The sequence below is a fragment of the Rhinoderma darwinii genome, chromosome 1, assembly GCF_050947455.1.
Source record: "Rhinoderma darwinii isolate aRhiDar2 chromosome 1, aRhiDar2.hap1, whole genome shotgun sequence".
NCBI lineage: Eukaryota > Metazoa > Chordata > Amphibia > Anura > Rhinodermatidae > Rhinoderma > Rhinoderma darwinii.
The window spans coordinates 664,321,374-664,465,552 of record NC_134687.1 but is presented as its reverse complement, the minus strand read 5'-3'; the positions used below and the strand labels follow the sequence as shown (position 1 = coordinate 664,465,552).

Genomic DNA, 144,179 nt, shown 5'->3' with positions numbered 1-144,179 from the left:
ACCAAAAGTGACCCCATTTTGGAAACTACACCCCTCAAGGAATTAATTTATGGTTGTTTTTTCACAGCACCTATTTCAATTGGGCTGTGACATTAAAAAAATGACATTTTTTCCAATAAGATGTAATTTTTTATCAAAATTTCTTATTTTCACAGGGAACAAAATACTCAATTTTGTTGCCCAATTTCTCCTGAGTGCAGCAATACCCCATTTGTGGAAATAAACTGCCGTTTGGGCCCATGGGAGGCCTCAGAAGGGAAGGAGCGCTGTGTGTTCTTTAGAGTGCAGATTTTGCTGGATTGGTTTTCGGGTGCCATGTCGCATTTGCAGAGCCCCAGAGGTATCAAAGCAATGGAAACCCACCAGAAGTGACCCCATTTTGGAAACTACACCCCTCAAGGAATTCATTTATGGGTAATGTGACAATTTAGACCCCATAGTTTCTTCACAGAACTTATTTGAATTGGGCTGGGAATTAAAAAAATATATATTTTTTCCAATAATATGTCATTTTAGCTCAAAAATTCTTATTTTCACAAGAAATAAAATACTCCATTTTGTTGCCCAATTTGTCCTGAGTGCGGCAATACCCCATTTGTGGTGATAAACTGCCGTTTGGGCCCATGGGAGGGCTCAGAAGGAAAGGAGCGCTGTGTGTTCTTTGGAGTCCAGATTTTGCTGGATTGGTTTTCGGGTGCCATGTTGCATTTGCAGAGCCCCAGAGGTATCAAAGCAATAGAAACCAACCACAAATGACCCCATTTTGGAAACTACACCCCTCAAGGAATTCATTTATGGGTAATGTGACCATTTAGACCCCATAGTTTTTTCACAGAACTTATTTGAATTGGGCTGGGAATGAAAACAAAATTATTTTTTCAAATAATATGTAGTTTTGGCTGAAAATTTCTTATTTTCACAAGAAATAAAATACCCCATTCTGTTGCGCAATTTGTTCTGAGTGCCGCAATACCCCATTTGTTGTGATAAACTGCCGTTTGGGCCCATGGGAGGGCTCAGAAGGAAAGGACCACCATTTGGCCTACTGGGGATTTTCTAGTGCAAAGTCATGTATGCAGAAGCACCTGAGGTACCAGTACAGTTGAAACCCGCAAGAAGTGACCCCGTTTTAATAACTACACCCTTAAGGCATTCATCTAGAGGTGTAGTGATCATTTTGACCAGAGACATACACCCCATAAACTGTAATGTGGATTCTCCCGGGTATGGCAATACCATACATGTGTGTAAAGGATCTGCCAGGCACAGCTTCGGGGTTAACTCCCAGAACTAATCAGTCAGCACCTGAGAATACATCCCTGAGACTGACTCCTGCTTCCACCATTCAGGCTGGCAGGCTTAGGAGTGGGAGAGCCTATCGTAACCTGGCCAGACTCAGCTAGCTCCCGCCCTCGGTCTATTTAAGCCTGCACTTCCTGTCCCTCGGTGCTTATTATTGCTTGTGTTTCCCTCCTTGTGGTTTCCTGGCCCAGCTACAGCTCCTGCTATTTTTGATCCTGCTCCATACAGACCCTGGCTTACCGACTACTCTTCTGCTTTTCGTTTTGTACCTCGCACACTCCTGGCTTGACTCGGCTCGTTCACCACTCTGGTTGCTCACGGTGTTGCCGTGGGCAACGGCCCCTTTTCCTTGCTTGTGTTCCTTTGTATGTTTGTCGTGTTTGTCGTGCACTTACTGAGCGCAGGGACCGCCGCCCAGTTGTACCCCGTCGCCTAGGGCGGGTCGTTGCAAGTAGGCAGGGTCAGAGTGGCGGGTAGATTAGGGCTCACTTGTCCGTCTCCCTACCCCCTGCCATTACAATGTGGCTGTTATCAGCTGCCTGGACACACAGCAGGGCTCAGAGGGGAAAGACGAGGGGGGATAAGCTGTGCGGAGTGCATCAGGGTAAGTAAAATTGGGGTAAATTATAAACCGAGGGATGTATGATAAATTTTACAACTGACTTTCATACAGAGATCTGGTTATTCGGGACACGTGTCACATTGATATATTGTGTCATCCCTTATCGCCCTCTTATAGCAGACTTTGCACCTCTTTTGACTTTTTCCCTTCTTGCCAGTTTGGGGAACTTCTCCTGGAAAGTGTTGCCGCCTTGGTACGATGCGTGTGGCCCCGCTTCCAGAAGTACTGGGTGCCCCCCCCTTCTTGGTCCCTAAAGATTAGGTTCTTGATAATCACCTCTTGAAATTCCAGGAAAGTTCCCGTCTGGCCTGCACATCGACGTAGCACATACGCATTGTACAATGCCATCTGTATGATGTGCACGGCCAGCTTCTTATACCACACCGCATGGCGCTGTAGGGCTTCAGGATTTGATCTTACAAGTCCATCCCTCCCATGTACCTATTGTAGTCCAGGATGCAGTCTGGTTTGGGGGTGGCCTTCCCTTCATATAGCCTAAACCTGTAGGTATACCCGGATGCACTCTCGCAGCTTATACATCTTCACGCCATACCTTGCCCTCTTACCCGGCAGGTACTCGCGGAATTGAACCCTCCCTTTAAAATGTACCAGGGACTCATCAATAGAAATACACTTCTCGGGGGTGAATGCTAGGGAAAACCGGGCACTGGAACGGTCTAATAGGGGTCTCCGTTTATACAAACGGTCAAAACTGGGGTCATCTCGGGGTGGGCACGGCTCATTATCAGTATAATGTAAGAAGCGAAGTAGTGCCTCATTTATTTATTTTTTTAGGTTCCAGTTCTGAAGTTGCTTTGAGGGGCCCATATATTAGAAACCCCTATCAAATACCCCATTTTAGAAACTAGACCCCTCAAAGTATTTACAACAGCATTTAGAAAGTTTATGAACCCTTTAGGTGTTTCACAGAAATTTAGAGCAAAGTAGAGGTGAAATTTACATTTTTTTTGTCAGAAAATCCTCTTTATACCATTTTTTTTATAACACAAAAGGATTTATCAGAGAAACGCAACTTAATACGTATTGCCCAGATTCTGCAGTTTTGAGAAATATCCCACATGTGGCCCTAGTGCGGTAATGGACTGAAGCAGCGGCCTCAGAAGCAAAGGAGCACCTAGAGGATTTTGAGGCCTCTTTTTTATTAGGCACCATGTCCGGTTTGAAGAGGTCTTGTGGTGCCATAACATTGGGAAGCCCCCAAAAGTGACCCCAATTTGGAAACTAGACCCCTTAATCCATTGTAGTTTTCTTGGGGTGCATGCGGCTTTTTGATCAGTTTTTATTCTATTTTTAGGTGGCGTGGTGACTAATAAACAGCAATTCTACTATTGTTTTTTTATTCTTTTTTTTTTTACTGCGTGCACCGTGCGCTATAAATGACATATTCACTTTATTCTGCGGGGCGATACGATTACGGCGATACCAGATGTTTATAGTTTTTTTTTATGTCTTATGGCGTTTGCACAATAAAATACGTTTTGTAAACAATCATTCACTTTTTGTGTTACCTTATTCTAAGAGCCAGAACTTTTTTATTTTTCAATCAATAAAGCCGTGCGAGGACTTATTTCTTGCGTAACGAACTGTAGTTTCAATCAGTACCATTTTTCGGTACATGCGACTTTTTGATCTCTTTTTATTCCATTTTTTGGGAGGTGAAGTGACCAAACAATTGTGATTGTGGTTCGGTTTATTATTATTTTCTTTTACGGCGTTCACCGTGCGGGATAAATAACGAAATAATTTTGTAGTTCAGGCCGTATACCAATTATGTATAGTTTATTTGTTTGTTTATATATTTTTATTAATAATAAAGGACTGATAAGGGGAAAGGGGGGATTTTTACTTTTAATACTTTTAAAACTTTTATTTTCTTATTTTTACACATCTTTTTTTAACTTTTTTTTTTACTGTATTACTTTGTCCCACTAGGGGACTTGAGGGCAGGAGGCCCTGATCGCTATTCTAATACACTGCACTACATGCGTAGTGCAGTGTATTAGAACTGTCAGCTACTCACTGACAGCAAGCATAGTGGGTCCTGACGTTGTCAGGACCCACTAAGCTTCCGTCTATGGCATAGCCGGACGCCATTGTTTGGTGTCCGGTTGCCATAGTCACCATCGCCGGCCGCTATCGCGTAGCAGGCCGGCGATGGCAGCTTAACCCCTAAAAAGCCACGATCTCTATAGAACGCGGCTTTTAAGGGGTTAATCAGCGGGGACACAGCGATCGGTCCCCGCTGTAGGAGCTGTGACAGCTGCTGTACAAGACAGCAGCTGTCACAGCTCCTGTATGTGTCGGGAAGACGGCCGAAACGACCGTTACTCCCGAGATGTACTATTAGGTCATGGAGCGCGAACGATACAGCTGCCATGACCTAATAGTACGTCCAGGAGCGGGAAGGGGTTAAAGACGTTCTGTCACATTATAAGTGGCCTATAATTTACATGATGTGATCGGCGCTGTAATGTAGATTACAGCTATGGTTTTTATTTAGAAAAACAATCATTTTTGACAGCATTATGACCTATATTAGCTTTATACTAATGAGTTTCTCAATGGACAACTGGGCGTGTTTTACTATATGGCCAAGTGGGCGTTGTGGAGAGAAGTGTATGACGCTGACCGATCAGTGACCAATCAGAATCATACACTTCTCTCCATTCATTTATACAGCACATAGTGATATAGCTATATCGCTATGTGTAGCCAAATAAACACACTATAACGTTACTGCAGTGTCATGAAAATGAATATACATTACCTCTAGCCAGGACGGGATGTGTATTCAGAATCCTGACCACTTCTCTGCACTTCTCTGTGATTTACAGCACAGCAGGCGTAGTCTCTCGAGATTACACTGTAAACTGTAATTTACAGCAAGATCTCGCTGTGCTGTGCGGTAAATCACAGAGAAATGCTAAATTATAAAGTAGAATATGAAGATATCATGCAGCAGTCTTCAGGAGAAAACCTCATTACCGTTAATGTACATCCAGGACTTCACAGTAAAGACCTATCATACAATTTCACTAATCATGTGGAACGTTCTACTAGCCAATCACAGATTGTTAACACAAGTACAGCTCAGAAAGGGAGTAAAAGGTTTCAATTTGGTAAACAGTTCACAAAAATCTCAGGTCTTTTAACAAACAGAAGAATTCACACAGGAGAGAAGCTGTACTCATGTTCAGATTGTGGGAAATATTTTACAGATAAATCACATCTTGTTATACATGAGAGAATTCACAGAGGAGAGAAGCCGTATTCATGTTCAGAATGTGGGAAATGTTTTATAGATAAATCACATCTTGTTAGACATGAGAGAATTCACAGAGGTGAGAAGCCGTATTCATGTTCATAATGTGGGAAATGTTTTACACACAAATCACATCTTGTTACACATAAGATAAATCACACCGGGGAGCAGCCGTATTCATGTTCAGAATGTGGGAAATGTTTTACAGATAAATCAAATCTTGTTACACATAAGAGAATTCACACAGGAGAGAAGCCATATTCTTGTTCAGAATGTTGGAAATGTTTTACAGATAAAACAACTCTTGTTAACCCCTTCCCGCACCTTGGCGTAAATGCACGTCTAGGTGAGCAGTAACTTTGCGCACCTGGGTGTGCAGTTACGTCCGCGCTTCAACAGTTAACCGCGCGGCGCTACACCGCAGCGGCGGTTAACTGTGCAGGGTGTCTGCCCTGCTCTCCCCGTTGCCGATCAGCGGCCTGTCGCCGCTGAAATCGTCAATTAACCCCTTCGATGCGGTGGTAGATTGCGATCACCACATCGAAGAGGTTTACAGCGGATCGGCAGCCCCCCACATGTATTTGCGGGGGCTGGCGATCCTTATCATGGCAACCAGAGGCCAGACAATGATCTCCGGGTTGCCATGTACGGAAGCCTCGGAGGAACAGCCTCCGGCCGGTCCTCCGATGCTTCCTGTCAGTTTGACTGTCACGTCACAATGACAGTTCGAACACATTACACTACGTAGGTAGTGTAATGTGTTCCAGCAGCGATCAGAGCTGCAAGTCTAAGTGTCCCCTAGTGGGACAAGTAAAAAAAGTAAAAAAAAGATTATAAAAATGTTTTGAAAAAGTGTAAAAATAAAAGTTAGAAGTGACATAAACAAAGAATGCTTTTTTTCCTATAATAAGACTTTTATTATAGGAAAAAAATGAACACGTTTAAAAAGTACACATATTTGGTATCACTGCGTTCGTAACAACCCCGACTATAAAACTGTAATATTATTTTTCCCGCACGGTGAACACCGCAAAAAAAATAAACGAAAAACAGTGCCAGAATCATAATTTTTTGGTTACCACCCCTCACAAAACATACAATAAAAAGTGATCAAAAAGTCGCATGTACGCCAAAATGGTAAATGGTAAAACAAGCCCTTACACCGCTTTTTTGACTGAAAAATAAAAAAGTTATGGCTCTCCGAATACGGTGACACAAAAAAGAATTTATTTTATAAATAAGTGATTTTATTGCACAAACGCTGCAAAACATAAAAAAATTATATACATATGGTATCGCCGTAATCGTACCGACCCGCAGAATAAAGTAAAATGGTCATTTATAGCCCAGGGTGAAGGCCAAAAAAACCCGAATAAAATACATTGTCAGAATTGATGGTTTTTGGTCACGCGGCTTGCAAAAAATGGAATAAAACGTGATCAAAAAAATTTCTGCTACCCCAAAATGGTACCAATGAAAACCTACAGATTGTCCCGCAAAGAATAAACCCTCACACGGCTCAGGCGGAGAAAAAATAAAAAAGTTCTGGCTCTCACAATATGGCGATGCAAAATGTGTACAAAAGCGGATAAGATTGGGCGCCATTTATCAGTGCGACACCGGCCACATATCTATGAATTATTATTTATTTACCACATTATTATATCCTCTTATTATACCCTGATGTACTACGCACAGATAACATTTGCCCCCACATTATAAACTGAAACACCAGTAAAACCCCAAACAGAACTACTACCAAGCTGCATCTGCGCCCCAAAAGGCAAATGGCGTCCCTCCGTTCTGAGCCCTGCAGCGTGCCTAAACACCAATTTATGTCCGAAGATATGGCATTGCCATACCCGTGAGAACCCGGTTAATATTTTATGAGGTATTTTTCTTCAGTGGCACAAACTGGGCATAACATGTAGTGCACTAAAATAGCATATGAGTGGAAAATTGTAATTTTCACTCCGCACCATGCGCTGCACATTAACCCCTTCGCACACCACGACATAGCATAACGTGAATTTTGTAAAAAAAAAATGAAATTTGTAAATTTCACCTCTGCTTTGCTTTAATTCCTGTGAAACGCCTAATGGGTTAATACACTTTCTGAATGCTGTTTTGAATACTTTGAGGGGTGAAGTTTTCAAAATGAGGACTTTCTAATATGGGGACTTTCTAATATATAAGGCCCTAAAAAGCCACTTCAGAACTGAACTGGTCCTTGTAAAAATCGCCTTTTGAAATTTTCTTGAAAATATGAGAAATCGCTGCTAAAGTTCTAAGTCTTGTAACGTCCTAGAAAAATAAAAGAATGTTCAAAAAACAATGCCAAACTAAAGTAGACATATGGGAAATGTTAACTAGTGACTATTTTGTGTGGTATTACTATCTGTTTTACAAGCAGATACATTTAAATTTAGAAAAATGCTAATTTTTGCAAATTTTTTCCAAATCTTGGTGTTTTTTACAAATAAATATTGAATTTATCGAGAAAACAATCTCAGAATCGCTTGGATAGGTAAGAGCATTCCGGAGTTATTACCACATAAAGTGACACATGTCAGATTTGAAAAATCGGCTTCGTCCTGAAGGCCAAAACAGGCTCAGTCCTGAAGGGGTTAAACATGAGAGAAGACACAGGGCAGAAGCCGTATTCATGTTCAGAATGTGGGAAATGTGTTACAGATAAATCAAGTCTTGTTAAACATGAGAGAAGTCACATAGGAGAGAAGCCATATTCATGTTCAGAATGTGGGAAATGTTTTACAGATAAATCAAGTCTTGTTAAACATGAGAGAATTCACACAGGAGAGAAGCCATATTCATGTTCAGAATGTGGGAAATGTTTTACAGATAAATCAAGTCTTGTTAAACATGAGAGAAGTCACACAGGAGAGAAATTATATTCGTGTTCAGAATGTGGTAAATGTTTTACTACTAAAGGCAAACTTAGGGCTCATCTGAGAAACCATACAGGGGAGAAGCCATTTTGATGTTCTATATGTGAAAGATGTTTTACAAAGAAATTTACATTTTGGAACTCCGCAGAGAATTCGCATGGAGTAGAAACCATAATCTTGTTTAGAATGTGGGAAATGCTAGAACAAAAAAAAACAAAATGATTTTAAACACATCAGATTATTCACAGACTTTAACCCCTTAGTGACCAGCCTATTTTAGACCTTAATGACCAAGCTATTTATTAAGTTTTTCCATCGTCTCATTCAAAGAGCTATAACTTTTATTTTGTTGACATAGTTGTATAAGGTCTTGTTTTTTGCAGGACAAGTTGTATTTTGTGACAGCACCATTTTGGGGTACATAGAATTTATTGATTGATTAAATTTTATAAAAAATCTCTGCAGGGGGGGGAATAGAAGAAAACAGCAATTTCACCATCTTTTTTGCATTCTAAATTTACAACGTTTACCGTGTGGTATAAATAACACAATAACTTTATTCAACGGGTTGTTACGATTGCAACAATACCAAATTGATATAGATTTTGTATGTTTTACTACTTTTACCCAGTAAAAACACTTTTTAAAAAAACAATTATTTGTTTTTGTGTCTCCATATTTGAAGAGCCATATCTTTTTTATTTTTCCGCCGATGCAGTTGTATCAGGGCTTTTTTTGCGCGACAACTTGTAGTTTTTATTGGTTCCATTTTGAAGTACATGTGACTTTTTTATCACTTTTTATCACATTTTTTTTAAGGCAGGATTCACAGAAAACATTGATTTTTGCATGCTTTTTTATTTTATTTTTGACGACGTTCACTGTGCTGGTTAAATAATGTAATAACTTTATAGTTGGGGTCGTAACGGACGCGGCGATATCAAATATGTGTAACTTTTTTACTTTTTTTAATAATAAAGCATTTTGTAAGGGGGAAAAAGTGGGTTTTTAAAATATTTTCATGTATTTTTTTTTTATTAACTTTATGAAACTTTTTTTTTTTACTAGTCCCACCAGGGGACTTAACTAAGTGATCCTCCGATCGCTTTTATAATACATTGCAATACTTCTATATTGTTGGTATTAGTGCCTGTCCGTGTAAAACGGACAGGCATCTGCCAGACCATGCCTCTGGCATGACCTAGCAGGTATACTCTACATGCAGACCCGGGGGCCTTTATTAGAATCCCCCGGCTGCCATAGAACACCGGCACTCTGCCGTCATACGCAGGGTGCTGGTGAGGTGAGAGAGGGAGCTCCCTCTTTGCAAAACCACTCAAATGCGGCGCTCGCTATTGAGTGATGCATCTGAGGGGTTAAACTGATGGGTTAAACAGCCAATAAGAATGTTTGTTCATTTTCTGGGTGGAATTAGTCTGGATCTGCCAAACACCCAAATTATATTTACCTGAGATCAACTGTGACCGGGATCTATGAAGGAAAAGTATTGTGGATATAAGGAAGAAAAGAAGAGCCTGGCTTACTTACAAAGCAGAGAAGCTGAATTGTCACCATGAACCTCACGTCTTATTACTGTATTCATAAATTCCCCCGCAGGAGAATTCAGAGGGACAATGTAAATGTTTTGTTTTTAACATATATGGATATTTTATATTTGACTTTAATTAAAACAGTATAAAAAGATGAAGGTGATGAAATCGAAGAAAAAAAAACACTAACAAAGTAACTTTCTAATTAAATAAAATAAATTTTCACAGATTTATTTCCATGAAAGGAAATGTCATAAGTGTATTTATCACTGAATTAGAAGTTGGTGCCCAAAATCATGCCCACATATGGTTGGGAATGGCCACACAATTTTAGGTATGGTTGTGGTTGACATTCCGTCTGTTCTTACCCTCGGGGTAGATTCACTTGTGGCAAATTTGTAGCATAAATTTCTGAAATTGTAAATAGTTCCATACATCTGAGTGGGTTATTTCTGCAGCGCGCACATGGATTCTGAAATCACCATTCAGATGAGTGGAACAGCCGCAGACATTTCTGACACAAAACTGCTATTTGTGAACTCGAATCACACATGCAGAAAGAAAAGTATAAGTCCTTCATTTATATTTCCCAATACTTTTTAATACACTCTTAGATTTGCCTAAAAAAAACTGCATGTGTGATTCCAGAATTAGACAGGATCCAGGAGGAACGTGTCTCATTTAAACCCCTGATGTTTGGTTTCCCTCTGTTAGGGGGGATTCACACGAGCGTGTATTCGGTCCGTGCGGGCCGCGTGGTTTTCACGCGGCACGCATGGACCAATACAAGTCTATGGGGCAGTACAGACAGTCCGTGCTTTTTGCGCAGCGTTTGTCTGCTGCGCAAAAAGCACGACAGGTTCAATAACTCTGCGTATTTCGCGCATCACGCACCCATTGAAGTCAATGGGTGCGTGAAAACCACGCAGGTTGCACGGAAGCACTTCCCTGCGAACCGACTGAAACAGCACACCAGCTGTCAAAAGGATGAATGTAAACAGAAAAGCACCTCGTGCTTTTCTGTTTCGGAACATCCAAACAGAGTGTCTTTGCGATGAGCGAAGCCGGACAAGCGAACCGAACTTCACCGGATTCGGTCGAACTCGTTTTGGCCGAACCCGGCAAAAAAATTATCGGTACGCGACGTCAGGAGATAGTCACTGTCCATGGTGCTGAAAGAGTTAAACTGTTTCAGCACCATGGACAGTGACTACCGATCCCAAAAAACATGAACCTGTAAAAAAAAACGAAGTTCTGACTTACCCATAACTCCCAGGTTCTTCCTCCAGTCTGACCTCCCGGGATGACAATTCAGTCCAAGTGACAGCTCCAGCCAATCACAGGCCAAGCACAGGCTGCAGCGGTCACATGGACTGGCGCGTCATCCAGGGAGGTGGGGCCCGATGTCAAGAGAGGCGCGTCACCAAGGACGCGTCACCAAGGACGCGTCACCAAGGCAACGGCCGGGAAGTTCTCGATAAGTACGAACTTTTTCTTTTTTTTCAACAGGTTTTTCGATATTGTGTTCGGCATTCACTGTCGAGGGTGCTGAAAGAGTTAGCTCTTTCAGCACCTTGGACAGTGACGGCCGTCGACTAGCCTCATCTCTATGATGGCGGCTGCGCGAAAATCACGCAGCCGCGCATCAGACACGGATGACACACGCAGCTGTCAAATGGTTTTTGCGCGCGCAAAACGCAGCGTTGTTTGCGCGCGCAAAAAAACGCAACGTTCGTGTGTATCTGCCCTTAGTGAAATGTGCGGTATCACCATGCCGAAAACCTGAGCGCACTCAGGCCTTCAGAAAGGTTACAGATGTCTATGATTCAGGAAAGGGCAGTTGTCTAAAATCTCCACATGTAGATGGTTTTCTGGACAGTGGAATGATTAACATCTAATAGTTTGACCATTTTCCCTTTGGAACATGGAAATACCAGTAGACCCACCATGGAATGGCCAAAAAAAATAAAACGAAATGGAGGATTCTTGAATGGCCAACTGAAAGCCTAGTTCTAATTACCATCAAGATGCTGTGGGGAGATGTAAAACTGGTTGTGCATGCTCCACACGAAAGAGTAGGAAACGTCATCTCCCCTATAAGAGACTAGTAGACCGTAAAGCCCCATTCACATTTTCACATTTTATACAGTATTTTGCATCAGTATTTATAAGACAAAACCAGGAGTAGGTCCAAGACATGGAAGACATGCAGATCTTTCCATTATACTTTTCTGTGTTTATGTTCCGCTCCCAGTTTTGGCATACAAATACTGATGCAAAATACTGACCAAAATATGCAAGTGTAAATGAAGCCTTATAAAAGAAACGCCTGCTGGATGCTGTTTTTGCCAAAGGGGCAGAACCAGGTATTTGAGCCGTACAAGGAAGTGGCATATCTGTGAGGTTGTTTTTTGTTTTTTTTTGCTAAATTATTGCAAATTCAATTTATGAACTTTTCTTTTATCTTTTTATACTGTATGAATGAAGATTAAGTATTAATACACATGTCAACAGATGTAAAGAAAAAAGATTACATGGGGTGTCTTTATGTCACTCTAGTCGGAGACTTCGACACTACAGGCTCCATACATGTGTAGTTTTGGAGGGTAGAAGAATGATTGTGAGTAAGACTAAAACGACATTAGGGTTTCACCTTAAACATGAAAAACTTTATAGTTGTGTTACCATCCACAGGGCAGGGTTTACATGAACTACCGTTCCTGTCCTGACACAGCCGCGCAATGATCTCCCATCATCTTACACTAAACCTTATGTGTAACGTTGTGTTGTTAGAATTTTATTTTGTAATAAAGTGCTTGTTTCCCACAATGTTTTTTTTCTGTGTTCGTTGAATTGGGTTATATCAATGTACCTAAAAGGGGTTATCTGTCTGTTTACAAGGCAATGAGGTCACATCACATGGTAAGGATTGGCTGCCTTGGAGACAAGACAAAGTGTCATGGCACCTTATAATCATAGAGAAGCGGGAAGCTGCAATGTGGGAATGCTGCAGAATAAAGGAGTATTCCCAATACAGGGTATGCCATAAATGAATGGTAGATGCAGGTCCCGTCTCGGGGACCCAGCACCTATGTGGAAAATAGGGTCCCCTGAACTGCCTGGCGAGTAGCCTGCTGCATCATGGCGAAGAATGAATCGAGAGTTGGCCGTGAATGGGCATACACTAGATCCATTTTCCTAAAAAAAAGTCTTGGTTTAAGGCCTCAGATCTAGATTTTTCTGGCTTAGGATGTCCACAACCATGTTTTCTGATCCTTTTAGAGGGACTGATGAGAGGGACAGATTTTCCTTGGCCCAGATGACATAAATAGTATTGTCAGACAGAATCTTGACATGGTGATGTCTTGATTGTAGAAAGGTAAATTTTGCGGTTTTTCAGACAGCTCTCAATTCCTGGTAATTTGAAGATCTTAACCAGATGTCCTGAGGCCAAGTTCCCTGTAGACAGTTGTCCCGAAAATAAGACCCAAAGGTTGTTTCATATTTGCTCAGGAATGTAGCGATTATGTTAAGAATCTTCTGACTAAAGCCATGAACAAAAAATAGAAAGAAATTCCACACTGTAAATGGGAAGAGAATTGAAAAAGATATCTTGAAGTCATAAAGGATTGGAGGAACTGCTGAAATCTTCCCATCCAGTTCCAGGGGAAAAATAAAAAAAAGTAATAAGGTAAAAAGAAATTAACAGAACGGCGCTACATAGGAGGAGTGCATTCAACACATTCACCTTGTTTAGCCTATTACATAGTTACATAGTACGGTTGAAAAAAAACACCTGTCCATCAAGTTCAACCAAAGGATGGGAAAAGGGAAGGGATGAAACAAAATTTCTACACATTGAACATAGGAGCTGATATTTTTTCATTCTAGGAAATTATCTAAGCCTTTTTTAAAGCCATCTACTGTCCCTGCTGTGACAGCTCCTGCGGTGACTATTCCATAGATTCACAGTTCTCACAGTAAAGACGTTTTGTCTCCTCTGCAGATTGAACCTTTTTTTCTCCCTTGTTTTTTGAGGGGGTTTTATATGGAACAGGATTTCACCATATTTTTTGTATGTGCCATTCATATATTTATATAAGTTAATCATGTCCCCCCTTAGTCGTCTCTTTTCAAGGCTAAACAGGTTTAATTATTTTAATCTTATTCATAACTTAGATTCTCCATGCCCCTTATTATCTACGTTGTTCTTCTTTGTATTTTTCCTTCTTTCTATGAACTGGAGCCCAGAACTGAACTGCATATTCTAGATGAAGCCACACTAATGCTTTGTAAAGTGCAAATATTACATCCCTGTCCTGCGAGTCCATGCCTCTTTTAATACAAGACAATATCTTGCTGTCCTTAGTAGAGATGAGCGAACCGGGACAACCGAACCCGGTTTCGGTCCGAACTTCCGGAAAAGTTCGGTTCGCAGCGAATCCGAACTTCACCGGGTTCGGCCGAACCCGTTTTGACCGAACCCGGTCAAAAACATTATACAAATCGGCAGCCACTTGTCTCTATCAATCACTGATAGAGAAAAGAGGCTGCTGATTAAAAATAAAATAAAAAGCATTTCATACGTACCCGGTCGTTGTCTTGGTGACGAGTCCCTCTTCTTCCTCCAGTCCGACCTTTTCTGACGCGGCAGCCTGTGATTGGCTGCAGCGCTCACATGGGCTGCATCGTCATCAAGGGATGTCGAGAGGGACACGTCACCAAGGCAACGGCCAGGAGACCGGACTGGAGGAAGCAGGGAGTTCCCGGTAAGTATGAACGTCTTTTTTTTTACAGGTACTGTGATCGGTAGTCACTGTCCAGGGTACTGAAACAGTAACTGCCGATCAGTTAACTCTTTCAGCACCCTGAACAATGACTATTTAGGGTATGTGCACACACACTAATTACGTCCGTAATTGACGGACGTATTTCGGCCGCAAGTACCGGACCGAACACAGTGCAGGGAGCCGGGCTCCTAGCATCATAGTTATGTACGATGCTAGGAGTCCCTGCCTCTCTGCAGGACAACTGTCCCGTACTGTAATCATGTTTTCAGCACGGGACAGTAGTTCCACGGAGAGGCAGGGACTCCTAGCATCGTACATAAGTATGATGCTAGGAGCCCGGCTCCCTGCAGTGTGTTCGGTCCGGTACTTGCGGCCGAAATACGTCCGTCAGTTACGGACGTAATTAGTGTGTGTGCACATACCCTTACTGACGTCGCCTAGCAACGCTGCCGTAATGACGGGTGCACACATGTAGCCACCCGTCATTACGGGCCCTCATGCACACGACCATAAAAACACCCGTTATCACGGGTCGTAATTACGACCCGAAATAGCGGGCCCATAGACTTCTGTTAGCCACGGGTACCTTCCCGTTTTCTCACGGGAAGGTGCCCGTGCCGTTAAAAAGATAGAACATGTTCTATTTTTTTATTTTACGGGCCGTGCTCGTAATTACGACTCGTAACTACGAGCACGGCCGGCCGGCCACGGGCAGCCGGCCGCTTTTGCGAACCGTGCTGTCATTATAATTATAGCAGCACGGCCCGTAAAATAGAAAAATAGAACATGTTCTATTTTTTTAACGGCACGGGCACCTTCCCGTGAGAAAACGGAAAGGTACCCGTGGGTAACAGAAGTCTATGAGCCCGTTATTGCGGGTCGTAATTCCGACCCGCAATAACGGGTGTTTTTACGGTCGTGTGCATAATGGGAGCACGGCTCGGAAAAACGAACGGCTGCCCGTGCTCATCTCCTGAAATACTCTGTGCTGCCTTAAACTCTGTGGACAGGTCAGGATCCTGTTTATTTTAAATGCTGCTAGGGAACCCGCTCGATCCACTATATAAGGCTACGCTACAGTGCAGCATTTAAAAGAAACAGGATCCTGACCTGTCCACAGAGTTTAAGGCAGCACAGAGTATTTCAGGAGATGAGCGTGCAGATTCAGTGCTGCTGTGAACTCTGCTCTTACCATTACGTTGCTCTCAGTCTGTTACCTCTCCTCCACTCCTGTCCTCAAGAACACCTTCACATGATTGGCAAGTCACCACGTAATGGTAAGAGCAGAGTTCACAGCAGCACAGAGTATTTCAGGAGAGGAGCTTGCAGATTCAGTGCTGCTGTGAACTCTGCTCTTACCATTACGTAGCTCAGTCTGTTACCTCTCCTCCACTCCTGTCCTCAATAACACCTTCACATGATTGGCAAGTCACCACCCTGCACAAGATCTGCACGCTCATCTCCTGAAATACTCTGTGCTGCTGTGAACTCTGCTCTTACCATTACGTGGTGACTTGCCAATCATGTGAAGGTGTTCTGGAGGACAGGAGTGGAGGAGAGGTAACAGACTGAGAGCTACGTAATGGTAAGAGCAGAGTTCACAGCAGCACTGAATCTGCATGCTCATCTCCTGAAATACTCTGTGCTGCCTTAAACTCTATGGACAGGTCAGGATCCTGTTTCTTTTAAATGCTGCACTGTAGCGCAGCCTTATATAGTGGATCGAGCGGGTTCCCCAGCAGCATTTAAAAGAAACCGTGTTTGTGTATGTGTGTGTTTGTGTATATATGTGTGTTTGGGTATGTGACTTTGTCTGTTTTTGTTTTTATGTGTGTTTGTGTATATGTGTGTGTGTGTATATATGGGTGTGTTTGTGTATATGCGTTTGTGTATATGTTTGTGTATATATGGGTGTATTTGTGTATATGTTTGTGTGTAGATGTTTGTGTGTGTTTTTGTATATGTGTGTGTTTGTGTATATGTGTGTATCTGGGTGTGTTTGTGTGTATATATGGGTGTGTTTGTGTATATGTGTTTGTGTATATGTGTGTTTGGGTATGTGTGTTTTTGTTTGTATATGTGTTTGTGTATATGTGTTTGTGTATGTGTGTGTATAACTGTGTGTGTGTGTGTGTGTGTATATGTGTGTTTTTGTTTGTATATGTGTGAGTTCGTGTATATGTGTGTGTGTTTGTCTGTTTATGTATGTGTGTGTGTGTTTGTATATCTTGTTGTGTTTGTGTATATATGTGTGTTTGTGTATGGTTGTTTGTTTGTGTGTGCGTGTATATATGTGTGTAGGTGAGTAGAAGTATTGTTATTGTTCACATTGATAACTGTTTTTTTATGTTGTTGCAGATTTTGATGTACCGATTGGACTACGTCTTCGATTCGTTGGACTACTGCGTAGATCTACGTTTTTTCAAATTTTAATAAAATGGTTAACGAGGGTTTTGTTGGGGATTTCTTATTTCAATAAAAAAGAATTGTCTTTGTGGTTTTTTTTTAAACTTTATTAGTGCCTAGATAATGGCAGTTGGCTGATTGACAGCGTCCATTATTAAGGCGGTACTTAGTGTTAGCCGGTGCAGAGGCTAGCACTAACCACCCATTATTACCCCGGTACCCACCACCACCAGGGGTGCCGGGAAGAGCTTGGTACGATCCAGTACCCGACCATCTGTTGTGATGGTCGGGTACTGGGGCGGCCGTAGGCTGGTATTATGAGGCTGGGAAGGGCCAAAATCAGTGGACCTTCCCACCCTTGTAATGCTAGGCTGCTGCTGCTGTGTTGTATCGGGCTGGTTATAAAAATGGGGGGGACCCCCACGTCGTTTTTTTTTTTGAATTTAACAAATTTAGCAATAGACGGGTCCCCCACATTTTTAATAACCAGCCATATACAAGGCCGCAGCAGTCTGGCATTACATTGGTGGGAAGGGCCACTGGTTTTGTCCATTCCCAGGCTAATAACACTGTGTTGTATGTGGCTGGTTATGATAAATTGGGTGGAACCCCGTCTTTTTTAAAAAAAAAATGTAAATAAATAAATAATTTAAAAAAATGACGTGGGGTCCCCCCCACTTTTATAACCAGCCAGATACAACACAGCAGCAGCAGCCTAGCATTACAAGGGTGGGAAGGTCCACTGTTTTTGGCCCTTCCCAGCCTCATAATACCAGCCTGCGGCCGCCCCAGGGCCCGACCATCACAACAGATGGTCGGGTACTGGATCGTACCTGGCTCTTCCCGGCACCCCTGGTGGTGGTGGGTACCGGGGTAATAATGGTGGTTAGTGTTAGCCTCTGCACCGGCTAACACTAAGCCTCGCCTTAGTAATGGATGTTGTCACTCAGACAGCGGCCATTACTAAAGTGGTAGTAATAAAATTTGAAAAGAAAAAGACAAAGATATAGATAAAATATTTTATTGAAATAAAGCACCCCCAACACAACCCTCATTAACCATTTTATTGTAGAAAAAAAACACGTCATCTAAGTAGTCCTCGAAACCGACGTAGTCCAAACACCAAACCTGTGAAAAAAAATAATTAAATAAAACATGTCGTAGGCTTAGATTCAGTTTAATGTGTGATACTGACTGTTATACCATGTATAGAAGCCTGCCGTGAAGTTGACTTAGATACAGGGCGCCAGCAGACAGTATCATACATGGCCATACATACATATATACAAACATACATACAAGCATGCACATATATACATGCAAATATACATACATGCAAACATACACACATATATACATGCAAACTATCATACATACATGAATACACACACACACGAAAACATTCATACAAACAAACATGCAAAGATACATACATACATATATACAAGCATGCACAAATATACATGCAAACATAATTACATACATGCACATATATATATAAACATACATGCAAACATACATGCAAAAAAAAAAACATGCAAACATACATACATGCACATATATACATACATACATGACAACATACATACAAACATACATGACAACATACATACATGCAAACATACATACATACATGCAAACATACATACACACATGCAAACATATATACATGCAAATATACATACAAACATGCACATGTATACATACATGCCAACATACATGCAAACATACATGCACATATATACATACATACATAACATACATACATGCAAATATATACATGCAAATATACATACATACACACATGCACATATATACATACATGCCAACATACATGCACATATATACATACATGACAACATACATACATACATACATACATACATGACAACATACATATATATATACACACATGCAAATATACATACAAACATGCATACATACATACATGCAAACATACATTCATGCAAACACACATACATGCAAACATACATACATTCATGCAAACATACATACATACATACAAATATACATACACACATGCACATATATACATACATACATGACAACATACATACATACATGACAACATACATGCAAAAATACATACATACATGCAAATATATACATGCAAATATACATACAAACATGCACATATATACATACATGCCAACATACATGCACAGATATACATACATGACAACATACATACATGCCAACATACATACATACATACATGCCAAAAAAAATAATAATACGTTCATACTTACTTTCCTCCTGTCCGGCCTCCAGCGATGACGTTTCATCCATGTCGCCGCTGCAGCCTGTGATTGGCTGCAGAGGCGGTCACGTGGGATGAAGCGTCATCCTGGCGTGCGTGACCGCCACTACAGCCTGTGATTGGCTGCAGCGGCGAAAGGGATGAAACGTCATCGCTGGAGGCCGGACAGGAGGAAAGTAAGTACGAACGTATAATTTTTATTTTTTTATTACATTTATTAAAATTGTATTTTCCGCGCGCCGAGCATGTACTGTGAAGGTTGCTGAAAGAGTTAGTGCAGCCCATTAACTCTATCAGCACCCCGGACAGTAGCATGCTCGGCGCACGTAAGTGACAGGTTCGGTCAGAACTAGTTCGGTCCGAACCGAACTTTTCTGTGAAATTCGGCGAACTAGCCGAACCGAACTTTTGATAAGTTCGCTCATCTCTAGTCCTTAGAAGCAGCTGACTGACATTGCATGCTGTTATTTCGTTTATGTTCTACAAGTACACCCAGATCCTTCTCAACAAGTGACTCCCCCAGTGTATCTCCCCCTAGGACATATGATGCATGTAGATTATTATTCCCAGTGTGGCTCCCCCTAGGACATATGATGCATGCAGATTGTTGGTACCCAAATCATAACTTTACATTTATCTACAATAACCGCTTCCCGCTTTGGCCACTTTTAACTTTCCAGACAGAGCCCCATATTTCAAATCTGACATGTTTCACTTTATGTGGTATTAATTTCGGAATGCTTTTACCTATCCAAGCGATTCTTAGATTGTTTTCTCGTGACACATTGAACTTTATGTTACTGATGATAACGCAGTTCCCAAAAGGTTGATCGACACCAATACGGCCAGAGACAAAAACAGAACAGACGTGTATCTGATTACTGTAGAGGTCTGAGCTAGTCCCGGCCCCTATCGTTTATTTATACTCATTCTATATTCATGCAATACCATAAGTCAATAAATAATACAAGACAGTCTTTTGGCTAACATGCAGTAACATTACATAACTTGGAGACAATCAATCCTTCATCTTTAGTGCAATTCTGAGAATTATAAGAACAAACATGTTTTCTTCCTCTTCCCATTCACTCCCCCAGTCTGTTTATTCAATCCATCAAATTCTTGCGAAATTATAACTAACTCCTTCCTCCCTCCTTTCCTTAAACAACATCTGGAAAACAGATGTCCAGATTAACTCTTAGAATGACAATTACTTTAACATTACTCCCCTCTTTTGATTATTTGGCTAGACTTGTGACTACTCTCCCTGCCTTATCGAGAAATCTTAAGGCTGGGTTCACACGACCATGTTACGTCCGTAATGTACGGAACGTATTTCGGCCGGAAGACCCGGACCGAACACAGTGCAGGGAGCCGGGCTCCTAGCATCATAGTGATGTACGATGCTAGGAGTCCCTGCCTCGCTGCAGGACAACTGTCCCGTACTGTAATCATGATTACAGTACGGGACAGTAGTTCCACGCAGAGGCAGGGACTCCTTTCGTCGTACATCACTATGATGCTAGGAGCCCGGCTCCTTGCACTGTGTTCGGTCCGGGTCTTCCGGCTGAAATACGTTCCGTACATTACGGACGTAACATGGTCGTGTGAACCCAGCCTCAAGGTCCGCCCTACCGGCACAAGGTATAGAGATACTAATCTCCATAAATTGTTGGATGTTCAACATTCATCCAGACGATCCTTAAAGGGAATGTGTTGCCAGCAAAACATGATTTTTTTTTTTTTTAGTTAAACAATTAGTGTATAGGTGATTAAACATTGTTCTAATTTTTTTTTTTTTTTCACGAGTCAGGAAATATTATAAATTGGATTCAATTGGATTCTAATTTATAATATTTCCCATTGCTGGTCACTAGATGGAGCCATTCCCAAAATTGCAGCATTGCATGTGGTAAAGCAACCACATTGCTTTATGCTGCAAAATTGGGTAAAAAGCCCTCGCTCTAGTGAGCTCTCAGCATCCCCCCCCTCCTTTATCCTGGCTAGTGCCGGGAGAAACGAGGGGTTTGAACGGTCTAACCTCCTACACTGTGTGTCGCCATTTTTTGAGCTAACACACAGTGTAGAAGGTTTACATACAGTAGTAAACACACACAGAACACAAACATACATAGAAATCCCTTACCTGCTCCAGTCGCCGCCGCTCCCTCCGGTCCATCCGCTCCGTCTGCTGCCGCTGCTCCATGTGCACAAGTCCGGAAGCCGTGACCGGAAGTAGTAATCTTACTGTCCGGCCACGACTTCCGGTCCACAGGAAAATGGCGCCGGACGGCGCGCATTTCAAATTGAACTGTGTGGGAGCGGCGCATGCGCCGTTCCCACACAGCGGCGTACATGTTAGTGGATGGAACGTGCCCCGTTCGCTGTCCCTATGGGACTGGAGCTGCCGTATTCCATGTCTGTATGTGTCGTTAATCGACACATACAGAAATGGAAAAAAAAATGGCAGCCCCCATAGGGAAGAAGAAGTGTAAAAATAAGAAAAAGTAACACACAAACACACAAATTAATCCAAACGTTTTTAATAAAGCACTAACATCTTTAACATATTAAAAAAAAATTTGTGGTAACACTGTTCCTTTAAGTTTCGATTTCTCCTGTTACAATTCCCCTCTTGCTAGTGCTAAGATAGATTTTAAAGGAAAATATGAGGGTTAGCAGAGTTAGTTAGAAGTATATATATATAAATTGTTACACACACATGATATATATATTATGACAGTAATTTGTTAATTCTTGTCTTTGTCAAATCAATTTGTTTCCACAATAAATGCAGTCTTTGATGTCATTAAGTGATTCCTTTTCACATATGAAGCATTTGCGTTTGATAGGAGTAATCATTTTCATTACTGGGTTATAGTCTCGTTCAGGGGGAGCTGTTTTCTGCATACTGCTACAGTTTGACTCTAATATTTTCCTAAGAACAACAAGTAGAACTGTCGCTGCAGAATTAACATTGTCCATTAACGTTGGACATTATCTGCATTTGTCTATGAGTTCCAAATTAATGAATGCTCTCTCAATGGTGGATCTGAGAGAGGCCGGCCGGAGAGACCATGACACGCAGCTTCAGTGTTCAAACAGTCTCTGCCCACAGGGGGCAATCCATCTTTATTTATAGGAAAATGAGAGTAGGTGGTAACTTCATACTTGCAAAGCATGAGCATTCTAAATATGGTAATGTGCAGTCTTCCCATCCCCTCTTTAATACATATCTTTAGCCATAAGAAATACAATGTCAGTACGTTTTCTCACGTTGCCTTTGTAACAGCTGAAATGCAAAGCCATAAACTAAACGACTTGAAATAGAATAGCCATCCCCCATGTAGGCTCTTGTGTCAGCAGAGCTGTGAGCTCCAGTGACATAATACATAGCACTTTTAGGTTCACATATAAAGATATCAAAAATATTTTTGACAATTCCCTTCTTTTGAACATAAATTTGCTTAGCCATGTATTAGAATATTCACCCGAGATTACGTTCTGGTCAGCTCCCCTGATCCAGGGCATTTTTAATGCCATTCACTGCGACATGAATACTCAGGATACGTGTCTAGCAATAGGTGAGTGTACAGCGTTACATACTGTACACACCTGAAGATTTAGGGAATTACAGGTTTCACAGTTCGGGCAATACCATCTATCTTGGTGGTTTTCTACGGCTTGACAGATAACTTTATCAGGTATGGAAGTATTTAGTGTCACATAAACAGGTGGCTTTGAATGTTTCCTCCCTCCTCGGTTCTTAGGGTGGTCTGGGCCTCCGGCACTTTAATATCGTGTGATGTTTTCCTAACTGCTGATACTTTTGCAATCAAACATGTTACAAGTTTAAACATAATATATCTCTATCTAAGTAGCTGGTTGTATCCTGGCTCGGGTACATGGTCCTGGTCTCCTGGGTGGCAACTACTTATATGCCTCATACCCACATATATGACGTACATGTTGGGTTGAAGCACATCCCTGGAGTGATTTAACACTCCTGCAATCCAGGAGAACATGATTATGTTCCGTCCGGTGGCATTCATTGATGCCACCCCCTTTATTAGTTAGATTATCTTGTATTGCACCTTCTAGGCCCTGCGTTAACCATTTTCTAGCTGTCTCTGAGCAGTGGGAGCTGCCAGTTGCTCTTATCCCCAGACTATACATATTCTGTGTCTTTTCCCTCACAGCCGGTGAGGTTTATAGCATCAAACAACATGTCATTTTTATTAACCTGTCCTATGTTTACACATCACACACTGTCATTGTGGTAATATCTAATCATGGACGGCCGTATTCCTGGCCTGAGATCTATTTTCCACAGCGCTTCCCTCTTTGAATATCTTACACGGTTAAACAGACAAGGAACCAATGCCCAAGCTGCTATTACAAGAGGAACTACTCCAGCAGAGTAAGGGTTAAGCGCTAGGGAAAAGAGATGGGGCTGCACGGCCAAGCAATAACTTCATCTATCTTCACATATCGTCTTTGAATGGAGACATATACAATAGTCCAGCAATTTAGTCACTACAGATATCACTTGATGTTTGATAAACTTGTCATTAAACTCTTCTTCTAGCTCATCATTTACACAATAGGTAAAGTAGAGATGACAGAGAAGATGAAGGTCAGCCAGAGCTTGACGAGACCCATAGTTGAGCATCGTGATTGAGGACCTTTCAGCAGTGACTGGCGTGTATCCAAGTTCTCTTCTTCCAATTTAACGGATGTAGAAGCTGTGAGTCGGACTTGGTACGGAGCGTCACAGTGTGGCTCTAGTGCTTTACGGTGTCTCTTTAAACAGGCCCAGTCCACTGGCTGTAAACAATGACCTCCTTTTGCTTAGGTTCTGGAATGGAATCATAAACATATTTATACATCTGCGTGAGCTGTTTCTTCAGAGCTCCCACATAACTGGTGAGGTCAGAGTGCAATGGGCAGGCACTCAGTCCATAGTTTATGGGTTTCAGCCATGACCTTCTGGATTTTTAACTTCAAAGTCCCATTCAACCTTTCTACCTTCCCACTGTTCTTGGGATACTGGGTGTGAAACGCTGCTCTCTGCCCAGGACCTGCAGCATTTCTTGGGGCACCTCTCCAGTACAGTGAGTTCCTCTATCCCTTTCTATTGTCTCAGGGAGCCCATATCTACATACCACTTATGAGAGCCATCTTTTACTTTTGCTGTGGCCCACGTTACTGGCCAAGCCTCAGGCCACCTAGAGAACAGATCTACACAGACCGGTACATGTTTATACTGTCCCACCTTTGGTAACTGAGTCAATCTGCAAACGCTGATATGGGTAGTCTGCCTTTACCATATGCCTTTTTGCAACCTGCGTAGTTTTGCCTATGTTATGGCAGGCACATATCATGCACCTCTGGACAAATCTGGCAGCAGCACTTGCTGAAACCCCGGGGATACCCAGCATTTGGTCACCATTGCACTCATTCCTTCTCTTGACACATGCGTTGGTCCGTGCATTCGTTGGGTTATCATGGGGAAGAGGACTCTGGGTAGGCACATCCTGTTACCCACCTTCCATATTCCATCCTCCTCTTCATTGGCACCTTTTGTCTGCCAGTGTCCTTTTTCTTCTTTTGTGGCTTGACTGTAATGATAGGGGTAGGGAGACGGACAAGTGAGCCCTAATCTACCCGAAAAAGGGGGAGGCCCCTGACAAGTTACTGACCCGGTTATTAAGGGAAAATTCGGCGAGGGGAATGATGAGACCCATTCATATTGACAGTCAGAGATAAAACACCTTAAATATTGTTCTAGAGATTGATTAGTCCTCTCGGTTTGGCCATTAGTTTCAGGATGGAAGGCAGAGGAGAAGGACAGATCAATCTCCAACTTTTTACAGAAGGCTCTCCAAAACAATGAAACAAATTGTACCCCTCTGTCCGAAACAATATTGACAGGGACCCCATGCAGACGCAGGATGTGTTTGACAAACAAGGTAGCTAACGTCTTGGCATTGGGTAGTTTCTTGAGGGGCACAAAGTGGCACATCTTACTGAAGCGGTCTACTACAACCCACACCACCGACTTGCCTTGAGATGGAGGCAAATCGGTGATAAAATCCATGGAGATATGGGTCCAAGGTCTCTGGGGAATGGGCAAAGAATGTAGTAAGCCCGTTGGTCGGGACCTGGGAGTCTTGGACCTAGCACAAACCTCACAAGCGGCGACGTAGGCCTTAACGTCTTTAGGCAACCCAGGCCACCAATAGTTTCTGGCAATGAGGTGTTTGGTACCCAGGACGCCTGGATGACCAGATAGTGCGGAGTCATGATTTTCCCTAAGTACCCTTAGCCGGAATTGCAGGGGAACAAACAGCTTGTCCTCAGGAAGGTTCCCGGGAGCTGAACATTGATCAGCTGCAATTTCTGAGACTAAATCAGAATCAATAGCAGAAATGATTATACCAGGAGGCAGAATACAAGCAGGATCTTCCTCCGAAGGGGGGCTGGCCATGAAGCTACGCGACAGTGCATCGGCCTTAATATTTTTAGACCCAGCCCTATAGGTAACCAAAAAGTTGAATCTGGTAAAAAATAGCACCCATCGAGCTTGTCTCGGGTTTAGCCTCTGGGCAGATTCTAGGAAAACCAGATTCTTGTGGTCGGTAAGGACCGTTACCTGGTGCCTAGCCCCCTCCAGGAAGTGGTGTCACTCTTCAAATGCCCATTCAATGGCTAAGAGTTCGCGGTTGCCAATATCATAGTTACTCTCAGTGGGCGAAAACTTCCTGGAGAAGTAGGCACAGGGACAGAGATTGGTGAGGGACCTGGTACCCTGGGACAAGACAGCCCCCACTTTCACCTCGGATGCGTCAACTTCCACGATAAATGGCTCCATTTGGTTGGGCTGAACCAGCACCGGGGCCGAGATAAAGCACTTCTTAAGGACCTCAAAAGCCTGGACAGCCTCAGGAGGCCAGTGGAGGAGATCAGCACCTTTGCGAGTGAGGTCCGTAAGAGGCTTAGCGATGACTGAGAAGTTAGCAATAAATCTCCTGTAATAATTAGCGAACCCCAAGAAACACTGTAACGCCTTCAGGGAGGCAGGTTGGACCCATTCCGCCACAGCCTGGACCTTGGCGGGGTCCATGCGAAATTCATGAGGAGTGAGGATTTGACCCAAAAATGGTATCTCCTGTACCCCAAACACACATTTTTCGGTTTTCGCAAACAGTTTGTTTTCCCGAAGGACCTGGAGCACCTTCCTGAGAAGCTCAATGTGGGAGGACAAGTCCTTGGAAAACACCAGTATGTCATCAAGGTACACTACAAGAAATACCCCCAGGTAATCCCTTAAAATCTCATTTATGAAATTCTGGAAGACCGCGGGGGCATTACACAACCCAAAGGGCATGACGAGGTATTCGAAATGACCTTCGGGCGTGTTAAACGCAGTCTTCCACTCATCCCCCTCTTTGATGCGGATAAGGTTATACGCCCCCCGTAGATCAAACTTAGAGAACTATTGGGCCCCCTGAACCTGATTAAAGAGATCAGGAATCAAAGGAAAAGGATACTGGTTCCTTACAGTGACCTTATTCAAGTTACGGTAGTCAATGCATGGCCTAAGACCACCATCCTTCTTCCCTACGAAGAAGAAGCCAGCACCTACCGGAGAAGTAGAGGGGCGATTGTAACCCTTGGCCAGGCATTCCTGGATATACTCTCTCATGGCTTCATGTTCGGGACAAGAAAGATTAAATATCCTACCCTTAGGGAGCTTAGCTCCTGGTAACAATTCGATAGCGCAATCGTATTCTCTATGAGGAGGTAACACTTCGGAGGCCTCCTTAGAGAAAACATCAGCGAAGTCCTGAACAAACTCAGGTAGCGTGTTCACCTCCACAGGGGGAGAAATAGAATTAACAGCAAAACATGACGTCAAGCATTCATTACCCCATTTGGTAAGCTCCCCAGTATTCCAGTCAAACGTGGGGTTATGCAACTGCAACCATGGAAGGCCTAAAACCAAATCGGACGATAATCCCTGCATCAACAGTACAGAGCACTGCTCCAAATGCATGGAGCCAACAAGGAGTTCAAAAACAGGGGTATGCTGTGTAAAATAACCATTAGCAAGAGGAGTGGAGTCGATACCCACTACCGGGACAGGTTTAGGCAAATCAATCAAAGGCATAGCTAGAGACATAGCAAATTCCACAGACATGATATTAGCAGAAGACCCTGAATCCACAAAGGCACTGCCGATAGCAAACCTACCACCAAAAAAGACCTGAAAGGGAAGCAAGATTTTACTACGTTTCATATTTACGGGAAATACCTGTGCGCCTAAGTGACCTCCCCCATGATCACTTAGGCGCGGAAGTTTTCCGGCTGCTTATTCTTACGCCTAGGACAGGTGTTCACTTGATGCTTGTCATCCCCACAATAGAAGCAGAGACCATTCTTCCTGCGGAACTCTCTATTTTGTCGGGGGGACACGGAGGCCCTGAGTTGCATAGGTACCTCCGAGTCTTCCGTGGAAGAGCGAAGCAACGGGACCTCGGGAGGCATCATGGGGGAGTCAGAGGGGAAAACACAAAAACGTTCAAGTTGTCGTTCCCTGAGACGTCGGTCAAGTCGTACCGCTAAAGCCATAACCTGGTCTAGGGAGTCAGAAGAGGGATAGCTAACTAGCAGGTCTTTCAGGGCGTTCGACAGACCCAACCTAAACTGGCACCTTAAGGCAGGGTCATTCCACCGAGAAGCTACGCACCACTTCCTAAAGTCAGAACAATACTCCTCAACAGGTCTCTTACCCTGACGTAAGGTCACCAGCTGATTCTCGGCAAAGGCAGTCCTGTCAGTCTCGTCATAAATGAGTCCGAGTGCAGAAAAGAAACGATCAACGGAGGAAAGTTCAGGGGCGTCAGGAGCCTGTTAGGGATCTGCCAGGTACTTCATCTAGCTATACTCCTGGGATTAATCAATCCACACCTGAGGCCAGACCTGCTCGACTGACACCATCTCCCACCAACCAGGGTGGCAGGCTCAGGAGTGGGAGAGCCTATCGCGGCCTGGTCTCTCGGAGTTAGCTCCGCCCCCTGCCCTTTATTACCTGCCCTGTGCTCTCCCTCAGTGCTTGTAATTCTTTTGGATTCCTGGCCCCACTGCTGCTTGCTCCAGCCTGCTTCTGCCGTGCTTCTGCCTTGCTGCAGTTCTGCTTGACCTGCTTGCTTGCCCTGGCTTGCTTCTGTCTCCGTGCCTGCTCGGGTGTACTCACTTCGTCCTGGTCCTGACTGTTCGTTCGCCGCCCCGTTTCCTCGTGGCGTTCCGTGGCTACTGCCCCTTCCCTTGCGTGTTCCCTGTTTGTCTTCCTGTGCACTTAGCCAGCGTAGGGACCGCCGCCCAGTTGTACCTCGTCGCCTAGGGCGGGTCGTTGCAAGTAGGCAGGGACAGGGCGGTGGGTAGATTAGGGCTCACTTTCCCTTCACCTCCTTCCTGCCATTACAGAGCCAAGGAGAAGGCCCACTCTTGGGGCCCTTCCTGGAGCCGGGACATAATTAAACCCACAGCTACTAATACACTTTTACGATATGATAGTTACCATCCAAAACATGTAACTCAATCTTTACCATATGCTCAATATTTACGTTTAAGAAGAATTAATAGCAGTGATGTGATATTCCTTGAGCAGGCAGATGAAATGAGAAAAGGGTTAGAAATTTGTGGCTACCCTTCTAGATTGGTAGAGGAAGCTTTAAATAAAGCTAATAACAATAAACAGTTATCTCTATTACAACACAATAAAAAGAGAAAGAAAAAATTTAATGCAAAAGAGGATAAAAGCTTTGTTTTATCCTTTAGTCATAGTCCAATAAGCGATGTTATCCGTACGAGCATTAGAAAAAATTGGCATCTTGTTGAAAATGATCCTCTATTAATGGAGGTCGCAGTCAGGAAACCAATAATATCTTTCCGTAGATGCAAAAACTTAAAGGACATATTAGTTAGAGGTCGTTTTTCCCAAAAAGAGAGGGGAAATGAGAATTGGTTATCAGCCATAGGACCGAAAGGTAATCATAAATGTGGACAGTGCAACTATTGCAACTTCATCATTCACACTAGAAACCTTAATTTAGGGGGCTGTGCGTTTGAAATCAATGTGCTGATAACTTGTAGAACCCAATATGTTGTATATGCTATTGTCTGTAACTGTGGCAGATTTTATGAAGGTAAAACTATCCGACCCATGTATATTAGATTTCGTGAACATATTAGATCACTAGTCACAAGTGAGGGTTGTCCTAGATTGATATAGCATATGCAGGAAGAACATAAAGGCAATGCTAGATGTATGCGTTTTGTGGGTATAGTTCACATTAAACCGTTAGTGTCTGGAGGAGACAGGCATCGTGTTCTATTGCAAAAAGAGGCAGAAATCATCTCACAAACAGGGGCACTAGGACCTCTCGGCCTTAATGACCGAAACGACCTCAGTGCCTTTATAACATAAAAGAACCTTGTTGTTTTTAAACGTAATGAATAAATAGTAACACATTGTTACTCTATCTTGATACAAATGTGATACACTATTTCACCATATTATATATTGTGTATTTCCCTGTCTTTTAGTATTTTGTTGCATAACATTTTGTACTGACATGGGGATAAAAAGGCAGGTAGAGGAAGTGATGCCAAGGCCTTGAGGAAGCGTGTACGCACGTGAAACGGCCATAGGCTAATTCCACATCCTGACCGAGATCCAGAAATAAAGAAGTTTGTTGAATATCCGGTGAGTGCCTCGATATTTTCTACTTGTGTACTCAAGCTACATTGTGCTGTACTGATCGATGAGCACCTCCGGGCAACTTGGCTGCTACAATCAGCAAAGATAAGAAAACCATTTGATATACTCAGTTTACACAAGTGATTCTGGTTCAGCAGTGCCAGCCATTTTTTCCTTCTTCCTATTTATGATCTATAGAATTAGAAGCTGGTTAATTCTTACTTACAAATGACAACTGTGTTTCCTTGCGTTTTCTTATTTTTTATTTATTTCTGGTACATTCAATCACTTCTATCTGTTCTCTGTCACTCTCTCTATTAATCCAGGGCCCATCATCTCTCAAAAAAACATCCCATCTAGTATAATTGAGGATGCCCCTGCTTGGGCAGTCCCGCTTTCTACGTTATTATCTTTAGGTTTTAAACTAAACCTTTCTCCACATAGTTTTCTAACAATATCTGCTGCTGTTTTACCCCCACCCTAAACCTTGGGCGGCATGTCCCTTCATCTTGGCTGGCCAGCACTTTGGGCACACGTAAAGTAGCTCCAGATTTCCCCAATGCGCTCTGCTAAATATTTTAGTCTGTCAAATGGGAGTTCTCTATGCACTCTGCTAAATCCTGACCTACTAAACCCTTCAACCTACATTTAGACTGTCATTAGGTGTTCCCTTTGCACTCTGCTAAATCTTTTAGTCTGTCATGGGGGTGTTACCCTATGCATTCTACTAAACCTTTTAGTCTGTCATGGGGGTTACCATATGCACCCTGCTAAAATCTTTTAGTCGGTCATGGGGAATTACGCTATGCACTCTGCTAAATCTTTTAGTCTGTCATGGTGCTTACCCTATGCAGTCTGCTAAACCTTTTAGTCTTTTATGGGGGTTACCCTATGCACTCTACTAAATATTCTAGACTGTCATGGGGGGGGGGGGTTACCCTATGCACTCTGCTAAATATTGTAGTCTTTCATAGGTGGGTTACCCTATGCACTATGCTAAATCTTTTAGTCTGTCAAATAAGATAACCACCTCTCGGATCTGTTTAATTCTAAACAGCAGCCAAATAATTATCAACAAGCTACGTTAACCTACTTTGTGAAAAGGATGGGTATGATTCAAACCCGTCTAACTGTCTCAGGGGCCCTTGGATATTCTATAAACTTTCTAGTTACAGAAGTGTTACTTATTAATCAGCAACTCCTTCAGATTGGGTGTCTGAGGATTAGCCCACATACATAATCTTACTTCCGGCCAGGTGTGCGTCCTATGGGTCACAGTCTGGATGCGCGAAAGTCCTATCAATCACTTGGACAGGGATGGGTACCCGTCACTTCTGCAAGTATCAATTTGCAATCTGATCCTAATACAGACTAAACCCAGGGGCCGGAGGGAACACTTCGGAAAGGCCGTTAAGTATGATCTCGGTATTTGGTTAAGTTTCTGTTTGTCTTGGGATCACAAAACAAATGCTCCCTTATCTCAGCCTCTCACAGATACACTCACAGATTTGTTTCTACTCACACAACTATTCATATAACACATACAACAACTCATAGACAAGTGGTGTTCATGGTTCTCAATTAGTCAAAAGAGACAATACCTGAACAGCAGCTAAAACAAGCCAGACGTGCACAGTAAGAATAACATTTCTTACTCACCGGTATTGTGTGCAATGCCCCGTTGTTTCCTCAGCTGTCATCCCCCTTCGATTGTCGCCTTTGATCTGTCTTGACATCCCGGACGAGCCCCCAAGAAATGTCGCTGCTGAATTTACTTTGCCCATTAACTTTGGACATTATCTGCATTTGTCTATGAGTTCCAAATTAATGAATGCTCTCTCACTGGTGGATCTGAGAGAGGCCGGCCGGAGAGAGACCATGACACGCAGCGTCGATGCTCAAAACAGTCTTTGCCCTAGGAGGCAGATCCTTCTTTATTTATTTATAAGAAAATAAGTGCAGGTGTTACCCTCAAAACTTGCAAACATATACATTCTACATATGGTAACATACAGAATCCCAATCTCATCTTAGTATGTATCTTTAGCCAAAAGAAAGTCATAAACCAGAAGTATTAGAATAGAATGGCCCACCCGCTCTGTTTTTACAGAAGTTTTGTAAGCTCCAGTTACACATATCCATAGTAGTAAATATTAAGCACTTTTAAGTTCACACATATAAAGATATAAAAATATCTTTGACACTCCATATTTCGCTCTCACATAAACTCGGGGGAGACTTTGTCCTCGTATTGGGGTTCTCTCTGGATTAACGCTTACACTATCCCGAATAATTTCGGAAGACAAAATATCTTCACTTTACAAATTGCTTTATTATGTTTTTTTTTTTTACTATAAATAATTGTTATCGCTCCAAAAATAATGTCCGGACTTATAAATGAAGATATTTTACAACTTCTTTCAGCGTGAAGTTTTTGAAGCTCAGAAACATTATTGTAAAGTGTCTTCCCATTTGTGGTCATGACTGGATGACATTATTCGGGATGGTGTAAGAGTTAATCCAGAGAGACCCCAACACGAGGACAACATCTCCCCCCGAGTTTATATGAGAGTGAAATACGGAGTGTCAAAGATATTTTAATATCTTTATATGGTTTTCTTTCTGTACATAATTGAAATTGACAACTTATCAGCACTTCACAATCTCGAGATGAAGATAATTTCTCACAGAGGAGCCCCCTCACAGACACTTAGATGCCTCAGTCACTATTGTACACAGCATCGAATGGGTTAAACGGCCATAGTCGTAGTTCTCTCAGGTTTCCAGACATTGCAGCAGGGTCTCGGGTCTTCCCTATGTTATGGGAGCAACTCCTGAGCAGTAAATGTCCTGTACTTGAGGGGGTTAAATGAGTAAAATACACACTCTCCTCCATCTGCGCTATAACATAAGAGATCACACTGCATGTTTCCTTTATATATAATGTCACCTTAGCTGCTGCAGAACCTCACAGTTCATATGAAACACTGACTCCATAGTTTGATCCATGTTTTGTGAGATGTCAGCAATGTCTCCCCAGTATCCACCATGTGTCAGGTTGTCAGGAGTTAGGTCTTTATTGTCTGGGGGTAAATGTTTTCATTTTACTCTTTTCATAGATATGCCATAGATGTCTGATATATGAAGGCCCCACCTCTATGTGGAGAACCGGGATCCCCTGATCTGCCTTGTGAGGTGATGACTGCATCCAAGTGGAGAATGAATGGAGAGGTGACCACACATGTGCACAACTCTCTCCATTCACTTGTATAGTGGTTCCAAAAACATCCGAGCACGTCTAGAAGTGGAGCCGCATCTATCAGACATTTCTGGCATGTTATGGGGAGAACTGTCTGTTTTGGGAATACCCCTTTACTCTATGTGGAGACGGCTCTGACAAGATATTTCTCTCAATTATGAATAAGTGAGGCTCTGTATGTCACACATGATGTTGTGCCCTGTATGATTTCCATCTTCTCCTTTCTTTATAAAGACGTATGAAGTACTAGATCCTCCAGTTCCTCACATTTAACTATACATTAAATATAATTTAAGATGGATCAATAGCCCCTTAATGACCAGCCTATTTTAGACCTTAATGACCAAGCTATTTTTTACGTTTTTCAATCGTCGCATTCCAAGAGCTATAACTCTTTTATTTTTTGCGTCGACATAGCTGTATAAGGTCTTGTTTTTTGCGGGACAAGTTGTATTTTATAATAGCACCATTTTGAGGTACATATTATTTATTGATTAAGGTTTATTAAATAATAGCACAATAACTTTATTCAGCGTGTTGTTACGATTGCAACGATACCAAATTTGTATAGTTTTTGTGTGTTTTGCTACTTTTACACAGTAAAAACGCTTTTTTTTCAAAATTATTTGTTTTTGTGTCTCCATATTTGAAGAGCTGTAGCGTTTTTATTTTTTCGCCGATGCAGTTGTATGAGGACTTTTTTTTTCCGGGAAGACTTGTAGTTTTTATTGGTACCATTTTGGAGTAGATGCGACTTTTTGATCACTTTTTGATCACATTTTTTTTAAAGTCAGGATTCACAGAAAAGAGCAATTTTTCCATCTTTTTTTATTAAATTTTTTAAGGCATTCACCGTGCGGGTTAAATAATGTTATAGATTTATAGTCAGGGTCGTTACGGACGCAGCGATACCAAATATGTGTAACTTTTTTACTTTACTTTGGTTTTTTAATACTAAAGCAGTTTGTAAGGGGAAAAAGTGGGTTTTTCATTTTTTTTCACATTTTTTTTTTATTAACTTTATTAAACTTTTTTATTAACTTTTTACTAGTACCACTAGGGGACTTTAATATACGATTCTGCGATCGCTATTATAATACACTGCAATACTTTTGTATTGCAGTGTATTATGAATGTCCATTTAAAACGGACAGGCATCTGCTAGGTCATGCCAGATGCATGACCTAGCAGGCATACAGTACAGGCAGACCTGGGGGCCTTTGGGCCTTTGGGTGTCGATGGGAGAGAGAGGGAGCTCCCTCCCTCTCTCCAAAACCACTCAGATGCGGTGCTCGCTATTGAGCACCGCATCTGAGGGGTTAAACGGGTGAGATCGATACTAATACTGCCTCTAGCAGCTGAGAGCAGGGAGATTTGACAGCTCCCTGCTCTGTTTTCTTATTCCGATGCCGCAACGTAAAAAGTCTATGGCATCGGAATAAGGCCCGTTAGTGACCGACGTAGAAACGCGATGGGCCGGTCACTAACGGGATAGGGAACATACACATACTTGTGTTCCTGTACTCAAAATGAACTATACAATAAATATCACATAACACAATATTTGTATTCCTGTACTTATATCTAACTATACAATAAATATCACATGAGACGGATCAGTAAAGAACATACACATAATTTTACTCCTGTACTCAATACTAACTATTCAATAAATATCACATAAAAAAGTGATCAGTAGAGAACATACACATACTTGTATTCCCCTACTCACATTTAACTAGACAGTGATCAGTAGAGAACATGCACATACTTGTATTCCTGTACTCACATCTCAATATATAATAAATATCACAGTAGACAGTGATCAGTAGAGAACATACACAAACTTGTATTCCTGTACTTAATACAAAATCTACAATAAATATCACATAAGACAGTGACCAGTAGAGAACACACACATATTGTATTCCCCTACTAACATTTAACTAGAGAGTGATCAGTAGAGAACATGCACATACCTGTATTCCTGTTCTCACATCTAACTATACAATAAATATCACATTAGACAGTGAGCAGTAGAGAACATCCATATACTTCTATTTCCCACTAACATTTAACTATAGAGTGATCAGTAGAGAACATACACATACTTGTATTTCTTTACTCACATCTTACCATAAAATAAATATCTCATATGGCAGTGATCAGTATAGAACATACACACACTTGTATGCCCGTACACACATCTTACTATACCATAAATATCACATAAGAGGTGATCAGTAGAGAACATGCACATACTTGTATTCCTGTACTCACAACGAACTATACAATAAATATCACATAAGACAGTGATCAGTAGAGAACATACACATAATTGTATTCCTGTACTCAATACGAACTATACAATAAAAATAACATAATACATTGATCAGTTGAGAACATGCTCATACTTGTATTCCTGTACTCACATCTTACCATACAATAAATATCACATATGACAGTGATCAGTAGAGAACATACACATACTTGTGTGCCTGTACTCAATACCAACTATACAAAAAACATCACATAAGACATTGGTCAGTAGAGAACATGCACATACTTGTATTCCTGTACTCACATCTTACAATGCAATAAATATCTCATATGACAGTGATCAGTAGAGAACATACACACACTAGTATGCCCGTACACACATCTTACTATACCATAAATATCACATAAGAGGTGATCAGTAGAGAACATAGACATACTTGCATTCCTGTACTCACATCTCAATATACAATAAATATCACATAAGATAGTGCTCAGTAGGGAACAAACACATACTTGTATTCCTGTACTCAGATCTAACTACAATAAATATCACATAAGACAGTGATCAGTAGAGAACAAACACATACTTGTATTCCTGTACTCAGATATAACTACAATAAATATCACATAAGACAGTGATCAGTAGAGAACAAACACATACTTGTATTCCTGTACTTATATTTATCTAGACTGTGATCAGTAGATAACATGCACATATTTGTATTCCTGTAATCACATCTTAATAAACAATAAATATCACATAAGACAGTAAGCAGTAGAGAACATGCACATAAACTTGTATTCATGTACACACATCTAACTACAATAAATATCACATAAGACAGTGATCAGTAGAGAACCTGCACATACTTGTATTCCTGTACTTACATCTAACTATACAATAAATATCACATAAGACAGTGATCATTAGAGAATATACACATACTTGCATTCCTGTATTCACATCTCAATATACAATAAATATCACATTAGACCAGGGGTGTCAAGCACGCGGCCCGCGGGCTGCATGCGGCCCCTGGTGCTGTCATCTTTGGCCTGCGAGACACAGAACCGCTAGTACAGACTCTGCTCCTGGACTCTGGAATTCCCTGACATTGCTGTCCACATATGGACAGCGATGTCTGGGGCTACCCCAGAGCCGGAGTCCCGTGCAGAGCGCTAGTATAGGCTCTGCTCTGGGACTCTGTGGAATTCCCTGACATCGCTGTCCACATATGGACAGTGTGTCAGGGTCTTCACAAGAGCAGAGTCCCGGGCAGAGCGATAGTATCGGCTCTGCTCCAGGACTCTGTGGTATTCCCTGACATCGCTGTCCATATATAGACAGTGTGTCAGTGTCTTTACTCAGAGCGGAGTCCCGGGCAGAGTGCTAGTATAGGCTCTGCTCCTCGGACTCTGTGGAATTCCCTGACATCACTGTCCATATATGGACAGTGTGTCATGGTCTTCCCCAGAGCGGAGTTTCGGGCAGAGCGCTAGTAACGGCTCTGCTCCGGGAATCTGTGGAATTCCTTGACATCGGTGTCTATGTATGGACAATCGATGTCTGGGGCTTCCCCCAAAGCTGGAAGTCCCAGGCAGAGCGCTAGTATAGGCTCTGCTCCGGGACTCTGTGGAATTCCCTGACATCACCCAGAGCAGGAGTCCCAGTGATGTCAGGAGCACAGCTGGAGTCCCAGGAAGAGCCTACTAGCGCTCTGCCCGGGACTCCAGCTCTGGGGTTGCCCCTGACATCCATGTCCATATATGGCCAGTGATGTCAGAAGCAGAGGGTTTGGAATCCCAGTCAGAGTGCTAGAAGCGGCTCTGATCCGGGACTCCAGCTCTGGGCAAATCCCTGACATCCCTGTCTATATATGGACACTGATATTAATGGCTTCCCCAGGGTTCCTGCGCAGAGCCTATACTAGTGCTCTGCTCTGGGACTCCAGCTCTGTGGTTGCCCCTGATATCACATTCAGGTCCAGGAGGATCCCCTGATGTCACTGTGCATGGATAGTGACGTCAGAAGCTCCAACAGTAGAGGAATCCCCAGCTAAAGCGTCGGCAATGCTCTGGCTGGTGATTCCACTCCTAGAGGGAGCCCCAATGGAGCTATCTACTTGGGATGTGTGTGGCATTATCTGCAGAGGGCACTGTGGCAGCATCTGCGGAGGGCACTTTGGCAGCATCTGCGGAGGGCACTGTGTCAGCATCTGTGGGGGGCACTGTGTCAGCATCTACGGAGAGCACTGTGGCACCATCTACGGAGGGCACTGTGGTAGCGTCTATGGAGTTCACTGTGGCAGCGTCTACGGAGGGCACTGTGGCAGCATCTACAGAGGGCACTGTGGCAGCATCTGCAGAGGGCACTGTGGCAGCATCTGCAGAGGGCACTGTGGCAGCATCTACAGAGGACTCTGTGGCAGCATCTACAGAGGGCACTGTGGCAGTATCTACAGAGGGCATTGTGGCATTATCTACAGAGGGCACTGTGGCATTATCTACAGAGGGCTCTGTGGCACTCTCTAAAAAGGGGCTGCCTAATCTTGACATGTGTGTCTGCCAAACACTGCCAACTGAGCGGCCAGACTGAATTTAGCGACACTTAAACTGGAAAACTGGATTGTTGAAATAAGCACTTGGAGAAATATCTCAAATTTTAAACCTAGCGGTATTATTATAGTAATGTAGTATTATTATAGTAATGTAGTGTTATAGTAGATCAAATAACTAATTGATTAACAATAATTTAGTATTGTATCAATTGTGAAAGTATTGTGGCCCGTCAACTTCACATTTTTTCTATATGTGGCCCACTTACCTGGCCGAGTTTGAAACCCCTGCATTAGACAGTGATCAGTGGAGAACATACACATACTTGTATTCCTACACTCAATACTAACTATACAATAAATATTACATAAGACAGTGACCAGTAGAAAACATACACATACTTGTATTCCTCTACTCACATTTAACTAGACAGTGATCAGTAGAGAACATACACATACTTGTATTCCAGTACTCAATAGTAATTATACAATAAATATCACATTAGACAGTGAACATTAGAGAACCTGAACTTATTTGTATTCCTGTATTCACATCTAACAATACAATAAATATCACATTAGACAATGATCAGTAGAGAACAAGCACATCTTTTTATACCTGTACTCACCTCTAACTATAAAATAAATATCACATAAGACAGTGATCAGTAGACAACATGCACATAATGTAATCCCGTACTCAATACTAAGTATACAATATTTGTCACATAAGACAGTGATCATTAGAGAACATGAACATCCTTATATTCCTGTACTCACATCTCAATATACAATACATTTCAAATTAGACAGTGATCAGTAGAGAACATACACATACTTGCATTCCTGTACTCATATCTCAGTATACAATAAATATCACATTAGACAGTGATCAGTAGAGAACATTCACATATGTGTATTCCTGTACTCAATACTATCTATAGAATAAATATCATATAAGACCGTGATCATTAGGGAACATACACATACTTGTATTCCTGTATCAATACTAATTATGCAATAAATATCACATCATACAGTGATCAGTAGAGAACATACACATACTTGTATTCCCCTACTCACATTTAACTAGACAGTGATCAGTAGATAACATGCACATAATTGAATTCCTGTAATCACATTTAATTAATAATAAATATCACATAAGAAAGTGATCAGTAGAGAACATGCTCATATTTGTATTCCTATGCTCACATCTGACTATACAATAAATATCACATAAGACAGTGATCAGTAGAAAAGATGCTCATGCTTGTATTACTGTACTCATATCTAACTATACAATAAATATCACATAAGATGGATCAGTAGAGAACATAAACATACTTGTATTCCTGTACTCAAAACTATCTATACAATAATTATCACATAAGGCAATGATCAGTAGAGAACATGCTCATGCCTTTGCTCCTGTGCTCACATCTAACTATACAATAAATATCACATAAGACAGTGATCACTAAAGACCATGCACATACTTGTATTCCTGTACTCACATCTAACTATACAATAAATATCACATAACACAGTGAACAGTAGAGAACATACACATACTTGTTTTCCTGCACTCAATGCTAACTAAGGAAATAAGTATCACATAATACAGTGATCAGTAGAGAACATACACATACTTGTAGTCCCCTACTCACATTCAACTAGAAAGTGATCAGTAGATAAAATGCACATACGTGTATTCCTTTACTCACATCTTAATATACAATAAATATGGCTTTACAGTGAGGGGCTAGAGAAAGTACATTGATGTTTGATGGTTACAGGATGAACGTTCTGAAGCACTGAAGCCAGCAGTTCTGTTCTTAACTGCCAGTTTCACTCATGGATCTCAGGCGATTAACATAGAGCTCACAGTAAAATAGCACATAAAAGGTACTTACTGGTGAGGTACTCACAGCAGTGTTCTGAGCCCTCGCAGGAAACTTGCACTCTGGGTGTTATATGTGCCCAGGGGCTTTAAATATCTTTCTCATGTGATTATACCATATCAAATTTGTTTTTATATGGATCTGTGAAAAAACAGAGTGAAATCGATACTGTACTTATTTTATATTCATCGGTGGATTTTCACGAAAGACCGGTCATTTAAAAAATCCACATCCAAACAGCTTTTGCATGCATGCCTAACACCTCTTCCTAAGCCCTGTTATGGGATATACTCAAAGAAGTGTTACAAACCCTCACAGGAGACTAGGGGGGACTGACTCACATTTTGGGGTCACTACCGCAACATGTAAAAAATGCACTCTGGGTGCTACAGTGGAGGAAATAAGTATTTGATCCCTTGCTGATTTTGTAAGTTTGCCCACTGTCAAAGTCATGAACAGTCTAGAATTTTTAGGCTAGGTTACTTTTACCAGTAAGAGATAGATTATATATATTAAAAAAAAAAGAAAATCACATTGTCAAAATTATATATATTTATTTGCATTGTGCACAGAGAAATAAGTATTTGATCCCCCACCAACCATTAAGAGTTCAGCCTCCTCCAGACCAGTTACACGCTCCAAATCAACTTGGTGCCTGCATTAAAGACAGCTGTCTTACATGGTCACCTGTATAAAAGACTCCTGTCCACACACTCAATTAATCAGTCTGACTCTAACCTCTACAACATGGGCAAGACCAAAGAGCTTTCTAAGGATGTCAGGGACAAGATCATAGACCTGCACAAGGCTGGAATGGGCTACAAAACCATAAGTAAGATGCTGGGTGAGAAGGAGACAACTGTTGGTGCAATAGTAAGAAAATGGAAGACATACAAAATGACTGTCAATCGTCATCGATCTGGGGCTCCATGCAAAATCTCACCTCGTGGGGTATCCTTGATCCTGAGGAAGGTGAGAGCTCAGCCGAAAACTACACGGGGGGAACTTGTTAATGATCTCAAGGCAGCTGGGACCACAGTCACCAAGAAAACCATTGGTAACACATTACGCCGTAATGGATTCAAATCCTGCAGTGCCCGCAAGGTCCCCCTGCTCAAGAAGGCACATGTACAGGCCCGTCTGAAGTTTGCAAATGAACATCTGGATGATTCTGAGAGTGATTGGGAGAAGGTGCTGTGGTCAGATGAGACTAAAATTGAGCTCTTTGGCATTAACTCAACTCGCCGTTTTTGGAGGAAGAGAAATGCTGCCTATGACCCAAAGAACACCATCCCCACTGTCAAGCATGGAGGTATAAACATTATGTTTTGGGGGTGTTTCTCTGCTAAGGGCACAGGACTACTTCACCGCATCAATGGGAGAATGGATGGAGCCATGTACCGTCAAATCCTGAGTGACCACCAGGACATTAAAAATGGCTCGTGGCTGGGTCTTCCAGCACGACAATTACCCGAAACATACAGCCAAGGCAACAAAGGAGTGGCTCAAAAACAAGCACATTAAGGTCATGGAGTGGCCTAGCCAGTCTCCAGACCTTAATCCCATCGAAAACGTATGGAGGGAGCTGAAGATCAGAGTTGCCAAGCGACAGCCTCGAAATCTTAATGATTTACAGATGATCTGCAAAGAGGAGTGGGCCAAAATTCCATCTAACATGTGTGAAAAACCTCATCATCAACTACTAAAAATGTCTGACTGCTGTGCTTGCCAACAAGGGTTTTGCCACCAAGTATTAAGTCTTGTTTGCCAAAGGGATCAAATACTTATTTCTCTGTGCACAATGCAAATAAATATATATAATTTTGACAATGTGTTTTTTTTTAGTTTTTTTTATATAATCTATCTCTCACTGGTAAAATTAACCTAGCCTAAAAATTCTAGACTGTTCATGTCTTTGACAGTGGGCAAACTTACAAAATCAGCAAGGGATCAAATACTTATTTCCTTCACTGTATATGTGCCATGGGGCTTCAAATAGCTTTCTTGTGTAATAACAGTGTCAAATCTGTTTTCAGATGGATCTGTGAAAAAAGACTGTGCAATCGATACTGCACTTATTTTACATTCATGTGAGGTGTTTTACCAAAAACGGTCTAAAAAAAAGCGTTGCTGATGAGGCTTCTGTGGGCCAAGCGTGCGTCACAGAACCTTTACGTTTTTTTTTAGGATAGGCCAGAGTGTCAAGGGCTACATGTGTAATTAATATAAGGGATATTCAACGGTTAGTTTTGGAGATGTTAATTTTGGAATAAAATAAATAAATAAGGGAATTCTACCATGTTTATTGGGCAAAAGAGGGGTACCCTTTTAAAAAAGACAACCGAGTTAGGTGTTATTTTGTTCAGCTCTGCAAGGTGAACGAATGGACGCCTAGCTCGCGTCCATCGGACCCACGGTTCTGTTTCAAATCGGTGTCAAATGTTTTTAGATGGAACTGTGAAAAAACTCAGTGAAATATAGAGTTATGGAGGAGCTCTGGAGGCTTATTGCTGTTTGTAAAATGTTCAATAGGCTTGTAAAGGAGTCCAGGAGTCAGGTAGAGGCTGTGGCATGCTTCATAGTGGTGTGCAAGAACCCTAAAGGAACCCAGACGTTAGGGATGATTATTTCTAACTATTTTCATGAAAAGGGCAGGATTTGCGGCCTGCTGCACGGGCTACGTTTGTTTGGGTGCCCTGACTTTGTAGGGTGTAGGGAAGAATGTCAAAGGCTATGAGTAAATTGTTATGGCTTTTGGACGATTAGTTTCTCAGATATTGTTTCTTTATTAGATATTGTTTCTTTATTGTAAACGAGCTTAAAATACAGCCGTCGTGACGAGGTTTTTCTGGGCGAACCGCACAACACAGGGTCATGAGTTGTGGTAGACATACTCAGGACATGGTGATGCATGAACGTTCTAGGGCTCGGAACTTCACAATAAACAGTTACGGAAATATTTTGCTAAAACTGCTCAAATTTAGCTATAAATGAAGGAACTTCGCCATGTTTCGGGGGCAAGAGAGGGTTCCCCATTTACAGCAAATGACCGAGTCAGGTATCTTGTTATTCGTCTGTGTAAGTCGAACGAATGGATGCCTAGGTCGATTCCATCAGACCCGCGGTTCGTTGCTTGTTGTGAAATGCTCTGGGACAGCATTGTGGAAAATGATTATTAATACCCATTATAGTGAAAAAGGTATAACTTTTTTGGCCCGCTCCGCGGGCTACATCTGTCCTTAAGGCATCATATTATATACGTGCGTGCTTTTCACGTGTGTCGTACACACCTATATTACAATATGGGGCAGTGCAGACAGTCCGTGGATTTTGTGCAGCGTGAGTGCGCTGAGTAAAACTCATGACATGTTCTATATTTCAGCGATTTTCGCACATCACGCACCCATTGAAGTCAATGGGTGCGTGAAAACGGAAATATTTCCGTGCGAACTGCGTGATTCGCGCAACAGCTGTCAAACTCTGAATATAAACAGAAACGCACCAGGTGCTTTTCTGTTTACAAACATCCAAACGGAGTGTCATAATAATGGCGGCTGCGCAAAAATCACGCAGCCGCGCATCATACACTGATGACACACGCAGCTGTTAAGTGCATTTTGCGCACGCAAAACGCCGTGTTTTTTGCGTGCGCAAAACGCACACGCTCGTGTAAATCAGGCCTAAGGCTTAGAACACTGCTCTGAGTACCTCACCAGTAAGTACCTTTATGTGCTATTTTACTGTGAGCTCTATGTCAATCGCCTGGGATCCATGAGTGAACCTGGCAGTTAATAATAGAACTGCTGGTTTCAGTGCTTCAGAACTTTCATCCTGTAACCATCAAACATCAATGTACTTTCTCAACCCCCCAGAGTACAATTTTGACACTTTGGAGCGGCCACCCCAAAATGTGAATATGCCCCCCAAATTCCATGTGAAGGCTCGGAATACTGTTGTGAGTGTGCCACGTCAGTAATGCATCAGTGTTTTTATTTTTAACCATACAGTGTGTGTAATGTGCCATCCGGGTCATCAACGCATCTGTGGTGATCCACAAAACAGGATCTAGCATCTCTGGTGATGCAAAAAGATGAAGCCAGCATCACTGTAGTTGCCAAAAGATCAACCTGTCATCTACAAAGATGACTTAAAACCAATCTAAAGTGGACTCAAAAAAACGAAAAAAAAAAAACAAAAACGGTTGGCCCGGTCTGAATAAGGGTATGTCCACACGATATTGACAATTACGGCTGAAATTATGGAGCTGTTTTCAGGAGGAAACAGCTCCTGCATTTCATATGTAATTGCTCGTACTCGCATTTTGCGAGGCGTCACTTACGGGCGTAATTTGGAGCTGTTCTTTGTTGGATTCAATGAAAAACGGCTCAAATTACGTCCCAAGAGGTGTCCTGCACTTCTTTGCCGAGGCTGTAATTTTACACGGCGTCTTTTGACAGCGAGGCGTAAAATTAAAGGTGGTCGGCACAGTACGTCGGCAAACCCATTGAAAGCAATGGGCAGATGTTTGCCGAAGTATTGAAGCCTTCTTTTCAGGCGTAATTTGAGGCGTAAAACGCCTCGTTTATGCCTTAAAATAGGTCGTGTGAACCCAGCCTTAACCTCTCCTACGCTGGTTGGGCCTATGGGGCATTCAGAGACCTGGGTGGTAGCGATCATCGCACCTGTATGGCCTGGCATAAAAACTACTGGGGTTGACAGCAATAAATTATTGAGCACAGAGATTTGTATGCTCAACAATTTTGTCCACAATGCTGTCCGAAAAAAAGAGCTTGAAAAACTCAATTTCAGACAGCCCTGCCGTCTGGACTTTGACCCCTGCGGCAGGAACTCATCAACTGGAGTAATATAAATAGAACATAGTGTCCTGATGGGCAGTGTTAAAAGCATCACAGCCTCTAACGAGCGGTCTAGGGTTCAAGCGGCGAAAAATTTCCGAGCGCGCTAGAGTTTCAGAGTCTATTTTACCTTTTGGGACCAAAAGTTTTGCATGGATGGACGCAGTCCGTTATTGACTTTCGCCATCGGTTGTGCAAATTCAAAAATGAAATCTTCAGGGAAGTGACCAGCGTCGTTTCTGACTCTGGAAGTTTACCACTAAAGGTCTCACCAAAAAATATGTAGTTTCGTGGTGGACGCAAGCTGGCATCCATTCATTCACCTTGCAGAGCCGAACAATACGACACCTGACTCGGTCGTCTTTTCTAAAAGGGTACCACTCTCTTTTCCAATAAACATGGTGGAATTCCCTTATTTTAAATTTTTATAAAAAAATTAATATCTAAAAAACTAACCATTGAATATCCGTTATATTTATTACATATGCAACCTTTGACACTCTGACCTATCTTAAAAAAATTCAAGATTCTGCGACGCGCGCTTGACCCACAAAAGCCTCGTCAGCAATGCCTGTTTTTACGCATGTTTAGACAGGTTTTTGGTGAAACACCACCAATGTATGTAAAATAAGTGCAGTATCAATTTCACTGTGTTTTTTCACAGATACATCTGAAAACAGATTTGATAGTGTATTATCACACGAGAAAGCTATTTAAAGGCCCTGAGCACACATAGCACCCAGAGTGCAGGTTTCCTGTGAGGGCTCAGAATACTGCTGTGAGTGCTCAGAATACTGCTGTGAGTGCTCAGAATACTGCTGTGAGTGTACCTCATCAGTAATGTATCAGTGTGTACAGTTTTCAATCACCTTTATGTGCTATTTTACTGTGAGCTCTATGTGGGAAATGGGAATTGTGTGGATAAGGTAAATATCCTGAAGGGGGTGCAGAACCTCCTGGAGAGAATGCTCCACATTGTACTGAATAATGGGGGGGCCATCACTTTTACTGGTTGCAAACCTTAGTTCTATTTTTCCAGCTATTCAGAACTGTGTGAGTGTTTTCTTCTCACAGTGAAGTCTTATGACAGATATGTGGCCATCTGTAAACCCCTGCGTTACGCCTAGATAATAACAAATGCATTGTGTGTGAAAACTGGTCGTCATCTGCTGGATGTTGGGATTTTAAAATTGCCTCTGTCATCTTAAAGATTCCATCCAGTACTGGTAGACAGAAAGCCTTCTCCACCTGTAGCTCCCACCTCACTGTGGTCTCCATATTTTACTGCTCTCTATTTACTGTGTATGTTGTCCCAACAAAAGGATAGATGTCGACCATCAGTAAGATCCTATCACTTCTTTATACTGTGCTTACCCCTTTGATAAAGCCCAATATATATAGTCTGAGAAATTCAGACATTAAGAAAGCTGTGTAGGAATCATTTAATAAAAATATCTAATGTGTTTTGGTTCCTCTTACAAAAAACATCCCCAGTTGCTCTTAATACAGAGTACTCATAATGAACAGTTATTTTTGATTTCATACAAGTACAGTAAAAAATAGTGTAGTACCGTGTTAGCCAGAAACAATATGCAACATGTTAAATACCTTGGTGTCAATAAAGACAAACGTATAGAAGGTATGATACCTTTATTGGCTAACCATAAAAGTTCTATATGCAAGCTTTCAGATCACAGAGGCTCCTTCTAATTGTCTTTGTGTAACATCTAAATGTTGTGCTTTTTTTGAAGTCATTCATTTGTAAACTGCCTGAAGAAGGGGCCTCTGTGCTCTGAAAGCCGCATATAGAACTTTTATGGTTAGCCAATAAAGGTATCATACCTTCTATACTTTTGTCTTTTTTGACACCAAGGTATTTAACATTGCATATTGTTTCTGGCTAACACGGTACTACACTATTTTTTACTGTACTAATATTATTCAAATGGCGTGTAGGCGTGAGGTTAACCAATCAGAGGAAATGTGACAACAACTCTAATTCAGTCAATAGCAAACAATGAGAATATTTAATATTCAGCCAATAGCATATGTCGCTGCAGAATTTACTTTGTCCCTTAACTTTGGACATTATCTGCATTTGTCTATGAGTTCCAAATTAATGAATGCTCCCTCACTGGTAGATCTGAGAGAGGCCGGCCGGCCGGAATGAGACCTTGACGCACAGTGTCTGTGTTCAAAACAGTTTCTGCCCCTGGGAGGGGCAAATGCATCTTTATTCATATGGAATTGAGTGTGGGCGTTCCCCTCATAATTGCACTTATACATTGTACATATGGTAACATACAGAATCCCAAGCTCATCTTAGTATGTATCTTTAGCCAAAAGACATACAATGTCATCAGGTCTTGTCACGTCCACCTTTTGTAATCCAAAGTCATAAACCAGAAGACTTAGAATAGCAACCCCCCCCCTGTAGGCTGTTGTGTCGGCAGTTCTGTGAGCTTCAGTTACACCTGTCCATAGCAGTAGATAGTACTAAGCACTTTTAAGTTCACAGATATAAAGATATTAAAATATCTTTGACGATTCCCTTCTTTTGTACATAAATTTGCTTAGCCATGTATTAGAATACTCATCCGAGACTACGTTCTGGTCAGATCCCCTGAATAAAGGGGATCCTGTTGTGCCATTCACCTTTGGGTGTGTACTCATTATACGTGTCTAGCAATAATTGCGTTACATACTGTACACACCTGAAGATTTAGGGAATTCCAGGTTTTACAATTCAGGCAATACCATCTATTTTGGTGTCGTGCTATGGCTTGACAAATAACTTTATCAGGTATGGAAGCATTCAGTGTCACGTAAACAGGTGGCCCTGAATGTCTCCTCCTTTCTCGGATCCTTGGGTGGTGGATGGAACCACATGCACTTTAATATCCTGTGCTGTTTTCTTAACTGCTGATATTTTTGCAATCAAACATATTACAAGTTTAAACATAATATATCTCTATCTAAGTAGCTTATTGTAGTTTGGCTAAGGTACATACTCCTGGCCTCCTGGGTGGCAACCACTTATATGCTTGAATCCGGCATATATGAAATATATGTTGGGTGGAAGCACGTCCCCTGGAGTGATTACACACTCCTGCAATCCAGTAGAACAAGATCATGTCCCGTCCGGTGGCATTTATCGATGCCACCTCTTTATTAGTTAGATTACCTTTGATTGCACTTTCTAGGCCCTGCGTCCTCCATTTTCTAGCTGTTTCGGAGCACTGGGAGCTGCCAGTTGCTTTTACCCCCACACAATATACATATTCCGTGTTTTCTTTCCCTCACAGTAGGTGAGGTTTAAAGCATCAAACAACATGTCATTATTATTAACCTGACCTTTGTTTACACATCACACAGTGTCATTGGGGTACCATCTAATCATGGACTGCAGTATTCCTGGCCTGAGATCTATTTTCCACAGCGCTTCCCTTTTTAAATGTCATATACGGTAAAACAGCCAGGGAACCAAGGGAAAAAACTCAGGGAGTTAGGGTTATGCGCTAGGGAAAAGAGATGGGACAGCAAGGCCAAGGCAATAACCTCCTCTGTCTTCAGGGGTATTGCTAGATCTGGCATCGTTTTTGAATGGATACATATACAACAGTCCAGCAATTTAGTCAATACAGATATCACTTGATGTTTGATAAACTTGTCATTAAACTCTTCTTCTAGCTCATCATTTACACAATAGGTAAAGTAGAGATGACAGAAAAGATGAAGGTCAGCCGGAGCTTGACGAGACCCACAGTTCAGCATCGTGATTGAGGACCTTTCAGCAGTGACTGGCGTGTTGTCTTTCCTTCCAAATTAACGGATGTGGGAGGTGGGAGTTGTGAGTTGGACTTGGTACGGACGTCACAGTGCGGTTCTAGTGTTTTACAGTGTCTCTTTAAACACGCCCAGTCCCCTGGCTGTAAACAATGTCCTACTTTCACTTAGGATCTGGAATGGAATCAAACATATTTATACATCTGCGTGAGCTGGTTTTTTTCAGAGCTCCGACATAACTTGTGAGGTCAGAGTGCAATGGACAGACACTCAGTGCAGGGTTTATAGGTTTTAGCTATGAACTTCTGTATTTTTTACTTTAAAGTGCTATTCAACCTTTCTATCTTCCCACTGCTCTTGGGATACAGGGTGTGAAAAGCTGCTCTATACCCAGGGCCTTCACGATTTCTTGGAGAACCTCTAAAGTAAAGTGAGTTTCTCTATCACTTTCTATTGTCTCAGGGACCCCATATCTACATACCACTTCTGAGAGCAGTTACTTTTGCTGCGGCCCTCGTTACTGGCCACGCCGCAGGCCACCTAGTAATGAGAAAAAGAGCAAAAAACACGGCGCCACATGGTGCAGGTCAGTGGGTTAAGCAGGTAAAAGATGAGAATGTACCATGCTCACCTGATGACAAAGGTTTAAGTCACGATATAAATCCACAGGTGCTGCTGCCAGATCCAGGCCGGTTGCAGTATAGGTAACCGCTTGACGAGATGAACAAGGAAAATAGTAAGAAGGGTGGATCTTTTTGGGGCGCTGCTGCGTGGTACGATCAAAGAAATGGCAAACAGATTGTTTGAAATAAAATCTGTTTTTATTCAAGAGATGAGTGGCTGAGTCGCCACTCATCTCTTGAATAAAAACAGATTTTATTTCAAACAATCTGTTTGCCATTCCTTTGATCGTACCACGCAGCAGCGCCCCAAAAAGATCCACCCTTCTTTCTATTTTCATTGTTCATCAGGCCACCTAGAGAACAGATCTACACAGACCAGTACATGTTCATATTATCCCACCTTTGGTAACTGAGTCAATCTGCAATCGCTGATATGGGTAGTGTAATGACGGGGGTAGGGAAACAGACAAGTGAGCCCTAATCTACCCGCCACTCAGTCCCTGCCTACTTGCAACGACCCGCCCTAGGCGACGGGGTACAACTGGGCGACAGTCCCTATGCTCAATAAGTGCACGACAGACAACAGACAAGGGTACACAGCAGCTAAGGGAAAAAGGGGCAATTGCCCACGGCAACACCGTGAGCAATAAGAGTAGTAAACGAGCCGAGTCAAACCAGGAGTGTACGAGGTGCCAAACGCAGAGCAGGAGAGTAGTGAACAAGCCGAGTCAAACCAGGAGTGTACGAGGTACCAAACGCAGAGCAGGAGAGTAGTCAGTAAGCCAGGGTCAATATGAAGCAAGGACTAAAAATTCAAGAAGCTGCAGCAGGGCCAGGAAACCAACAGAGAAGAATCACAAGCAAGGAGGAACAGGAAAGGCAGGTATAAATAGACAGAGGGCGGGAGCTAGCTCCATCTGGCCAGGCTGTGATAGGCTCTCCCACTCCTAAGCCTGCCCCCCTGAGTGGTGGAAGATGGAGTCAGTCTCACAGACATAGAAGCAGGTGCAGACTGATTAGCTATGGGCGTTGACACAGAAGCTGTGCCTGGCAGATCCTTTAAAGTACCCCCCCCCTTTTATGAGGGGCCACCGGACTCTTTCTAAGTGGACCTGGTATATTGGGGAAACGAAGGTGAAACCTCCTGACCAATATCCCAGCGTGAACATCCCGGGGCGGGTACCCAAGTCCTCTCCTCAGGCCCGTATCCTCTCCAATGGACCAGGTACTGGAGGAAGCCTTGGACAATCTTGCTGTCCACAATCTTGGCCACCTCGAATTCTGCCCCCTCAGGGGAGAGAACAGGGACCGGAGGTTTCCTCGAGGGAGCCAAGGACGGGGAGCAGCGTTTAAGGAGGGAGGCATGAAACACGTAGTCTATTCGAAAAGATGGGGGCAACTCCAGTCGGAAGGAGACAGGATTGAGGACTTCAATGACCTTGTATGGCCCTATAAACCAGGGAGCAAAATTCTTGGACGGGACTTTAAGGTGCAAATATTTTGACGATAGCCACACCAGATCCCCGACCATAAACAAGGGGTTAGCAGAACGTCTTCTATCAGCCTGAGTTTTTTGTATGCTCTGGGACGCCTCTAGGTTCTTCTGAACCTGAGCCCAGACTGTGCACAGTTCCCGATGAACGACCTCTACCTCGGGATTGTTGGAACTACCATGTGAAACGGAGAACCGTGGATTAAACCCAATTACAGAAAAAGGGGGAGACCCCTGACGAGTTACTGACCCGGTTATTAAGGGAAAATTCGGCGAGGGGAATGATGAGACCCATTCATATTGACAGTCAGAGATAAAACACCTTAAATATTGTTCTAGAGACTGATTAGTCCTCTCAGTTTGGCCATTAGTTTCAGGATAGAAGGCAGAGGAGAAGGACAGATCAATCTCCAACTTTTTACAGAAGGCTCTCCAAAACAAAGAAACAAATTGTACCCCTCTGTCAGAAACAATATTGACAGGGACCCCATGGAGACGCAGGATGTGTTTGACAAACAAGGTAGCTAACGTCTTAGCATTGGGTAGTATCTTGAGGGGCACAAAGTGACACATCTTACTGAAGCGGTCTACTACAACCCACACCACCGACTTGCCTTGAGATGGAGGCAAATCGGTGATAAAATCCATGGAGATATGGGTCCAAGGTCTCTGGGGAATGGGCAAAGAACGTAGTAAGCCCGCTGGTCGGGACCTGGGAGTCTTGGACCTAGCACATACTTCACAAGCGGCGACGTAGGCCTTAACGTCTTTAGGCAATCCAGGCCACTAATAGTTTCTGGCAATGAGGTGCTTGGTACCCAGGATGCCTGGATGACCAGATAGTGCGGAGTCATGATTTTCCCTAAGTACCCTTAGCCGGAACTGCAGGGGAACAAACAGCTTGTTCTCAGGAAGGTTCCCGGGAGCTGAACCTTGATCAGCCGCAATTTCAGAGACTAAATCAGAATCAATAGAGGAAATGATTATACCTGGAGGCAAAATACAAGCAGGATCTTCCTCCGAAGGAGGACTGGCCATGAAGCTACGCGACAGTGCATCAGCCTTAATATTTTTAGACCCAGCACTATAGGTAACCAAAAAGTTGAATCTGGTAAAAATTAACGCCCATTGAGCTTGTCTCGGGTTTAGCCTCCGGGCAGATTCTAGGAAAACCAGATTCTTGTGGTCGGTAAGGACCGTTACCTGGTGCCTAGCCCCCTCCAGGAAGTGGCGCCACTCTTCAAATGCCCATTTAATGGCTAAGAGTTCGCGGTTGCCAATATCATAGTTACTCTCAGTGGGCGAAAACTTCCTGGAGAAGTAGGCACAGGGACGGAGATGGGTGAGGGACCTGGTACCCTGAGACAAGACAGCCCCCACTCCCACCTCGGACGCGTCAACCTCCACGATAAATGGCGCCATCTGGTTGGGCTGAACCAGCACCGGGGCCGAGATAAAGCACTCCTTAAGGACCTCAAAAGCCTGGACAGCCTCAGGAGGCCAGTGGAGATCAGCACGTTTGCGAGTGAGATCCGTAAGAGGCTTAGCGATGACCGAGAAGTTAGCAATAAATCTCCTGTAATAATTAGCGAACCCCAGGAAGCACTGTAACGCCTTCAGGGAGGCAGGTTGGACCCATTCCGCCACAGCCTGGACCTTGGCCGGGTCCATGCGGAATTCATGAGGAGTGAGGATTTGACCCAAAAATTGTATCTCCTGCACCCCAAACACACATTTTTCGGTCTTAGCAAACAGTTTGTTTTCCTGAAGGATATGGAGCACCTTCCTGACATGCTCAATGTGGGAGGACCAGTCCTTGGAAAACACAAGTATGTCATCAAGGTAACCCTACAAGAAATACCCCCAGGTAGTCTCTTAAAATCTAATTTATGAAATTCTGGAAGACCGCGGGAGCATTACACAACCCAAAGGGCATGACGAGGTATTCAAAATGACCTTCGGGCGTGTTAAACGCAGTCTTCCACTCATCCCCCTCTTTGATGAGGATAAGGTTATAAGCCCCCCGTAGATCAAACTTAGAGAACCATTGGGCCCCCTGAACCTGATTAAAGAGATCAGGAATCAAAGGAAGGGGATACTGGTTCCTTAGACCACCATCCTTCTTCCCCACGAAGAAGAAGCCAGCACCTACCGGAGAAGTAGAGGGGCGAATGTAACCCTTGGCCAGGCATTCCTGGATATACTCTCTCATTGCTTCACGTTCGGGACAAGAGAGATTAAATATCCTACTCTTAGGGAGCTTAGCTCCTGGTACCAAATCGATTGCGCAATCGTATTCTCAATGAGGAGGTAACAGTTCGGAGGCCTCCTTAGAGAAAACATCAGCGAAGTCCTGAACAAACTCAGGTAGCGTGTTGACCTCCTCAGGGGGAGAAATAGAATTAACAGAAAAACATGATGTCAAGCATTCATTACCCCATTTGGTAAGATCCCCAGAATTCCAGTCAAACGTGGGATTATGCAACTGCAACCAGGGAAGGCCTAAAACCAAATCGGACGATAATCCCTGCATTAACAGTACAGAGCACTGCTCCAAATGCATGGAGCCAACAAGGAGTTCAAAAACAGGGGTATGCTGTGTAAAATAACCATTAGCAAGAGGAGTGGAGTCGATAACCACTACCGGGACAGGTTTAGGCAAATCAATCAAAGGCATAGCTAGAGACATAGCAAATTCCACAGACATGATATTAGCAGAAGACCCTGAATCCACGAAGGCACTGCCGGTAGCAGACCTACCACCAAAAGAGACCTGAAAGGGAAGCAAGATTTTATTACGTTTCATATTTATGGGAAATACCTGTGCGCCCAAGTGACCTCCCCGATGATCACTTATGCGCGGAAGTTCTCCGGCTGCATTCTTACGCCTAGGACAGGTGTTCACTTGATGCTTGTCATCCCCACAGTAGAAGCAGAGACCATTCTTCCTGCGGAACTCTCTACGTTGTTGGGGGGACACGGAGGCCCCGAGTTGCATAGGTACCTCCGAGTCTTCTGTGGAAGAACGAAGCAACGGAACCTCGGGAGGCATCATGGGAGAGTCAGAGGAGAAAGCACAAAGACGTTCAAGTCGTCGTTCCCAGAGACGTCGGTCAAGTTGTACCGCTAAAGCCATAACCTGGTCTAGGGAGTCAGAAGAGGGATAGCTAACTAGCAGGTCTTTCAGGGCGTTCGACAGGCCCAACCTAAACTGGCAACTTAAGGCAGGGTCATTCCACCGAGAAGCTACGCACCACTTCCTAAAGTCAGAACAATACTCCTCCCTCAACAGGTCTCTTACCCTGACGTAAGGTCACCAGCTGACTCTCGGCAAAGGCAGTCCTGTCAGTCTCGTCATAAATGAGTCCGAGAGCAGAAAAGAAAAGATCAACGGAGGAAAGTTCAGGGGCATCAGGAGCCAAGGAGAAGGCCCATTCTTGGGGCCCTTCCTGGAGCCGGGACATAATTATACCCACCCGCTGGCTCTCAGAACCTGAGGAGTGGGGCTTTAAGCGAAAATAGAGCCTACAACTCTCCCGAAAGCAGAGAAAAGTCTTCCAGTCCCCTGAGAACCTGTCAGGCAATGTGAGGTGGGGTTCAAGAGGTGAGGGGCACTACCATGGTAGCATCAGGCTGGTTGACCCTCTGAGCCAGGGCCTGGAACTGTAGGGAGAGACCCTGCATTTGCTGGGCCAGGGTCCATAGTAGTGTCAGGGACCAGGGTAGACTAGGTATATGGGCTTGTGATTATGTAATGACGGGGGTAGGGAAACAGACAAGTGAGCCCTAATCTACCGGCCACTCAGTCCCTGCCTACTTGCAACGACCCGCCCTAGGCGACGGGGTACAACTGGGCGACAGTCCCTACACTTGCTAGGTGCACGACAGACAAACAGACAAGGGTACAAAGGAGCCAGGGAAATGGGGAAGTTGCCCACGGCAACACCGTGAGCAACAAGCGAGGTGAACGAGTCGAGTCAAACCAGGAGATGAGCGAGGTACAAAACGCAGAGCAGAAGAGTGGTCAGAAAAGCCAAGGTCAATCACAAGCAGAGGATCAGTAGTTCAAGAAGCTGCAGCAGGGCCAGGAAACCAATAGAGAAGAATCACAAGCAAAGGAGGAACAGGAAAGGCAGGTATAAATAGACAGAGGGCGGGAGCTAGCTCCGTCTGGCCAGGCTGTGATAGGCTCTCCCACTCCTAAGCCTGCCATCCTGAGTGGTGGAAGATGGAGTCAATCTCACAGACATAGAAGCAGGTGCAGACTGATTACCTATGTGCATTGACACAGAAGCTGTGCCTGGCAGATCCTTTACACTAGGTCCCCGAGACGGGACCTGCATTTACCAGACATTTATGGCATATCCTGTGTTGGGAATACTCCTTTATTCTGCAGCATTCCCACATTGCAGCTTTCCGCTTCTCTATGATTATAAGGTGTCATGACACTTTGTCTTGTCTCCAAGGCAGCCAATCATTACCATGTATAAAGTACAGTGAAGTTTACTGCTCAGACGGCACTGGTAACAGTCCAATATCATTCAGTATCGGCTCTCTCCCAGAAAAATGCAGTGGACAGTCCGCAATCCAATGAGGGTGTGGATGGTAATTCTTATCCTTGTAGTTCCACCAAGCTCCTTATCGTCTCTCTCCACATTCAAAGAACTCCTGGTAGGAAAAGGATCTTATGTTTCTAATAGATGGAAAAAGGAAGACACATAGTGCAACACCCTCTGCAAAACGATTGCTCCACGCCAAGTTTAATCCATACTCACAGAAGTAACAAGAAATAAAAGCATCAAGGTAAGTAAAAATCTTTAACATTTCTAGGCGGCACGCCAAACACTCTCGCCCGACCCTGGGTTTCGCCCTTCCGGCTTCCTCTGGGGCATGTGTGACGTGTCTAATTAACAGGTTTATATAGCCGCATATCATTTAAATTTACATAAATTTACATACATAAAAAATGGTTAAAAAAACATATACACCCACAATGATCTCTGCAATATATAGAGATAATCTGATCTTACCATCATGATCGTATACATATATATATACACTTTTATTATTTTTATATAAATGCCTAATCTCTTTAAAAAGTAAAAAAATATATATAATATATTATGCTAAACAAGCCTATTTGCCACCTTTATAGTTGGTTAGATTCCACATATCATCCCATATCCATTATATTGATTTTTATTTATATTTTATCAGTTGTTTTATATTTTTTCTGTCTCTAATTTTCCACTTAGTCTGATCTATTTATATTATTTATATTTTATCAGTTGTTTTATATTTTTTCTCTCTCTATTTTTCCACTTAGTCTGAACTGTGGCCAATCTCTAAGGGTATGTGCACACACACTAATTACGTCCGTAATTGACGGACGTATTTCGGCCGCAAGTAGTAGACCGAACTCAGTGCAGGGAGCCGGGCTCCTAGCATCATACATATGTACGATGCTAGGAGTCCCTGCCTCTCCGTGGAACTACTGTCCCGTACTGAAAACATGATTACAGTACGGGACAGTTGTCCTGCAGAGAGGCAGGGACTCCTAGCATCGTATATAACTATGATGCTAGGAGCCCGGCTCCCTGCACTGTGTTCGGTCCGGTACTTGCGGCCGAAATACGTCCGTAACTTACGGACGTAATTAGTGTGTGTGCACATACCCTAAGGCCTGATTTACACGAGCGTGTGCGTTTTGCGCGCGCAAAAAACGCTGCGTTTTGCGCGCGCAAAAGGCACTTGGCAGCTCCGTGTGTCATCCGTGTATGATGCGCGGCTGCGTGATTTTCGCGCAGCCGCCATCATAGAGATGAGGCTAGTCGACGCCCGTCACTGTCCAAGGTGCTGAAAGAGCTAACTGATCGGCAGTAACTCTTTCAGCACCCTCGACAGTGAATGCCGAACACAATATACACCAACCTGTGAATAAAAAAAGACTTTCATACTTACCAAGAACTTCCTGCTTCCCCCAGTCCGGGCTCCCGGCCGTTGCCTTGGTGACGCGTCCCACTCTTGTCATCCGGCCCCACCTCCCAGGATGACGCCGCAGTCCATGAGACCGCTGCAGCCTGTGATTGGCTGCAGCCTGTGCTTGGCCTGTGATTGGCTGCAGCTGTCACTTGGACTTAACTGTCATCCCGGGAGGTCGGACCGGAGTTATCGGTAAGTCAGAACATCTTTTTTTTTTTACAGGTTCATGGATTTTCGGAGCGGAAGTCACTGTCCATGGTGCTGAACCAGTTTAACGCTTTCAGCACCGTGGACAGTGACTGTCTCCTGACGTCGCGTACCCGAACATTTTTTACCGGTTTCGGTCAAAACGAGTTTGGCCGAACCCGGTGAAGTTCGGTGCGCTCATCTCGAATTTGACACTCCGTTTGGATGTTTGTAAACAGAAAAGCACGTGGTGCTTTTCTGTTTACATTCAGGAGTTTGACAGCTCTTGCGCGAATCACGCAGTTCGGACGGAAGTGGTTCCGTGCGGCATGCGTGGTTTTCACGCACCCATTGACTTCAATGGGTGCGTGAGTGCGCGAGAAACGCACGATTATAGAACATGTCGTGAGTTTTTTTCTGCGCACACGCGCTGAGCGCAATTCACGCATCGTCTAAACTGCCCCATTGACTAATATAGGTGCATACGACATGCGTGCAAAGCACGCGCGTCGCACGCGCGTATATTACGTTCGTGTAAATGAGGCCTAAAGCTTCCAGAGCTTCAGTGAGCTGCAGCTAATCAGAACAATTGAGTTCTGCTGAGACAAGATCCCTTGGTCAAAATACTATGTGTGAACAAGTCTCTTACTAATACTATACATAGGGCATTTTTTTGCATAATTGTTTTCATAACATGGAACTACCAATATGGACCAGAATATCTATCAGATGATATCTCACCAATATTAATAAGTACTTGTATAAACAAAAAAAAACATTTTTATAAAAAACATTTCAATTCGAAGTCTGATTTGAGTCCTAAGGGCTGAAGCGTTTTTAATTGATAGATCCAAAAACTTTCTTGCCTGCTCATTTTTTTAATAAAATCCTCCCCCCTCCAATGATTATCAATTGTCTCAATAGCAAAGAATTTAGTGTCCTTGGGATCTTTATGGTGGAATTTACAATAGAGTGCTGACACACTATGGTCCATCTTGCCTTTTCTGATGTTATTACAGTGTTCTGCTATTCGAGTTTTCAATTTGCGGGCTGTACGTCCTACATATAACTGCCCATAGGGACACTGCAAGAAGTATATAACCCCTTTAGTATTACACGTTGTAAAATGTTTGATCTCATATTTTCTTTTATTTTCGGCATCCATAAAAAAGGTAACATTCCCCTTTCTTTTATTATACCCCACTTCTTTATACAGCCCACAAATTGAAAACTCGAATAGCAGAACACTGTAATAACATCAGAAAAGGCAAGATGGACCATAGTGTGTCAGCACTCTATTGTAAATTCCACCATAAAGATCCCAAGGACACTAAATTCTTTGCTATTGAGACAATTGATAATCATTGGAGGGGGGAGGATTTTATTAAAAAAATGAGCAAGCAAGAAAGTTTTTGGATCTATCAATTAAAAACGCTTCAGCCCTTAGGACTCAAATCAGACTTCAAATTGAAATGTTTTTTATAAAAATGTTTTTTTTTGTTTATACAAGTACTTATTAATATTGGTGAGATATCATCTGATAGATATTCTGGTCCATATTGGTAGTTCCATGTTATGAAAACAATTATGCAAAAAAATGCCCTATGTATAGTATTAGTAAGAGACTTGTTCACACATAGTATTTTGACCAAGGGATCTTGTCTCAGCAGAACTCAATTGTTCTGATTAGCTGCAGCTCACTGAAGCTCTGGAAGCTTTAGAGATTGGCCACAGTTCAGACTAAGTGGAAAAATAGAGAGAGAAAAAATAAAACAACTGATAAAATATAAATAATATAAGTGGAAAATTAGAGACAGAAAAAATATAAAACAACTGATAAAATATAAATAAAAATCAATATAATGGATATGGGATGATATGTGGAATCTAACCAACTATAAAGGTGGCAAATAGGCTTGTTTAGCATAATATATTATTTATTTTTTTACCTTTTAAAGAGATTAGGCATTTATATAAAAATAATAAAAGTGTATATATATGTATACGATCATGATGGTAAGATCAGATTATCTCTATATATTGCAGAGATCATTGTGGGTGTATATGTTTTTTTAACCATTTTTTATGTATGTAAATTTATGTAAATTTAAATGATATGCGGCTATATAAACCTGTTAATTAGACACGTCACACATGCCCCAGAGGAAGCCGGAAGGGCGAAACCCAGGGTCGGGCGAGAGTGTTTGGCGTGCCGCCTAGAAATGTTAAAGATTTTTACTTACCTTGATGCTTTTATTTCTTGTTACTTCTGTGAGTATGGATTAAACTTGGCGTGGAGCAATCGTTTTGCAGAGGGTGTTGCACTATGTGTCTTCCTTTTTCCATCTATTAGAGACATAAAATCCTTTTCCTACCAGGAGTTCTTTGAATGTGGAGAGAGACGATAAGGAGCTTGGTGGAACTACAAGGATAAAAATTACCATCCACACCCTCATTGGATTGCGGACTGTCCACTGCATTTTTCTGGGAGAGAGCCCATACTGAATGATATTGGACTGTTACCAGTGCCGTCTGAGCGGTAAACTTCACTGTACTTTATATATGTTATTTAGGGTATTTGTTGGATCATACCCAATTTAGTTTTGCCTGCTCCGGTCTGAGAGAGATTTTGTGGGTATTTGAGCCAAGAGAAACCACCATTATATTTGAATCATTACCATGTGATGCGACACCATTGCCTTGTAAACAGACAGATAACCCCTTTTAGGTACATTGATGTAACCCAATTCAACGAACACCGAAAATAACAAAAACATTGTGAGAAACAAGCACTTTATTACAAAATAAAATTCTAACAACACAACGTTACACATAAGGTTTAGGCTTTATTCAGACGAACGTAAAATACGCGCGTGCAACGCGCGTGATTTTCACGTGCGTTGCCCGTAGCTATATTAGTCAATGGGGCCGTGCAGACATGGCAGCGTTTTTTGCGCAGCGTTGCTCCGTTGCCAAAAACTCACGACATGTCCGTTGATTCAGCTTTTTCAACGCATCACGCACCCATTGAAGTCAATGGGTGCGTGAAAACCACGCATGTCGCACGGAAGAACTTCCGTGCGAACTGCGTGTTTGCGCAACAGCTGTCAAAAGGATGAATGTAAACAGAAAAGCACCACGTGCTTTTCTGTTTCCGAACATCCAAACGGAGTGTCTTTGCGATTAGCGAACCCCGACAACCGAAGCTAACTTCACCGGGTTCGGCCAAACTCGTTTTGGCCGAACCCGGCAAAAAAATTTCCGGTCCGCGACGTCGGGAGACATTCACTGTGCATGGTGCTGAAAGAGTTAAACTGTTTCAGCACCATGGACAGTGACTTGCGATCCCAAAATACATGAACCTGTAAAAAAACCCGAAGTTCTAACTTACCGATTACTCCTGTCTCCTTCCTCCCGGGATGACACTTCAGTTCAAGTGACAGCTCCAGCCAATCACAGGCCAAGCACAGGATGCAGCCAATCACAGGCTGCAGCGGTCACTTGGACTGCCGTGTCATCCAGGGAGGTGGGACCCGATGTCAAGAGAGGCGCGTCACCAAGGACGCGTCACCAAGGACGCATCACCAAGGCAACGGCCGGGAAGTTCTCGGTAAGTAGGAACTTTATCTTTTTTTTTACAGGTTTTTCGCTGTTGTGTTCGGCATTCACTGTCGAGGGTGCTGAAAGAGTTAGCTCTTTCAGCACCTTGGACAGTGACGGGCGTCGACAAGCCTCATCTCTATGATGCCGGCTGCGCGAAAATCACGCAGCCGCGCATCAGACACGGATGACACACGCAGCTGTCAAATGGTTTTTGCGCGCGCAAAACGCCGCGTTGTTTGCGCGCGCAAAAACGCAACGCTGGTGTGAATCCAGCCTTAGTGTAAGATGATGGGAGATCATTGCGCGGCTGTGTCAGGACAGGAACGGTAGTTCATGTAAACCCTGATCTGTGGATGGAAACACAACTATAATGTTTTTTCATGTGTAAGGTGAAACCCTAATGTCGTTTTAGTCTTACTCACAATCATTATCTTACCCTTCAAAACTACACATGTATGGACCCTGCAGTGTCTAAGTCTCCTACTACAGTCACGTAAAGAGACCCTATGTAATCTTTTTTATTTACATCTGTTGACATGTGTATTAATATTTAATCTTCATTCATACAGTATAAAAATATGAAAGAAAAATTCATAAATTGAATTTGCAATAATTTTTTAACCAAAAAAAACCCCACCTCACAGATATGCCACTTCCTTGTACGGCTCAAATACCTGGTTCTGCCCCTTTGGCAAAAACAGCCTCCAGCAGACGTTTCATTTATGTGGCCTCATTTACACTTGCATATTTTGGTCAGTATTTTGCATCAGTATTTGTAAGCCAAAACTGGGAGCGGAACATAAACACAGAAAAGTATAATGGAAAGATCTGCATGTCTTCCATGTCTTGGACCTACTCCTAGTTTTGTCTTATAAATACTGATGCAAAATACTGTATAAAATTTGCAAATGTGAATGGGGCTTTACGGTCTACTAGTCTCTTAAATGGGAGATGACGTTTCCTACTCTTTCATGTGGAGCATGCACAACCAGTTTTACATCTCCCCACAGCATCTTGATGGTAATTAGAACTAGGCTTTTCACTTGGCCATTCAAGAATCCTCCATTTCGTTTTATTTTTTTTGGCCATTCCGTGGCGGGTCTACTGGTATTTCCATGTTCCGAAGGGAAAATGGTCAAATTATTAGATGTTAATCATTCCACTGTCCAGAAAACCATCTACATGTGGAGATTTTAGACAACTGCCGTTTCCTGAATCATAGACATCCATAACCTTTCTGAAGGCCTGAGAGCGCTCTAGTTCTCGGCATGGTAATACCGCACATTTCACTAACAGATGGAAACCAAACGTCAGGGGTTTAAATGAGACACGTTCCTCCTGGATCCTGTCTAATTCTGGAATCAGACAACCTAAAAACGAACAATGAAGGGACATAGCCCTTAAAGAAATAGTATACTAAATGATATACAAAAGTACAAAAAAATCTTTATTAAATATAATCACCAATAACATATAATGGAAAAAAAGATGGGATACATCATACACAGAGATATATACAGCAGGGTCAGATGGAATAGACCATAGACAAACAGAGTCAACCATCCAAGGATGACCAAACTACGCTCAGATAGTCCATATGACTTAAGTATAAACCCATGGGTATAAGGTAATAAGGCCCACACATAGTATAGTGCTACCAGCTGATTATAACAATATGCAGAAGTAGACAATAAAATCTATATCTATATCATTTAGTATACTATTTCTTTAAGGGCTATGTCCCTTCATGGTTCGTTTTTAGGTTGTCTACTTGCAATAAGGGACCCCAACATACGCCATTTCTTGGTGTGAGGTTTTGTTTAGGTTGTCTGATTACTTTTGTCTGCGTTTACAGAAAATACCTAAGGATATATGGATTTCAGGAAAAGAGATAAGTATTGGATTACACGACTTGGTACCATATTCGGAGAGAATTCAGCAGTGACTACAGAGAGTAGTAACATTAAGGGCCTGAAACTTAAAATACGTGATCTTCTAAAAAAACGTACTAAGGTTTGGTGGAACAAGGCAGCGCTAGAGAACTATCTACAAAAAGATATTATACCTCGTGGCCTACGTCTGCAGGTGTTCCCAACCCTAGATACAGAAGATACCTCATTTGTTACAAAATGGGAAGATTCCCTCACTAAATGCTCACGTACGCTTATTGAGTTGCTCATTGGGGCAGATCGCAGAACCCTCGACTCTTTGGAAAAAAAAATTGACCCCCTTAAAGATAAAATTCATCAGTCCCTTAGTAAAGAGGAGCTTGATGTTTTTGATAAAGCATTGGAGGAGGAATTAACAAAGTGGGAAAGAGAAATACAAGACCTTAAAATTAGAACATTTCAGCGTGATCTGAGTGATTTTCAGTCCAATAAAATCTACCGCTGGCATACTAAAAGGGATAGAGCCCGTTCTCTGTCCCGTTCTGTCTCTTCCACCTCTCTTGTATCAGAAGAAGAATGTGGCGGTTTTTTAGACAAACCTCAGGCCGCGGGAGATGGAGACCCTATGTTCAACTCCAGAACACCGGCAGTAAAAAGAAAGACCAGGGGGGTGTTCAACAGGGACAAGAGAAACAGGAGGCTCTGAAGGTAATTAACCTCTTCCTACACTTCGTCGTCCTCTCAAATTAATGTTTTACAAAAGGGCTTGTCTTTTTCTCCTACGGGTAGATTCGATCTTTTTACCACCATCAAAGATCTGGCTATTTTTTCTAGGAAATTGCTTTTCAAGAAGCACTTTGGTAGAAGGGATCATAGTGTCCCTATGTGCTCTCCGGCAGAGAAACAGGCATTTGATGCCCTTATTTAATTACTGGAGGAACAGGAGGTCAAGAATGACCCCAGATTTCCCATGCATCTGTGCCGTCGTTCTCAACATTTCCCCCCCTTCGCGCTGTGCCCTTCAGTGGACATTTTCTTTAAAAAAGATTTTTTTGTACTTTTGTATATCATTTAGTATACTATTTCTTTAAGGGCTATGTCCCTTCATGGTTCGTTTTTAGGTTGTCTACTTGCAATAAGGGACCCCAACATACGCCATTTCTTGGTGTGAGGTTTTGTTTAGGTTGTCTAATTCTGGAATCACACATGCAGTTTTCTTTAGGCAAATCTAAGAGTGTATTAAAAAGTATTGGCAAATATAAATGAAGGACTTATACTTTTCTTTCTGGCTGGTTCCACTTCTGGCTTTGAGGTGCAGTTTTTCATGAGCTTTTTTTTTATAGCTAAACTGCATGCATGATTCCTGTTCACAAATAGCAGTTTTGTGTTAGAAATGTCTGCGGCTGTTCCACTCATCTGAATGGTGATTTCAGAATCCATGTGCGTGCTGCAGAAACAACCCCCTCAGATGTATGGAACTATTTACAGTTTCAGAAATTTATGCTACACATCTGCCGCAAGTGAATCTATCCCGAGGGTAAGAACAGTGGAACCTCAACCACAACCATACCCACATAGATGACAAATGGACACACGATTTAGCCGGTAAATATTGGGGTATTACAAGAAAAATTGTGGGGCCATTCCCCACCATATGTGGGCATGATTTTGGGCACCAACCTTGATTCTAATTCAGTGATAAATACACTTATGACATTTCCTTTCATGAAAATAAATCTGTGAATATTTCTTTTATTTAATTAGAAAGTTACTTTGTTAGTGGTTTTTATTCTTCGATTCCATCACCTTCATCTTTTTATACTGTTTTAATGAAAGTCAAATATAAAATATCCATATATGTTAAAAACAAAACATTTACATGAGTGGTTTTGGAAAGAGGGAGCTCCCTCTCTTACCTCACCGGCACCCTGCGCATGATGTAAAAGTGCCGGTGTTCTATGGCAGCCAGGGGATCCTAATAAAGACCCCCGGGTCTGCATGTAGATTATACCTGCTAGGTCATGTCAGAGGCATGGCCTAGCAGATGCCTGTCTGTTTTACACGGACAGGCACTAATACCAACAATATAAGAAGTATTGCAATGTATTATAAAAGCGATTGGAGGATCGCTTAGCTAAGTCCCCTGATGGGACTAGTAAAAAACAAAAGTTTCATAAAGTTAATAAAAGAAAAATACATGAAAAAAATTTAAAAACCCACTTTTTCCCCTTACAAAATGCTTTATTATTAAAAAAAGGTAAAAAAGTTACACATATTTGGTATCGCCGCGTCTGTTATGGCCCCAACTATAAAGTTATAACATTATTTAACCAGCACAGTGAACGTCGTCAAAAATAAAAAAGACATGCAAAAATCAATGTTTTCTGTGAATCCTGCCTTAAAAAAAGTGATAAAAAGTGATCAAAAAGTTGCATGTACTCCAAAATGGTACCAATAACAACTACAAGTTGTCCCGCAAGAAAAGCCCTCATACAACTGCATCGGCGGAACAATAAAAAAAAGATATGGCTCTTCAAATATGGAGACACAAAAACAAATAATTTTTAAAAAAAAAATGTTTTTACTGGGTAAAAGTAGTAAAACATACAAAATCTATATCAATTTGGTATTGTTGCAATCGTAACAAACCGCTGAATAAAGTTATTGTGTTATTAATACCACACGGTAAACGGCGTAAATTTAGGATGCAAAAAAGTGTGGGGAAATTGCTGTTTTTTTCTATTCCCCACCCAAAATTTTTTTTATAAAAGTTAATCAATCAATAAATTCTATGTACCCCAAAATGGTGCCATCACAAAATACAACTTGTCCCGAAAAAACAAGACCTTATACAGCTATGTCGACAAAAATAAAAAAGTTATAGCTCTTTGAATGAGACGATGGAAAAACTTAATAAATAGCTTGGTCATTAAGGCCTAAAATAGGATGGTCACTAAGGGGTTAAAGTCTGTGAATAATCTGATGTGTTTAAAATATTATTATTTTTTTGCTCTTATAGCATTTCCCACATTCTAAACGAGATTATGGTTTCTACTCCATGTGAATTATCTGCGGAGTTCCAAAATGTAAATTTCTTTGTAAAACATCTTTCACATATAGGACATCAAAATGGCATCTCCCCTGTGTGACTTCTCTGATGAGCCCTAAGTGTGCCTTTAGTAGTAAAACATTTACCACATTCTGAACACTAATATAATTTCTCTCCTGTGTGACTTCTCTCATGTTTAACAAGACTTGATTTATCTGTAAAACATTTCCCACATTCTGAACATGAATATAATTTCTCTCCTGTGTGACTTCTCTCATGTTTAACAAGACTTGATTTATCTGTAAAACATTTCCCACATTCTGAACATGAATATGGCTTCTCTCCTGTGTGACTTCTCTCATGTTTAACAAGAGATGATTTTTCTGTAAAACATTTCCCACATTCTGAACATGAATACGGCTTCTCTCCTGTGTGAATTTTCTCATGTCTAACAAGATGTGATTTAACTATAAAACATTTCCCACATTCTGAACATGAATATGGCTTCTCTCCTGTGTGAATTCTCTCATGTATAAAAAGATTAGATTTTTTTGTAAAACATTTCCCACATTCTGAACAGGAATACGGCTGCTCCCCTGAGTGATTTCTCTTATGTGTAACAAGATGTGATTTGTGTGTAAAAAATTTCCCACATTCTGAACATGAATACGGCTTCTCTCCTGTGTGACTTCTCTCATGTGCAACAAGATATGATTTATATGTAAAACATTTCCCACATTCTGAACATGAATACGGCTTCTCACCTCTGTGAATTCTCTTATGTCTAACAAGATGTGATTTATCTGTAAAACATTTCCCACAATCTGAACATGAAAATGGATTCTCTCCTGTGTGAATTCTTCTGTTTGTTAAAAGACCTGAGATTTTTGTGAACTGTTTACCACATTGAAAACTTTTACCCCCTTTCTGAGCTGTACTTGTGGTAACAATCTGTGATTGGCTAGTAGAAGGTTCCTCATGATTAGTGAAATTATATGATAGGTCTTTACTGTGAAGTCCTGGATGTAGATTAAGGGTAATGGGGTTTTCTCCTGAAGACTGCTGCATGATATCTTCATCTTCTACTTTATAATTTAGCAATAATGTGAAGTTTCCCTCAGAGATTTTACTGGGATTTTCTGTTAGGATTAAAAAAAAATAATTGTGATTTTGTTTCACAATAGAAAAATTTACAAACTTATAACATTCGTATTAGGCTGGAAACTCACATGCAGTGTTTTGAGCCAAAGTCAGAAATGGATCAAGCAGGAAGAAGTTTAAGCCATGACTTTTGACTCTATTCCAGCCTTATAACGCTTTGTATAACACTTTAAAAGAAATCCATGACAGTCCAGGATTCTGGTCTACACTCAGTCCTCCACTATTAATTTATTACATAAAGCTTGACTTAATAAAATATTTTTTTTTTGAAAAGCAGAAACTTGTCTGGCAATGAAGCTTGTTCTTTGCCAACACATTTGGCTGTTTAAATACTAATGAGACATACACAATCTTAACTTAATATTGTTATAGACAGTCTAATATTGCCCACAGTCTACATTTAACAAGATAATGTGTCATGAGACAAATCACAGGATGAATTCATGGACATGATAATGAGGTCTGCATATCCTAATGGCTGAACAGTCACCGGATCTCAATTTTATAGAACATCTGTGGGATGTAGTGGAATAGACAGAGTGAAGTTAATAATCAGAATCTGGAATAAAGGTTTCCAGTACATAGTAATATCATTCCACTAAGAATTCAGGCTGTTCTAAGGGTAAAGAGAGTGTTCTGTCAAGTACTGATAATGTGAACCTAATGAAATGAAGTGGCCTCATTCAAGTTTTAGTCATGTGAAAATTTAATTGTTGTTCTATTTCTCTGCCAACCTATATGTATTTGGTCTTGTTTTTCTCAGAACATATAGGGCTTAAAATAAGTAATATATTTAAAGAGGCCCTGTTTTTTATTTAGAAAAACTATCATTTTTGACGGAGTTATGACCTATATTAGCTTTATGCTAATGAGTTTCTCAATGGACAACTGGGCGTGTTTTACTATATAACCAAGTGGGCGTTGTGGAGAGAAGTGTATGACGCTGACCAATCAGTGACCAATCAGCCTCATACACTTCTCGTCATTCATTAAACTGCACATAGCAATATAGCTATATCGCTATGTGCAGCCACATAAACACACTATAACATTACTGCAGTGTCATGACAATGTCAGGACTCACAATAAACCACACATAATGCACCATCACAACCTCTCCCCTCATATAATAAGTGAGCTGGCCATTTGGCCTACACAGGCCGCTGGCCACCTCACTCATAAGCCACTTATTACAGTTCAATAAGAACAGTCCACAGGCTGTAAAGAAAGTCCAGTACAAATGTATATCCGGGGCAAAGAGCAATGTCTGGGAACACAATCACAAGGTTCAAGAAATTTCCACAAAAGTTCCACGTCATCTGTTAGGTTTGGAAGATCTGATCCGGTGGCTTCCGGATAGTCCAGCCCGTGAGATGTAGTCTCTGGGGTCAGGAGGTTTCTTGGGACCTTTTATCCAGTTTACATGTTTCTGCAGACTCCACATGGTCCATCCAGACACTTTCCTCCCCACTGCATCCCACCACACTATATTGGGTAATGCTGGCATACTATCTGACCCATCACCGAGGCAAAGATCATACCAGAAAATACAGTCACTGTTGAGAATTGTAGTGAGTCCAGAGAAGTTGGTGGCAGAAGATGGGGAGATAGAAGTCCAATCGGATTGAGAAAACAAGGGCCTTGGGCATATTTGAAAAGGGTCTGAAGTCTCACCATCATGAAGGTTATCACTGCTGTTGGGACCAGTGTCTTGGCGTCCTTCACTGACCTGCTCCTCCAACACTCCTTCTTCCATCTTAGAACTCGCTGACTCTCCAGTGTTCTCCTTATCCATGTTGGAAGGCTGTATGCCTGGAGAGTTCATACTGACCGTAACATCCACAACATCATTGAACAAAGACAAATCAGACCTCAAGGTAACAATACAGCTGGATTCCTCAACCTCTTGGAAAACCTGGGCTGAAGGGAATGCAGGAAAAACATCGCTAGGAGAAGCACACACATCATTGCTCACTAGTGGGTCTGTTTCGTGTGACTTAACCTCAGTTGGGCTTTCAGAACTGGCACTGCTGATCACAGTGCTAAAGGTTTCAGGAGGTCCAGTGCTAGTTATATCTCCTGTGTCTTCATCATCCACACCAGCGCTAGTTATATCTCCTGTGTCTTCATCATCCACAGGATTTGTTTCTGTAGATATATAGACATCCTCTGTATCCATTCCTTACGGTCCTGAATTAAGTTCAGAATCTTTTCCATCTTCCTGGTGCTCCCACATCTTATGGGATATGCTTTCACCACACTCCACATCACTCATCTAAGAACACTCTGGAGCTTTCTCTGGAGATCTGTAGTGATCCGAGATTGGAGCAGCAGCATAATCCTTATAACACTGTGCTGGCCGTACACACCATGTTTGCGGCACCTCTCACTCTGCTTGTGCCAGACACCAATTCCAGTCCCAGTCCTTATCATCCTTGGAGGCCAAACATCCCAGAACATCCATAGTCTCCTGGTACAACTCCCTAGCTTGCACCAGAACTTGTTCCTTCCTTGCTATAGTCAGAGCCTTATCCCAAGCCCAGCGTTCAATGTCTTCTGTAGCCTTTGGTCTGAGACAGTCCATTGCCTCCTGGTAAACCACAATTGCTCTCCGCACGATAGACATCCTGGTGTGCAGACCTCTGTCCATCTCTCCTGCACTCGGTTGATCCCACTTCTGACACCAGTTGTCATGGGGTTCGTTAGGTTAATACACGATCAACAGAGCCAGTGACGACAAGGCAACTCCAACAGGGTTTATTGCATCCAATAATGACAGAACAAGTCGCATTCAATGCAGGAACAACACACAGTCCATAAAATAAGATAATCACAGGAACGTCTTCAGAGCGCTGGCCTCAGCTTCAGCTCTCCTGAAGGTTTAAATCCAGAAGATTCATTCATCTCCATCCTCCCCAGGACAAGCCCTTATATACCCCTCAGTGGGAAGAACATCTTGGCATTTTCTAGTCACCATCATTATAATGACTTTAGTTTGTAATTCTACTATCTGTATGGGAGTTGTGGTGCTTTGTGCTATCATGTGTATTGCCAGAGCCGGGATGAGGACACACGGGAGGTGGGAGATAATTGGATCTGCTTGGTTTGCTGGTCTGCACTCTAGCTGAGTAATGGTGGTGCCTCCTTATGACCCCCGGTGGGGACTGGACAATAAAAACGCTTTATGTCTTGTGGACTGCACCTCTGGCTCATCTGATTGTCCATATGCTGGAGTCACGACCTGTGGTACCTGATTACAGAATCATTCCTCTCTGCTGAGGACTCAGAATAAACCACACATAATGCACCATAACATCATGGATCAGTTTTTTTTAAATCCAATATAAAAAACAAAACACATCTTTAAACCCATTTTGAAAACTTCTTAAAAGACCTTTAAAGCGTACCTAATTTTTAGACGATTTTTCAGAATAATCTGTCATATGTGTGTACAGGAGCAATAACACAATTTCTCATTACACGACTTGTATCTGGCATTCTTTTAGCAGTTTTCCTTCTGCAGGCTCTATCTTTAAATCTCAGTTTTCCCTGAGGTAGTGGGTGTAGCTTAACTGCTATCATGTCTTCTAAACACTGCACACGGAGCAGAGAGCCACCCTGGTCTACTATCTCTCTGTCGCACACCCATAGAAGCTGCAGCATCATGGAGTACATCATACAGCAGTAAGGTGCAGTGTAGCGGAAAATCCAGCACACAGGTGACATATAACTCTTACCAGCAGCCTATGTCTACTCTCTCTGCTTCTGCTCCCCCTCTCCTCTTCAAAGACTTTTATTGACAACAGCATCTTTTGTGTTAACAGTGTCTTTGTGCTCCTGCTCCCCCTTTCTTTCCCATAGACTTCTATATGCAGCAGCATCCATGTGTCTCTCACCTAGTGGCACTAACTGTAGCGTCCATGGCCACGGGCCGTCGGGTCTACATACCCCTCGACGCCCGCAGCCATGGATCTGTGAGCGCTGGTCCCCATCTCCTTCCTAGGAGACACCAGCGCTCACTTCCGCTGTGTCTCGTAGGGTGCGCGCGCACGCTCGTGCCTGCTCTTAAAAGGGCCAGAGCGCTAATGAAAACAATCATCATCATCATCAACTCACATGTGTTTTTTCATTTCGATTGTCTCCTAAAATGATGTTTAACTGGTTGAGGACTGCCCACTGTGTATATATGGTGCAGGTTTAAGTTTGCTGCCTGAGTGATTGAGCAGCTAAATGTCGGGTGCCCGGTCGTCAGAGACTGCCAAGGACCCTGGAAAGAAGACAAAAGTATTTTTTACCACTTGTCTTCTCTGCACTCACGTACACAACGCTCAATGAGCGCTGCTGCCTCTATTGATCCTGATGATCATGTGACTAGTCACATGATCGCCGAGAAGCCGGTAGTAGGTGGCTGCTGCTGTATCTAACTAGACCAAGCACAGCCCTATCACGGACAATAGTCACTATAAGGGTATGTTCACACGAGGTCATTACGTCCCTAATTGACGGACGTATTTCGGCCGCAAGTACTGGACCCAAAACAGTGCAGGGAGCCGGGCTCCTAGCATCATAGTTATGTGCGACGCTAGGAGTCCCTGCCTCACTGCCGGACAAATGTCCCGTACTGTAATCATGTTTCAGTACGAGACAGTTGTCCGGCAGCGAGGCAGGGACTCCTAGCGTCGTACACAACTATGATGCTAGGAGCCCGGCGCCCTGGACTGTGTTCGGTCTGGTACTTGCGGATGAAATACGTCCGTCAATTACGGACGTACTGACCTCGTGTGAACATACCCTAACAGGGCTGATCTCCCCTACTTTAAAGCGTCAGTTACAGAGGAAAAGTATAGTGTAAAAAAAATAAAATTAAATAATAAAAGTTCCCCAAATGTCTTTTCTGATGAAAAGTCCATAAAAATAAAAACATAAACCCCTACCTTAACGCATTGTCACCTACATGTATGTAAAAAGCGTTAAAGTGAAGTATGAAGCACGCTCACAGTGCGAGCACGCTCCATACTCAACGGGTGGCGGCTGTGTAATACAGCCGATACCTTACTGCAACGGGTGGAATCAAAGATCATTTGATTCCGCCCGTTTTATGTTATTTAACCCGCACGTTGAACGCTGTACAAAAAAAAAAAATAATAATTAAAGACGCCAGAATTATTGTTTTTTGTCACCTTAGCTCCCCCCAAAAAAGTGATAAAAAAACTTCACATGTATCGCAGAATGGTATTAATAAAAACTACAGCTCGCCCCGCAAAAAAATAAGCTATTACACCGCTCAATCACGCAAATTTTTAGATTTATCTCGAAATTGTTAATTTTCTTAACAAATAAAGGAGAAAAAGCTCGCCAACATTTGTAAAGAAAATTCCCTAGAGTACGGAAATACCCGATATGTGCTCGTAAACTGCACAGAAGAGAAGAAGCACAGATTTGATGGATTTGTTTCTGGCCGCCATGTTTCATTTGCAAAACACCTTTGGGACCAAAACTGTGGAAACCCCCCAAAAGTGACCACATTTTGGAAACGACAACCCTTAAGACATTTATTAGGTGTGTAGAGCATTTTGACCCCACAGGTGTTTTTCCAGAAATGAATGCGCTGTGGATGGTAAAAAGTGAAAATTGCAATTGTTCCACAGATATGCCATTTCACAGTCCAATATGTTGTGCCCAGCTTGTGCCACTGGAGACACACACCTCAAAAATTGTTAAAAGGGTTCTCCAGGTTATAGCAATACCATATATGTGGTAGTAAACTGCTGTTTGGTCACAGTGTATGGCTCAGTATTGAGGCAGCGTCTTTTGGGTTTTGGAGCCTGGATTTTGCTTGGTAGTAGCTCTGTTTGGGGTAATACTGGTGATTCAGTTTATAATGTGGAGGCATATGTAATATGTGAGGAGTACATCAGGGTAAATATAATATGTGAGGAGTACATCAGGGTATATGTAATATGTGAGGAGTACATCAGGGTATATGTAATATGTGAGGAGTACATCAGGGTATATGTAATATGTGAGGAGTACATCAGGGTATATGTAATATGTGAGGAGTACATCAGGGTATATGTAATATGTGAGGAGTACATCAGGGTATATGTAATATGTGAGGAGTACATCAGGATATATGTAATATGTGAGGAGTACATCAGGATATATGTAATATGTGAGGAGTACATCAGGATATATGTAATATGTGAGGAGTACATCAGGGTATATGTAATATGTGAGGAGTACATCAGGATATATGTAATATGTGAGGAGTACATCAGGATATATGTAATATGTGAGGAGTACATCAGGGTATATGTAATATGTGAGGAGTACATCAGGGTATATGTAATATGTGAGGAGTACATCAGGGTATATGTAATATGTGAGGAGTACATCAGGGTATATGTAATATGTGAGGAGTACATCAGGATATATGTAATATGTGAGGAGTACATCAGGATATATGTAATATGTGAGGAGTACATCAGGATATATGTAATATGTGAGGAGTACATCAGGGTATATGTAATATGTGAGGAGTACATCAGGGTATATGTAATATGTGAGGAGTACATCAGGATATATGTAATATGTGAGGAGTACATCAGGATATATGTAATATGTGAGGAGCACATCAGGGTATATGTAATATGTGAGGAGTACATCAGTATATATGTAATATGTGAGGAGTACATCAGGATATATGTAATATGTGAGGAGTACATCAGGGTATATGTAATATGTGAGGAGTACATCAGGATATATGTAATATGTAAGGAGTACATCAGGATATATGTAATATGTGAGGAGTACATCAGGGTATATGTAATATGTGAGGAGTACATCAGGGTATATGTAATATGTAAGGAGCACATCAGGGTATATGTAATATGTGAGGAGTACATCAGTATATATGTAATATGTGAGGAGTACATCCGGATATATGTAATATGTGAGGAGTACATCAGGATATATGTAATCTGTGAGGAGTACATCAGGGTATATGTAATATGTGAGGAGTACATCAGGGTATATGTAATATGTAAGGAGCACATCAGGGTATATGTAATATGTGAGGAGTACATCAGTATATATGTAATATGTGAGGAGTACATCCGGATATATGTAATATGTGAGGAGTACATCAGGATATATGTAATCTGTGAGGAGTACATCAGGGTATATGTAATATGTGAGGAGCACATCAGGATATATGTAATATGTGATGAATACATCAGGGTATATGTAATATGTGAGGAGTACATCAGGATATATGTAATATGTGAGGAGTACATCAGGGTATATGTAATATGTGAGGAGTACATCAGGATATATGTAATATGTGAGAAGTACATCAGGGTATATGTAGTATGTGAGGAGTACATCAGTGTATATGTAATAAGTGAGGAGTACATCAGGGTATATGTAATATGTGAGGAGTACATCAGGATATATGTAATATGTGAGGAGTACATCAGGATATATGTAATATGTGAGGAGTACATCAGGGTATATGTAATATGTGAGGAGTACATCATGGTATATGTAATATGTAAGGAGTACATCAGGGTATATGTAATATGTGAGGAGTACATCAGGGTATATGTAAGGAGTACATCAGGGTATATGTAATCTGTGAGGAGTACATCAGGGTATATGTAATATGTGAGGAGTACATCAGGGTATATGTAATATGTGAGAAGTACATCAGGGTATATGTAATATGTGAGGAGTACATCAGGGTATATGTAATATGTGAGGAGTACATCATGGTATATGTAATATGTAAGGAGTACATCAGGGTATATGTAATCTGTGAGGAGTACATCAGGGTATATGTAATCTGTGAGGAGTACATCAGGGTATATGTAATATGTGAGGAGTACATCAGGGTATATGTAATATGTGAGTAGTACATCAGGGTATATGTAATATGTGAGGAGTACATCAGGGTATATGTAATATGTGAGGAGTACATCAGGGTATATGTAATCTGTGAGGAGTACATCAGGGTATATGTAATATGTTAGGAGTACATCAGGGTATATGTAATCTGTGAGGAGTACATCAGGGTATATGTAATCTGTGAGGAGTACATCAGAGTATATGTAATATGTGAGGAGTACATCAGGATATATGTAATATGTGAGGAGTACATCAGGGTATATGTAATATGTGAGGAGTACATCAGGGTATATGTAATCTGTGAGGAGCACATCAGGGTATATGTAATATGTGAGGAGTACATCAGGGTATATGTAATCTGTGAGGAGTACATCAGAGTATATGTAATATGTGAGGAGTACATCAGGGTATATGTAATATGTGAGGAGTACATCAGGGTATATGTAATATGTGAGCAGTACATCAGGGTATATGTAATATGTGAGGAGTACATCAGGGTATATGTAATATGTGAGGAATACATCAGGGTATATGTAATATGTGAGGAGTACATCAGGGTATATGTAATCTGTGAGGAATACATCAGGGTATATGTAATATGTGAGGAGTACATCAGGGTATATGTAATATGTGAGGAGTACATCAGGGTATATGTAATATGTGAGGAGTACATCAGGGTATATGTAATATGTGAGGAGTACATCAGGGTATATGTAATATGTGAGGAGTACATCAGGGTATATGTAATATGTGAGGAGCACATCAGGATATATGTAATATGTGAGGAGTACATCAGGGTATATGTAATATGTGAGGAGTACATCAGGATATATGTAATATGTGAGGAGCACATCAGGGTATATGTAATGTGTGAGGAGTACATCAGGGTATATGTAATATGTGAGGAGTACATCAGGGTATATGTAATATGTGAGGAGTACATCAGGATATATGTAATATGTGAGGAGTACATCAGGCTATATGCAATATGTGAGGAGTACATCAGGGTATATGTAATATGTGAGGAGTACATCAGGATATATGTAATATGTGAGGAGCACATCAGGATATATGTAATATGTGAGGAGTACATCAGGATATATGTAATATGTGAGGAGTACATCAGGGTATATGTAATCTGTGAGGAATACATCAGGGTATATGGTATATGTGAGGAGTACATCAGGATATATGTAATGTGTGAGGAGTACATCAGGGTATATGTAATATGTGAGGAGTACATCAGGGTATATGTAATATGTGAGGAGTACATCAGGGTATATGTAATATGTGAGGAGTACATCAGGGTATATGTAATATGTGAGTACATCAGGGTATATGTAATATGTGAGGAGTACATCAGGGTATATGTAATATGTGAGGAGTACATCAGGGTATATGTAATATGTGAGGAGTACATCAGGATATATGTAATATGTGAGGAGTACATCAGGGTATATGTAATATGTGAGGAGTACATCAGGGTATATGTAATATGTGAGGAGTACATCAGGGTATATGTAATATGTGAGGAGTACATCAGGGTATATGCAATATGTGAGGAGTACATCAGGGTATATGTAATATGTGAGGAGTACATCAGGATATATGTAATATGTGAGGAGTACATCAGGATATATGTAATATGTGCGGAGTACATCAGGGTATATGTAATATGTGAGGAGTACATCAGGGTATATGTAATATGTGAGGAGTATATCAGGATATATGTAATATGTGAGGAGTACATCAGGGTATATGTAATATGTGAGAAAATACATCAGGATATATGTAATATGTGAGGAGCACATCAGGATATATGTAATATGTGAGGAGCACATCAGGATATATGTAATATGTGAGGAGTACATCAGGGTATATGTAATATGTGAGGAGTACATCAGGGTATATATAAGCTGTGCGGAGTACATCAGGATATATGTAATATGTGAGGAGTACATCAGGATATATGTAATATGTGATCAGTACATCAGGGTATATGTAATATGTGAGGAGTACATCAGTGTATATGTAATATGTGAGGAGTACATCAGGGTATATGTAATATGTGAGGAGCACATCAGGATATATGTAATATGTGAGGAGTACATCAGGATATATGTAATATGTGAGGAGCACATCAGGATATATGTAATATGTGAGGAGTACATCAGGATATATGTAATATGTGAGGAGCACATCAGGGTATATGTAATATGTGAGGAGTACATCAGGGTATATGTAATATGTGAGGAGTACATCAGGGTATATGTAATATGTGAGGAGTACATCAGGATATATGTAATATGTGAGGAGTACATCAGGGTATATGTAATATGTGAGGAGTACATCAGGGTATATATAAGCTGTGCGGAGTACATCAGGGTATATGTAATATGTGAGGAGTACATCAGGATATATGTAATATGTGAGGAGTACATCAGGGTATATGTAATCTGTGCGGAGTACATCAGGATATATGTAATATGTGAGGAGTACATCAGGATATATGTAATATGTGAGGAGTACATCAGGGTATATGTAATATGTGAGGAGTACATCAGGGTATATGTAATATGTGAGGAGTACATCAGGGTATATGTAATATGTGAGGAGTACATCAGGGTATATGTAATATGTGAGGAGTACATCAGGGTATATGTAATATGTGAGGAGTACATCAGGGTATATGTAATATGTGAGGAGCACATCAGGATATATGTAATATGTGAGGAGTACATCAGGGTATATGTAATATGTGAGGAGTACATCAGGATATATGTAATATGTGAGGAGCACATCAGGGTATATGTAATGTGTGAGGAGTACATCAGGGTATATGTAATATGTGAGGAGTACATCAGGGTATATGTAATATGTGAGGAGTACATCAGGATATATGTAATATGTGAGGAGTACATCAGGCTATATGCAATATGTGAGGAGTACATCAGGGTATATGTAATATGTGAGGAGTACATCAGGATATATGTAATATGTGAGGAGCACATCAGGATATATGTAATATGTGAGGAGTACATCAGGATATATGTAATATGTGAGGAGTACATCAGGGTATATGTAATCTGTGAGGAATACATCAGGGTATATGGTATATGTGAGGAGTACATCAGGATATATGTAATGTGTGAGGAGTACATCAGGGTATATGTAATATGTGAGGAGTACATCAGGGTATATGTAATATGTGAGGAGTACATCAGGGTATATGTAATATGTGAGGAGTACATCAGGGTATATGTAATATGTGAGTACATCAGGGTATATGTAATATGTGAGGAGTACATCAGGGTATATGTAATATGTGAGGAGTACATCAGGGTATATGTAATATGTGAGGAGTACATCAGGATATATGTAATATGTGAGGAGTACATCAGGGTATATGTAATATGTGAGGAGTACATCAGGGTATATGTAATATGTGAGGAGTACATCAGGGTATATGTAATATGTGAGGAGTACATCAGGGTATATGCAATATGTGAGGAGTACATCAGGGTATATGTAATATGTGAGGAGTACATCAGGATATATGTAATATGTGAGGAGTACATCAGGATATATGTAATATGTGCGGAGTACATCAGGGTATATGTAATATGTGAGGAGTACATCAGGGTATATGTAATATGTGAGGAGTATATCAGGATATATGTAATATGTGAGGAGTACATCAGGGTATATGTAATATGTGAGAAAATACATCAGGATATATGTAATATGTGAGGAGCACATCAGGATATATGTAATATGTGAGGAGCACATCAGGATATATGTAATATGTGAGGAGTACATCAGGGTATATGTAATATGTGAGGAGTACATCAGGGTATATATAAGCTGTGCGGAGTACATCAGGATATATGTAATATGTGAGGAGTACATCAGGATATATGTAATATGTGATCAGTACATCAGGGTATATGTAATATGTGAGGAGTACATCAGTGTATATGTAATATGTGAGGAGTACATCAGGGTATATGTAATATGTGAGGAGCACATCAGGATATATGTAATATGTGAGGAGTACATCAGGATATATGTAATATGTGAGGAGCACATCAGGATATATGTAATATGTGAGGAGTACATCAGGATATATGTAATATGTGAGGAGCACATCAGGGTATATGTAATATGTGAGGAGTACATCAGGGTATATGTAATATGTGAGGAGTACATCAGGGTATATGTAATATGTGAGGAGTACATCAGGATATATGTAATATGTGAGGAGTACATCAGGGTATATGTAATATGTGAGGAGTACATCAGGGTATATATAAGCTGTGCGGAGTACATCAGGGTATATGTAATATGTGAGGAGTACATCAGGATATATGTAATATGTGAGGAGTACATCAGGGTATATGTAATCTGTGCGGAGTACATCAGGATATATGTAATATGTGAGGAGTACATCAGGATATATGTAATATGTGAGGAGTACATCAGGGTATATGTAATATGTGAGGAGTACATCAGTGTATATGTAATATGTGAGGAGTACATCAGGGTATATGTAATATGTGAGGAGTACATCAGGGTATATGTAATATGTGAGTAGTACATCAGGATATATGTAATATGTGAGGAGTACATCAGGATATATGTAATATGTGAGGAGTACATCAGGGTATATGTAATATGTGAGGAGTACATCAGGGTATATGTAATATGTGAGGAGTACATCAGTGTATATGTAATATGTGAGGAGTACATCAGGGTATATGTAATATGTGAGGAGTACATCAGGGTATATATAAGGTGTGCGGAGTACATCAGGGTATATATAATATGTGAGGAGTACATCAGGATATATGTAATCTGTGAGGAGTACATCAGGGTATATGTAATATGTGAGGAGTACATCAGGATATATGTAATATGTGAGGAGTACATCAGGATATATGTAATATGTGAGGAGTACATCAGGATATGTGTAATATGTGAGGAGTACATCAGGGTATATGTAATATGTGAGGAGTACATCAGGGTATATGTAATATGTGAGGAGTACATCAGGGTATATGTAATATGTGAGGAGCACATCAGGGTATATGTAATATGTGAGGAGTACATCAGGGTATATGTAATATGTGAGGAGTACATCAGGGTATATGTAATATGTGAGGAGTACATCAGGGTATATGTAATGTGTGAGGAGTACATCAGGGTATATGTAATATGTGAGGAGTACATCAGGGTATATGTAATGTGTGAGGAGTACATCAGGGTATATGTAATATGTGAGGAGTACATCAGGATATATGTAATATGTGAGGAGTACATCAGGGTATATGTAATATGTGAGGAGTACATCAGGGTATATGTAATATGTGAGGAGTACATCAGGGTATATGTAATATGTGCGGAGTACATCAGGGTATATGTAATGTGTGAGGAGTACATCAGGGTATATGTAATATGTGAGGAGTACATCAGGGTATATGTAATATGTGAGGAGTACATCAGGATATATGTAATATGTGAGGAGTACATCAGGGTATATGTAATATGTGAGGAGTACATCGGGGTATATATAATATGTGAGGAGTACATCAGGATATATGTAATCTGTGAGGAGTACATCAGGGTATATGTAATATGTGAGGAGTACATCAGGGTATATATGTAAGATGTGAGGAGTACATCAGGATATATGTAATATGTGAGGAGTACATCAGGGTATATGTAATCTGTGCGGAGTACATCAGGATATATGTAATATGTGAGGAGTACATCAGGATATATGTAATATGTGAGGAGTACATCAGGGTATATGTAATATGTGAGGAGTACATCAGTGTATATGTAATATGTGAGGAGTACATCAGGGTATATGTAATATGTGAGGAGTACATCAGGGTATATGTAATATGTGAGTAGTACATCAGGATATATGTAATATGTGAGGAGTACATCAGGATATATGTAATATGTGAGGAGTACATCAGGGTATATGTAATATGTGAGGAGTACATCAGGGTATATGTAATATGTGAGGAGTACATCAGTGTATATGTAATATGTGAGGAGTACATCAGGGTATATGTAATATGTGAGGAGTACATCAGGGTATATATAAGGTGTGCGGAGTACATCAGGGTATATATAATATGTGAGGAGTACATCAGGATATATGTAATCTGTGAGGAGTACATCAGGGTATATGTAATATGTGAGGAGTACATCAGGATATATGTAATATGTGAGGAGTACATCAGGATATATGTAATATGTGAGGAGTACATCAGGATATGTGTAATATGTGAGGAGTACATCAGGGTATATGTAATATGTGAGGAGTACATCAGGGTATATGTAATATGTGAGGAGTACATCAGGGTATATGTAATATGTGAGGAGCACATCAGGGTATATGTAATATGTGAGGAGTACATCAGGGTATATGTAATATGTGAGGAGTACATCAGGGTATATGTAATATGTGAGGAGTACATCAGGGTATATGTAATGTGTGAGGAGTACATCAGGGTATATGTAATATGTGAGGAGTACATCAGGGTATATGTAATGTGTGAGGAGTACATCAGGGTATATGTAATATGTGAGGAGTACATCAGGATATATGTAATATGTGAGGAGTACATCAGGGTATATGTAATATGTGAGGAGTACATCAGGGTATATGTAATATGTGAGGAGTACATCAGGGTATATGTAATATGTGCGGAGTACATCAGGGTATATGTAATGTGTGAGGAGTACATCAGGGTATATGTAATATGTGAGGAGTACATCAGGGTATATGTAATATGTGAGGAGTACATCAGGATATATGTAATATGTGAGGAGTACATCAGGGTATATGTAATATGTGAGGAGTACATCGGGGTATATATAATATGTGAGGAGCACATCAGGATATATGTAATCTGTGAGGAGTACATCAGGGTATATGTAATATGTGAGGAGTACATCAGGGTATATATGTAAGATGTGAGGAGTACATCAGGGTATATGTAATATGTGAGGAGTACATCAGGGTATATGTAATATGTGAGGAGTACATCAGGGTATATGTAATATGTGAGGAGTACATCAGGGTATATGTAATATGTGAGGAGTACATCAGGGTATATGTAATATGTGAGGAGTACATCAGGGTATATGTAATATGTGAGAAAATACATCAGGATATATGTAATATGTGAGGAGCACATCAGGATATATGTAATATGTGAGGAGCACATCAGGATATATGTAATATGTGAGGAGTACATCAGGGTATATGTAATATGTGAGGAGTACATCAGGGTATATATAAGCTGTGCGGAGTACATCAGGATATATGTAATATGTGAGGAGTACATCAGGATATATGTAATATGTGATCAGTACATCAGGGTATATGTAATATGTGAGGAGTACATCAGTGTATATGTAATATGTGAGGAGTACATCAGGGTATATGTAATATGTGAGGAGCACATCAGGATATATGTAATATGTGAGGAGTACATCAGGATATATGTAATATGTGAGGAGCACATCAGGATATATGTAATATGTGAGGAGTACATCAGGATATATGTAATATGTGAGGAGCACATCAGGGTATATGTAATATGTGAGGAGTACATCAGGGTATATGTAATATGTGAGGAGTACATCAGGGTATATGTAATATGTGAGGAGTACATCAGGATATATGTAATATGTGAGGAGTACATCAGGGTATATGTAATATGTGAGGAGTACATCAGGGTATATATAAGCTGTGCGGAGTACATCAGGGTATATGTAATATGTGAGGAGTACATCAGGATATATGTAATATGTGAGGAGTACATCAGGGTATATGTAATCTGTGCGGAGTACATCAGGATATATGTAATATGTGAGGAGTACATCAGGATATATGTAATATGTGAGGAGTACATCAGGGTATATGTAATATGTGAGGAGTACATCAGGGTATATGTAATATGTGAGGAGTACATCAGGGTATATGTAATATGTGAGGAGTACATCAGGGTATATGTAATATGTGAGGAGTACATCAGGATATATGTAATATGTGAGGAGCACATCAGGGTATATGTAATGTGTGAGGAGTACATCAGGGTATATGTAATATGTGAGGAGTACATCAGGGTATATGTAATATGTGAGGAGTACATCAGGATATATGTAATATGTGAGGAGTACATCAGGCTATATGCAATATGTGAGGAGTACATCAGGGTATATGTAATATGTGAGGAGTACATCAGGATATATGTAATATGTGAGGAGCACATCAGGATATATGTAATATGTGAGGAGTACATCAGGATATATGTAATATGTGAGGAGTACATCAGGGTATATGTAATCTGTGAGGAATACATCAGGGTATATGGTATATGTGAGGAGTACATCAGGATATATGTAATGTGTGAGGAGTACATCAGGGTATATGTAATATGTGAGGAGTACATCAGGGTATATGTAATATGTGAGGAGTACATCAGGGTATATGTAATATGTGAGGAGTACATCAGGGTATATGTAATATGTGAGTACATCAGGGTATATGTAATATGTGAGGAGTACATCAGGGTATATGTAATATGTGAGGAGTACATCAGGGTATATGTAATATGTGAGGAGTACATCAGGATATATGTAATATGTGAGGAGTACATCAGGGTATATGTAATATGTGAGGAGTACATCAGGGTATATGTAATATGTGAGGAGTACATCAGGGTATATGTAATATGTGAGGAGTACATCAGGGTATATGCAATATGTGAGGAGTACATCAGGGTATATGTAATATGTGAGGAGTACATCAGGATATATGTAATATGTGAGGAGTACATCAGGATATATGTAATATGTGCGGAGTACATCAGGGTATATGTAATATGTGAGGAGTACATCAGGGTATATGTAATATGTGAGGAGTATATCAGGATATATGTAATATGTGAGGAGTACATCAGGGTATATGTAATATGTGAGAAAATACATCAGGATATATGTAATATGTGAGGAGCACATCAGGATATATGTAATATGTGAGGAGCACATCAGGATATATGTAATATGTGAGGAGTACATCAGGGTATATGTAATATGTGAGGAGTACATCAGGGTATATATAAGCTGTGCGGAGTACATCAGGATATATGTAATATGTGAGGAGTACATCAGGATATATGTAATATGTGATCAGTACATCAGGGTATATGTAATATGTGAGGAGTACATCAGTGTATATGTAATATGTGAGGAGTACATCAGGGTATATGTAATATGTGAGGAGCACATCAGGATATATGTAATATGTGAGGAGTACATCAGGATATATGTAATATGTGAGGAGCACATCAGGATATATGTAATATGTGAGGAGTACATCAGGATATATGTAATATGTGAGGAGCACATCAGGGTATATGTAATATGTGAGGAGTACATCAGGGTATATGTAATATGTGAGGAGTACATCAGGGTATATGTAATATGTGAGGAGTACATCAGGATATATGTAATATGTGAGGAGTACATCAGGGTATATGTAATATGTGAGGAGTACATCAGGGTATATATAAGCTGTGCGGAGTACATCAGGGTATATGTAATATGTGAGGAGTACATCAGGATATATGTAATATGTGAGGAGTACATCAGGGTATATGTAATCTGTGCGGAGTACATCAGGATATATGTAATATGTGAGGAGTACATCAGGATATATGTAATATGTGAGGAGTACATCAGGGTATATGTAATATGTGAGGAGTACATCAGTGTATATGTAATATGTGAGGAGTACATCAGGGTATATGTAATATGTGAGGAGTACATCAGGGTATATGTAATATGTGAGTAGTACATCAGGATATATGTAATATGTGAGGAGTACATCAGGATATATGTAATATGTGAGGAGTACATCAGGGTATATGTAATATGTGAGGAGTACATCAGGGTATATGTAATATGTGAGGAGTACATCAGTGTATATGTAATATGTGAGGAGTACATCAGGGTATATGTAATATGTGAGGAGTACATCAGGGTATATATAAGGTGTGCGGAGTACATCAGGGTATATATAATATGTGAGGAGTACATCAGGATATATGTAATCTGTGAGGAGTACATCAGGGTATATGTAATATGTGAGGAGTACATCAGGATATATGTAATATGTGAGGAGTACATCAGGATATATGTAATATGTGAGGAGTACATCAGGATATGTGTAATATGTGAGGAGTACATCAGGGTATATGTAATATGTGAGGAGTACATCAGGGTATATGTAATATGTGAGGAGTACATCAGGGTATATGTAATATGTGAGGAGCACATCAGGGTATATGTAATATGTGAGGAGTACATCAGGGTATATGTAATATGTGAGGAGTACATCAGGGTATATGTAATATGTGAGGAGTACATCAGGGTATATGTAATGTGTGAGGAGTACATCAGGGTATATGTAATATGTGAGGAGTACATCAGGGTATATGTAATGTGTGAGGAGTACATCAGGGTATATGTAATATGTGAGGAGTACATCAGGATATATGTAATATGTGAGGAGTACATCAGGGTATATGTAATATGTGAGGAGTACATCAGGGTATATGTAATATGTGAGGAGTACATCAGGGTATATGTAATATGTGCGGAGTACATCAGGGTATATGTAATGTGTGAGGAGTACATCAGGGTATATGTAATATGTGAGGAGTACATCAGGGTATATGTAATATGTGAGGAGTACATCAGGATATATGTAATATGTGAGGAGTACATCAGGGTATATGTAATATGTGAGGAGTACATCGGGGTATATATAATATGTGAGGAGTACATCAGGATATATGTAATCTGTGAGGAGTACATCAGGGTATATGTAATATGTGAGGAGTACATCAGGGTATATATGTAAGATGTGAGGAGTACATCAGGGTATATGTAATATGTGAGGAGTACATCAGGGTATATGTAATATGTGAGGAGTACATCAGGGTATATGTAATATGTGAGGAGTACATCAGGGTATATGTAATATGTGCGGAGTTACATAGTTACATAGTTACATAGTTACATAGTTAGTACGGCTGAAAAAAGACACATGTCCATCAAGTTCAACCAAGGGAAGGGAAAAGGGAAGGAAAAATTTCTACACATAGGAGCTAATATTTTTTTGTTCTAGGAAATTATCTAACCCTTTTTTAAAGCCATCTACTGTCCCTGCTGTGACCAGCTCCTGCGGTAGGCTATTCCATAGATTCACAGTTCTCACTGTAAAGAAGCCTTGTCGCCTCTGCAGGTTGAACCTTTCTTTTTCCAGACGGAGGGAGTGCCCCCTTGTTTTTTGAGGGGGTTTTACAAGGAACAGGATTTCACCATATTTTTTGTATGTGCCATTAATATATTTATATAAGTTAATCATGTCCCCCCTTAGTCGTCTTTTTTCAAGGCTAAATAGGTTTAATTCTTTCAATCTTTCCTCATAACTTAAATTCTCCATGCCCCTTATTAGCTTCGTTGCTCTTCTTTGTATTTTTTCCAACTCCAGGGCATCCTTTCTATGAACTGGAGCCCAGAACTGAACTGCATATTCTAGATGAGGCCTCACTAATGCTTTGTAAAGTGGCAATATTACATCCCTGTCCCGCGAGTCCATGCCTCTTTTAATACACGACAATATCCTGCTGGCCTTTGAAGCAGCTGATTGACACTGCATGCTGTTATTGAGTTTATGATTTACAAGTACACCCAGATCCTTCTCAACAAGTGAATCCGCCAGTGTAGCGCCCCCTAGGACATATGATGCATGCAGGTTGTTGGTACCAAGATGCATAACTTTACATTTATCTACATTAAACTTCATTTGCCAAGTGGACGCCCAAACACTTAGTTTGTTTAAATCTGCCTGTAATTCATGAACATCTTCCATAGTCTGAACTATATTGCATAGCTTGGTGTCATCTGCAAAAATAGAAATAGTGCTATTAATCCCTTCCTCTATATCATTAATAAATAAGTTGAATAATAGTGGTCCCAGCACTGAACCCTGGGGTACACCACTTATAACCGGGGACCATTCAGAGAAGGAATCATTGACCACAACCCTCTGGATACGGTCCTTGAGCCAATTCTCAATCCAATTACAAACTATATTTTCTAAACCTATAGTCCTTAATTTACCCATTAGGCGTCTATGGGGGACAGTGTCAAATGCCTTTGCAAAGTCCAAAAACACTAAATCCACAGCGGCCCCTCTGTCTAGACTTCTGCTCACCTCTTCATGAAAACAGATTAGGTTAGTTTGACAACTTCTGTCCTTAGTAAAACCGTGCTGGCTGTCACATATAATGCTATTTATTGTCACATAATCCTGTATATAGTCCCTCAATAGCCCCTCAAACATTTTCCCCACGATGGATGTTAAGCTTACTGGTCTATAATTACCCGGGGAAGACCTAGAGCCCTTTTTGAAAATAGGCACCACATTTGCCCTGCGCCAGTCCCTTGGCACTATACCAGTCACTAGAGATTCTCTGAATATTATGAAAAGGGGGACAGAAATAACTGAACTAAGCTCTTTAAGAATTCTAGGGTGTAACCCATCTGGTCCCGGAGCCTTGTGCACATTTATTTTATTTAATTTAGCTTGGACCATCTCTACATTCATCCAATTCAGTATATCAACTGATATATTAACAGCACTGGCACCGGCTACATCAGCTGCTCTTTCTTCTGTTGTATATACAGAGCTAAAGAACCCATTTAGTAACTCTGCCTTCTCTTGATCCCCTGTGATCAACTCCCCATTACCATTATCTAGGGGTCCTACATGTTCAGACCTTGGATTTTTTGCATTTATATGCTTGAAGAATTTTTTAGGATTTGTTTTACTATCCTTGGCCACCTGCCTTTCATTTTGTATTTTTGCTAATTTTATTACATTTTTACAGATTTTATTAAGCTCTTTATATTTTACAAAGGCTACAGATGTACCCTCAGATTTGTATTTTTTAAATGCCCTTTTTTTGTCATGTATTGCCCCTTTCACAGAAGGTGTAAGCCATGTGGGGTTTAATTTGAGTCGTTTATACTTATTACCTGTAGGAATAAATTTTGCACTATAATAACTCAAAGTACATTTGAAAATCTCCCATTTATCATTTGTTCCATTATTTAACATTAGTTCTTCCCAGTCTATATCCTGAATTGCAGCCCTCATCCTGGGGAAATTGGCTTTCTTAAAATTAAATGTTTTTGCCCTCCCAGCCTGCGTTTGTTTTTTACAGTATAGGTAAAATGTAACTATATTATGATCACTGTTACCGAGGTTTTCACGAACATTGACATTCCCAACAAGATCTGCATTATTAGAAATGACCAGATCCAACAGAGCTTCACCTCTAGTCGGGTCTTCCACAAACTGGCCCATAAAATTTTCCTGCAACAGGTTGAGGAAATGTCTCCCCTTTGCAGTTGAAGCCGAACCATGACACCAATTAATATCCCGGAAATTAAAATCTCCCATTATCACTACAGTACCCGCCTGTGCAGCCCGCTCCATCTGTTTATATATCTGACCTTCCATCTCCTCAGTTATATTGGGGGGTCTATAGATTACACCAAAAGTAATTTTTTCAGTGTTTACCTCCCTTTCTAGTTCCACCCACAAGGTTTCAACCTCCTCACAGTCTTCACCCACTATTGTCTCTTTCACACTCGCCTTCATATCACTTCTCACATACAGACATACACCACCACCTTTCCTATTTGTCCTGTCTTTACGAAAAAGTGTAAAACCCTGTAGATTTACAGCCCAGTCATGTGAAGAGTCCAGCCATGTTTCAGCAACACCAACTATATCTATATTTTCTTCCAGTATCAAGGCCTCCAGCTCCCCCATTTTGCTTGCTAGACTTCTGGCATTTGTGAACATACACTTTAACTTGCCTGTCAGTACATCAGGGTATATGTAATATGTGAGGAGTACATCAGGATATGTGTAATATGTGAGGAGTACATCAGGATATATGTAATCTGTGAGGAGTACATCAGGGTATATGTAATATGTGAGGAGTACATCAGGGTATATGTAATGTGAGGAGTACATCAGGGTATATGTAATCTGTGAGGAGTATATCAGGATATATGTAACATGTGAGGAGTACATCAGGGTATATGTAATCTGTGAGGAGTACATCAGGGTATATGTAATATGTGAGGAGTACATCAGGGTATATATAATATGTGAGGAGTACATCAGGGTATATGTAATATGTGAGGAGTACATCAGGGTATATATAAGGTGTGCGGAGTACATAGGGGTATATGTAATCTGTGAGGAGTACATCAGGGTATATATAAGCTGTGCGGAGTACATCAGGATATATGTAATATGTGAGGAGTACATCAGGGTATATGTAATATGTGAGGAGTACATCAGGGTATATGTAATATGTGAGGAGTACATCAGGATATATGTAATATGTGCGGAGTACATCAGGGTATATATAAGGTGTGAGGAGTACATGAGGGTATAATAAGAGGGTATAATAATGGGGTAAATAATACAATTCTCCATAGATGTGGGTTACGCTGTGATGAATCCTTTATACACAGGCCGGTGTCACACTGATAAATGCTGTGCTTTCCTATCCCCTTTTGGTCCACACTCTGCACCTTTGTAGTTTGGGGTATTTTGCTGGGAAAGTGTTGTCCTGGTATAATACGGGCCTCCTCGCTTCCAGCAGATGTTTGGGCCCTTCTCTTCCTGGTTCCCAAATATTAGAGCCCTGATAATCACCTCCTGAAACAGAAGGAAAGTTCCCCTCGGACCGGCTCATCTGTATATTTTTTCATCCTCGACTAATGGGCGCCATATCTTTTTTATTTTTTCATAGACGTAGTGGTTTGAGGGCTTCTTATTAGTACCATTTTGGGGTACATGCAACTTTTTAAACACTTTTTATTCCATTTCTTTTAGGAAAACTGATCAAAAAAAGGCAATTTTTTTTTATGTGGCGTTCACTGTTCTGTATAAATCACGTTACCTTTATCCTGCCGGTTATTTTTTTGTTTTGTTGATTGAGCAGAGTAGAGGCTTATTTTTGTGGGGCGAGCTGTAGTTTTTGTTAATACATACGATTTTTTGTTACATTATTTTTTAGCGCTAAAGTGACCAAAAATAGCGATTCTGGCGGTTTCATTTTTTTTTTACGGTGTTCACCATGCGATTTAAATAATGTCATATTGTAATAATTCAGACTTTTTACGGAGGCGGTGATACCAAGTTTGTTTATTTTTTAAAATACTTTAAAAGGAAAAGTGGGAAAAGGTTTTTCTGTACACCACTAAAAAATGTTTTTAACTATTTTTAACACTTTTTATTAGTCCCTGCTCGGGATTTGAACCAGCGATCGTCAGACATACTAATGTATTGAATTATTGTCATTTTTACAGGCTCCTGGTGCCCCCCAAAATCTGACACTAAGCCCAGTGCATGACCGGAGTCATAGATCACCCTGTAGAGAACTTCTATGTGCAGTCACAGCTCCCTCAGGTCCGGCACTATGTATAACACATTGTCTGACGTGTTACTGTAATGTAGAACTAAGGAGGAACTCCACCTTACCAAACCTCCCAATTCACTTTCTAATATCATTATTACTGACCTGTGGTAACACCTCCTGGAATTTCCTCCTCCACTTCACTCTTACACGGTTGATCGCCCCTCATCCGCTCTTCTTCATCCTTCGCTTTAATATTAGTCAGATCTTCCCCCTGATTTCACATATGTAACAATTCAGTACAATACAGCAGAGAGTGCGAAGAATCTAACAGATCAACATAAGAAACCACCAAAATCTATGACCCCATCTATGACCGCAGGACCATAAAGCTCCACACCCCCCTATATAGATGTGGTATAGGGCTCAGCTTCACCTACCTGATGATTCTCTGGGACATTGTGATTTTCCTCTGGACAGTCCTGGGAATACAGAGGACTGGGACTTCTCTCTGGTGGATTTCTCCTACTGGATCCATCTGTAGGAAACACACAGTGACTGAATACCTGACTACTGTATATCTGTCTATATATCACACACTTCCCTCTACACCTGCAATTCTATGTTTATTTAATCAAAGTCTAAAGGCCGCGTCCTGAGATTTGCGGATACAGTTTACTGTGGTCGGGTACAGAGGACATTTATTAAGAGCTCCTGACAACCAAAAAAAAGTGCCCTGGTACGCCCCGGAACAATGACACCTCTGCTTATTAGGGAATTCTACATTTCAAGAGAGGGAACCCACCGTGAAGACCCTCATCTTTTATTAGTCACACAAAGTACCTGTATAAGGAAAACAACTACTCCAAGTTTTCTCTCCACAAGGGATGGGAAACCACTGAGGTGTTGGAGGAAGCTCTACGGTTTTATAACACCAAGTTTCCTTTTACCTGGTGCAGTTATGAAGAATGAGAAAATAAAAATATATGATTACATTTAGTTAATTGGTCTTCAGTGAGCCCATGACCGCACATTAGAGAGACGGACTCCCTCCTGGACAGGAAACAGAAGCTCTATAGAGAGGGAACACCCCCATCCTCCTCTGTAGCAAGATCCATGGACCTATTAGGACAAATACGTCAATATTTGTATTTATTTTTAAATGAAGACGACCCCCACTGTCCTCCTCAATATATACAATAATCAGCCATAACATTAAACCCACTGACAGGTGACGTGAAGAACATTGACAATGGCGTCTGACAAGGGAGGAGATATTTGGCAGCAAATGAACAGTTTTTAAAGTTGATGTGTTGGAAACATGGGCAGGCAAAAGAATCTGAGCGACTTTGACAATTGTGATGGCTAGACGACTGCGTCAGAATCAGCATCTCCAAAATGGAAGGTCTTCTGGGGTGTTCCTAATATGCAGTGCCTAGTACGTATCAAAAGTGGTCCAAGGAAGGACAACTGGTGAAAGGGTCATTGATGTGCGTGGGGAACAAAGGCCTGGCCGTCTGGTCCGATCCCACAGGAGAACTACTGCAGAACAAACTGTTCAAAAACATAATGCTGGCTATGATTGAAAGGTGTCGGAACACACAGAGCTCCTCTCATTGTGGCCAGCCGCATCTACACAAGCGCCATTTCACAGGAACCAGCATACTACAGTGCCTGAGGAAAGTCAAGGATATCCCTCGTCCGATCCTCTGAGGCGGAGATACACAGTATTGCAAGGATTGAGTTTGCTCAGGGAAGCTCCAGTGATAACTTTTCAGTTACATCATTGGAGCTTCTCACCTTATCCGTTTAACGGAGTCCTGTGACGGATTCCATATAGTGCCATCTGCCAGCTATAGGCTCCCATTGTAAAAAAAAATTGATGTTTAGGGTATATGTTTTTTACTGGACTCCGCAGGATGGAATAGTGTAGTGTACTACGCTATTCTATACCGTTTTATTGCTGTATACTGACGTAGATCAGCCCGACGAAGGCCAAACAGATGGTTCAGTGAGATACCTCAGGTAATGGTTCAAGGTATGGCCATAAGATTTCTTATATACAAAGATATTAAAATAATCCTATGGGCCAGTAACAGATGTGTATCAACTATGAATAATAGGGTGGCAATGTATACTGCAGATAACACAATAATGTTAGTAGAAGAGAAGAATTTCTCCTTGTCATTTACTAAACCTTTCTTACTAAGAATAATAGAATCATGAGAGGAGGGAAATGTAGGAGAACTTCACTATGGAATGACAACTTGCTCCATTTTGCCTGAATTTTGAATAATTAAACTTCAGAATTATTTTTGGATTCTAATATTTTGCTTTCTGAACACATTTAATTTTGGGCGGAGATTTTGTTGGATAATATCTGTGTTTGGAATTTTTGGAAAGCTACATTCACACTTATCTCTTCTATTGTACAGCTCACTGTGTCCCCATCCCCTGCACTGGCATTATGTTTCATTGGTCTGGCTGACATTCCTGCAGATCTACGCTGTGTCGTTGGCCATGTCATCCTAGCTGCCAGATTATTGATAGCTAAATCCTGGAAATCCCATGATCCACTTATGGTAGCGGAGCTAATCCATTTAGTGCAATTTGATTTTGTTATGGAGAAGATGGTAGCTGTACGACTGAACAAATGTAATCGTTTTCAAGCACAGTGGACTTTATGGTCTGAATATAGAGCGTCCGGAACTTCCTCCCCCTCCCCCGGAACATAAGCCTTGGTGTCTGCGGGTGGTACGTTTGGGGTTACGTGTTCATTTTTAATCAGGGGGTATAGATGTACCTGCCTGTTAGCTTGCGGGAAGGTGCTGCAGTCTTTGCCTGAGTGGGCACATACTATGGAGTGGGATTTACAGGTCTTTAACACAGGTGATAAGCTGGTTCTTTCTAGATGTTTTATTTTGCAGCCGGGACATTTGGTTCTGTTTTTGTTGATGTTTTTGATGCACTTGTTCTATATACATGCATAATAATTCTACATGATTGTATGTTAATCGATGACAATGTATAGTATTGTTAACACTGAGATGATTTATTAAATGTACTTGTGCTTCAGTTATATTTGTTTACTGAAAAATGTAATAATAAAAATGTAAATTTAAAAAAAAAATATATAAATATCTGTGTTTGACTCTAACGCACTGAGGATAAGGGGCCACAACTTCTTGTTATATTTAGTTTCAGACACAGAAAAAAAAAAAAAGTCATGTAGGATCATATGATTTATTGGCTTTTAATCATGAGCGTATGTCATTTAATATTGTACTACTTACAGGTTATGTACACCTTTGAACTGAATACTTTTTATTGCTCATTTGCTTCCTAAATGTAAAATTAAGCAACTTACTAAATTAAAATGTCATTAAAAAGGTCCTACCACTTGGCTGCTGTAGAGCCTGTGTAACTCCTGTAGACAGCTGGTCTCCTGCACATTGTAACTCAAATCCGTCACTCCACTGCTGCTGGTAACTGACTCAACCGCTCTCCCGCCTTCCTCCTATCTTTTTTTAGTGTTAGAGATAGCCGTGTGTGTGTGTGTGGGGGGGGGGGGGTTGTACATAGCAGGTCCGAGTATAGAGAAATCATCTTGATAGCCTGTTTGCACTCCTTCCTATCTTCACTATGATACTAACAGCTTGTGTGATCTTATCTGTGCAACCCTCCATTGCTATCTCTAAGGGTATGTGCCCACACACTAATTACGTCTGTAATTGACGGACGTATTTCGGCCGCAAGTACCGGACCGAACACAGTGCAGGGAGCCGGGCTCCTAGCATCATACTTATATACGACGCTAGGAGTCCCTGCCTCGCTGCAGGACAACTGTCCCGTACTGAAAACATGATTACAGTACGGGACAGTTGTCCGGCAGTGAGGCAGGGACTCCTAGCGTCGTACATAAGTATGATGCGAGGAGCCCGGCTCCCTGCACTGTGTTCGGTCCGGTACTTGCGGCCGAAATACGTCCGTCAATTACGGACGTAATTAGTGTGTGTGCACATACCCTAACACTGAGAGAAGGGAGGGGGAAGAGCAGTAGAGTCAGCCATTAGGAGCAGTGCACTGACGGATTTGAGTTAGAATTTGCAGGAGACCAACTGTCTACAGGGGTTTTGCAAAGTCCACAGCAGCCAAATGGTAGGAAATGGTAATGAAGACTATTTAGAAAGTTGCTTAATTTTGCAATGAGAAAGAAAATTAACAATAAAAAAAATGTGTATATAGCCTTTAAAAGGAACCGGTTAGTAGATTTAAAGGCAGTAAACCACCAGTATGCAGTCATGAAGCCGGAGTTTAGTGCTGTAAACCTGCCTACCTCAAAAAAAGGACATTTAGGGAATGGTTAGTAAAGTAAATGACAACTTACCGGAAGAAGTCCAGCAGCATCGGGTGCATGCACATATGAAGCCGAAGACACTACACCTCACTTTACTGCACATGCGCAGTGAACCGTCCTCTGCTTCATATGCGCCTGATGTCGCTCCCGAGCTCCTTTCGGTAAGTTGTAATTTACTTTACTAACTATTCCCTAATGTCTGTTTATGAGGTAGGCAGGTATTGAACACTAGACCCCGGCTGTATATCGGTATGCTGGTGGTTTAGTGGCTCCAAACCTACTGACAGGTTCCCTTAGTTTTTATTGGTTGATCAAGGTTTCTTAGAAGGTGTGAAGCTCTACTGTATCGATATCAATGTATTTCTATGTTATTAATTATGGTATAAAATCAGCTGCACGTCCCGAATATGTTATAGAATCACTGGTTGTGCAATTCCCAAAAGTCTGCTGGAGATCGTCTGGAGAGAGTGTGCAAATAAAACCTCAACCCCAAATCCGTCACAACTCTGATCGAAAGAATCTAAGGCTACTCTGAGGTATTCGCCAGAGCCCACCGCAAGGCGGAATGGTTTTTGATGCACAGAACCCAGGTTGTTCTAACAGAGTTCAGTGTTGTATAAGGGGTGCAATGCAGGCTACACCTGAACAGGTAACCAGACAGCCAGAGGGTAAACAGAAAGTCCAAAAGAGAGCTAATGGAAATAAGGTACAGCAGAGGTCACAACCAGCCGGGAGCAGATAATCAAAACCGGTAAACAAGGGGTTAACGAGAGACACGCCGAGGTCAGTTTCTTAAAGACACAGACGCTTCTTAACAGAATACAGTTAAATCAGAACAAAATCTTAAGGGCGTCTGGTCTCCTTACACAAGGTTAGAAGCTGATACCCAAATGACAGGGGGCTCATATTAACCCCTTCCAGGATCACTCCTTACATGTTCAGCACAGACAGGAGGTAAAGTAAGGAACGTCTGTTTGCCACTCAGGCATTGACCCCATCAGGAACGTCTGACAAACTCTCCGATTTTATGAGCAGAATGACAAAGGGAAATCATTGTGTGTGGGCGGGGGGAGCAGGACTCACAGGCTTTCTCTAGGAGTCCTGGCAGTATTTATACCGTTCTTTACATGAAAATGCTGAATGATGTCATGGAAAACGTTATATCCCAGATCTCAGCGTCTACCCCCCGATCCTATCCTCTGATAGGGCAACATAAGAGACCTGACACATCCACACTAAATGGATTGTTCTAACTGGACAAATCTTCTCAAAAATGAAGCTGGTCCAGAGAGTAGCCGTGCGCCATGGGACCTGCTGATGGAAGATCCGACTATCAGCTCATATCACCGGACAAAACTGCGGGCGGTCACATAATTAATATGTATGTAATATTACACAACGCCCAATCACATGAACCCCAACAATATAATACAATGGAAGCCGCTCTTTAACTCTATCACTGCTTGTCCGGAGCTGTGCTCATGCAGGGGGAAAAGTACTGAGCGCAGCTCGGACAGTAGTGTTACTGCAGGGAAAACGGCGTGTAATGATCAGCAGCTTCTCCCTGCACGGTAACAGTAAAGTTTAGCAGTCCATGACCACCCTGACCAGGTCTTCTACATTTCTAGCGTCCTGCTGCTGGATTCCGCTTGTTCTTGAGTTCAATCCTCCTGAAACTCCATTCCAATAAAATGTTTAAAATAAAATGTAACGGAGAGTAAAATAAATAAAGAATTATATCTCCGCACACACATTGTTCAACCTGTTTTACTTACAATCGGACAGATCCCTGGATCCACATTCCTCATTACTACCAGTGACCCTGTGTATTGTGTCTTACAGGGAAGATCTTTAACCCTTTCTTATCTCTCTCCACACCTTACCATTACCAAATCCTGTGGGAGCAGGTTCCATGACTTTACGGTTCGGACAGTGATGTGCGGCATTAGGACGTTGTCATGAAATTGCATTCAACTCATCTGAATGTGGTTACTACAAATTCATGCACCTGCTGCAGAAAGAACCACATTCAGATATATGGAAACTTCTGCGTGTGAACATAACCTAGTGCAGCACTGCAGCAAAGCGTGGAACGTGTGATCAGAGATCAGGAATCACCTGTTTATACTGCACATGACGAAATTAACACTTCAACAAATAAACAAACAAAATATAATATCTATATCTTCTCACCTTGCGATGTGCGCGGCCGGTAGTCCTCCATCATGACCTCCTCGTACAGATCCTTGTGTCCTTCTAGATACTCCCACTCCTCCATGGAGAAATAGACAGTGACATCCTGACACCTTATAGGAACCTGACACACACAATGATACAGTCATCACCCAGACACCTCCAGTGCTGTTACTGTAGAATTTCCCAGCATTCCCAGCAGTGTCACCTCTCCAGTCAGCAGCTCAGTCATCTTGTAGATCAGTTCTAAGATCTTCTTCTCATGTATCCGGGAGTGAGGGGGAGGCTCTGTGATGGGGCTCTGACTACTGCTCCATCCTCCTGACTCATGGATGATGGGAGTCGTACAGTCACCCGATGTCTTCTTTACTATTGTGTACTCCTGTGTATGGAGAGAGACACTTAGAGAACTGAGCACAGTATTCCCCCCTCAGTAGAGAGAGGGAGATTGTGACCCCGCTGTATGGAGCTCTAGTGACCCCACATCTGTAATACTGGAGACCTCACCTACAAAAAGATAGAGAAAATAGAACGAGGCCAAAACTAAAAAGGAAATAATATTGGGGGGACTGGATGGACCATGTGCTCTCCTCCTGCCGTCATCTTATATGTTTCTATATAGAGGTCATCCTGATCCTCCTGGTTCCTTGTCATTCTCACTGCTCTACAACATTACTATTGCTGCATTGGTGACATGAGACATAACTGACCATATTGGTGGCTGATCTTCAGCTTTTCTGCTGGTGGCTTCTTGACGTCACTTGGAAGGTCTGGACGCTGTTATACAGGACACTGGATTCTTCCTATTACTTCCTATTATGTATTGTCCCTTCCCTATGTGTGACTTGTTCTATAATGTAGAAAAGTTTACCTCTCCGCTCAACAGGTAGATGATCTCCAAGGTGAAGTCTAATATTCTTCTGCTCATCTCATTCCTGTCCTTGTCCATCCTTGGTGGGTCACTCAGAAGAAGGAACGTTGTGGAGGAGAAGATGAGAAAACTGGAGGAACTGGAGGATCTAGTACTGCAGACGTCTTTATGGAGAAAGGAGAAGATGGAAATCATACAGGGGACAACATCATGTGTGACATACAGAACCTCACTTATTCATCATTGAGAGAAACATCTTCTCAGAGCCGTCACCACATGGAATAAAGGGATATTCCCAACACGGACATTTCTCCCCAGGATATGCCAGAAATGTCTGATAGACGCGGCTCCACCTCTGGCCGTGCTCGGCTGTTTCTGGAACTCCTATACAAGTGAATGGAGAGAGTCGTGCACATGTGTGGTCACCTCTCCATTCATTCTCCACCTGGATGCTGTCATCACCTCACCAGGCGGGTCAGGGGACCCCCGTTCTCCACATAGAGGTGGGACCCCCACATATCAGACATTTATGGAATATCTCTCAGGTGAGAAGAGTAAAATGAAGACACCCCCCCAGACAATGAAGACCTGACTCCTGACAACCTGACACATGGCGGATACTGGGGAGACATTGCTGACATCTCACAAGACGTGGTGCACACTATGCAGTCAGTGTTTGATATGAACTGTGAGGTTCTGCAGCAGCTGAGGTGACATTATATACAGAACATGCAGTGTGATCTCTTCTCACCTAAGTGTTTGGGAGGGGGCTCCTCTGTGAGATCGTCCTCACCTCGTGATTGTGGAGTAATGATGAGTTCTCAATCTCAATTGTGAAGAGAAAGAAAAAAAAACTTCACCTTACAAAGCGTTTTATTCTGGATGTTTTTGAACTATAAACTATTAACTATTTCACTTATAAATGATATTGTTAGGGATCTGCCAGGTACTTCATCTAGGTATACTCCTGGGATTAATCAATCCACACCTGAGGCCAGACCTGTTCGACTGACACCATCTCCCACCAACCAGGGTGGCAGGCTCAGGAGTGGGAGAGCCTATCGCGGCCTGGTCTGTCGGAGTTAGCTCCGCCCCCTGTCCTTTATTACCTGCCCTGTTCTCTCCCTCAGCGCTTGTAATTCTTTTGGATTCCTGGCCCCACTGCTGCTTGCTCCAGCCTGCTTCTGCCGTGCTTCTGCCTTGCTGCAGTTCTGCTTGACCTGCTTTGCTTTGCCCCTGGCTTGCTTCTGTCTCCGTGCCCACTTGGGTGTACTCACTTCGTCCTGGTCCTGACTGTTCGTTCGCCGCTCCGTTTCCTCGTGGCGTTCCGTGGCTACTGCCCCTTCCCTTGCGTGTTCCCTGTTTGTTTTCCTGTGCACTTAGACAGCGTAGGGACCGCCGCCCAGTTGTACCTCGTCGCCTAGGGCGGGTCGTTGCAAGTAGGCAGGGACAGGGCGGTGGGTAGATTAGGGCTCACTTTCCCTTCACCTCCTTCCTGCCATTACATAATTACAAGCCCTTACCTAGTCTACCATTTCTCCTACGCTGACGCTATCATGGACCCCCTTGAGACCCTGACCCAGCAGATGCAGGGCCTCTCCCTGCAGGTCCAGGCCCTGGCCCAAAGGGTCAATCAGGGTGACGCTGCTTTAGTAGTACCCCGCACCTCACCTCTAGAACCCGACCTCAAGTTACCTGACCGGTTCTCAGGGGACCGTAAGACGTTTCTCTCCTTCCGGGAGAGTTGCAGACTGTATTTCCGCCTAAAGCCCCACTCCTCAGGTTCCGAGAACCAGCGGGTGGGTATCATCATATCCCGACTCCAGGAAGGGCCCCAAGAGTGGGCCTTCTCCTTGGCTCCTGACGCCCCTGAACTTTCCTCTGTTGATCGTTTTTTCTCTGCCCTCGGACTCATTTACGACGAGACTGACAGGACTGCTTTAGCCGAGAGTCAGCTGGTGACCTTACGTCAGGGTAGGAAACCGGTTGAGGAATACTGTTCTGATTTTAGGAAGTGGTGCGTAGCTTCTCAGTGGAACGATCCGGCCCTAAGGTGCCAGTTTAGGTTAGGATTATCTGACGCCCTGAAGGATCTGCTGGTTAGCTACCCCTCGTCTGACTCCCTTGACCAGGTTATGGCCCTAGCAGTACGACTTGACCGACGTCTCAGGGAACGTCAGCTAGAACGCTTCAGTGTGCTCCCCTCTGACTTTTCTGCGATCCCCCCCGAGGTCCCGTCTCCTCGCCCCTCCACGGAGGACTCGGAGATACCTATGCAACTCGGGGCCTCCATGTCCCCTCGACAACATAGGGAGTTTCGCAGAATGAATGGTCTCTGCTTCTACTGTGGGGACGACAAGCATCTACTGAACACCTGTCCCAGGCGCAAGAATAAGAAGCCCGAAAACTTCCGCGCCTAAGTGATCATCGGGGAGGTCACTTGGGCGCACAGGTATTTCCCGTTAATGTGAAACGCAATAAAATTTTGCTTCCCTTTCAGGTCTCGTTTGCTGGCCGGTCTGCCACGGGCAGTGCTTTCGTGGATTCTGGCTCATCTGCTAATATCATGTCTGTGGAATTTGCTATGTCTCTAAAGATGCCTTGTATTGATTTACCTTATCCTATCCCTGTAGTAGGAATCGACTCAACTCCCCTTGCTAATGGTTATTTTACTCAGCATACTCCTGTTTTTGAACTCCTGGTTGGCTCCATGCATTTGGAGCAGTGCTCTGTACTGGTGATGCAGGGATTATCGTCTGATCTGGTATTAGGTCTTCCCTGGTTGCAGTTGCATAATCCCACGTTTGATTGGAATACTGGGGATCTCACCAACTGGGGTAATGAATGTCTTATGTCATGTCTTTCTGTTAACTCTATTTCTCCCCGGGAGGAGGTAAACACGCTTCCTGAGTTTGTTCAGGACTTCGCCGATGTGTTTTCTAAGGAGGCCTCCGAGGTGTTGCCCCCCCATAGAGATTACGATTGCGCTATCGATTTGGTGCCTGGTGCCAAGCTTCCTAAGGGTAGGATATTTAATCTTTCATGTCCTGAACGTGAAGCTATGAGGGTGTATATCCAAGAATGCCTGGCCAAGGGTTTCATTCGCCCCTCGACTTCTCCTGTAGGTGCTGGCTTCTTCTTCATGGGGAAGAAGGATGGTGGTCTTAGGCCGTGCATTGATTATCGTAACCTGAATAAGGTCACCGTAAGGAACCAGTACCCACTTCCTTTGATTCCGGATCTTTTTAATCAGGTTCAGGGAGCCCAATGGTTTTCTAAGTTCGATCTACGGGGGGCATATAACCTTATCCGCATCAAAGAGGGGGATGAGTGGAAAACTGCGTTCAACACACCCGAGGGTCATTTCGAATACCTGGTCATGCCCTTTGGGTTGTGTAATGCCCCTGCTGTCTTCCAGAATTTTATTAATGAAATCCTGAGAGAGTACCTGGGTAATTTTCTTGTTGTGTACCTTGATGACATACTGGTGTTTTCCAAGGACTGGTCCTCCCACGTGGAGCATGTCAGGAAGGTGCTCCAGGTCCTTCGGGAGAATAATCTGTTTGCTAAGACTGAAAAATGTGTCTTTGGGGTACAGGAGATACCATTTTTAGGGCAAATCCTCACTCCTCATGAATTCTGCATGGACCCTGCCAAGGTTCAGGCTGTGGCGGAATGGGTCCAACCTGCCTCCCTTAAGGCGTTACAGTGTTTTTTAGGGTTCGCCAACTATTACAGGAGATTTATTGCCAACTTCTCGGTCGTCGCTAAGCCTCTTACGGACCTTACCCGCAAGGGTGCTGATGTCCTCCATTGGCCCCCTGAGGCCGTCCAGGCCTTTGAGACTCTCAAGAAGTGCTTTATCTCGGCCCCCGTGCTGATTCAGCCCAACCAAGAGGAGCCATTTATTGTGGAGGTTGACGCTTCCGAGGTGGGAGTGGGGGCCGTCTTGTCCCAGGGTACCAGCTCCCTCACCCATCTCCGCCCCTGTGCTTACTTCTCTAGGAAGTTTTCGCCCACGGAGAGTAACTATGATATTGGCAACCGCGAACTTCTAGCCATTAAATGGGCTTTTGAGGAGTGGCGGCACTTCCTGGAGGGGGCCAGACACCAGGTAACGGTCCTTACGGATCACAAGAATCTGGTTTTCCTAGAATCGGCCCGGAGGCTTAATCCTAGACAAGCTCGGTGGGCACTATTCTTTACCAGATTTAATTTCTTGGTTACCTATAGGGCTGGGTCCAAGAATATTAAGGCTGATGCTCTGTCACGTAGTTTCATGGCCAATCCTCCTTCCGAAAAGGATCCTGCTTGTATTTTACCCCCTGGTATAATCGTCTCTGCCACGGATTCTGATTTAGCTTCTGATATCGCGGCTGATCAGGGTGCAGCTCCCGGGAACGTCCCTGGGGACAAACTGTTTGTTCCCCTGCAATACCGGCTGAGGGTACTCAGGGAAAACCATGACTCCGCTCTATCTGGTCATCCTGGCATCTTGGGCACCAAACACCTCATTACCAGAAACTATTGGTGGCCTGGGTTGCCTAAAGACGTTAGGGCTTACGTCGCCGCTTGTGAGGTTTGCGCTAGGTCCAAAACCCCTAGGTCCCGACCTGCGGGCCTACTACGTTCCTTGCCCATTCCCCAGAGGCCTTGGACCCATATCTCCATGGATTTTATCACCGATTTGCCTCCATCTCAGGGCAAGTCGGTGGTGTGGGTGGTAGTCGACCGCTTCAGCAAGATGTGCCACTTTGTGCCCCTTAAGAAGCTACCTAACGCCAAGACGTTAGCTTCTTTGTTTGTGAAACACATCCTGCGTCTCCATGGGGCCCCAGTCAATATCGTTTCTGACAGAGGGGTACAATTTGTTTCCTTATTTTGGAGAGCTTTTTGTAAAAAGTTGGAGATTGATCTGTCCTTCTCCTCCGCCTTCCATCCCGAAACTAATGGCCAAACGGAAAGGACCAACCAATCCCTGGAACAATATTTAAGGTGTTTCATCTCTGACTGTCAATTCGATTGGGTCTCATTCCTTCCCCTTGCTGAATTTTCCCTGAATAACCGGGTCAGTAACTCGTCAGGGGTCTCCCCGTTTTTCTGTAATTTCGAGTTTAACCCAAGGTTCTCCTCCGTCTCCCCTGGTTGTTCCAATAATCCTGAGGTAGAGGATGTTCATCGGGAACTGTGCACTGTCTGGGCCCAGGTTCAGAAGAACCTAGAGGCGTCCCAGAGCGCACAAAAGATTCAGGCGGATAGTAGACGTTCTGCTAACCCCCGGTTTGTCGTCGGGGATTTGGTCTGGTTGTCGTCCAGGAACTTGCGCCTTAAGGTCCCGTCCAGGAAGTTTGCTCCCCGATTTATTGGACCTTATAAGATCATTGAAGTCCTCAACCCTGTATCCTTCCGTCTGGAGCTCCCCCCATCCTTTCGCATACATGACGTCTTCCATGCCTCCCTCCTTAAACGCTGCTCCCCGTCCTGGTCCCCCTCGAGGATACCTCCTGTTCCCGTTCTCACCCCTGAGGGGGTGGAATTCGAGGTGGCCAAGATTATGGACAGTAGGATGGTCCAGGGCTCCCTCCAGTACCTGGTCCATTGGAGAGGATACGGGCCGGAGGAGAGGACTTGGGTACCTGCCCGTGATGTTCACGCTGGGGTATTGATCAGGAGGTTCCACCTTCTCTTCCCCACTAAACCGGGTCCCCTTAGTAAGGGTCCGGTGGCCCCTCATAAAAGGGGGAGTACTGTTAGGGATCTGCCAGGTACTTCATCTAGGTATACTCCTGGGATTAATCAATCCACACCTGAGGCCAGACCTGTTCGACTGACACCATCTCCCACCAACCAGGGTGGCAGGCTCAGGAGTGGGAGAGCCTATCGCGGCCTGGTCTGTTGGAGTTAGCTCCGCCCCCTGTCCTTTATTACCTGCCCTGTTCTCTCCCTCAGCGCTTGTAATTCTTTTGGATTCCTGGCCCCACTGCTGCTTGCTCCAGCCTGCTTCTGCCGTGCTTCTGCCTTGCTGCAGTTCTGCTTGACCTGCTTTGCTTTGGCCCTGGCTTGCTTCTGTCTCCGTGCCCGCTTGGGTGTACTCACTTCGTCCTGGTCCTGACTGTTCGTTCGCCGCTCCGTTTCCTCGTGGCGTTCCGTGGCTACTGCCCCTTCCCTTGCGTGTTCCCTGTTTGTTTTCCTGTGCACTTAGACAGCGTAGGGACCGCCGCCCAGTTGTACCTCGTCGCCTAGGGCGGGTCGTTGCAAGTAGGCAGGGACAGGGCGGTGGGTAGATTAGGGCTCACTTTCCCTTCACCTCCTTCCTGCCATTACAGATATGAAATGTTAAATACTTTTGTGTCAAAAAAGACAAAAGTATAATAGGTATGATACCTTTATTGGCTAACCATAAAAGTTCTATATTCGGCTTTCAGAGCACAGAGGCCCCTTCTTCAGGCAGTTTACAAATGAATGACTTAGAAAAAAGCACAACATTTAGATGTTACACAAAGACAATTAGTACATGAGGTGATACATCATTAAGATAAGCCGGGGCAATAAAATGGAGGTTATAGGGGTGATGACTTAGGAGTTAAGGCATCTGGAGTCAGTCTGATGGGGGACGTGACGTGTGTCCATGTAGTGGCTCATAAATCCTGGTGTTAGATTGAGGCCTTGTGTCAATGACTGGAATTTTATCATCATCTTGAATTCCCAAATTTTTCTTTCTCTGTTGTTTTTAAAATGACCCTTCAGAATGAGTACCTTTAAATCTGCCAAACTGTGATCAGGTCCAGAGAAGTGTTTTCCCACGGGTGTATCCACCTCCTGTTTTATTGTATGTCTGTGAAGATTCATCCTGGTTTGTAGTTTTTGTGTTTTCTCTCCGATGTAGATTCCTTTATCTATGCACCTTGCACACAGGATCATGTACACTACATTGGAGGATGTACAGGAGAACGTGCCAGTGATTTTATAGTCCTGCTGCGTGTTTGGTATCTGGATGGTGTTTGATGACCAGATGTTGGTACAGGTCTTGCATTTTCTACTGTTGCAAGGAAAAGTGCCAGTCTCTGATGGTGGTGAGAGGGCACTTCTGACCAGGAGATTCCTTAGGTTTGGTGGCTGTTTGTAGGCAAGGAGTGGTAAATCTGGGAATATTTCCTTCAGTTTATTGTCTTTGTTAAATATAGGTTGGAGATCAGCAGCAATTTTCCTCAAGATGTTCATTTGTGGGTTGTATATGACCACTAGGGGCACCCTGCTGTTGTCTTCCTTCTTTTTGTACTCCAGAAGATTGCTCCTTGGAATTCTTGTTGCTCTGTAGATCTGATCATCTATAATCCTTGGATGGTATCCCTGTTGTAAGAATGTATTCCTCAGTGATAGCAGGTGTTGTTTTGTGTCTTCACAGTCTGAACAGATCCGTATGTATCGCAGAGCCTGGCTGTAGATGATGGATTTCTTTATGTGTCTCGGATGGAAGCTGTTCCATCTCAGATATGCTGGACGGCCTGTAGGTTTATGGTAGATTGTTGTTTGTATGGTATTGTCTCTCATGTATATGGTCATGTCCAGAAAATGTATTTGAGATGTAGAGTAGTTGAGAGTGAGTTTGATGGTAGGATGGAACTTGTTGAAGTTTTTATGGAAAGAAAGCAGTTCATGTTCAGAGCCTGTCCAGATTATCAGCAGGTCATCAATGTACCGGAAATATGCTAGAGGTTTAGGATTTTTTTACAACAAGAAAAGAACCATCCAAAATGAGATTAATTCCCTAAGTAATACAATACAAGGACCTGGATCAAGTCTAACCAAGCAAGTATTAAAGGAATTCTACAATAAATGACAAAATCAACTTATCATCTGCAAACAAAAGAAACTCCGCAGACTAAGGAAGAAATCGGGTCTCAAAATACAAGAAGGAAAGCAAAATCCACATAACCATTTGGATATACCATCCTCTGTTGTAAACCTCTCTCAGTATGAACCAAGCAAAATGGAAATGAATGTTCTATCTAAAGGACTTACATTTTGTCCCACTAAACCACTTGACAGAGCCCAGTTTTGCAGTGACTTCCGCAGATTACGGCTGAAAGAATTCTTTTCTGACAAAACAGATATGACATCACAAGCCGGGATGGGAAAAGAAACATCAAGAAAGAGGAAGACGACAAACTGGACCCCACAACCTGGATACAATCAAACTCTGGATTACTACATAGACTGCTTCAGAAAAAAAATTAAATCTGAGATCTTGGACCAACAACACAAAGTAACACACAATCTCAGCATGGAGATACATGATCCTGTGTACAAGGTGCATCAATAAAGGAATCTACATCGGAGAGAAAACACAAAAACTACAAACCAGGATGAATCTTCACAGACATACAATAAAACAGGAGGTGGATACACCCGGGGAAAACACTTCTCTGGACCTGATCACAGTTTGGCAGATTTAAATGTACTCATTCTGAAGGGTCATTTTAAAAACAACAGAGAAAGAAAAATTTGGGAATTCAAGATGATGATAAAATTCCAGTCATTGACACAAGGCCTCAATCTAACACCAGGATTTATGAGCCACTACATGGACACACGTCACGTCCCCCATCAGACTGACTCCAGATGTCATCACCCCTATAACCTCAGTTTTATTGCCCCGGCTTATCTTAATGATGTATCACCTCATGTACTAATTGTCTTTGTGTAACATCTAAATGTTGTGCTTTTTTCTAAGTCATTCATTTGTAAACTGCCTGAAGAAGAAGCCTCTGTGCTCTGAAAGCCGCATATAGAACTTTTATGGTTAGCCAATAAAGGTATCATACCTATTAGACTTTTGTCTTTTTTGACACAAAAGTATTTAACATTTCATATTGTCTCTGGCTAACACGGTACTACACTATTTTTTACTGTACTTATAAATGATGATATTTTACGACTTCTTTCAGCGTGAAGTATAAGGAGCTCAGAAACATTATTGTAAAGTGTCTTCCCATTTGCGGTCAGGACTGGATGACATTATTCGGGATGGTGTACGAGTTATTCCAGAGAGACCCAAACACGAGGACAACGTCTCCCCCGAGTTTATGTGAGAGTGAAATACGGAGTCATACTTGTCTCACCACTGAAGGTTATTTCCACCGTGGTCATAAAAAGCCGATCCTGGAATTATAAGGGTATGTTCACACGGCCAAATTTCAGACGTATACGAGGCGTATTATGCCTCGTTTTACGTCTGAAAATACGGCTCCAATACGTCGGCAAACATCTGCCCATTCATTTGAATGGGTTTGCCGACGTACTGTGCAGACGACCTGTTATTTACGCGTCGTCGTTTGACAGCTGTCAAACGACGACGCGTAAAAATACAGCCTCGTCAAAAGAAGTGCAGGACACTTCTTTGGACGTTTTTGGAGCTGTTTTCTCATAGACTCCAATGAAAACAGCTCCAAAAACGGACGTAAAAAACGCCGCGAAAACGGCGCGAAAAACGCCGCGAAAAATGCGAGTTGGTAAAAAAACGTCTGAAAAGCAGGGTCTGTTTTCCCTTGAAAACAGCTCTGGATTTTCAGACGTTTTTGTTGACTACGTGTGAACATACCCTGAGGGTATGTTCACACGGCGGGGGTCCGTAACGGCTGAAATTACGGGGATGTTTCAGCCTGAAAACATCACCGTAATTTCAGCCGTACCGGCATGTGCAGGCGCTTGAACGCCGCGTCAATTACGGCCGTAATTAGCGCTGCTATTCATTGGAGTCAATGAATAACGGCTCCAATTACGGCCAAAGAAGTGACAGGTCACTTCTTTGACGCGGGCGTCTATTTACGCGCCGTCATTTGACAGCGGCGCGTAAATTTACGCCTCGTGTGAACAGACAAACGTCTGCCCATTGCTTTCAATGGGCAGATGTTTGTCAGCGCTATTGAGGCGCTATTTTCGGGCGTAATTCGGGGCAAAAACGCCCGAATTACGTCCGTAAATAGGCCGTGTGAACATACCCTAACAGAGCTACAAATAGTTCTTCATCTTGTACAGATAATGGGGTGTCACTAGTAAGACAGATATAGATTATACACATCACGTCATTTATCTCATCCGCTCTCTACAATGTCAGGGTCAATATGTCAGTCGTACAACATTAATGGTGCGAATACAGAAACCTCTTCTAGAGAGTAACAAGAAAGACGCCAGAAATCCATCAGTCATGTCCAAAGGCGGCCATCCCCATGACAACACTGAACGTCATGGTGCGGGGAGAGAAGTATGGAGCGGGTTTACAGGCAGCTGACACCTCGCACTAACAGCCAGGATCAGAGAGAACGCCGATCCCGGACATTTAAAGGGAACCTGTCACCAGCATTTCACCTATTAAACCAGCAATACCTGGTGGTAGTGGGTGAAAAAACATTTCTATACAACCTATAATTGGCTCTGTAGCTTTAGTATTCCGTTTTTTAGTGTTCCCACCTTGTATGCTAATGAGCATAAAATAGTCATATCTTCATTCCTCAAGTCTTTCCGAGGTTACCCCGCCTCTGTACTATTGATTGACAGCTCCTCGCCTTCCCCAGCACACAAAATCCTGTGCTTGTGCATTGATGTCCTCTTCTGGGGTTTGCGCAGAGAGGGACACCGGATTATTAAGATAAAAGGCGCAAAATGTTTGCCGACCGTTATTTACAGTCGGAGAAGGAGTTTAGGAGAGGGGATAACGGCAATGGACTTTTGAAAGCAGCGGCCAGTGAGGGATAAGTAAATTTCAATAGGTGAAATGCCAGTGACAGGTTCCCTTTAACTACTTAGATGCTGCGGTCAATAGCGACTGCAGAATCTAAGCTTTTAGAAGAGGGGGTGGTCCTCTCTGACAACTCATCGACCCCTCGCCATGCAAACACGTGGTATGAATGGTTGTCATGGCAGCCTGTGGGGGGGGGTAATGTAGGTCCGCCATTTTTCTGCTCCTATTAACCCCTTAATCTTAATCACGATATACTGCGATACATTAGTATCATAGTGTATTGCACCAGCGATCTAATCCGCACTAGTTCACGTCCCCCAGGGGAGTAATAAATATTTTTTAATAAAAAAAAAAAAAAAACATTTTTTTCCTCTAAAGTAAAGTAAAAACCAAAATGATATTCATAACTGGGATCACCGCATCCGTAAAAGTCAAAACCATTACAATATAACATTATTTACCCCGCACGGTGAACGCTGTAACAAACAAGACATGAATTGCTGTTTTTTGGTCACCTCAGCAGCAAAAAAAAGTACAAACCTACAACCCGCCCCGTAAAAAATAATCCCCAACACCGCTCTATCAACGAAAAAATTTAAAAACGTAGAAAAGGAGTGAAAAACTAAACTAAACTGGCCTGGTCATTAAGGGGTTAACCTGCGGTGCGGATTATAAACACGCAGAATATCGGATTTATACCGCGGATTCGCGGTGCATTTGTTGCAGAATTTCCCCATTAAGTTCAATGGGAAAGTCAAGTTCCACAACAAACGCCATTGTTCCCAGAATCCTCTGCGGCTCCACCGCGTGTTCACAGCAACGCTGCAGGTTACACATATATAAAAAAGAAGGCGTCATGTGACCCATGCAGCCAATCACAGGATGGAGAGGTCACAAGTCATTATAGGGGTCACCTGGACACAGCCGGAAGAGCAGGGCGTGTTGTATTTCTGTAGTAGATATTCGGGAGGATTATACGTCCACCATTTGGGGTGAATATTCGGGATGATTTCCTTGCGTGTTGTGGGTCGTATTTGCTACGTGTGAACATTCCCTTAAACCGCACGGTGAACGACATTAACAAGAAACGTATAAAAGTCAGTGAATAAGTTGTATGTACCCGTACCTCCCAACCGTCTCAGATACAGCAGGACTGTCACGGATTCCAGGTGGTGTCCCGCTGTCCTGGGAGCCCGGTTGTATGTCCCGGACTTTGGGTGTCAACTGTATCTGCATCCTCATGACGCAGATACAGTTGAAGCCAATGCTGAAGCAGGGAACCGTCAGCTCCCTGCTTTAGCATTAGAATAGAAGACTCCCTGGGCAGAGCGCTACTTTAAGTGTTAAGCCCAGGGAAGTCCTTAACGTCACTGTCATATATGGACAGGCACGTCAGTGGCTCCTCCGAATCCCCGGCCACAGCGCGGCCGATGCTCTGGCCGGGTACTCCGCTCCTTGGGGGAGTCGCAATGGCTACTGGGGGAATGGGTAGCGCTACATGCAGGGAGTGTGGCAATATCTACATGGGCACTGGCACTAGGGGCAGCTAAGAGGCATTATACTGTATGGGGGCAGCTATGGGGCATTATAATGTATGGGGGTATTATACTGTATGTGGGCATTATACGGTATGGGGGCATTATAATGTATGGGGGTAGACATGGGGGCTTTGTACTGTATGGGGGGCAGCTATGGGGGTATTATACTGTATGGGGACATTATACTGTATGGGGGCAGCTATGGGGGCATTATACCGTATGGGGCAGCTATGGGGCATTATACTATATGGGGGCATTATACTGTATGGGGGCAGCTATGGGGCATTATACCGTATGGGGGCATTATAATGTATGGGGGCATTATACTGTATGTGGGCATTATACTGTATGTGGGCATTATACTGTATGGGGCATTATACTGTATGGGGGCATTATACTGTATGGGGACATTATACTGTATGGGGGCAGCAATGGGAGTATTATACTGTATGGGGACATTATACTGTATGGGGGCATTATACTGTATGGGGCCATTATACTGTATGGGGCCAGCTATGGAGACATTTTACTGTATAGGGGAATTATACTGTATGGGGCCATTATACTGTATGGGGAAGATATGGGGGCATTATACTGTATGGGGACATTATACTGTATGGGGGCAGCTATGGGGGCATTATACTGTATGAAGCCATTATACTGTATGGGGGCATTATACTGTATGGGGGCATTATACTGTATGAGGGCATTATACTGTATGGGGCAGCTATGGGGGCATTATACTGTATTGGGCATTATACTGTACGGGGGCATTATACTATATGGGGCATTATACTGTAAGGTGGCATTATACTGTATGGGGGCATTATACTGTACGGGGGCATTATACTATATGGGGCATTATACTGTAAGGTGGCATTATACTGTATTGGGCATTATACTGTACGGGGGCATTATACTATATGGGGCATTATACTGTAAGGTGGCATTATACTGTATGGGGGCATTATACTGTATGGGGGCATTATACTGTATGGGGCCACTATGGGGACAATTTACTGTATAGGGGCATTATACTACATGGGGACATTATATTGTATGGGGGCAGCTATATGGACATTTTACTGTAAAGGGACATTATACTGTATGGGGCCATTATACTGTATGGGGAAGATATGGGGGCATTATACTGTATGGGGACATTATACTGTATGGGGGCAGCTATGGGGGCATTATACTGTATGAAGCCATTATACTGTATGGGGGCATTATACTGTATGGGGGCATTATACTGTATGAGGGCATTATACTGTATGGGGCAGCTATGGGGGCATTATACTGTATTGGGCATTATACTGTACGGGGGCATTATACTATATGGGGCATTATACTGTAAGGTGGCATTATACTGTATGGGGGCATTATACTGTACGGGGGCATTATACTATATGGGGCATTATACTGTAAGGTGGCATTATACTGTATTGGGCATTATACTGTACGGGGGCATTATACTATATGGGGCATTATACTGTAAGGTGGCATTATACTGTATGGGGGCATTATACTGTATGGGGGCATTATACTGTATGGGGCCACTATGGGGACAATTTACTGTATAGGGGCATTATACTACATGGGGACATTATATTGTATGGGGGCAGCTATATGGACATTTTACTGTAAAGGGACATTATACTGTATGGGGCCATTATACTGTATAGGGGAATTATACTGTATTGGGCAGCTATGGGGGCATTATACTGTATGGTAGCATTATACTGTAAGGGGACTTTATACAGTATGGGGGCATTATAAAGTATGGGGGCATTATACTGTATGGGGACATTAAACTGTATGGGGGCAAATAAAGGGGCATTATACTGTATGGTGGCATTATACTGTATGGTGGCATTATACTGTATGGTAGCATTATACAGTATGAGGACATTATACTGTATGGGGGCATTATACTGTATGGGGACATTATACTGTATGGTAGCATTATACTGTATGGTAGCATTATACTGTATGTGGCAGCTATAGGGGCATTATACTGTATGGTAGTATTATACTGTATGGGGGCAATATACTGTATGGGGGCAATATACTGTATGGGGACAGCTATGGGGACATTTTACTGTATAGGGGCATTATACTGTATGGGGCCATTATACTGTATGGGGCAGCTATGGGGGCATTATACTGTATGGGGACATTATAATGTATGGGGCAGCTATGGGGGCATTATACTATATGGGGCCATTATACTGTATAGTAGCATTATACTGTATGGGAGCATTATACTGTATGGGGGCAGCTATAGGGGCATTATAATGTATGGGGGCATTATACTTTATGGACCATTATACTGTATGGGGGCAGCTATGGGGACAAATTACTGTATAGGGGCATTATACTGTATTGGTCCATTATACTGTATGGGGGCAGCTATGGGGACATTTTACTGTAAAGGGACATTATACTGTATGGGGACATTAAACCGTATGGGGGCATTATACCGTATGGGGGCATTATACTGTATGGGGCAGCTATGGGGGCATTATACTGTATGGTAGCATTATACTGTATGGGGCCATTATACCGTATGGGGGCATTATACTGTATGGGGGCATTATACTGTATGGGGACTTTATACTGTATGGGGGCAGCTAAAGGGGCCTTATACTGTATGGGGGCATTATACAGTATGGGGACATTATACAGTATGGGCCATTATACTGTATAGTAGCATTATACTATATGGGCCATTATACTGTATAGTAGCATTATACTGTATGGGGGCAATATACTGTATGGGGACATTATACTGTACGGGGCAGCTATGGGGACATTTTACTGTATAGGGGCATTATACTGTATGGGGCCATTACACTGTATGGGGGCATTATACTGTATGGGGGCATTATACCGTATGGTAGCATTAAACTGTATGAGGTAGGGATGCACGGTGCATCGAAACTTCGATACTGTTTCGATACTGTGCATCCCTAAACGGTTCGATACCGCTATTTCCTGTATTTCGATACTGAGCTGCGCAGCCGCACAGCTCAGTATAGTAATACATGAATGTATGGGAGCGCGGCTGCGGCTGTGTAATTCAGCCACAGCCCCGCTCCCGAGTCCTGACATGTGCGCGCCGTCAGGATGATGCGATGCGGCTGACGCTGCACTAATGAGCGGCGGCACTGGAGACAGAATATGGCGGGCACACTGCAAAACACCCCCATGTTCTGTCCTCAGTGCCTGAACCGCCGCTCATTAGTGCAGCGCCGGCCGCATTACCTCATGCTGACCGCGCGCGCACTTCCTGTCAGGAGCGGGGCAATGGCTGTATTACACAGCTGCAGCCCCGCTCTATAACGGCGGAGATCAGAGAAACCTCTCATCTCTGCCGTTATTCCCCTGAATGCTGCGATCACAGCTGACTACAGCATTCAGGGGAAAGTGAGGAGGGGGGATGCCCCTGGATTGCGTCACAGGGAATTCCTGTGACGCGATCGAGGGCCATACCATATATGGGCAAACAGCCCAGGGTCTATTGACGGACACCAGGGCTGTCTTACCATATTTCATGTTGTTAGGACATACCCAAGTATGTCCTAACAACTGCCTGTGTGCTATCTGTCCACAGGCTGATGTACTGGCACATATCTGATATATGTCTGTACATTAAAGTTTAAAAATAAAGTAAAAACAAAGTATTGTTAAAATTTTTTAAAAAATACACATACACCTTTTCTACAATAAACATTAAAAGAAGTCTCAACACATAAAATACACACATTCAGTAATGGCGCGGACAACAATGTTTTTGCATCATTTATGATGTGTACGCTGTAAAAAAATAAACACGGCTTTCATTCACTTATTAATGTGAGGCGCGAGGTGCGATGAATTTAACCTCCATGTTCCTCACATTAATAGTAATTAACCCCATCATGTACCTCACACATTAACCCATTATGACTGAGAAACAGGATGGGATTAATTACTATTAATGTGAGGCGCGTTCAAAATTCATCACACGTCGCGCCTCACATCAGAAAACAGAAGAATTTTTTTATTACTGTTGGCAAAAGTATCTAAATTGGTATCGAAATCGCAATACTAAACGAAGTATCGGTATCGAAGTCCAAATTCTGGTATCGTGACATCCCTAGTATGAGGGCATTATACTATATGGAGGCATTATACTGTATGGGGACATTATACTGTATGGCAGCATTATACTGTATGGGGGTATTATACTGTATGGGGGCATTATACTGTATGGGGGCATTATACTGTATGGGGCATTATACTGTATGGGGACATTATACTGTATGGCAGCATTATACTGTATGGGGCATTATACTGTATGGGGCATTATACTGTATGGGGACATTATACTGTATGGTAGCATTATACTGTATGGGGACATTATACTGTATGGGGACATTATACTGTATGGGGGCATTATACTGTATGGGGACATTATACTGTATGGGGGCATTATACTGTATGGGGGCATTATACTGTATGGGGACATTATACTGTATGGAGGCATTATACTGTATGGGGCATTATACTGTATGGGGGCATTATACTGTATGGTAGCATTATACTGTATGGGGGCAGCTATGGGGACATTTTACTATATATGGGCATTATACTGTATTGGGCCATTATACTGTATGAGGGCATTATACTGTATGGGGGCATTGTACTGTATGGGGGCATTATACTGTATGGGGGCATTATACTGTATGGGAGCATTATACTGTATGGGGGCAGCTATAGGGGCATTATACTGTATGAAGCCATTATACTGTATGGGGGCATTATAATGTATGGGGGCATTATAATGTATGGGGGCATTATACTGTATGGTGGCATTATACTGTAAGGGGCCATTATACTGTATAGAGACATTATACTGTATGGGGATATTATACTGTATGGGGGCATTATACTGTATGGGGGCATTATACTGTATGGGGCCATTATACTGTATGGGGCCATTATACTGTATGGGGGCATTATACTGTATGGGGGCATTATACTGTATGGGGCCATTAAACTGTATAGGAGCATTATACTGTATAGGGGCATTATACTGTATGGGGGCATTATACTGTATGGGGGCGCATTATACTGTATGGGGACATTATACTGTATGGGGACATTATACTGTATGGGACATTATACTGTATGGGGACATTATACTGTATAGGGGCATTATACTGTATAGGGGCATTATACTGTATAGGGGCATTATACTGTATGGGGACATTATACTGTATGGGGACATTATACTGTATGGGGGCATTATACTGTATGGGGACATTATACTGTATGGGGACATTATACTGTATGGGGACATTATACTGTATGGGGACATTATACTGTATGGGGCATTATACTGTATGGGGACATTATACTGTATGGGGGCATTATACTGTATGGGGACATTATACTGTATGGGGACATTATACTGTATGGGGACATTATACTGTATGGGGCATTATACTGTATGGGGACATTATACTGTATGCGGCCATTATACTGTATGGGGACATTATACTGTATGGGGACATTATACTGTATGGGGACATTATACTGTATGGGGACATTATACTGTATGCGGCCATTATACTGTATGGGGGCATTATACTGTATGGGGGCATTATACTGTATGGGGGCATTATACTGTATGGGGACATTATACTGTATGGGGACATTATACTGTATGGGGACATTATACTGTATGGGGCATTATACTGTATGGGGACATTATACTGTATGGGGCATTATACTGTATGGGGGCATTATACTGTATAGGGGCATTATACTGTATGGGGGCATTATACTGTATGGGGCATTATACTGTATGGGGACATTATACTGTGTGGGGACATTATACTGTGTGGGGGCATTATACTGTATGGGGACATTATACTGTCTGGGGGCATTATACTGTGTGGGGGCATTATAGTGTGTGGGGACAATATACTGTATGGGGACATTATACTGTATGGGGGGCATTATACTGTATGAGGGGGCATTATACTGTTTGGGGGGCATTATACTGGATGGGGGGCATTATACTGGATGGGGGGCATTATACTGTATGGGGGCATTATGCTGTATGGGGCATTATGCTGTATGGGGAAATTATACTGTATGGTAGCATTATACTGAATGGTGGAATTATACTGTATACTTGGGGAATTATACTGTATACTGGGGGCATTATACTGTATGGGGGCATTATACTGTGTGGGGGCATTATACTGTGTGGGGGCATTATACTGTATGGGGACATTATACTGTATGGGGACATTATACTGTATGGGGACATTATACTGTATGGGGGGCATTATACTGTAGGAGGGGGCATTATACTGTATGGGGGGCATTATACTGGATGGGGGGCATTATGCTGTATGGGGGCATTATGCTGTATGGGGCATTATGCTGTATGGGGAAATTATACTGTATGGTATGGTGGAATTATACTGTATACTTGGGGAATTATACTGTATACTGGGGGCATTATACTGTAAGGTGGGGCATTATACTGTATGGTGGGGCATTATACTGTATGGTGGGGCATTATACTGTATGGTGGGGCATTATACTGTATGGGGACATTATACTGTATGGGGGCATTATACTGTATGGGGGCATTATACTGTATGGGGGCATTATACTGTATGGGGACATTATACTGTATGGGGCATTATACTGTATGGGGCATTATACTGTATGGGGCATTATACTGTATGGGGACATTATACTGTGTGGGGGCATTATACTGTGTGGGGGCATTATACTGTGTGGGGGCATTATACTGTGTGGGGGCATTATACTGTATGGGGGGCATTATACTGTATGGGGGGCATTATACTGTATGAGGGGGCATTATACTGTATGAGGGGGCATTATACTGTATGAGGGGGCATTATACTGGATGGGGGGCATTATACTGGATGGGGGGCATTATACTGTATGGGGGCATTATGCTGTATGGGGCATTATACTGTATGGGGACATTATACTGTATGGGGGCATTATACTGTATGGGGGCATTATGCTGTATGGGGCATTATGCTGTATGGGGAAATTATACTGTATGGTAGCATTATACTGAATGGTGGTATTATACTGTATACTTGGGGAATTATACTGTATACTGGGGGCATTATACTGTATACTGGGGGCATTATACTATATGGGGGCATTATACTGTATGGGGGCATTATACTCTATGGGGCATTATACTGTATGGGACATTATACTGTATGGGGACATTATACTGTGTGGGGGCATTATACTGTATGGGGACATTATACTGTATAGGGACATTATACTGTGTGGGGGCATTATACTGTGTGGGGGCATTATACTGTATGGGGACAATATACTGTATGGGGACATTATACTGTATGGGGACATTATACTGTATGGGGGGCATTATACTGTATGGGGACATTATACTGTATGGGGGCATTATACTGTATGGGGGCATTATACTGTATGGGGGCATTATACTGTATGGGGGCATTATACTGTATGGGACATTATACTGTATGGGGACATTATACTGTGTGGGGGCATTATACTGTATGGGGACATTATACTGTCTGGGGACATTATACTGTCTGAGGGCATTATACTGTCTGGGGGCATTATACTGTGTGGGGGCATTATACTGTATGGGGACAATATACTGTATGGGGCATTATGCTGTATGAGGAAATTATACTGTATGGTAGCATTATACTGAATGGTGGAATTATACTGTATACTTGGGGAATTATACTGTATACTGGGGGCATTATACTGTATGGGGGCATTAAATTGTATAGGGACATTATACTGTATGGGGGCATTATACTGTATGGGGGCATTATACTGTATGGGGACATTATACTGTATGGGGCATTAAACTGTATGGGGACATGAAACTGTATGGGGACATGAAACTGTATGGGGACATGAAACTGTATGGGGGTATTATACTGTATGGGGCATTATACTGTATGGGTACATTATAATGTATGGGGCATTATACTGTATGGGGCCATTATACTGTATGGGGCCATTATACTGTATGGGGCCATTATACTGTATGGGGCCATTATACTGTATGGGGCCATTATACTGTATGGGGCATTATACTGTATGGGGACATTATACTGTATGGGGACATTATACTGTATGGGGACATTATACTGTATGGGGACATTATACTGTATGGGGCCATTATACTGTATGGGGATAATATACTGTATGGGGACATTATACTGTATGGGGCCATTAAACTGTATAGGAGCATTATACTGTATAGGGGAATTATACTGTATGGGGACAGTATACTGTATGGGAGCATTATACTGTATAGGGGCATTATACTGTATAGGGGCATTATACTGTATAGGGGCATTATACTGTATGGGGGCATTATACTGTATAGGGACATTATACTGTATGGGGGCATTATACTGTATGGGGGCATTATACTGTATGGGGGCATTATACTGTAAGGGGGCATTATACTGTATGGGGACATTATACTGTATGGGGACATTATACTGTATGGGGCATTATACTGTATGGGGCATTATACTGTATGGGGCATTATACTGTATGGGGCATTAAACGGTATGGGGACATTATACTGTCTGGGGGCATTATACTGTCTGGGGGCATTATACTGTGTGGGGGCATTATACTGTATGGGGACAATATACTGTATGGGGGCATTATACTGTATGGGGGGCATTATACTGTATGAGGGGGCATTATACTGTATGGGGGGCATTATACTGTATGGGGGGGCATTATACTGGATGGGGGGCATTATGCTGTATGGGGAATTATGCTGTATGGGGAAATTATACTGTATGGTAGCATTATACTGAATGGTGAAATTATACTGTATACTTGGGGAATTATACTGTATACTGGGGGCATTATACTGTATGGGGGCATTATACTGTATGGGGGCATTATACTATATGGGGGCATTATACTGTATGGGGACATTATACTGTGTGGGGGCATTATACTGTATGGGGACATTATACTGTATAGGGACATTATACTGTGTGGGGGCATTATACTGTGTGGGGGCATTATACTGTATGGGTGGCATTATACTGTATGGGGGGCATTATACTGTAGGAGCGGGCATTATACTGGATGGGGGGCATTATACTGGATGGGGGGCATTATACTGTATGGGGGCATTATACTGTATGGGGGCATTATGCTGTATGGGGAAATTATACTGTATGGTAGCATTATGCTGAATGGTGGAATTATACTGTATACTTGGGGAATTATACTGTGTACTGGGGGCATTATACTGTATGGGGGCATTAAATTGTATAGGGACATTATACTGTATGGGGGGCATTATACTGTATGGGGGCATTATATTGTATGGGGACATTATACTGTATGGGGCATTAAACTGTATGGGGACATGAAACTGTATGGGGACATGAAACTGTATGGGGACATGAAACTGTATGGGGGTATTATACTGTATGGGGCATTATACTGTATGGGTACATTATAATGTATGGGCCATTATACTGTATGGGGCATTATACTGTATGGGGACATTATACTGTATGGTGGCATTACACTGTATGGGGACATTATACTGTATGGGGGAATTATACTGTATGGGGGCATTATACAGTATGGGGGCATTATACAGTATGGGGGCATTATACTGTATGGGGACATTATACTGTATGGGGACATTATACTATATGGTGGGATTATACTGTATGGGGACATTATACTGTATGGTGGAATTATACTATATGGGGGCATTATGCTGTATGGGGCATTATGCTGTATGGGGAAATTATACTGTATGGTAGCATTATACTGAATGGTGGAATTATACTGTATACTGGGGGCATTATACTGTATGGGGGCATTATACTGTATGTGGGCATTATACTGTATGGGGCATTATACTGTATGGGGGGCATTATACTGTATGGGGGGCATTATACTGTATGGGGCATTATACTGTATGGGGCATTATACTGTATGGGGCATTATACTGTATGGGGGCATTATACTGTATGGGGGCATTATACTGTATGGGGACATTATACTGTATGGGGACATTATACTGTATGGGGATATTATACTGTATGGGGGCATTATACTGTATGGGGGGCATTATACTGTATGGGGGCATTATGCTGTATGGGGCATTATGCTGTATGGGGCATTATGCTGTATGGGGAAATTATACTGTATGGTAGCATTATGCTGAATGGTGGAATTATACTGTATACTTGGGGAATTATACTGTGTACTGGGGGCATTATACTGTATGGGGGCATTATACTGTATGGGGACATTATACTGTATGGGGCATTAAACTGTATGGGGCATTAAACTGTATGGGGACATGAAACTGTATGGGGACATGAAACTGTATGGGGACATGAAACTGTATGGGGGTATTATACTGTATGGGGCATTATACTGTATGGGTACATTATAATGTATGGGGCATTATACTGTATGGGGCATTATACTGTATGGGGACATTATACTGTATGGTGGCATTACACTGTATGGGGACATTATACTGTATGGGGGCATTATACAGTATGGGGGCATTATACTGTATGGGGGCATTATACTGTATGTGGGCATTATACTGTATGGGGGGCATTATACTGTATGGGGGGCATTATACTGTATGGGGGCATTATACTGTATGGGGGCATTATACTGTATGGGGGCATTATACTGTATGGGGGCATTATACTGTATGGGGGCATTATACTGTATGGGGGGCATTATACTGTAAGGGGGCATTATACTGTATGGGGGCATTATACTGTATGGGGGCATTATACTGTATGGGGGCATTATACTGTATGGGGGCATTATACTGTATGGGGGCATTATACTGTATGGGGACATTATACTGTATGGGGGCATTATACTGTATGGGGGCATTATGCTGTATGGGGGCATTATGCTGTATGGGGACATTATGCTGTATGGGGACATTATGCTGTATGGAGACATTATACTGTATGGGGACATTATACTGTATGGGGGCATTATACTGTATGGGGGCATTATACTGTATGGGGACATTATGCTGTATGGGGACATTATACTGTACGGGGGCTATTATACTGTATGGGGCTATTATACTGTATGGGGCCATTATACTGTATGGGGGCATTATACTGTATGGGGCATTATACTGTATGGGGGCATTATACTGTATGGGGCATTATACTGTATGGGGGCATTATACTGTATGGGGCATTATACTGTATGGGGGCATTATACTGTATGGGGGCATTCTACTGTACGGGGGCATTATACTGTACGGGGGCATTATACTGTTCGGGGGCATTATACTGTTAGGTGGCATTACGCTGTACGGGGACATTACGCTGTACGTGGACATTACGCTGTACGGGGGCATTACGCTGTACGGGGCATTACGCTGTACGGGGACATTACGCTGTACGGGGGCCATTACGCTGTACGGGGGCCATTACACTGTATGGGGCATTATACTGTATGGGGCATTATACTGTATGGGGGCATTATGCTGTATGGGGGCATTATGCTGTATGGGGGCATTATACTGTATGGGGGCATTATACTGTATGGGGGCATTATACTGTATGGGGCATTATACTGTATGGGGGCATTCTACTGTATGGGGGCATTATACTGTACGGGGGCATTATACTGTACGGGGGCATTATACTGTTCGGGGGAATTATACTGTTCGGGGGCATTATACTGTTCGGGGGCATTATACTGTACGGTGGCATTACGCTGTACGGGGACATTACGCTGTACGTGGACATTACGCAGTACGGGGGCATTACGCTGTATGGGGCCATTACGCTGTATGGGGCATTATACTGTAGGGGGCATTATACTGTATGGGGGCATTATACTGTATGGGGGCATTATACTGTATGGGGGCATTATACTGTATGGGGGCATTATACTGTATGGGGACATTATACTGTAGGGGGCATTATACTGTATGGGGACATTACATTGTATGGGGGCATTATACTGTATGGGGCATTATACTGTATGGGGGCAGCTATGGGGCATTATACTGTATGGGGACATTATACTGTATGGGGCCATTACGCTGTATGGGGCCATTACGCTGTATGGGGCATTACACTGTATGGGGGCATTATACTGTATGGGGGCATTATACTGTAGGGGGGCATTATACTGTAGGGGGGCATTATACTGTAGGGGGGCATTATACTGTAGGGGGGCATTATACTGTATGGGGCATTATACTGTATGGGGGCATTATACTGTATGGGGGCATTATACTGTATGGGGGGCATTATACTGTATGGGGGCATTATACTGTATGGGGGCATTATACTGTATGGGACATTATACTGTATGGGGACACATTATACTGTATGGGGACATTATACTGTATGGGGGCATTATACTGTATGGGGACATTATACTGTATGGGGACATTATACTGTATGGGGGCATTATACTGTATGGGAACATTATACTGTATGGGGCATTATACTGTATGGGGGCATTATACTGTATGGGACATTATACTGTATGGGGACATTATACTGTATGGGGGCATTATACTGTATGGGGGCATTATGCTGTATGGGGACATTATGCTGTATGGGGACATTATACTGTATGGGGACATTATACTGTATGGGGGCATTATACTGTATGGGGGCATTATACTGTATGGGGGCATTATACTGTACGGGGACATTATACTGTATGGGGACATTATACTGTATGGGGCCATTATACTGTATGGGGACATTATACTGTATGGGGACATTATACTGTATGGGGACATTATACTGTATGGGGCATTATACTGTATGGGAACATTATACTGTATGGGAACATTATACTGTATGGGGCCATTATACTGTATGGGGGCATTATACTGTATGGGGCATTATACTGTATGGGGCATTATACTGTATGGGGCATTATACTGTATGGGGGCATTATACTGCATGGTGGCATTATACTGTATGGGGGCATTATACTGTATAGAGACATTATACTGTATGGGGGCATTATACTGTGTGGGGGCATTATACTGTATGGCGGCATTACACTGTATGGGGGCATTACACTGTATGGGGGCATTATACTGTATGGGGGACATTATACTGTATGGGGACATTATACTGTATGGGGGCATTATACTGTATGGGGACATTATACTGTATGGGGATATTATACTGTATGTGGGCATTATACTGTATGGGGCATTATACTGCATGGTGGCATTATACTGTATGGGGGCATTATACTGTATAGAGGCATTATACTGTATGGGGGCATTATACTGTGTGGGGGCATTATACTGTATGGCGGCATTATACTGTATGGGGGTATTACACTGTATGGGGGTATTACACTGTATGGGGGCATTATACTATATGGGGGCATTATACTATATGGGGGCATTATACTGTATGGGGACATTATACTGTATGGGGGCATTATACTGTATGGGGGGCATTATACTGTATGGGGGCATTATACTGTATGGGGGCATTATACTGTATGGGGGCATTATACTGTATGGGGGCATTATACTGTATGGGGACATTATACTGTATGGGGGCATTATACTGTACGGGGGCATTATACTGTACGGGGGCATTATACTGTACGGGGGCATTATACTGTATGGGGGCATTATACTGTACGGGGGCATTATACTGTACGGGGGCATTATACTGTATGGGGGCATTATACTGTATGGGGGCATTATACTGTATGGGGACATTATACTGTACGGGGGCATTATACTGTACGGGGGCATTATACTGTACGGTGACATTATACTGTATGGGGACATTATACTGTATGGGGGCATTATACTGTATGGGGACATTATACTGTAGGGGGGCATTATACTGTATGGGGACATTACATTGTATGGGGGCATTATACTGTATGGGGCATTATACTGTATGGGGGCAGCTATGGGGCATTATACTGTATGGGGACATTATACTGTATGGGGCCATTACGCTGTATGGGGCCATTACGCTGTATGGGGCCATTACTCTGTATGGGGCCATTACACTGTATGGGGCCATTACGCTGTATGGGGCATTACGCTGTATGGGGCATTACGCTGTATGGGGCATTACGCTGTATGGGGGCATTATACTGTAGGGGGGCATTATACTGTAGGGGGGCATTATACTGTATGGGGGCATTATACTGTATGGGGGCATTATACTGTATGGGACATTATACTGTATGGGACATTATACTGTATGGGGGCATTATACTGTATGGGGGCATTATACTGTATGGGGGCATTATACTGTATGTGGGCATTATACTGTATGGGGAATTATACTGTATGGGGGCATTATACTGTATGGGGGCATTATACTGTATGGGGCATTATACTGTATGGGGACATTAAACTGTATGGGGGCATTATACTGTATGGGGGCATTATACTGTATGGGGGCATTATACTGTATGGGGCATTATACTGTATGGGGCATTATACTGTATGGGGACATTATACTGTATGGGGGCATTATACTGTATGGGGGGCATTATACTGTATGGGGGCATTATACTGTATGGGGACACATTATACTGTATGGGGACACATTATACTGTATGGGGACACATTATACTGTATGGGGACATTATACTGTATGGGGGCATTATACTGTATGGGGGCATTATACTGTATGGGGGCATTATACTGTATGGGGGCATTATACTGTATGGGGCATTATACTGTATGGGACATTATACTGTATGGGGACATTATACTGTATGGGGACATTATACTGTATGGGGACATTATGCTGTATGGGGACATTATGCTGTATGGGGACATTATGCTGTATGGGGACATTATGCTGTATGGGGACATTATGCTGTATGGGGACATTATGCTGTATGGGGACATTATACTGTACGGGGACATTATACTGTATGGGGGCATTATACTGTATGGGGACATTATACTGTACGGGGACATTATGCTGTACGGGGACATTATGCTGTACGGGGGCATTATGCTGTACGGGGGCATTATACTGTATGGGGCCATTATACTGTATGGGGCCATTATACTGTATGGGGCCATTATACTGTATGGGGGCATTATACTGTATGGGGGACATTATACTGTATGGGGACATTATACTGTATGGGGGCATTATACTGTATGGGGACATTATACTGTATGGGGATATTATACTGTATGGGGATATTATACTGTATGTGGGCATTATACTGTATGGGGCATTATACTGCATGGTGGCATTATACTGTATGGGGGCATTATACTGTATAGAGGCATTATACTGTATGGGGGCATTATACTGTGTGGGGGCATTATACTGTATGGCGGCATTATACTGTATGGCGGCATTATACTGTATGGCGGCATTATACTGTATGGGGGCATTATACTGTATGGGGGACATTATACTGTATGGGGACATTATACTGTATGGGGACATTATACTATATGGGGGCATTATACTGTATGGGGACATTATACTGTATGGGGGCATTATACTGTATGGGGGGCATTATACTGTATGGGGGGCATTATACTGTATGGGGGGCATTATACTGTACGGGGGCATTAAACTGTACGGGGGCATTATACTGTATGGGGACATTATACTGTATGGGGCCATTATACTGTATGGGGCTATTATACTGTATGGGGCCATTATACTGTATGGGGGCATTATACTGTATGGGGCATTATACTGTATGGGGCTATTATACTGTATGGGAACATTATACTGTATGGGGCCATTATACTGTATGGGGGCATTATACTGTATGGGGAATTATACTGTATGGGGCATTATACTGTATGGGGGCATTATACTGTATAGAGACATTATACTGTATGGGGGCATTATACTGTATGGGGGCATTATACTGTATGGGGGCATTATACTGTATGGGGCATTATACTGTATGGGGGCATTATACTGTATGGGGCATTATACTGTGTGGGGGCATTATACTGTATGGCGGCATTATACTGTATGGGGGCATTACACTGTATGGGGGCATTATACTGTATGGGGGACATTATACTGTATGGGGACATTATACTGTATGGGGACATTATACTGTATGGGGACATTATACTATATGGGGGCATTATACTGTATGGGGACATTATACTGTATGGGGATATTATACTGTATGTGGGCATTATACTGCATGGTGGCATTATACTGTATGGGGGCATTATACTGTATGGGGGCATTATACTGTATAGAGACATTATACTGTATGGGGGCATTATATTGAATGGCGGCATTATACTGTATGGCGGCATTATACTGTATGGCGGCATTATACTGTATGGGGGCATTATACTGTATGAGGACATTATACTGTATGGGGACATTATACTGTATGGGGACATTATACTGTATGGGGCATTATACTGTATGGGGACATTATACTGTATGGGGACATTATACTGTATGGGGACATTATACTGTATGGGGGCATTATACTGTATGGGACATTATACTGTATGGGACATTATACTGTATGGGGACATTATACTGTATGGGGCATTATACTGTATGGGGCTATTATACTATATGGGGACATTATACTGTGTGGGGGCATTATACTGTATGGGACATTATACTGTATGGGGGCATTATACTGTATGGGGACATTATACTGTATGGGGGCATTATACTGTATGGGGACATTATACTGTGTGGGGGCATTATACTGTGTGGGGGCATTATACTGTATGGGACATTATACTGTATGGGGGCATTATACTGTATGGGGACATTATACTGTGTGGGGAAATTATACTGTATGGGGGCATTATACTGTATGGGGGCATTATACTGTATGGGGGCATTATACTGTATGGGGCATTATACTGTATGGGGCATTATACTGTATGGGGACATTATACCGTATGGGGGGCATTATACTGTATGGGGACATTATACTGTATGGGGACATTATACTGTATGGGACATTATACTGTATGGGAGAATTATACTGTATGGGGACATTATACTGTATGGGGGCATTATACTGTATGGGGGCATTATACTGTATGGGGACATTATACTGTATGGGGACATTATACCGTATGGGGGGCATTATACTGTATGGGGACATTATACTGTATGGGGACATTACACTGTATGGGGCATTATACTGTATGGGGGCATTATACTGTATGGGGGCATTATACTGTATGGGGCATTATACTGTATGGGGACATTATACTGTATGGGGACATTATACTGTACGGGGGCATTATACTGTATGGGGCATTATACTGTATGGGGCATTATACTGTATGGGGACATTATACTGTATGGGGGACATTATACTGTATGGGGACATTATACTATATGGGGACATTATACTGTATGGGGACATTATACTGTATGGGGCATTATACTGTATGGAGGCATTATACTGTACGGGGGCATTATACTGTATGGAGGCATTATACTGTATGGAGGCATTATACTGTACGGGGGCATTATACTGTATGGGGCCATTATACTGCATGGGGGTAATATACTGTATGGGGGCATTACACTGTATGGGGACATTACACTGTATGGGGACATTACACTGTATGGGGCCATTATACTGTATGGTGGCATTATACTGTATGGAGGCATTATACTGTATGGGGGCATTATACTGTATGGGGACATTATACTGTATGGGGACATTATACTGTATGGGGCATTATACTGTATGGAGGAACATTATACTGTATGGGGGCATTATACTGTAGGGGGACATTATACTGTATGGTGGCATTATACTGTAAGGGGCCATTATACTGTATGGGGACATTATACTGTACGGGGGCATTATACTGTAAGGGGCCATTATACTGTATGGGGACATTATACTGTACGGGGGCATTATACTGTATGGGGGCATTATACTGAATGGGGACATTATACTGTATGGGGACATTATACTGTACGGGGACATTATACTGTATGGGGACATTATACTGTATGGGGACATTATACTGTATGGGTACATTATACTGTATGGGGCATTATACTGTATGGGGGCATTATACTGTATGGGGACATTACACTGTATGGGGACATTATACTGTAGGGGGACATTATACTGTATGGGGACATTATACTGTAAGGGGCCATTATACTGTATGGGGACATTATACTGTACGGGGGCATTATACTGTATGGGGACATTATACTGTATGGGGACATTATACTGTATGGGGACATTATACTGTACGGGGGCATTATACTGTACGGGGGCATTATACTGTATGGGGCATTATACTGTACGGGGGCATTATACTGTATGGGGCATTATACTGTATGGGGCATTATACTGTATGGGGCATTATACTGTATGGGGGCATTATACTGTACGGGGGCATTATACTGTACGGGGGCATTATACTGTATGGGGGCATTATACTGTATGGGGCATTATACTGTATGGGGCATTATACAGTATGGCAGCATTATACTGTATGGAGGCATTATACTGTATGGGGTCATTATACTGTATGGGGGCATTATACTGTATGGGGTCATTATACTGTATGGAGGCATTATACTGTATGGGGTCATTATACTGTATGGGGGCATTATACTGTATGGGGGCATTATACTGTACGGGACATTATGCTGTACAGGGACATTATACTGTATGGGGACATTATACTGTATGGGGTGTAATACAGTATGGGGGCATTATACTGTATGGGGGCATTATACTGTATGGGGTGTAATACAGTATGGGGGCATTATACTGTATGGGGGCATTATACTGTATGGGGACATTATACTGTATGGGGACATTATACTGTATGGGGACATTATACTGTATGGGGCATTATACTGTATGGAGGCATTATACTGTACGGGGACATTATACTGTATGGGGGTATTATACTGTAAGGGGACATTATACTGTATGGGAGCATTATACTGTACGGGAGCATTATACTGTACGGGGGCATTATACTGTATGGGGACATTATACTGTATGGGGGCATTATACTGTATGGGGGCATTATACTGTATGGGGGTATTATACTGTAAGGGGACATTATACTGTATGGGGCATTATACTGTATGGGGGCATTATACTGTATGGGGGCATTATACTGTATGGGGACATTATACTGTATGGGGACATTATACTGTATGGGGGCATTATACTGTATGGGGTCATTATACTGTATGGGGTCATTATACTGTATGGGGTCATTATACTGTATGGAGGCATTATACTGTATGGGGGGGGCATTATACTGTATGGGGCATTATACTGTATGGGACATTATACTGTATGAGGACATTATACTGTATGGGGACATTACACTGTATGGGGACATTATACTGTATGGGGTCATTATACTGTATGGGGGCATTATACTGTACGGGACATTATGCTGTATGGGGACATTATACTGTATGGGGGTATTATACTGTATGGGGCATTACACTGTATGGGGGCATTATACTGTATGGGGACATTACACTGTATGGGGACATTATACTGTATGGGGTCATTATACTGTATGGGGGCATTATACTGTATGGGACATTATACTGTATGGGGACATTATACTGTATGGGGGCATTATACTGTATGGGACATTATACTGTATGGGGCATTATACTGTATGGGGGCATTATACTGTATGGGGACATTATACTGTATGGGGACATTATACTGTATGGGGCATTACACTGTATGGGGACATTATACTGTATGGGGGGGGGCATTATACTGTATGGGGGCATTATACTGTATGGGGGCATTATACTGTATGGAGGCATTATACTGTATGGGGGTATTATACTGTATGGGGCATTACACTGTATGGGGGCATTATACTGTATGGGGCATTACACTGTATGGGGACATTATACTGTATGGGGGCAGCTATGGGGACATTATACTGTGTGGGCTGAATCGGGTGTGTATGGGCGGAGATTGGGCTGGATTAGAGGTGTGGCTTTACGCTATTTGAAAGTTGGGAGGTCGTGAACCTAATGTTACGTCATTACAAAATACGACTCGTCCCACAAAACATCCGAGCACTACAAAGACCAGAAATAACCACTTACCCCAAAGAGGCCAGCACTGAAGGGGTTAAATCCCGGCTAGGAGTCCAGTGGGCGGGGTCACTTAATGATTGACAGCTCTCTGTATACACTCATACAGGGGTGACTGATAACAGAGAGAACACCCGACCAGCGCGGCTCTCCACCTCATACACGGCAATAGCTGAAGGACCTGTGATGACGTCACCACCACGTGACTGGAAAGAGGAGGTCGGAGCCTATGAGTGGAGAAGTGGATGAAGGACCTGTGATATCAAATTCACGTGACCGCTGCATCCGGGGGCGTGACTTAGAAGTGCAGAGAAATGGTGAAGGACCTGCAATGATGATCACGTGACATGAGAGGTGATGGGGGATCATGTGACCAGTGCAGGAGTGATCGGAGCTAAGCTGTGTGAAATATAATGGGTTGTGGCTAAAGGACCTGTGGTGACGTCACCACCATGTGACCAATGTTGATGGGACGGAGCTGATCAGTGGGGAGGGGACGTGGGGGATGACGGACCTGTGCTGTTGATCACGTGATATGACGTGAGGGGGCGGGGCTCCTGTGCAGTGTGGAGAAGAGATGATGATCACGTGACGTTATATCCCATAATAACAGCCTGGACATGCTGGGGGTTGTAGGTCTCCCCTCTTATACCTCCTCCCTGTAATGTCCTCTGATATCCTATAATAACAGTCTGGACATGCTGGGAGTTGTAGTTCTCTCCTCTTATACCTCCTGCCTGCAATGTCCTCTGATATCACATAATAACAGCCCGGACATGCTGGGAGTTGTAGTCCTCTCCTCTTATATCTCCTCCCTGTAATGTCCTCTGATATCCCATAATAACAGTCTGGACATGCTGGGAGTTGTAGTTCTCTCCTCTTATACCTCCTCCCTGTAATGTCCTCTGATATCCCATAATAACAGTCTGGACATGCTGGGAGTTGTAGTTCTCTCCTCTTATATCTCCCCATGTAATGTCCTCTGATATCCCATAATAACATTCTGGACATGATGGGAGTTGTAGTTCTCTCCTCTTATATCTCCTCCCTGTAATGTCCTCTGATATCCCATAATAACAGCCTGGACATGCTGGGAGTTGTAGTCCTCTCCTCTTATACCTCCTCCCTGTAATGTCCTCTGATATCACATAATAACAGTCTAGACATGCTGGGAGTTGTAGTTCTCTTCTCTTATACCTTCTCCTGTAATGTCCTCTGATATCACATAATAACAGTCTGGACATGCTGGGAGTTGTAGTTCTCTCCTCATACCTCCTCCCTGTAATGTCCTCTGATATCACATAATAACAGTCTGGATATGCTGGGAGTTGTAGTCCTCTCCTCTTATACCTCCTCCTGTAATGTCCTCTGATATCACATAATAACAGTCTGGACATGCTGGGAGTTGTAGTTCTCTCCTCATACCTCCTCCCTGTAATGTCCTCTGATATCACATAATAACAGTCTGGACATGCTGGGAGTTGTAGTTCTCTCCTCTTATATCTCCTGTAATGTCCTCTGATATCACATAATAACAGTCTGGATATGCTGGGAGTTGTAGTCCTCTCCTCTTATACCTCCTCCTGTAATGTCCTCTGATATCACATACTAACAGCCTGGACATGCTGGGAGTTGTAGTTCTCTCCTCATATATCCTCCGTGTAATGTCCTCTGATATCCCATAATAACAGTCTGGACATGCTGGGAGTTGTAGTTCTCTCCTCTTATACCTCCTCCCTGTAATGTCCTCTGATATCACATAATAACAGCCTGGACATGCTGGGAGTTGTAGTCCTCTCCTCTTATACCTCCTCCTGTAATGACCTCTGATATCCCATAATAACAGTCTGGACATGATAGGAGTTGTAGTTCTCTCCTCTTATACCTCCTCCCTGTAATGTCCTATGATATCCCATAATAACAGTCTGGACATGATAGGAGTTGTAGTTCTCTCATACCTCCTCCCTGTAATGTCCTCTGATATCACATAATAACAGTCTGGACATGCTGGGAGTTGTAGTTCTCTCATATCTCCTCCCTGTAATGTCCTCTGATATCACATAATAACAACCTGGACATGCTGGGGGTTGTAGTTCTCTCCTCTTATACCTCCTCCTGTAATGTCCTCTGATATCCCATAATAACAGTCTGGACATGCTGGGAGTTGTAGTTCTCTCCTCTTATATCTCCACCTGTAATGTCCTCTGATATCACATAATAACAGACTGAACATGCTGGGAGTTGTAGTTCTCTCCTCTTATATCTCCTCCTACATTGTCCTCTGATATTTGGGAGTTGTAGTCCTCTCCCTTATGCCTCCTCCCTGTAATGTCCTCTGATATCCCATAATAACAGTCTGGACATGCTGGGAGTTGTAGTTCTGTCCTCTTATACCTCCTCCCTGTGATGTCCTCTGATATCCCATAATAACAGTCTGGACATGCTGGGAGTTGTAGTCCTCTCCTCTTATGCCTCCTCCTGTAATGTCCTCTGATATCACATAATAACAGTCTGGATAAGCTGGGAGTTGTAGTTCTCTTATACCTCCTCCTGTAATGTCCTCTGATATCACATACCAGCCTGGACATGCTGGGAGTTGTAGTTCTCTCTTATATCTCCTCCCTGTAATGTCCTCTGATATCACATAATAACAGTCTGGACATGCTGGGAGTTGTAGTTCTCTCCTCATACCTCCTCCCTGTAATGTCCTCTGATATCCCATAATAACAGTCTGGACATGCTGGGAGTTGTAGTTCTCTCCTCTTATACCTCCTCCTGTAATGTCCTCTGATATCACATAATAACAGCCTGGACATGCTGGGAGTTGTAGTCCTCTCCTCTTATACCTCCTCCTTGTAATGTCCTCTGATATCACATAATAACAGCCTGGACATGCTGGGAGTTGTAGTTCTCTCCTCTTATACCTCCTCCCTGTAATGTCCTCTGATATCACATAATAACAGCCCGGACATGCTGGGAGTTGTAATTCTCTCCTCTTATATCTCCTCCTGTAATGTCCTCTGATATCCCATAATAACAGTCTGGACATGATGGGAGTTGTAGTTCTCTCATACCTCCTCCCTGTAATGTCCTCTGAAATCACATAATAACAGCCTGGACATGCTGGGATTGTAGTTCTCCTCGTATATCTCCTCCTGTAATGTCCTCTGATATCACATAATAACAGTCGACATGCTGGGAGTTGTAGTTCTCTCCTCTCATACCTCCTCCTGTAATGTCCTCTGATATCACATAATAACAGTCTGGATAAGCTGGGAGTTGTAGTTCTCTCCTCTTATATCTCCTCCCTGTAATGTCCTCTGATATCACATAATAACAGTCTGGACATCCTGGGAGTTGTAGTCCTCTCCTCTTATATCTCCTCTTGTAATGTCCTCTGATATCCCATAATAACAGTCTGGACATGCTGGGAGTTGTAGTTCTCTCCTCTCATACCTCCTCCTGTAATGTCCTCTGATATCACATAACAGCCTGGACATGCTGGGAGTTGTAGTTCTCTCTTATATCTCCTCCCTGTAATGTCCTCTGATATCACATAACAGTCTGGACATGCTGGGAGTTGTAGTTCTCTCCTCATACCTCCTCCCTGTAATGTCCTCTGATATCACATAATAACAGCCTGGACATGCTGGGAGTTGTAGTTCTCTCCTCTTATACCTCCTCCTGTAATGTCCTCTGATATCACATAACAGCCTGGACATGCTGGGAGTTGTAGTTCTCTCTTATATCTCCTCCCTGTAATGTCCTCTGATATCACATAATAACAGTCTGGACATGCTGGGAGTTGTAGTCCTCTCCTCTTATACCTCCTCCCTGTAATGTCCTCTGATATCACATAATAACAGCCCGGACATGCTGGGAGTTGTAGTTCTCTCCTCTTATATCTCATCCTGTAATGTCCTCTGATATCACATAATAACAGTCTGGACATGCTGGGAGTTGTAGTTCTCCTCTTATATCTCCTCCTGTAATGTCCTCTGATATCCCATAATAACAGTCTGGACATGATGGGAGTTGTAGTTCTCTCATACCTCCTCCCTGTAATGTCCTCTGATATCACATAATAACAGCCTGGACATGCTGGGAGTTGTAGTTCTCCTCGTATATCTCCTCCTGTAATGTCCACTGATATCACATAATAACAGTCTGGACATGCTGGGAGTTGTAGTTCTGTCCTCTTATACCTCCTCCCTGTGATGTCCTCTGATATCCCATAATAACAGTCTGGACATGCTGGGAGTTGTAGTCCTCTCCTCTTATGCCTCCTCCTGTAATGTCCTCTGATATCACATAATAACAGTCTGGATAAGCTGGGAGTTGTAGTTCTCTCCTCTTATATCTCCTCCCTGTAATGTCCTCTGATATGACATAATAACAGTCTGGACATGCTGGGAGTTGTAGTTCTCTTATACCTTCTCCCTGTAATGTCCTCTGATATCCCATAATAACAGTCTGGACATGCTGGGAGTTGTAGTTCTCTCCTCTTATACCTCCTCCTGTAATGTCCTCTGATATCACATAACAGCCTGGACATGCTGGGAGTTGTAGTTCTCTCTTATATCTCCTCCCTGTAATGTCCTCTGATATCACATAATAACAGTCTGGACATGCTGGGAGTTGTAGTTCTCTCCTCATACCTCCTCCCTGTAATGTCCTCTGATATCACATAATAACAGCCTGGACATGCTGGGAGTTGTAGTTCTCTCCTCTTATACCTCCTCCTGTAATGTCCTCTGATATCCCATAATAACAGCCTGGACATGCTGGGAGTTGTAGTTCTCTCTTATATCTCCTCCCTGTAATGTCCTCTGATATCACATAATAACAGTCTGGACATGCTGGGAGTTGTAGTTCTCTCCTCTTATATCTCATCCTGTAATGTCCTCTGATATCACATAATAACAGTCTGGACATGCTGGGAGTTGTAGTTCTCTTATATCTCCTCCTGTAATGTCCTCTGATATCACATAATAACAGTCTGGACATGCTGGGAGTTGTAGTTCTCTCCTCATACCTCCTCCCTGTAATGTCCTCTGATATCACATAATAACAGCCTGGACATGCTGGGAGTTGTAGTCCTCTCCTTTTATACCTCCTCCCTGTAATGTCCTCTGATATCACATAATAACAGCCCGGACATGCTGGGAGTTGTAGTTCTCTCCTCTTATATCTCCTCCTGTAATGTCCTCTGATATCACATAATAACAGTATGGACATGCTGGGAGTTGTAGTTCTCTCTTCTTATATCTCCACCTGTAATGTCCTCTGATATCCCATAATAACAGCCTGGACATGCTGGGAGTTGTAGTCCTCTCCTCTTATATCTCCTCCCTGTAATGTCCTCTGATATCACATAATAACAGTCTGGACATGCTGGGAGTTGTAGTCCTCTCCTCATATCTCCTCCCTGTAATGTCCTCTGATATCACATAATAACAGCCTGGACATGCTGGGAGTTGTAGTTCTCTCCTCTTATACTACTCCTCGCTGTAATGTCCTCTGATATCACATAATAACAGTCTGGACTTGCTGGGAGCTGTAGTTCTCTTCTCTTATACCTTCTCCTGTAATGTCCTCTGATATCCTATAATAACAGCCTGGACATGCTGGGAGTTGTAGTTCTCTACTCTTATACCTCCTCCTTGTAATGTCCTCTGATACCCCACAATAACAGCCTGGACATTCTGGGAGTTGTAGTTCTCTCCTCTTATATCTCCTCCTGTAATGTCCTCTGATATCACATAACAGCCTGGACATGCTGGGAGTTGTAGTTCTCTCCTCTTATATCTCCTCCCTGTGATGTCCTCTGATATCCCATAATAACAGTCTGGACATGCTGGGAGTTGTAGTCCTCTCCTCTTATATCTCCTCCCTGTGATGTCCTCTGATATCCCATAATAACAGTCTGGACATGTTGGGAGTTGTAGTTCTCTCCTCTTATATCTCCTCCTGTAATGTCCTCTGATATCACATAATAACAGCCTGGACATGCTGGTAGTTGTAGTCCTCTCCTCTTATATCTCCTCCTGTAATGTCCTCTGATATCACATAATAACAGTCTGGACATGCTGGGAGTTGTAGTTCTCTCTTATATCTCTTCCTGTAATGTCCTCTGATATCCCATAATAACAGTCTGGACATGCTGGGAGTTGTAGTTCTCTCATATCTCCTCCCTGTAATGTCCTCTGATATCACATAATAACAACCTGGACATGCTGGGGGTTGTAGTTCTCTCCTCTTATACCTCCTCCTGTAATGTCCTCTGATATCCCATAATAACAGTCTGGACATGCTGGGAGTTGTAGTTCTCTCCTCTTATATCTCCACCTGTAATGTCCTCTGATATCACATAATAACAGTCTGGACATGCTGGGAGTTGTAGTTCTCTCCTCTTATACCTCCTCCCTGTAATGTCCTCTGATATCCCATAATAACAGTCTGGACATGCTGGGAGTTGTAGTTCTCTCCTCTTATATCTCCTCCTACATTGTCCTCTGATATTTGGGAGTTGTAGTCCTCTCCCTTATACCTCCTCCCTGTAATGTCCTCTGATATCCCATAATAACAGTCTGGACATGATGGGAGTTGTAGTTCTCTCATACCTCCTCCCTGTAATGTCCTCTGATATCACATAATAACAGCCTGGACATGCTGGGAGTTGTAGTTCTCCTCGTATATCTCCTCCTGTAATGTCCTCTGATATCACATAATAACAGTCTGGACATGCTGGGAGTTGTAGTTCTGTCCTCTTATACCTCCTCCCTGTGATGTCCTCTGATATCCCATAATAATAGTCTGGACATGCTGGGGGTTGTAGTTCTCTCCTCTTATACCCCCTCCTGTAATGTCCTCTGATATCACATAATAACAGTCTGGACATGCTGGGAGTTGTAGTCCTCTCCTCTTATGCCTCCTCCTGTAATGTCCTCTGATATCACATAATAACAGTCTGGATAAGCTGGGAGTTGTAGTTCTCTTATACCTTCTCCCTGTAATGTCCTCTGATATCACATAATAACAGACTGGACATGCTGGGAGTTGTAGTCCTCTCCTCTTATATCTCCTCCCTGTAATGTCCTCTGATATCACATAATAACAGTCTGGACATGCTGGGAGTTGTAGTTCTCTTATACCTTCTCCCTGTAATGTCCTCTGATATTCCATAATAACAGACTGGACATACTGGTAGTTGTAGTCCTCTCCTCTTATATCTCCTCTTGTAATGTCCTCTGATATCCCATAATAACAGTCTGGACATGCTGGGAGTTGTAGTTATCTCCTCTTATACCTCCTCCTGTAATGTCCTCTGATATCACATAACAGCCTGGACATGCTGGGAGTTGTAGTTCTCTCTTATATCTCCTCCCTGTAATGTCCTCTGATATCACATAATAACAGTCTGGACATGCTGGGAGTTGTAGTTCTCTCTTCTTATATCTCCACCTGTAATGTCCTCTGATATCCCATAATAACAGCCTGGACATGCTGGGAGTTGTAGTTCTCTCCTCTTATACCTCCTCCTGTAATGTCCTCTGATATCCCATAATAACAGTCTGGACATGCTGGGAGTTGTAGTCCTCTCCTCTTATACCTCCTCCTTGTAATGTCCTCTGATATCACATAATAACATCCTGGACATGCTGGGAGTTGTAGTTCTCTCTTCTTATACCTCCTCCCTGTAATGTCCTCTGATATCACATAATAACAGCCCGGACATGCTGGGAGTTGTAGTTCTCTCCTCTTATATCTCATCCTGTAATGTCCTCTGATATCACATAATAACAGTCTGGACATGCTGGGAGTTGTAGTTCTCCTCTTATATCTCCTCCTGTAATGTCCTCTGATATCACATAATAACAGCCTGGACATGCTGGGAGTTGTAGTTCTCTCCTCTTATATCTCATCCTGTAATGTCCTCTGATATCACATAATAACAGTCTGGACATGCTGGGAGTTGTAGTTCTCCTCTTATATCTCCTCCTGTAATGTCCTCTGATATCACATAATAACAGCCTAGACATGCTGGGAGTTGTAGTTCTCTCCTCTTATACCTCCTCCTGTAATGTCCTCTGATATCACAAAATAACAGTCTGGACATGCTGGGAGTTGTAGTTCTCTCTTCTTATATCTCCACCTGTAATGTCCTCTGATATCCCATAATAACAGCCTGGACATGCTGGGAGTTGTAGTCCTCTCCTCTTATATCTCCTCCCTGTAATGTCCTCTGATATCACATAATAACAGTCTGGACATGCTGGGAGTTGTAATTCTCTCCTCTTATACCTCCTCCCTGTAATGTCCTCTGATATCACATAATAACAGTCTGGACATGCTGGGAGCTGTAGTTCTCTTCTCTTATACCTTCTCCTGTAATGTCCTCTGATATCACATAATAACAGCCTGGACATGCTGGGAGTTGTAGTTCTCTACTCTTATACCTCCTCCTTGTAATGTCCTCTGATACCACATAATAACAGTCTGGACATTCTGGGAGTTGTAGTTCTCTCCTCTTATATCTCCTCCTGTAATGTCCTCTGATATCACATAACAGCCTGGACATGCTGGGAGTTGTAGTTCTCTCCTCTTATATCTCCTCCCTGTGATGTCCTCTGATATCCCATAATAACAGTCTGGACATGCTGGGAGTTGTAGTCCTCTCCTCTTATATCTCCTCCCTGTGATGTCCTCTGATATCCCATAATAACAGTCTGGACATGCTGGGAGTTGCAGTCCTCTCCTCTTATATCTCCTCCTGTAATGTCCTCTGATATCCCATAATAACAGTCTGGACATGCTGGGGGTTGTAGTACTCTCCTCTTATACCTCCTCCCTGTAATGTCCTCTGATATCCCATAATAACACTCTGGACATGCTGGGAGTTGTAGTTCTCTCCTCTTATATCCCTCCCTGTATTGTCCTCTGATATCCCATAATAACAGTCTGGACATGCTGGGAGTTGTAGTTCTCTCCTCTTATACCCCTCCCTGTATTGTCCTCTGATATCCCATAATAACAGCCTGGACATGCTGGGAGTTGTAGTCCTCTCCTCTTATATCTCCACCTGTAATGTCCTCTGATATCACATAATAACAGACTGAACATGCTGGGAGTTGTAGTTCTCTCCTCTTATATCTCCTCCTACATTGTCCTCTGATATTTGGGAGTTGTAGTCCTCTCCCTTATACCTCCTCCCTGTAATGTCCTCTGATATCCCATAATAACAGTCTGGACATGATGGGAGTTGTAGTTCTCTCATACCTCCTCCCTGTAATGTCCTCTGATATCACATAATAACAGCCTGGACATGCTGGGATTGTAGTTCTCCTCGTATATCTCCTCCTGTAATGTCCTCTGATATCACATAATAACAGTCGACATGCTGGGAGTTGTAGTTCTCTCCTCTCATACCTCCTCCTGTAATGTCCTCTGATATCACATAATAACAGTCTGGATAAGCTGGGAGTTGTAGTTCTCTCCTCTTATATCTCCTCCCTGTAATGTCCTCTGATATCACATAATAACAGTCTGGATTTGCTGGGAGTTGTAGTCCTCTCCTCTTATATCTCCTCTTGTAATGTCCTCTGATATCCCATAATAACAGTCTGGACATGCTGGGAGTTGTAGTTCTCTCCTCTCATACCTCCTCCTGTAATGTCCTCTGATATCACATAACAGCCTGGACATGCTGGGAGTTGTAGTTCTCTCTTATATCTCCTCCCTGTAATGTCCTCTGATATCACATAATAACAGTCTGGACATGCTGGGAGTTGTAGTTCTCTCCTCATACCTCCTCCCTGTAATGTCCTCGGATATCACATAATAACAGCCTGGACATGCTGGGAGTTGTAGTTCTCTCCTCTTATACCTCTTCCTGTAATGTCCTCTGATATCACATAACAGCCTGGACATGCTGGGAGTTGTAGTTCTCTCCTCTTATACCTCCTCCTGTCATGTCCTCTGATATCACATAATAACAGTCTGGACATGCTGGGAGTTGTAGTCCTCTCCTCTTATATCTCCTCCTGTAATGCCCTCTGATATCACATAATAACAGTCTGGTCATGCTGGGAGTTGTAGTTCTCTCTTATATCTCCTCCCTGTAATGTCCTCTGATATCACATAATAACAGTCTGGACATGCTGGGAGTTGTAGTTCTCTCCTCTTATATCTCCTCCCTGTAATGTCCTCTGATATCACATAATAACAGCCCGGACATGCTGGGAGTTGTAGTTCTCTCCTCTTATATCTCATCCTGTAATGTCCTCTGATATCACATAATAACAGTCTGGACATGCTGGGAGTTGTAGTTCTCCTCTTATATCTCCTCCTGTAATGTCCTCTGATATCCCATAATAACAGTCTGGACATGATGGGAGTTGTAGTTCTCTCATACCTCCTCCCTGTAATGTCCTCTAATATCACATAATAACATCCTGGACATGCTGGGAGTTGTAGTTCTCCTCGTATATCTCCTCCTGTAATGTCCTCTGATATCACACAATAACAGTCTGGACATGCTGGGAGTTGTAGTTCTGTCCTCTTATACCTCCTCCCTGTGATGTCCTCTGATATCCCATAATAACAGTCTGGACATGCTGATAGTTGTAGTCCTCTCCTCTTATGCCTCCTCCTGTAATGTCCTCTGATATCACATAATAACAGTCTGGATAAGCTGGGAGTTGTAGTTCTCTCCTCTTATATCTCCTCCCTGTAATGTCCTCTGATATGACATAATAACAGTCTGGACATGCTGGGAGTTGTAGTTCTCTTATACCTTCTCCCTGTAATGTCCTCTGGTATCCCATAATAACAGTCTGGACATGCTGGGAGTTGTAGTTCTCTCCTCTTATACCTCCTCCTGTAATGTCCTCTGATATCACATAACAGCCTGGACATGCTGGGAGTTGTAGTTCTCTCTTATATCTCCTCCCTGTAATGTCCTCTGATATCACATAATAACAGCCTGGACATGCTGGGAGTTGTAGTTCTCTCCTCTTATATCTCATCCTGTAATGTCCTCTGATATCACATAATAACAGTCTGGACATGCTGGGAGTTGTAGTTCTCCTCTTATATCTCCTCCTGCAATGTCCTCTGATATCACATAATAACAGTCTGGACATGCTGGGAGTTGTAGTCCTCTCCTCATACCTCCTCCCTGTAATGTCCTCTGATATCACATAATAACAGCCTGGACATGCTGGGAGTTGTAGTCCTCTCCTCTTATACCTCCTCCCTGTAATGTCCTCTGATATCACATAATAACAGCCCGGACATGCTGGGAGTTGTAGTTCTCTCCTCTTATATCTCCTCCTGTAATGTCCTCTGATATCACATAATAACAGTCTGGACATGCTGGGAGTTGTAGTTCTCTCTTCTTATATCTCCACCTGTAATGTCCTCTGATATCCCATAATAACAGCCTGGACATGCTGGGAGTTGTAGTCCTCTCCTCTTATATCTCCTCCCTGTAATGTCCTCTGATATCACATAATAACAGTCTGGACATGCTGGGAGTTGTAGTCCTCTCCTCTTATATCTCCTCCCTGTAATGTCCTCTGATATCACATAATAACAGTCTGGACATGCTGGGAGTTGTAGTTCTCTCCTCTTATACCTCCTCCCTGTAATGTCCTCTGATATCCCATAATAACAGCCTGGACATGCTGGGAGTTGTAGTTCTCTTCTCTTATACCTTCTCCTGTAATGTCCTCTGATATCACATAATAACAGCCTGGACATGCTGGGAGTTGTAGTTCTCTACTCTTATACCTCCTCCTTGTAATGTCCTCTGATACCACATAACAGCCTGGACATTCTGGGAGTTGTAGTTCTCTCCTCTTATATCTCCTCCTGTAATGTCCTCTGATATCACATAACAGCCTGGACATGCTGGGAGTTGTAGTTCTCTCCTCTTATATCTCCTCCCTGTGATGTCCTCTGATATCCCATAATAACAGTCTGGACATGCTGGGAGTTGTAGTCCTCTCCTCTTATATCTCCTCCCTGTGATGTCCTCTGATATCCCATAATAACAGTCTGGACATGCTGGGAGTTGTAGTACTCTCCTCTTATACCTCCTCCCTGTAATGTCCTCTGATATCCCATAATAACAGTCTGGACATGCTGGGAGTTGTAGTTCTCTCCTCTTATACCCCTCCCTGTATTGTCCTCTGATATCCCATAATAACAGTCTGGACATGCTGGGAGTTGTAGTTCTCTCCTCTTATACCCCTCCCTGTATTGTCCTCTGATATCCCATAATAACAGCCTGGACATGCTGGGAGTTGTAGTCCTCTCCTCTTATATCTCCACCTGTAATGTCCTCTGATATCACATAATAACAGTCTGGACATGCTGGGAGTTGTAGTTCTCTCCTCTTATATCTCCTCCTGTAATGTCCTCTGATATAACATAATAACAGTCTGGACATGATGGGAGTTGTAGTTCTCTCCTCTTATACCTCCTCCCTGTAATGTCCTCTGATATCCCATAATAACAGTCTGGACATGATGAGAGTTGTAGTTCTCTCATACCTCCTCCCTGTAATGTCCTCTGATATCACATAATAACAGCCTGGACATGCTGGGAGTTGTAGTTCTACTCGTATATCTCCTCCTGTAATGTCCTCTGATATCACATAATAACAGTCTGGACATGCTGGGAGTTGTAGTTCTGTCCTCTTATACCTCCTCCCTGTGATGTCCTCTGATATCCCATAATAACAGTCTGGACATGCTGGGAGTTGTAGTCCTCTCCTCTTATGCCTCCTCCTGTAATGTCCTCTGATATCACATAACAGCCTGGACATGCTGGGAGTTGTAGTTCTCTCTTATATCTCCTCCCTGTAATGTCCTCTGATATCACATAATAACAGTCTGGACATGCTGGGAGTTGTAGTTCTCTCCTCATACCTCCTCCCTGTAATGTCCTCTGATATCACATAATAACAGCCTGGACATGCTGGGAGTTGTAGTTCTCTCCTCTTATACCTCCTCCTGTAATGTCCTCTGATATCACATAACAGCCTGGACATGCTGGGAGTTGTAGTTCTCTCTTATATCTCCTCCCTGTAATGTCCTCTGATATCACATAATAACAGTCTGGACATGCTGGGAGTTGTAGTTCTCTCCTCTTATATCTCATCCTGTAATGTCCTCTGATATCACATAATAACAGTCTGGACATGCTGGGAGTTGTAGTTCTCCTCTTATATCTCCTCCTGTAATGTCCTCTGATATCACATAATAACAGCCTGAACTTGCTGGGAGTTGTAGTCCTCTCTTCTAATATCTCCTCCTGTAGTGTCCTCTGATATCACATAATAACAGTCTGGACATGCTGGGAGTTGTAGTTCTCTCCTCTTATATCTGCTCCCTGTAATGTCCTCTGATATCACATAATAACAGTCTGGACATGCTGGGAGTTGTAATTCTCTCCTCTTATACTCCTCCCTGTAATGTCCTCTGATATCACATAATAACAGTCTGGACATGCTGGTAGTTGTAGTTCTCTCCTCTTATATCTCCTCCTGTAATGTCCTCTAATATCACATAATAACAGCCTGGACATGCTGGGAGTTGTAGTCCTCTCCTCTTATGCCTCCTCCTGTATTGTCCTCTGATATCACATAATAACAGTCTGGACATGCTGGGAGTTGTAGTTCTCTCCTCTTATACCTCCTCCTGTAATGTCCTCTGATATCCCATAATAACAGTCTGGACATGCTGGGAGTTGTAGTCCTCTCCTCTTATACCTCCTCCTGTAATGTCCTCTGATATCACATAATAACAGTCTGGACATGCTGGGAGTTGTAGTTCTCTTCTCTTATACCTCCTCCTGTAATGTCCTCTGATATCACATAATAACAGCCTGGACATGCTGGGAGTTGTAGTTCTCTACTCTTATACCTCCTCCTTGTAATGTCCTCTGATACCCCACAATAACAGCCTGGACATTCTGGGAGTTGTAGTTCTCTCCTCTTATATCTCCTCCTGTAATGTCCTCTGATATCACATAACAGCCTGGACATGCTGGGAGTTGTAGTTCTCTCCTCTTATATCTCCTCCGTGTAATGTCCTCTGATATCCTATAATAACAGTCTGGACATGCTGGGAGATGCAGTCCTCTCCTCTTATATCTCCTCCTGTAATGTCCTCTGATATCCCATAATAACAGTCTGGACATGCTGGGAGTTGTAGTACTCTCCTCTTATACCTCCTCCCTGTAATGTCCTCTGATATCCCATAATAACAGTCTGGACATGCTGGGAGTTGTAGTTCTCTCCTCTTATACCCCTCCCTGTATTGTCCTCTGATATCCCAT

The 144,179-nt window shown here is 42.4% G+C and overlaps 1 protein-coding gene across 1 annotated transcript; it reads right to left on the bottom strand.

Annotated features, from left to right (window-relative positions):
• Positions 1-63,483: 63,483 nt before the first annotated feature.
• On the bottom strand, positions 63,484-130,063 carry LOC142664692 (uncharacterized). Its single transcript, XM_075843942.1, has 7 exons — positions 129,846-130,063; positions 97,396-97,559; positions 96,733-96,906; positions 96,525-96,648; positions 90,415-90,512; positions 90,140-90,248; positions 63,484-66,511 (listed from the first exon to the last, which is right to left on the bottom strand). Exons 2-7 carry the CDS (start codon positions 97,471-97,473, stop codon positions 65,532-65,534), a joined length of 1,563 nt encoding a protein of 520 aa, XP_075700057.1. The 5' UTR covers positions 97,474-97,559; positions 129,846-130,063; the 3' UTR covers positions 63,484-65,531.
• Positions 130,064-144,179: the final 14,116 nt, after the last annotated feature.

Coding starts and splice junctions, on each gene's coding strand:
- LOC142664692 (XM_075843942.1), bottom strand. CDS start 97,473: ATGGACAAGGACAGGAATGAGATGAGCAGAAGAATATTAGACTTCACC. Junction 96,907..97,395: donor TCTACCTGTTGAGCGGAGAG/GTAAACTTTTCT, acceptor CTCCATACACAG/GAGTACACAATAGTAAAGAA. Junction 90,249..90,414: donor ATGTCCCAGAGAATCATCAG/GTAGGTGAAGCT, acceptor ATGTGAAATCAG/GGGGAAGATCTGACTAATAT.